The sequence below is a fragment of the Gnatocerus cornutus genome, chromosome 10, assembly GCF_029298725.1.
Source record: "Gnatocerus cornutus isolate USDA-ARS CGAHR chromosome 10, icGnaCorn1.1, whole genome shotgun sequence".
Classification (NCBI taxonomy): Eukaryota; Metazoa; Arthropoda; class Insecta; order Coleoptera; family Tenebrionidae; genus Gnatocerus; species Gnatocerus cornutus.
The window spans coordinates 3323643-3465393 of record NC_142242.1 but is presented as its reverse complement, the minus strand read 5'-3'; the positions used below and the strand labels follow the sequence as shown (position 1 = coordinate 3465393).

Here is a 141751-nt window from a genome sequence, read left to right as displayed (position 1 = left end):
AACTTATTCAGCCAATTTTGATCAATTTTTCTAAAATAAAAAAGAATTTAGACAGCTTCCTTCAATTCTCCGAAGGAAATTTCCCGTGATTATTGTTTCACATTCTCGACCATGTTATTTTGATTTTTTTATTGCTTCCAAAAGTATTTCGTCTTCCGTTTGGCCTCGATTTATTTTATATCGTCATGTGTCTCATTTAAAATATCAGACGGAAAGTAGTTAATTTCGAGAAATAATGGAAACAATAAATTTTATCAGAAAAAAAAAGTTCAGAATTCACGTGTTTCACATTCTTTGTAAACAATTATATTGTTCTATTGGATTTCAATACCCGACCTGCTGAAATGAAAACCACCAAAATTCTATGCGTTTATACACGGCGTGCGCCCATGGGCATAAGAATATGTAATCACGCATTGCAATTTGTGTATTACTGGTTGCCGATAAATGCTTTATTTTTTTTTTATTTTAATTTCAAATTAATACAACCCTTTAAACGCTTTCAGAGTGTATGAAACTGTTAAAAGCATGGATTTAAAAAATTCGAATGGAGAATACGCTAATGATGTCCAACCTGCTGCTATTGGCTACTGGCCAATGTCATGCTGACAAATAGTTCGGTGATTAAAAGAATATAAATATTTTATATTATGTATTGATTGTATAATCTGCCTACTTTCCAAAAAGTGAGAGTTCTTTAAGATTCTTACAATCATCACGATAGCATTGGATGATGAAAAATATCTACCTTGATACGGTCACGACCCATTATGAATTTATAAAATAATCTAGGATTTAGACTACCCAACACCTGATTATAGTGTACCAGCATGACTTTGTGATAAATATGACATGGTAGTACTGAATTGAGTAACAATAGGTGGGCTGGACCCATTACCAACCCTAGAAACAACCCAGATTTTGTTAAAACAATTCCTTCTGTCATGATGATTTTTTTCATCACGATTCATACTTTGTAATTTTATGATTGCACGCATGATTCGATTAGGTGCGCTTCCTGTATACTAAAATGAGTGGATTTTATCGCACTCGACAGGAAACTCGTTCAAATTAAGAATCCACTGTGACAAATCGTTTTTTAAGTCATAAAACTAACGACGCCGTTAACTTTTAAACCGTTTTTTTTTTATTCATTTCAGATGAAATATGTCGCCATCGAACGGAAATATCTCCCTCTTTCACGATATAATAAGCTTACGAGGGTCGACAAATACATGAATTGGCCACTTTTTTGATGTTGACAGATGTACGTGGTTAATATCTTGGAAAACTGCTGTCACTTTTTGTGTGAGACGGGAAACGGGATTTTTCTCGTTAAATCCGATAAAATTTCCTTGCTACATTAAACAATGAACTGACGATTTAACAAGGTCCCTCCTTAATTTGTTTAATAATTCCACCCCAATAAATCTACCTACTTCAAAGTTTTGATTTTCAATTAGCGGTTCTAAAAATGCGCCCTCTACTAAACGGTAGCAGACTTATTCATTTCAGTGGTAAGTAATTGGGTGTTTACCCGACACGGTTTCCCTAGCCCCAACAAAGTGATTCATTCTGAGATAAAGTATGTCAACGTACTCATCCGTGGAGCTACAATAGGGCTATAAAGGGTTATTATGACTCGATAGCGCAACCCGAAAATTCGAAGCTGCCACTACGGGCTAATTTATTAAAAATTCTAATCCTACCCCTAATGATGGATTCCTTCACAACTTGAGATTTTACGATATATGTAATGTAAAGTTGAGAATGTCGTTGATTTTACATGAAGCTAATACTAATTGCGGTATTGAGGCACCTAAATTGATTTTTTCTTGGGTGGTGATAAGAGTGGAAGTTTGGTGCTTAATACTGATTTCCACGTAAGTGCCTTCGATACTAGAATAGGACTGTGATTGCTCAATGTTCATCAAACAACCCTCCTTCCTGCACCCCCAAACACACTTTAGCGTTCCATCCCAGATCAGAACTCGGGTAATTAATAGAAAGACGCCAAGAACTGACAAGAATTCTAATCAAAGTAATACTGGAAACGGTATGGCCTTTTGGTTTCCTGAATGTGGGATCCGTGGACTTACATAATCATGTTGTTGCAAGAATGACACGGTTGGAATAAAGTAGAAATGTTCGGGAGTTTGTTGAGGTTTACGCCTAGATTTTAGTACATGAGGTTGAACGATCTGCTATTTTTATGGTGAGTCTGTGAAAGTTCAACGAGGAAAGGTCTAACGACTATATGGACATTCTGAGCGTAGTCATTGTGCATGTGCATAATTATCACAGAATGAAATGTGACAATTAAGTCTTAGCGTTAGCACTATGTGTTTTGTGGCATTTAGCTGCACGAAAACAAGAAAGGAATAGTAAGCTTAGTCGCTGTTACTACTTATTTGTAATACATTCCACAGTAATGTAAGAAGTGTTTCTGAGCGATTCCCATTGCATGTGGTCCGAATTGGATCTTGACATCATTAGATCTCGCGAAAGTGAACCGCCTGAGGGACTCACGCACTGGACCCAACGACATTGTCTCTTTGGCATTTTTTATTTCTCTTTTGATTGATTAACAGTGTAATTTGTGGGATTCTTGACCAGCCAGCGGTAGAGAAGAAGATAATTTATGTAGTGCACATTATTTGCATTTTGAGGTTTTATTTACAAAATGTTGATGAACTCATTTACGGGCACATAATAAATAACTTATAACTTTATCAATTACATTCATATTTCATGAGAATATAATGAGATTTTTATACCTGTGGTTATTTATGCCTGTGTGAAGATACGGATAATTGATAATGAGAAGGCCAACCGGTTGAGCGTGGATCAGCATGTGGTCTTCAGGCGCTTGGACCGTACACTGGTCTATATCCTGTATGAAGGAACGGCATTAAAAACAAACACAATTATTATAAACGCTTCGCAACTTGATCGATTATCTCATCAAATAAGCAGAATGTAGAAAGATTTGTCAATGCTCTGATTAGAACAAACGGAAGACTTACTTCTTATCCTCGGCAACGTAACACCCTAAAGATATTTTCTACGTGTTGTGTTCTTTAATATAATCTTAAAATAATTGTAGCTTAGATGTTCTTAATGTATGCGTCAAGCCATCGATGCGAGAAAATAATTGGGACACGACGTTATTTTGAAATTTATTATACCATAGGCTATGTCTTTGGTTGCTAAGTAAGGTGTGTAAACATCGCTTCATTCTCTCAGATTAACACTATTCTTCGCCTATAAATCTCTATTACAGTTCTAATTTGTGTCCAATAAATCTGGACACGACAATTTCGATTATGCCATTATTTTTCAAAAAGATCAAAGTGCAAATTTTGCACCACTATTACGGTACTTTTTGATTAATGTTCGCACTAAACGTCATGGATGAGATTTGGGACATTTTCCCATCTGTACGTCCACATCGATGTCTCAAATAAATCACCATCACTTTCATAATCTAAATACTTTAAAGGTCATCCTCTCATTATTTTTTATTTAATGTGACAACGTCAACCACGACGAAATTTGAAAACATAAAAAATTGCGTCAGTTTTTAAACGTCGAGTCAGATCTAACATTTTTTACTAAGATCAGATAAGACTTTGAAAGTGACGTTTATACTTGACACAAAATATTTAAAAGTGCGAACGCAAGACTATACTTGGGAATTTTCTTTTCCATGTCCAATTAAAGATCGACTTTTGATGTATCTTCTGTTAACAGTTCGTATCACGTGGGAACGCAAAAAATCTCGGGCGCTGCGGGCCACTGTTATCGTGCTTGTGGTATCTAAAGTCACTTTTCCAAATCGTTATTTTCACTTTTATTTTGGCGCTCTTTCCGCATCCCAACTAATTTTTTTTATACAAAATTCAAGCAATTGGGTGCCGCGTTGAAACCTGTGAACACAAAAATGTTTGACTGTGAGCATAATTAGAATTTGTTCAATGTTCAAGGAAGTGGACATTTTAATGATCGCGGTGGCGGCATTGTGAGCGTGTTAATCGTAGACTTTCCTATTTGATGAGAGCATAATATCAAATAATTTGTAGGAAAATAAAATCGCAATTAAATTATAATTATTTTATACCGCTCCCAGTTAATAAACATTATGGGCATTACGCACAATCTTGAAGCAAGTGATCATCGCCTCAAGTTATTAGCTTGTGGTATTACCGGGTTCCTGAGGCGTTCCCTTCTAAGTCACATCGTTGCAACAGTCGTGACTCACCTCTGATCGTGACATACAAGCTAAAAAATATACCGTTTAAGTAGATATTTGCTACGCGCATATGCATATTACAGAAGTTTAATGTACACCTCGGATGTCTTTCTATTCCAATACGCAGGAGCATCATGGCTGAAGCGGCAAAACTCATCATCGTCGAGCAAAATAACCGCGATCGCGAGAAATGCCTGTGATTGCTAGTACTGCGTCTTCCGACATCCTCACTTTAAAAATAGATGGAGATTTCGCGGATTAGCAAATAGAAGTTACAACTCGGATGAACTGTGAACTGTTTTAATCGTCTCGTTTCCATGAAATTTTAAAATATCACTCACTTCGATCAAATTACATCCGTGTCATCTCGAGTGAATGTGCATACTTGTCCTTAAATAATGAAAGTTACAGTTTCACGCGTTCTAACTAATTTAATTCCAACATCACGACAGAGATGTCAGCGTAAAAACCTTCAGGCCATCTCTCAAGGATCCGCTCCGGGAGCCATTCTATCGCCCCAACTATTTCGCACATTTATCACACAGCGTTTTTTCAAGGTTTACACAAATGCCACGGGCGTAGCCCTTGCGTCTTAATAGTATCTCAGTTCGCACGATACCCGAGCCTTAATAACTACGCCAGATTTGACTGCAATACATCTAAATCTGGAGAAAAAGTGTATCAAATTTCATGTCCGGAGTACTAGGGCGACAATGGGCAATGAGATAGGCCACCAACGCTACAGGCGAGCATATGTGTGACACAAAGTTGTCAATGGTCCCGGAGTTTGTAATTTACAAGTTTTTGATTAAATGTTATTATTTATCACAGTCCACAATGTGACAGCTCGAGAAACAAAGCAACAAGATAGAACAGGAATGATGGCCTGATTGTCGTTTTTTGGAGTGGCAGACTAGATTAGAGATCAATACTCAATTATCGGTGCTTGATAAGACGAAGCGCCTCTGTTGATGGCCAACTAATGCCACATGCTGGTCGTTAGCCACCCTACTGCCACTATGCCACCCGTACTTCTCTGTCGTTTCTCTTTTCAGACAAAATCGCCTTTCTTAATTAACTCGGTCTCAACCCACGATATGTGTTATATGGGGTCAGGGTGCAGTGCATTAGGCATTAACATTGAGTAGTTATTTAGTGTGTTCTAAATCAAACCGTGTACGGACACGTCTTTCGCGAAATTCGAGTTTAATTACTTTTAAAAGCGACCATCAAAAACTGCTAAGGTTTATAATATTCGGTAGAGGGCCAATGATACCGAATAGGGTAAAGTGAGCGGAGCCCTTTTGGATCAAAAAGAGCTTCAGTTTTCAATTCATTCAGCGAGAATTCGACTTTTCAATAGTTCATTGAAAGTCAAATATTTCAATTAAGCAAATGGAACTCGGATTTAACATATGATGTTCATATTAGCTGATGGTTTTACTTTTTATGCACATGCAGGAAAACGAACTTTCTATCGATTACACATTAAGAGCGACACCGAAAGAAACACTGCCTTTACGTTATTGCAAATCTTTCACTTCACGGATTTACGCGCGGTAAGATAGCTATATGCATTAATAATTATTTATTGATTCCAATAATAGAGCTTTACATTTCTAAAATGAAATATTGTGTGCAAACTCCGCAGTTAATCGGTATTTAACTTGACATTTGCTCAATTGCATCAGAAGCTTTTTTGTCACAACTTGAGAGAAAATGCGGGTTTTCTGTTCAGAAATCGAATAACGCAATCACATGAACTGTTTGTGTAGACATCGCGTTTTCCAGTCCATTAGAGCAGCATTGGCTTCTGCTTGTGGTCCTGGCCCGGGTTCCGGAGACCGGATCTGAGGTTCCGGGGCGACTGGTGCAAGTCGTGTGTGCTGGACCAATTTGATGAATAGTTTCCATCATCTATCAACGACAAATCACATACTCATCGAGGTGTGTAACTCTGTTGCTTTTAGTCTGATTTCTCGTTCCTTCGGCGACAAGCCGAAACGATTTTTAATCGTTGTAAGCAATCCAATTCTGTCAATAACGAGACTTAGTTTCGGCGGGTTTTCACACGCCGTCAGTTCGCGAATACATTAATTACTTCTCCAGGGAGCGTCCAGAGGGTTAAGGAGACAAGCGGGGATAAAGGACGGCAAAACTCGTTGAGTTGCGTGTGTTTAGCGTGTCATTAGCGCGGTGTGGTGATGGATTGTAGCGCCACTGCGAGTGTCGTGAATGTATCACGCACTAACAATCACCACCAACCCCGTTATAACGTGGATTTCGCTTGTTGAAAAACTACAACTCCCACAAATGTACTTTTTCTAGCCTCAATTTGCCCGAATCATTCCAACTCTGCTGTCATGACTCTTCATGACTCAATTACAACTGTTCGCGTCTATTCCATGCAAAAATATGCGAGGATTGTATTGAATCCGTCAGTGACTGTTGTTTTGATGATGGAGTAAATGTCTCACTAGCACTCCACAATGGTTCGCCTCTTGAGGAATTGGCTTGAATCCTCGGGGCTATTCCGTATAGCGCTGCAAAAAGCGAGTACAATGGCATTTAATTGCGATACCATTCCATTTTGAATTTTACCTCCTGGAATGCATAAATCCGTAAACATATAGTGTGAATAAAATTGAAAAATTGTATAAACAATAGAAGATGCCACGCCAATAGCCCTCGGGCAATAAAGTTGATAGATAGGAACACGGGTAGGGTCAGTGGTCTTGAACTTACCCAGGGGTACCATAACTCGACAGTCGACTATGTGTACGCCTGCTGAAGTGATATACTCCTTCCGTCAACCGCTGTAAATGTCTTCTGGTCATCAGCGCGCCTCTCTGCTCGACTGCTTGCCATGAGACCATTAAGTTCTGCTTCGCCGCCCGCTCCAACAAATACTTATTTCGAAAATAATCCTTTTGGCTCTTAACATTTACGCCCACAGAAGTGCTTTCACGACAAAGAAAGGAATCCCGCGAAAACGATTGTGTAATCACTTATCTACGCATAAACCTGTATTTCCTTGTCGATTTCGCATTTTCCTCATTTTCCTCCACACTTTAAATCAATCCGTCACGTGATATTGCTTCTGACGTAAAGAAAAACAGCCAGACTTTAATAATATTACATTAAGGCGAGGACCAGAATTAATTTTCGGAGCTGACATTTTAAATAAGTTATGTGCCCTGTCGACGTATATTTTTATAAACCCCATTTCTTCTTAACCAACACATACTCTCACCCTCCACCAAACAAGTTACTTTAAAGCTTTAAAATAATATTGAATCGCAGTGTTTGGGTTGGTTTTCCTTCCCCTGTGATAAATTGCCACTTTTCACTGTCAAAAAATTGTCTCGTTTTAAATTGTGGGGTCTATATCAATCTACCGTTGCAGATGACAACATGTTCGTTGTTTTATTAAAGTGATGAATAAATTCGCCTCTGGAGACCGCTCTACTCACATTATAATAAAATTTAATTCGTTCATGCAAATTTTACTAGAAAAGAACGACGCGGTTTATATTAATTTTCATATCATAAATCTGTCGAGTAATCGGGACTCCTGTGGGCAATCGGACGACGCCGCACAATATTTCGCAATGGGATCACCTAGACACCGTGTAAAAGCCGTAATATATTGATATCGTATTTAGATGCCAATAAAAGTACCTCAAAGTGTTTCATAATATATTTGAGCGGGTCGTGTGGCCTAGTGGATAAGGGTGAATGTGTTTCTGTAACAGGACCTAGCTCTCAATCATGGCTATTTCCCCCCAGCCGCGCGTTTGGCGGTTAAGAGATTCCATCATTTCGATCACTGTGGTACTCCAGAGGGCCGTCGCAGTCACCGGTGAGCTATATCTATGACCTTAGATGCCCTGAATAGATAAGTATCTTGTTAGATAACTAACACATTTCCGGCAATTCTCTTTCTGACGGTGGCAAACTAACAAACCGACTAATCCTGATTTTATTTCAGTATAAGCGCAAACTGTTGTTATTTACGGCCTGCTAAAAACCACAGATGCAGCCTTAAGAAGTGGGGGGATACAGCAGATTGCATGCTGTGTCGCAATTTTTTTACTGTCGCTGAACATCCTTCAGGAGATTTAGTGGGCAATAGCGTGACATTTGGCTCAGCTCATTGTCCATAGAAGGCTTAAATTGTCTCTGAGTTACCGTGCAGTTTTTTATCTACCTTGTGAAATAGACTTTTTCTTCTACTAAATATCGCTTTATTCAAAATCTTTACTTGGACTGATCGCTAATTTGAATCACGACAACGGTTCAGTCACGTAGCTTAGAACACTTAGCGGTTTTTTACTTGTGTTCGCTTAACACCCGTTGACAAGAACGATGCGTTTCAAACAATTACAAGATTTAATTAAAACTACGTTTAAACAGTGTCTAGTGGGAGTCATCTATCACCGAACGCGTCTCTCAGTCGCTACATTCTTCTGCATTCGTTTGCATACCGTCCTTGCTTTTACTTTTACCCCAGCTACAAATTAGTAACAACACCCCGAAAATGACTGCAATTGCTAAGCTAAATACAAGATATACTCGTCTACGGAGCGCATTTCTGATTAAATTTTAATTTAATTAAAAGTACCGCTAACGGTAAAATTATTGACAAAAAGACGAACTAGCTTTTTCTATCCCAGCAAGCGCGAATTCAAAGCCGGCAAAATTACACATGACTAATAGTGAATATATTTTCAACGTTGCGACTGATTGACAAAGATTTGGAAATATTGTCATTGCTGGTATTTATTGGTCGATAGGGGTTGCTAACTAACTCGGCCGCTAACGAGGACTAGAAGTTTACGAGTTCAACGTCGGTAATTTAGTGCGGTGATCGTGAGAAACAAACTATAATTTGCAGCAGGAGCCCTGACGAGTCCTGTAGGACGTCCCCGTAATGTGTTGTCATCAGGTCGCTCGTTTCTATAATTAGGTTTTTGTTTGCTTCCGCTCGCACGTCTTTGTTCTTTGGGCAATAATTAGTTTTGCCGGACATCAGAGTAAACCAAGAGAAATTGCAGCACATCAAGAATCGTCTTGTTTGTTCGTGACCTTCCAAGAAAGGTAGATCTTACGTGTGTTATGTCCATATTTTCTAATGTATGTAGTGTAAAAAGTAGATTTACGCCAGCAACAACTTTCTCCTAAATTAAAATTCAGCACCAGTAAATCAAACGCGACTATTTTATACATGCGTTCCGTCTCGGGGCGAAGTTGGAAAGAGGGAAGTCCTCTTCCATATGTGGGATTAATAAAAACATCGCCCTATTAACATTCTTTTTTCTGTTATTGATTGGAAGAGCAACTAAACGCTTAATATCCGTCAGGGTAAGATTGTTTTCGGCATCTGTGTAACCCTTTCGCGTTCGGCATGCTTCGTGCGTGTGTATCCCCTAAAAGAATGACACCTAATGAATCGGCTGTCATTCAATCAATATAATTAGATTGTTCTTGTGAAGGGTTATGTGTCTAGAATATCTTCGCCATTAGACCGTAATGAAATAAAGTACTATTTGTTTTCTCTGAAGTACACTCGACATATTATGACAAGTCATTTGACATGTGAGCGCAGTTTAGGCGACTTAAAACCAGCAAGGTGGGAGAAACACTTATCAGGCGGCAATGACATGTTGTCGAGCTTTTATCTGCAATATATCTTCAAGCTCGGGTTCCTAAGTGGCCTTTACTCAACGCCATCGTACAGCTTCAAGACTGGACAACGTAGACTTGTTCCTGCGAGCCTACGAGTTACGTGAGACTATTACTACGAGTCCTATTATCTTTCACCGGCGATAAAAGCTCCAAGACCTTGTCGTCGCGACGCTGTATTTGAATCAAATTTAATTAAATGTTGCAACCGCGTTGTTAATTTCCACCTTTCCTTTAGAGTAATTTGCCACTTCGATTATAAATGAACTTCACAGCAAGTTAGGTCGAATGCTGTTTGTTTTGCTAGTGATTGCATTCGAGCATACAATTCCATATGTGTTGTTAAGACAGTGGCGTAAATAGCGAATTTGTTACTAACAATTATAGTCTGGTTTGAATTCACATGAATCGTAACTTTACTAGACACGTAATATACCTAGGGCTAATTGCTTAAGAAGCCATTTAGTTAGTTGGTTAATTAACTTAGCTAGTTGTATGTCAGCCCAGCATCCAGTTTTGTGGTTAATTTACACACCTGTGTATACTCTTCGTCCCTTGATGCGATCTCTTCACAAACAATTCTCTTTCACCAGAAAGGCTAATGGAGCGCTGCTGCTAACTAATTACACAACTTTTTTTACTACTTATTTGGCTAGCCACCAGTAACGCGTAGTTATAAAATTCACATTGCTTCTAGTAATTAAAAATTGGACAAATGGTTGCTCTCTCGATTCGTGTGTTCGTTTAAGCCCCGAGTAAATTACGGAGGTTAAATTGGTCGCAAATACATTTCAAAGCGAAGTGAATCTCTGCCCGTGGCAGAGTTACATTTGTAAAGACGCACAAGCAGTTTAGAATGTCCTGAAGGATGATACTGGAATAAGGAGTCGATGCAGGACTGTAAGACGCCCTTTGCAGGCGAGGACATGTCGCTTTGACGGCTCGAGGGTAATTACACAAAGTGAATAATGTTCTGAATATAGCAATTACCCACCCAGCTATGTAGATACCTTAACGGCGTTCTTCGTCCCCTCAACCTACCACCGCACTTTATTTATTAAGAAAGCAAGACTACCACTAACGACAATACTCACTCTCCCAACCCATTAAAAAACACAGACTTATAAAGATGTATGTATTTACGTTGCTACATTGAAATTCTAGCGTAGCCTTCAAGGCTCGATAAATGATGAGCAATTAGTATTTGCCATCCTGAATGTCTGCTAAATAGACTTGGTAAATGAGAAAATGGAAAGCTCGAGGTAAGTGACAGCGTACAGAATGACCAATGAATTTACCAATTATCATTTGTCAAGTGGCTTGTTAATGAAAGTGACCAGAGGCTATAGGAACCAGCAACCAACTCATTTACAGTCGCCCTTTATCTTCCAAACCCTTTCAGATCTCGTTCCCTCGATACATGCCAAACTGTCACTAGCATGTATTATCTCAAGCGTAAAAAATAACCTGGCCAAATTTTAAATTAAAAGCAAACATTAACGGCCACTAGCCCACAAATCATCCAACATGTTTTATTGAATTTACTCCATCAAATAAAAATCAGTTTTATTAAGTTTTATTAAGAAATAATGTCAGTATGGCATAATTGTACAATCGCAGGGCAAAATAGGAAGTTTAGGTAGGTAAATCAATACAAAATGGTTAAAATTGATGATATAGAATTCCGTATAATAGAACCGCAAGTATTCTGGGCAGCCCTATATCGGTATGTCTATCACGTAGTAGAGAAATCAGACATTTCGATATTTATCTCTTTAGAAATCCCGAGTAATACATTGCAATCGAAATTTGGTGGAGGCGCCGGTTAAATTATCGAGGTGAAAAATTTAAAATATTTTGTGGTGAAAAAGAAGACTAGTCTTTGTAATCAGTAGAAATGAAGTCTAGCGTAAAAGCTGTTTAACGTTTGTGTAAAGGACGCAGGCATCTCGACTTCGATAGCAGAAGCTGCGACGAGGGTCCCGAGCGTCACATTAAGTGGCCAGCTCTTAGTTTGACCGTGAGCTATTCGGATCCCAGTCGGGAATCCATAGTTGTACTTTCCTTTGCCCACCTCTCAAACCAACTATCTCAGGAGGCTTTCTTGGCCGCTTCCCTTTGTCTGGTATTCTTTAGGGAACCGATTAATTATTGCAGGTTGATCCTCGGTTCACATCATAACATAAACTGACCACCATTCCCGTTACTTCACCCGTCCATCCCGCGTTCACCCTTCCCCGGTGCTCCACTTTAGCACACTTTAAACATTCATTCGTTGGACCGAAAAATTTCCCAGGAATATCGATAACAAACGGTTCGAATCCTCCCTCATCGACAATTTGATTAATACATGTAGATTGTAAAAGTGTCCGACTTCGACTGCGTCAATCAAGAAGCAATTTTCGAAGGTTGGAGGCTATGGAGATTTTTCTGGTTTATTAACGTCGGTTTGAAAGAAGGCGGTGATATGTCTGTCGGAGATTAAGTTTTTAATGTAAACACGAGGGGACGGGTAATCCCAAAAGTACGTGTTCTTTACAGTTTTTCCAGATATAAAACGCTAATTTAATCTGCTCCCTGCTTATAATATCTAGCGAATGTCAAAGCGATCTCCCGTCTCCCTAAACTTGTTGCCCGCGGTCGCCTTTGGCTTTTTCACTTCCCCAATTCTCTATAAATCCCCCGAGTTTTACAGGAAGCTTTAAAGCACGTTTACAGGATCTTCCTTTTTGTTATTGATCACTTTACGGTTTAGCAATGGTTTGACGCTTCCTCTAGTATTACTTTTTTAATAGGAAAATTACAATATTGCTACCCTAAACGTGCGTGACAAAAATAAAGATGGGATTTTAAATCCGACAAAAGAGTGGATAATGTAACCGGTAAGAAAAACAGGAATTTCGCCCTGAAGTAGAGTCGAGCAGTGTTCTGGGAGACGTAATTAGCCATATTTTATAGCCAGCGCACTTCGTTCTCTGTCTTGCCTCCCCGTAATTGTAGTAAAATGTAATTTACACTCTGACAAACTTGATAAAGAAGCAAACTCAACGACTTATTGCATCATTTACTTTGGATTTTGATATTACTTCCCTAAATTATCAACAAAAGCGTTAATCCCAAAGTTGAATTACACTTTTTATCGTATTTTTCAATTGGATATGGTCGACCGTGGGTTTAACTTTAATTGAATCCAAATCCAACGTAAGCAACTTTGATCTTACTCGCGTCAACTTTAGATTACTTCTTAATCAGACAAACACACTTGTTGATGGCACCTCAAAATCAATTAAATTGTCTCCGAAAAAAAATCCAAGAGATTTTTCATTAGAAGTTCATTCCAACACTATGACTGTTGGAGTGTGATGGAAACTACACAAGTCCAGTCTCAGCTCGTCACTTCAAGACAATATAACAACCCTTGCAGCTGTCACATGTCAACGAAGAATGCTCAGCTTTCGTGGACTTCTTAGCTGCCATCAAATTGGGCAATATCAAGACCGTGACAGGAATATTAAGGAATGCAGTTAGATTTTAATACGAAATTTAATTTAATTGCACACCTGATACGATTTAATTGAAATACCGATGTTTCAAGTGTATTTCTAAATGTATCGATTCGTGGTGGATTGAAATTTTGTTTTCGCAGGATCTGTGGACTCGCAGATCGCGCTAGCAACTGTTACTACAATTATAATATTTTATCGATTAATTTCCACAAGTCACCACAATATCGTCTGCTAACGATGGCTCGTCTATCGCTTAAATTGGTTTAGCATGACTTGTGTTTTCCAGAATCTGCTACTGTGCTTATGATGACGTCCCTCTGGTATCCTACTTAGAGAAGTTTCTTCTAATCAAATTGATTTCTCGGTTCCGGAATTAATTATTCGTGAGCGTATCGGGAAAGAATCCGCAATTTTTCGACCAGGAATCAGTGTTATAGATCACAGTTGTCACAAGTCGCTAATACGTGAGGAGAATGTTGAGGAAGAGTGGGTGGATTTCCCGCGACAGTCATCCATCTTCAGGGACACACCCGACCGCTTAGGCAAGCTTCTTATCACGCTCCTAGCATTCCTATCACGACGAACCACTGAACGCCCAGCTCTTATCGCGACCTGTGTCTTGCCACATCGCATACATACACCAGGTCTTTATATGTCCCTACATCCCCCAGGAATACATTAGACAAACGCTTAACTATTATTGCCATGCTCGTATGACTTGACGATGCGGCAAATACTCAATGTCCCCTTCTGCTCACAGTGGCGGTACGATGCCCTCTGCTCCCAGCTGCGACACTTCTTCTCACCGTCTTACCTGAACTTAAATTGCATACACTTACGTTAAAATTGACATTTTACGTTAATATACGCAGACGCTCTGTGACAGTATATAATCATTGGAAATACCGATCTAACAGTTCGGGTTCAGGCTCTAAACATCTTCGGATTCAAAACGTGGGGATGTATGCAAAATACCCGTCTGAAGGTTAATTTTGGTGTCTGGACTGGTTTTAATAGATATTTAAGCATCAGTAGCATGTTATTAGTGGAACTGAGGATATTGAGAAATTCGGAGCTCAAATGAAAATTTATGGTAGCCAACCATACTATAAAGTCAGTGGGTCGTTAAAAAAACTTAACTAGTAACGCCCCTGTTAATATAAAGAGCGCAGAGACGAGGCATTGTCATTATTACCTAATACACTACATAAAACAAAGGGGGACGCTCGCAAACTGTCGTTTCGTTCTCTATATTATAAATAGCAATATAAAACGTCTGCTAAATTGAAAGTTATGGAAGAATCTCCGTAATAATGTGCTAGAAGGCCTCGCCTTATTTTCACTCTTTTAATGTGATATTTATCCAGCCAAGTCGTGATTGAAACATTGAATTTAGCAGGGATTTAATCACCCTGTTCCGGCGACCACCAATCGAGCATATTATTGCAACTGCATTAGTATAAAATGATTCTTCCTTTTACCTTTCAAATCCTTAGCCTTCATGAAGATAGGAACCATTCCTTCCTGAGTTCTCCACCAAATTTCACTCTACACTTTTACACCTGCAAAATTAAAAAAATTCAATCTCATTTCAAAGGATTAAAATAGCATTTTGTTGAATAAATTATACATGGAATTAAAGTCCGAGGCCTATAATTTACCTTTTTAGCTAGTCTTATTAAATATAATTCACAGTTATTGATATTTCGAAATAAACACGTCACAAAACACTTGCGTCACTTTTGCAAAAACTCTTGTGACGTCAGAGCATCAGACACCGGCCTTCTTGAGATTCAAAAAATGTTTTTATTCCAATCGCAATAAATTGAAGTAACTAAACCTATTTAATTCATAATCAGTATATTAAAATAAAAATTGATTTCTCACCTAGTTGTGTGTTTAATTTATTTATTCCAAAAATCGAACACGGGACGTAATTTGATTTTTTTAGGGAATTTTCTTTTGACACTTGAGTTGGTAGTCGTGGTCAAAGGTGGCTAGTTGAAAGTATTAGTTTTGTGCACCTAGTGAAGTTTTCTTCAAATTTCCACAGCGAATTTGCATAAAAAGTGTTGAACAGTGTCCTCAGACCATCAGCAGACCTCCTAGACAGAAGGAGATAGTTTCCAGTAAGTGCTTTTCATGTTTTTTCACTATTTGTAACAAGCTTCTCTGTGGGCGATTCGATCAAAATTTACCATAATTTGTCGTCTTCTGGCAGATCTGATGAGTCCGTAGACTGAATTTTAATTAATTAATTCCAATTGGATCCAAATAAGTAGGCAGACGATCCAACCTCAACATAATGATCATGTCATGACTTAATTATTGTCACTGAAGACGGGTGAATGGCGCAAAATAACGCCAAGATACTCACCAAACGCAAAGTTTATCCATAATAAAGTTTAAATAATTTTCGCTAAATCCAGACATCGGACAATGAATGACCGGTACAGTGCTGAAAGCGACGATCTGATTGGCTAGCTTAAATACTGAGCTTTGATTGGTTTAATAAAAGCGGTACATTTGATTTTATGAATAAATTTGGCACTTGACACTACAGGAAGTTCTGGTAGCTGTTGAAGTTGAGAGTTGTCAACCTAAATACTAAGAAAATAATAAAAATAACAGTGATTTTGTCTAGTAGTTGTAAATTGTGGAAATTAAAAGTGTTCGGTGGGTTAGACAGGTTCTTATTTATTAGTCTTCCTGCATTAAAGATAAGAGTTGTTTTCCGTGAGTATTTTTATTAGGGTTGTGTTAAGATCGTCGAGTTCTTGCGGTGTCAAGCATAGGTAAGAGGTAGGATTATAATTTCCTCTGGGATGTTGGCAATAAATAACAAAGCTCGGATACAGTAGATGTCACTACCAGTAAGCGACTTAATCACATTCGCAAAATTTATTATTTATACAAACGGAATCGCACTTCTTTTTCATTTGATGGCTTTATTTATTCAGGATTTTTTTAAAAAGCTCTGCGTTTTTTTCACTCCAACATTTCAAAGTCGTTTTGTCTTGGTCTTAAATAAAGGCCGTTTCTTTTGACGTACGACGTAGATTTTCTAATCCATCTTCCTACCCTAGCCAGATGTAATTAAAGCGCTTTGCTTAACAAGGGCCGTATATATAATGGGAATTATCAATTTATACTTTCCCATCTGCGACAATTTTAATATTTTGTCATTAAAATCTCGTTTTAGAGCCATTTATTTTTCTAATTAATTCCCAAAATTAACCACAAGAGCGCCACAAACATTAATTTGGTTGTACTAAACAGTTGTGCCTTTTAAAAACTTCTTCGCCTCTCTTAATACATAAATTAAGACTTTTTACGCCCAACTCGAAACAATTTGCATTTTTTCAGAGCTCACACCCATTAAAATTACGCGCGGACTAACAAGAACTTTGTTCTGACATCTTTATCCCCATCATCCACATTTCTGTATATCTGAAGACAATCCAAGGTGTTTTCTTTACCGATGATCGTCAATTTGCACCGACAAGAATGGTTAATTGCCCGTAAATCAAATTTTCAGCTCGTTTAACCAAATTTAGGGACGTGAAGGGCTGCGCGTATTTGTCATATACAAAAGCAGGAGCAATTTAGAAATCTATTTAATATTTAATTAGGGTTTAATCCTACAAAATAAGCAAAGGGATTGGGGATAAAGGACAAGTAGTGGCAATTTTGAAGTGTCCCTACAATGTAGGGATGATATATCAGATGCCTTTACCCTTGGGTAAACGGGATCGAAAATTGATAAGATTAAAATTTTTCACTGCACATTTCAGGTCATTGATTTTTTTTCTTTGTTTCGGTATTTTCTTCCAGCAACTTGTCATCTTTATTAAGTGTCGACATTTCTGCAAGCTGCTTTCTTTCCCGAGACGTAATGAAACAATCACTCAAGTGCCACTCTTGTCCGTCATTTCATTGTCACATTTGGACTGTTCCTCAGACCCTTGCAATATGTATTCGTCCACATTTAGACCCAGAATTACGGCCAATCTATCAAAATTTCATTGTGCTTCTGGGGCGCTTTATCACAGACGTGGTAATTATATTTACGTACGAGTCATCCGAGACATCGAAACAGTGACAAACTTATTCAAATAATTCACCCCACGACAGACGACGAGGATTCGGACGAAGGGGCGAGACCGAAGGGCTCGGAGCAATCGTAATCAAAATATTGACACGATTTTTAATCGTGGCCAAACTTCACAATTGAACTTATACAAACTCTCAGGACGATTCCTTACTTTTAAAACTGATAACAAATTTGTCTTTCTTTTATAATTTAATTTGTTCTTTTTGGTGAATAAGTTTGTGTGGGTGTTTCTTTGCCGCGAATGCAATAAAGCTTTTCCTAGTGAATTCGAGGCGCCCTCGTGAGAAATTTTTGGAATTACGCATCCTCCAAATAATAAAGACATCGGATAAAGGAATAGCTCGAGATAAACGAATTTGGTTGTCTCTTTCATTTTCCATAAATGGTAGGTACAGTTTCTAAAAGCACTTTGATCTGCATGTACTCGTACTAAGTTTGTTTTAATTAAAAGTTGTGCACTTTGAACTTCAGCCAGAGGCCTGGAATTCATAATTAATTTGCCTTTGAACATATTTTTTCTACTTGGTCGCAAAGATCCGAAAGTGACAATTAAGAAAGAAAAGAAAAGAACAGTGTTTCTTGACGTAGGAATTAATCGTGACGATTGCGCAATTTGTTTCAAGCCAATTTCCAATTTATATCAGCGTTCGTACTAAAATATTGGGCATCAAAAATAAAATGCTATAGATGCTATTAAAAGGGTGATAAAAGTCCCGCGCTACGGCATTTCTTTACATTCCTTGTCAACATCGCTCAAATACCTGAATAAATCCGAGCTTATCTGGTATTTTGAGCCAAAATGAGTCAAAAAGACATATCTTTCCGTAAAATATTCCTCTGAAATGTCACTGACGTATTACGATATAAATGAACAGCAGAAAAGCTGCATACTGTGGTGGCATAGTTTTATTTCGAAATTCTTACTTTTATACCGACAAAGAATATAAGGAATGCGCACTGGGGATTAATTAAGCAACAGCTCCTTGCAATATTTCTACAACCAAAAGACGCCACATTAAGATTCCCATTAACGATCAAAGAACAATCGTGACATGACAAGATTTCAAGAACTTGAGGTTAGCGCGTTTCCAATTGGGCGCGAGCGCGCTGCGATCAGCTGATGGGACATTCGAGGTACAACAAATTTCACATTTTCATAAGAAAAACATTGGAGTGCACTTTTAAATTGTGTTTTTAAGTCAATTTTGTTTATTCAAGACCCAAATTACAATCGCTTCTAATTCAGTAAATTGTTGACGTACGTGAAACGTTCGGAGTGAAATTCTGCATTAAATGAGCAACTGTCAACTAGATCTGTAGGCGGTAGTTTACGAGAGGCGATCAAATTTTTTTTTTCATCGTTTGAATTAAAAAAAAACGTTTATTTAATGTTGGACATCTGATATCGATGGCGAAAACCGTAACTTTATTAACAAATGTTTTGGATTCTGCGTAAAATAAATAGATAAAGGGCGAGAAAAACAATGTAATGGCGCAAACCGCATCTTTATATCTGTGGTGGTTCCGGAGATATCGGGTGCGATTTTGGTTCTCCTAACGATATTTATCGGTACCGAGCATTTCGTTTGTTTACATCACATGACCATTTTATTTCTCTGTTTTACCGGTCCCGTGGACGAAATTTTGCCAAAAACGCGACACTGGTTGTCCAGTGAGTTTCTACACACAATTTTCTTCATATTCATCTTCATGTTCATCTAAATAATGAAAAACTAACCTTAGAAATAAATATAATACATTCCTGCAATTTAGCCATCGTCGCATTTCTTAATTGAATTATGTTAATAAACAACAAATAAATGAGGTATGCCCGATCAAAGTTTTGGAAAGTTGATTTTCATTTTTCCTCATTTTTCGTAATTTTTAAAGTTAAATATCTCGGAAACTATTTGAGATATTGAGATGCGGTTTGCGCCATTCGTTTTTTCGGCTCATTTTACGTTAGAAAATGTTCTCAAAAGCCCAAAATTCGATAGTCGATTTTTCGCGAAAAAAAATTCCGACTCAAACGATGAAAATTTTTCATTTTTTTTATTTTAGGCCATAGCTTGTAATCTATTTGTCCGATCGATCTCAAATTTAGCCAGTAGATAGATTTCAAGCTCTTCTTTCGACTGATGTATAATTCAAAGCTATTAAACGTCGTTTTTATTTTGAAAACATTGATTGAAAATCACCCTAAAATGACGTTTTTAAAACAGTTTTTGGCCAATACCTCGTTTATTTATTAAGCAAACTCAACAAATTTGGGTCTCATTTTACGCAGAATTTCACGCTGAATCCAAAAACATAATATTTTTTTAATTTTTGTCAACAAATAACCGAGTTATGGCCGTTTGAAATTTTGGGTTTTCGCCAGAAGGCCAATTTTTCGAAGGTTCGAAACAATACATGCTCGATATCTCAGAAACTATTTCAGATATTGAGATGCGGTTTGCGCCATCGTTTTTCTCGCAATTTTTTACATAAGAAGCTGTTCTTTGATTTTTCCACAAACGAAATTTGCAAATTTTCGCAAAAATTCATGACTGAAACTATGGCCAATCATCTGATATCGATATTTCGCTTATTTTTTAGAGTAAACTTAAGTTATTATACATCAGTGTACGCAGAATTTCACGCAGATTTCAAATCTGGGATTTAAATTCAGATCCAACAACAGATAACTGAGTTATCGTCCATCAAAGTTTCGGAAAGTTGATTTTCATTTTTCCTCATTTTTCGTAATTTTTAAAGTTAAATATCTCGGAAACTATTTGAGATATTGAGATGCGGTTTGCGCCATTCGTTTTTTCGGCTCATTTTACGTTAGAAAATGTTCTCAAAAGCCCAAAATTCGATAGTCGATTTTTCGCGAAAAAAAATTCCGACTCAAACGATGAAAATTTTTCATTTTTTTTATTTTAGGCCATAGCTTGTAATCTATTTGTCCGATCGATCTCAAATTTAGCCAGTAGATAGATTTCAAGCTCTTCTTTCGACTGATGTATAATTCAAAGCTATTAAACGTCGTTTTTATTTTGAAAACATTGATTGAAAATCACCCTAAAATGACGTTTTTAAAACAGTTTTTGGCCAATACCTCGTTTATTTATTAAGCAAACTCAACAAATTTGGGTCTCATTTTACGCAGAATTTCACGCTGAATCCAAAAACATGATATTTTTTTAATTTTTATCAACAAATAACCGAGTTATGGCCGTTTGAAATTTTGGGTTTTCGCCAGAAGGCCAATTTTTCGAAGGTTCGAAACAATACATGCTCGATATCTCAGAAACTATTTCAGATATTGAGATGCGGTTTGCGCCATCGTTTTTCTCGCAATTTTTTACATAAGAAACTGTTCTTTGATTTTTCCACAAACGAAATTTGCAAATTTTCGCAAAAATTCATGACTGAAACTATGGCCAATCATCTGATATCGATATTTCGCTTATTTTTTAGAGTAAACTTAAGTTATTATACATCAGTGTACGCAGAATTTCACGCAGATTTCAAATCTGGGATTTAAATTCAGATCCAACAACAGATAACTGAGTTATGGTCCATCAAAGTTTCGGAAAGTTGATTTTCATTTTTCCTCATTTTTCGTAATTTTTAAAGTTAAATATCTCGGAAACTATTTGAGATATTGAGATGCGGTTTGCGCCATTCGTTTTTTCGGCTCATTTTACGTTAGAAAATGTTCTCAAAAGCCCAAAATTCGATAGTCGATTTTTCGCGAAAAAAAATTCCGACTCAAACGATGAAAATTTTTCATTTTTTTTATTTTAGGCCATAGCTTGTAATCTATTTGTCCGATCGATCTCAAATTTAGCCAGTAGATAGATTTCAAGCTCTTCTTTCGACTGATGTATAATTCAAAGCTATTAAACGTCGTTTTTATTTTGAAAACATTGATTGAAAATCACCCTAAAATGACGTTTTTAAAACAGTTTTTGGCCAATACCTCGTTTATTTATTAAGCAAACTCAACAAATTTGGGTCTCATTTTACGCAGAATTTCACGCTGAATCCAAAAACATGATATTTTTTTAATTTTTATCAACAAATAACCGAGTTATGGCCGTTTGAAATTTTGGGTTTTCGCCAGAAGGCCAATTTTTCGAAGGTTCGAAACAATACATGCTCGATATCTCAGAAACTATTTCAGATATTGAGATGCGGTTTGCGCCATCGTTTTTCTCGCAATTTTTTACATAAGAAACTGTTCTTTGATTTTTCCACAAACGAAATTTGCAAATTTTCGCAAAAATTCATGACTGAAACTATGGCCAATCATCTGATATCGATATTTCGCTTATTTTTTAGAGTAAACTTAAGTTATTATACATCAGTGTACGCAGAATTTCACGCAGATTTCAAATCTGGGATTTAAATTCAGATCCGACAACAGATAACTGAGTTATGGTCCATCAAAGTTTCGGAAAGTTGATTTTCATTTTTCCTCATTTTTCGTAATTTTTAAAGTTAAATATCTCGGAAACTATTTGAGATATTGAGATGCGGTTTGCGCCATTCGTTTTTTCGGCTCATTTTACGTTAGAAAATGTTCTCAAAAGCCCAAAATTCGATAGTCGATTTTTCGCGAAAAAAAATTCCGACTCAAACGATGAAAATTTTTCATTTTTTTTATTTTAGGCCATAGCTTGTAATCTATTTGTCCGATCGATCTCAAATTTAGCCAGTAGATAGATTTCAAGCTGTTCTTTCGACTGATGTATAATTCAAAGCTATTAAACGTCGTTTTTATTTTGAAAACATTGATTGAAAATCACCCTAAAATGACGTTTTTAAAACAGTTTTTGGCCAATACCTCGTTTATTTATTAAGCAAACTCAACAAATTTGGGTCTCATTTTACGCAGAATTTCACGCTGAATCCAAAAACATGATATTTTTTTAATTTTTGTCAACAAATAACCGAGTTATGGCCGTTTGAAATTTTGGGTTTTCGCCAGAAGGCCAATTTTTCGAAGGTTCGAAACAATACATGCTCGATATCTCAGAAACTATTTCAGATATTGAGATGCGGTTTGCGCCATCGTTTTTCTCGCAATTTTTTACATAAGAAACTGTTCTTTGATTTTTCCACAAACGAAATTTGCAAATTTTCGCAAAAATTCATGACTGAAACTATGGCCAATCATCTGATATCGATATTTCGCTTATTTTTTAGAGTAAACTTAAGTTATTATACATCAGTGTACGCAGAATTTCACGCAGATTTCAAATCTGGGATTTAAATTCAGATCCGACAACAGATAACTGAGTTATGGTCCATCAAAGTTTCGGAAAGTTGATTTTCATTTTTTCTCATTTTTCCCAATTGTTAAAGTTAAATATCTCGGAAACTATTTGAGATATTGAGATGCGGTTTGCGTCATTCGTTTTTTCGGCTCATTTTACGTTAGAAAATGTTCTCAAAAGCCCAAAATTCGATAATCGATTTTTCGCGAAAAAAAATTCCGACTCAAACGATGAAAATTTTTCATTTTTTTTATTTTAGGCCATAGCTTGTAAACTATTTGTCCGATCGATCTCAAATTTAGCCAGTAGATAGATTTCAAGCTCTTCTTTCGACTGATGTATAATTCAAAGCTATTAAACGTCGTTTTTATTTTGAAAACATTGATTGAAAATCACCCTAAAATGACGTTTTTAAAACAGTTTTTGGCCAATACCTCGTTTATTTATTAAGCAAACTCAACAAATTTGGGTCTCATTTTACGCAGAATTTCACGCTGAATCCAAAAACATGATATTTTTTTAATTTTTGTCAACAAATAACCGAGTTATGGCCGTTTGAAATTTTGGGTTTTCGCCAGAAGGCCAATTTTTCGAAGGTCGAAACAATACATGCTCGATATCTCAGAAACTATTTCAGATATTGAGATGCGGTTTGCGCCATCGTTTTTCTCGCAATTTTTTACATAAGAAACAGTTCTTTGATTTTTCCACAAACGAAATTTGCAAATTTTCGCAAAAATTCATGACTGAAACTATGGCCAATCATCTGATATCGATATCTCGCTTATTTTTTAGAGTAAACTTAAGTTATTATACATCAGTGTACGCAGAATTTCACGCAGATTTCAAATCTGGGATTTAAATTCAGATCCGACAACAAATGACTGAGTTATGGCCGATGAAAGTTTTGGAAAGTTGATTTTCATTTTTTCTCATTTTTCGTAATTTTTAAAGTTAAATATCTCGGGAACTATTTGAAATATTGAGATGCGGTTTGCGCCATTCTTTTTCTCGGCTCATTTTACGTTAGAAAATGTTCTCAAAAGCCCAAAATTCGATAGTCGATTTTTCGCGAAAAAAAATTCCGACTCAAACGATGAAAATTTTTCATTTTTTTTATTTTAGGCCATAGCTTGTAATCTATTTGTCCGATCGATCTCAAATTTAGCCAGTAGATAGATTTCAAGCTCTTCTTTCGACTGATGTATAATTCAAAGTTATTAAACGTCGTTTTTATTTTGAAAACATTGATTGAAAATCACCCTAAAATGACGTTTTTAAAACAGTTTTTGGCCAATACCTCGTTTATTTATTAAGCAAACTCAACAAATTTGGGTCTCATTTTACGCAGAATTTCACGCTGAATCCAAAAACATGATATTTTTTTAATTTTTGTCAACAAATAACCGAGTTATGGCCGTTTGAAATTTTGGGTTTTCGCCAGAAGGCCAATTTTTCGAAGGTTCGAAACAATACATGCTCGATATCTCAGAAACTATTTCAGATATTGAGATGCGGTTTGCGCCATCGTTTTTCTCGCAATTTTTTACATAAGAAACAATTCTTTGATTTTTCCACAAACGAAATTTGCAAATTTTCGCAAAAATTCATGACTGAAACTATGGCCAATCATCTGATATCGATATCTCGCTTATTTTTTAGAGTAAACTTAAGTTATTATACATCAGTGTACGCAGAATTTCACGCAGATTTCAAATCTGGGATTTAAATTCAGATCCGACAACAGATAACTGAGTTATGGTCCATCAAAGTTTCGGAAAGTTGATTTTCATTTTTTCTCATTTTTCCTAATTTTTAAAGTCAAATATCTCGGAAACTATTTGAGATATTGAGATGCGGTTTGCGCCATTCGTTTTTTCGGCTCATTTTACGTTAGAAAATGTTCTCAGAAGCTCAAAATTCGATAGTCGATTTTTCGCGAAAAAAAATTCCGACTCAAACGATGAAAATTTTTCATTTTTTTTATTTTAGGCCATAGCTTGTAAACTATTTGTCCGATCGATCTCAAATTTAGCCAGTAGATAGATTTTAAGCTCTTCTTTCGACTGATGTATAATTCAAAGCTATTAAACGTCGTTTCTATTTTGAAAACATTGATTGAAAATCACCCTAAAATGACGTTTTTAAAACAGTTTTTGGCCAATACCTCGTTTATTTATTAAGCAAACTCAACAAATTTGGGTCTTATTTTACGCAGAATTTCACGCTGAATCCAAAAACATGAGAATTTTCAATTTTCGTCAACAAATAACTGAGTTATGGTCGTTTGAAATTTTGGGTTGTCGCCAGAGGGCCAAATTTTTGAAGGTTCGAAACAATTCGTGCTCGATATCTCGGAAACTATTTCAGATATTGAGATGCGGTTTGTGCCATCGTTTTTCTCGCAATTTTTTACATAAGAAATAGTGCATAGATTTTTCAAAAGTCTAAATTTGCAAATTTTTGCAAAAATTCATGACTAAAACTATGCCAAGCTTCTCATCTCGACATCTCGCTTATTTTTATAGTAACCTCAGTTGACATATACCTAGTGAACATTTTATGGCTTAAGTCAAACCACCCATAGAAATAAAACTGGGTGTTGTAAACTGCAGCCGACAAAGTTCTAGGTAGAAAGTTGACCGATGGTTGAATAGGCCCGCATTCATTTCGTGCTCATTTATGGTCTCCAATCGCAAGGATTAGTACTGCCCGGCCCTCTCATAATGTGGCCATAAAATTTACTAGGTATATGTCAACTGAGTTTACTATAGAGTAAACTTAAGTTATTATATATCAGTGTACGCAGAATTTTTCGTAGATTCCAAATATGGGATTTAAATTCAGATTCGACAACAAATAACTCAGTTATGGCCGATCAAAGTTTCGGAAAGTTGATTTTCATTTTTCCTCAAATTTGGCCAGTAGATAGATCTCGAACTTCTTTTTCGATTTAGGAATTTGACCAAAATCATTGGTGCGGGAGAAGCTGGTTGATATTATAAAATGTACATTTTTTTAATAAACAAAAAATTTTTAAAAAATGTATTTTTCTAAACTAAAAAATTGAAGCACAATTTTCAACGGGGTGCGGAGACCTATTTTCAGGTTCAAAGTTCTTTTCAACTTCAAAATGAACATTTCTAAAATTTGAGTTTTTTGATCTACATTTTTGCAGTCTAAATACTAAGCAAGAACTTGCGCGAGTTACTCTCCAGTGTATTTCTGGCATTAACAATTAAAGTGCTGGAAAAATCGTAATTTTCCATGTGTCGTAGTTGCAAAGATATGAAGAAAAAAAATTCGTAAATGAAAATTAAGTATCCAAAACTTCAATCGTTTCTAATTTTTTTTGCAATTATTTGTTAACATACTGGGAAAATTAGTAGTTTTTGATTCTGCGTAAAATTCTGCATAAAATAAGTGCCAATAACTTATGTTTGGTCTATAAAAAAGAAATTAACAGAGTTTGAGTCGGAAAACTCGCACCAATGTATTCTTTTGGAGAAAGCGAAGTTTGTTTTACCTCCAACGTCCGATCAGCTGATCGCTCGCGCCCAATGCTCCACCCATCATGGAGGACGCGTCCATTATTGATCGGACACGCGCCAAATTTGAAATAACGTCTAAATGGAAATAATTTATTGATGATACAGAAAAGCCAAAATCTTACAAAGACATTATTACTTTGTATAATATATTGACGATGTTAACGAACAACGATATCAAAGTTTTAACAGTGACAACCACTTCAGTGTATAGTTGGCAACGTGAGTATGAGTGCCACTTATATTTGATCCACAAGTTTACATAACATGAATAAAAAAAATATACCCTACCCACATATACACATATATTTTATAAAGCTACAATTTCTAGGTTCGAATCACTTTCTGCATGTAGAGTACTGATGTTGTATTTATTAAACTAATTCAGTTTCAACAGCTTTAAGTCTGACTGCGATTAAGAAATGTTACAGCATTTTTAGACCGAGTTTTTGTGTCTACTGAGTTACATATTAACAGTTCCAAACCAGTTTACGCGCGTAGATGTGCTAGAATATTTTTAGGTTTTTTTTTTATCACTGGGACATTGTCTCCTCTTAATGTCAAAAGGGTAAGCATGCAAACAATTATACTCCATAAGTCAATACTTGAATCTAGAACTATACTATGCCTATATGATATCCTATTGTTGCAAACCCATAAGAACTGAACGAAATTTTCTAAATTATCCAGTAAAATGCGCACAAAAACAAAACTAAAAAGTCACAACCATAACGTATTGACTTATAATGTCTTGCAACATATCACAGACAATTTGGTTTAAGTAGAACGTTTTGTACTCGATTCTGTGTCCTGGTAAAATGAGGCGCTACTAACTCACAACATCGGATCTGTGAATTTTCATGCATTAACATCTAGACCTAAAGAATAAGGTGACGACACTGTAACATTTTAATCGTAATTCACAGGATTCTATACTTATTAAATGCGGACTTCCTAAAATTAACTAAAATACAAAAATTCCAAGTTGGTTGTGACTCTTTAAAAACTTAACTAAAACACAAAGTATTGGCTTACATCTGGCTTTGACAGCAACATACTGATTAAATAAAATTTATCACAGTTTTCTGTTAGCAGCAAAGACAAAAGAGAGATCTACTTACTACGGATTGATCAACCTAACACTATAACACAATACGTTGTATAATAAATACATAAAATACAAGATTAGACTCTGTTTTGCGGTGGTTGGATCTCCATGGTTTTGCATACCCATCCTGCGATGTCCACATCTTCTGATTCGGCTTTCTTTATCCAATCATGGTTCTGAAACAATAACAAAAATAGTCACGTTTCATTCACGCCTTGAATTGTTCAGCATTGGACAACAATGACTAACATCTAACAAGATAATTCCAAATCATCAACTAACCATTAGCGTCTTTAAATCTGCTCTTTCATCAGGATTTTTGCGCAGACATCTATCAACAAAATCTTTGAATTCAGCTGAGAATAAGCCTCCTGGCAGTTTTGGTGGCGGTTCGTTGACTATATAATCCAGTAGTTCAAAAATTGCCATTGGCCTAGGACCTCGTGTGTGATCAGGAGAGTCGTTATCATTCCTATTTCGGCTTTCGAAGATAATTTTCAAAGTATCGGCATCAGGCGGGGGAATGGGGTACATGCCAATAGCCATTTCAACCAATGATAGACCCAGAGACCATATATCGCTCTGGACAGAGTAGTGGGTGCCCTGAAGCCGCTCCGGCTGAAAAAAATTGATTAGATGAAAATAAAGATAATGAAACAAAAGCTTAGTCACTATGACGAAATCTTCAACTTACAGACATGTAACTCCTGGTGCCCACGAATGAGTTGGCCATCGAGTCGATCAGTTGTCCCGAAACCCCAAAATCACAAATCTTGATTTCTCCGCTACTATTTATAAGAATATTACTCGGTTTAACATCTCTATGCATAATCGCATGCTTATCCCTCAAATAACTCAATCCTTTCAATACAGCTACTGTAATTTTCCCAAGAATGTTTTCAGGAATTCTTCCTGCTTTTTTCAAAATTAAGTCTAATGAACCAGCATCCATATATTCCATACAAATGCTGATCTCTCCATCACTATAAAAGGCTCCATAGAATCCTACAATATGTGCGAAATTGCACTCATGCAAAACTTTCAGTTCTCTAATAATCTGTTTTTTGATTGCGGGTTTTACTTCCAAGTGAATCAATTTACGTGCTATTATCAAACCAGAAGACTTATGCCGAACTTTAGTGACAACTCCGCCGTTGCCAGAACCCAATTCTCCGAGTTTTTCGAAATCATCTTCAACCAGATCGTTTTGGGCGATTTTCTCTTTTTGGCACAGGAAGACCTCTATGCGTTTTCTTTGGGTGGCGTCCATATCGAGTTCCTCGATTCGAGCGGTTATTGTCTCTATGCTAGAACCCCCGACGAAATTGTTAGGCCTGGAACAAAAAAATGACAAATGCCGGTATTCCAAAATACAAGTCGGTTTCAGAGGTAGTCATGGTTATTCAGAAAAAAATATTTAAGAACCACCTGTATGTAGACCGCTGATAACAATTTTTATGTAATGAATGACATCAGCAGATTAAATGGTCAATTACCCAGTTCAAATAATTTAGACAAAAATCTATTTCAATCAATAAAACTTTTCCTATTTTACTTCCCTGATAAATCAGTAATTATGAGTTGCCTTATAGGAACATTATACATAATTTACCATTTTTCTAGTGCTTTTTCTCTTAATTTGTCTCTTTGTTTTTATTACTACTTACTGACTTGTGGCCTCTGGAAACGGTGGATTTGTAGGAGTAGCAGTTGGAGTCTGATCAAGTGAACCTGGTGGTAATGTAAGATTTAACTTATTCTTGGACATTTTTTGCCTTTAAAACAGGAAATTGAAACAAAAATGAAAATAGGGAGAGTTTTTCGCGACACTTTGATCACTTTTATTTATTAAACCGGAAGAATTCTTATCAATGGGTGGAACGTTGACACCCATAAAATCAACGATTATCTTAAAAATATTTATATTATCTTTGGAAATATCTCACATAATCATCGTCTGACTGTAGACCATTTTTATATAAACTAAAAGAAAACCATTTTACTCATCGTTATTCTCAACTCGGAGTTATATTTTGATATATATAGTTCGACATTTATTATTTTTACATAAACACTAAAAACAATCTACAGAAAACATCTGACCGCAATGACATCAACAGTACCGGCAAGCGGCGACAGCAGCGCTAGTGGGCTAAATATGCTGCTGCTCTCTCTAATAATAATCTACAACGTCAACTCAGAGGAAACCACTCTTACGATAGAAATCTGTAAACTTATATTAAATTAAAGACATCTGTAGTTAAACTAGCGACATCTACATTTTGAATTTTCCATTTATTTTGTTTTGTGATCACTTCGGAGAAATCCGTTTGTTCTTGATCTTAAGTTCATTTAAATTAGAAATCTACTTATTTTTAGTTTGATTACTGAAAGACAGATATCAATGGACAATTTTTCTTATACTAGGGCTTGTAACCAAATTATCCTCACAGAAATGAAAACAACATCAATGACTAATAAATCAATCAAGCAAATAAATATTGCTAGTGGTCAAAACAATAAACTGTCTTTCTTGTTTTAAAGAGACGAGATGGCACTACATGAAAGAATGTGGATCAATATTCAATTTTATTAACCGCTCGCATGTAATATTTAAAATATAATAAATGTTATTACTTTTACAAGCGTTGTATATTTACGAATAATTACAGTAAATTATTAAAATATATTGACTTATAATATTTATAGCTTCACAAATTTAATAATGTATTAGCACGCATTGTGGAAGCTTGTGTATTAAATTTTAATTCGGGTGATTTTTACAAAAAAAATGTTTGAGTAAATTGTAGAAAAAAATGCAACAAAAACAAATTTCGTAATTATTATTTATATTACTTACCTAAATTTGTATTGACTGAAGTATATATCCATGGCGCCTCCACCATTATTTTTTTTTAAATGTTATTTTTGATATGTATGAGGTAATAAAAACAAACAACTTGAATTCCAAATACTGGTTTATTGTGTGTTAGATACAGTCTGTCATGCAGAAATCAAAAGTTTTATATCTATTTACAAAATTTTAATCTCGAGTATCGAATAATTTATTGATTCCAACAAAAAGTACAGTGTGCTAGATCTCAAAACAATTCGCCTAAATACTAGTTACAAATGTGATTAATGTCATCAACGAAACATTCTACAAGTAAATACTTTGCAGGTATAATTTTTATCGAATATTAACTTGCTCTAGAACAAGAGGAACTTACAACAGAATTGAAAACATTTAAACTGCAGACTTAAAAGCAAAGCATACTCTCATCAACACATATTTCTACTCTTAAATCTAACTTTACAAAATACTATAATACAAAAAGAAACAAGTAAATCTAACAATGTTAACTAACCAGTCTGTGACTGTCTATCTGAAAAAACAAGTCCACAAGCATAAATAAATTATACAATATTGCAATTTTGTCACCTACAATAACATTGAAAATTAAGTTATTTTATTACTGTTTTCCGGAGTCGAATAAATGGTGTTGTGATTAATACAAGTTGTACAATCCACGTTTGGTTTCATACCAATTGTGACTCCAACGGGGTTGCGAATAATGGGATTTGTGTCATCTGAAAGAGAATCGTTTGTTTTATACTGGTCTCATCGGAAATTGTGAAATTGATTGGTTTTACTGACTTCTTTTTACAAAAGCGGGTACTTAAACAGATAAATAAATCGATTGGAACGAGAGGGTTCTCAGAAGACTAAGTTGCAGATCCCAGGTAGGATATTTAACTATGAGTTGCCATGGAGGTGTACAGCAAGCAATTGATTTAAAGCTTTATTCATGCAAAATGTGTGCTTACACGATTTGATTACACTTTAGTAATTAACAGAAATCCGTTTAATGAATACGCTGTGAAGTTAAGTTACACCTCTCCATTCAACAACGCATTAAATACTGCAATATTCGGTTGAAAAGCCTTCAATTTATTCTAGTGTGTACTCCAAATTCAATGGTTGCGAACATGCACTTTTTGTTTATCGTTACCTGGCTCAATGACGAAATGCCTGTGTAAATCCTGTCGATAGAGAAAGTTTGTCCTGTCGCTCCCATCAAAGGACAATCTTGACAAATTCCAAATTCGTTGTGAAATCGCACTCATATCATCGCGTGATTGCGTTGAAACAGCGTCGGTATTTATTTCATGATTCGTAAAAGAGTCATTCGGAGCACTCTGGAAAGAAGCATTGTATAGCCCTTGATTGTCGTGATTAGGAAAAAAAGTTAAAAGAGTCCCCGAGAGAGACACTTGAAGTTTTCTATCGCTTTTAATCAATGCGTGAATCTTAAAAACTGCAAACTTCTCAACATTTAAAATGCAAACTGTTAACCCAATTAAAAGTTGAAGGTAAATAATCGGATGTGCGTCCCTCGAGACCTATGAAAGACCAATGTAAATGTGAAAGTTTAAATTTCTTAATTGTATAGATACATGGAGGTACTGTGTAAAGAATTCGCAAACATAGAAGATAAAACAGTTCTTACAAGTAAATTAAAAGCTATTATAACGAATACGATTCACAATGAGCTTCAGCGTTTGTTTAACTTAACAATAGATTAAAATTACTCTGCTTCTATAGCCACATGAATATTTAAATATTCGACTCGGATATAGACAATGCTAGTATTGAATTTACAGAATGCATACAAAGTTCAAACTGACGTTGCTGCTGGCACCAAACACAAAAATATAACGATTAACCCCTACGAACTAAATTAATACTTTAAACATTCACTTGAGAAGATCCATTCAAATGCGAACCCTCATAAATTATAACGCCGCCAAATCGAGAAGCGTTTCCGTATCTCCTGTCGGATTACTTACCACGCTATTGATTTAAAAAAAACAGATCATTACCGACAAAGACATAAAAATCACAAACTTGTACAAATGTTACCTATTATTACGATTTCCAACGATATTAACATAAAACTGTGTTATGCACGTTTTCAATTATGCATTATCGGTCACGCTAATCATATTTAACAGAATAATGAAAAAACTTTCAACAATGGGTTACTGTGTTACTCTTCGTGTATTTATTTCAATCAATAAGCATGAAGGTGATAATTTTGGTTTTTTAGGTTTTAACCCTCTTTTTGATAATTTCTAAAAACCAAAATGTTCAAAGAGGGACAGCTCGTTTGCTAATTCGCTAATGTCAGAAGCAACTCTCAATGAACCGTTTATCACTCTCTATTCGGTTTTTGAAAAAAAAATTGTAATTGTAAATTGCATTTCGGAAAAATCAAAAGCTTCCCGTCTTTGTCTTCAAGCTTCAAAATTCGAAATTTAATACGCTCCTATCATAATTGCTAACATTGCAGACAGTTCGACTCCGAACAGCATAATTACGTAATAACCCGCTCTTCTACTCTATTTCTAAGTTAAAGTATTGAAAGTGGTCTAGTTTTTTACTACGAAGGTCGTTTATTACGTGGATCACAACATAAACAAGTTTTTACCGGAAGTGGGGCAAGGTAAAACAACTGGAAGACGAATCTGCACGGGTGGTCTAGTTGTACGACGACTGTTGAGGGATAAGTGAGTCATTCTGAACAAGTTTTTACAGTACGTGCAAAGAAGATAATTTAGATTTTTAGTAGGTGCAGATTTAGAAAATAGCTATTTGTGTACCAAGGCCAAAAAGTGCTTCTTTTTTGGCCGAGTCTTTTTTTAATGGCCGAGGCCAGAAAGAAGGCGAGGGCAAAATGTCACTTTTTGGCCGTGTTACACACAAGATTTTTTAGGCGACATCATTAAATTTACAAGTTAATTAATTTTTTTTATGATTTATTGATTTAATCAATTATAACAACTGAATAATTGTAAATATTTATGAATCCTTCAGAAAAGTTCATATTTTCCTTATTTACATTTGCAGTTTCAGCACGTGTAGCTTCACAATTTGTATGAATTAGGTTTAATGTGTTTTTTAATGTTGTTGCAGGAGCACTGCTAGACATGTTCATTTTCAATAATTATTCAACACGTCTTTGTTGCACTTTACAGCAGTTTGTCGATTTAATTTTACCCAAATAATTATAAAATTGAGGGTAATATCGGTATCTTGACGTAATATGCAAAACTATGGATAGATGGCGCCACCATAGATCGGCCGAAAATGTTTGCGGCCAGAAAAGACTCACTTTTAGGCCGCTTTTAAGGCCTAAAAATTTCATTTTCAGTTTAAGTCGCCTAAAAAATAATTTTGAGTGTCAGATATTGGTGACTTTGAGGGATGAAAAAGCAATTTTTCGCGTTACTAAAACAGAAATTTTGTTTCTTAAATATTCCGGTGGTTACATAACTGGTGGAATAGTTCTAATTTTTGGCGCATCCACCATTTTTCCTCATTCGTGATAATTTGCACGTTTTCTGTTCTGACATTTCCAACAAGAAATCGTTGCTCACAGTCTGGAAATACACTAATCTAAAATGTCACTTCTACAGAAGGGAAAAAATAAACATCTAATTTGATAATGCATGATCAAACAATGTAATCCGACCTTTTGTCGAGGATCAAATCTATATTAAAACAACCACATAAGCTCAACGCTTGTAATGGATGACTAAATATAATCACTTCAATTAAAAGATTACACCTAACGTCGACATCTAATTTAATTAGTTGCAGTTAAATGAAAAGTTTGACAGATCGATGTTTATGAAAGGGGCGCGGTTTTGTGATATTTATAATTGGGTGGAAATAAATCATCAGTTGATTAACGTCCATCTAGTAAGGATTGCATTTGTAAAAAGTTTTGTACATGCAATAATAGCTTCAATTAGGGTTCGTACGCTTAGTGAACATGGTAACGCTGAGGATGCTCCCAAAGGTATTACAGTTACAGTCATCCGGGGATTACGAATATTGTATTATAGGTACTTTATAGAATACCGAATCTCTGCTGTGTGACTTTCAGTTAAACAGAGCAAATTACCCTTAACAATGTAATTAATTAGAACAAGCGCGATTCATTTTTGAAGAAATTTAACATTTTCCAACGATACGCTTCGCTGTGTTCCTGTACATCGTTTTAGTGAAGTAATTTAAAAAATGGCCCATTCTCTAGAAAATGTCACATTGAGTTACATATTCTACATAAACTTTGTTAACTTAAACTCGAGTCACCCTCATCTTTCAAAAGTTTTAATTAGGTTTTCTCTCTATGATCGCTTCAATAGAACAGAACGACTAATGGACATGACTATGTTAAGTTTCAGTTAATTTCAGGGTTGAATGACGCCTACTTTAATTTTCGCGGGGTAGCGAAAAAAGGTCAGCACTTGACATTTCACAAATGTTTCACGAAACCATTTAACTTGTTTATAGTTAAATATGGGAGGACTTAAAATACCCCTCGTGGGGAATTCCGTTGAGAAGCACCCTAATAATAAGACGTTATTACGTTTTTATTTGGCAAGCCAAACCCACATGACGGTAAATCAATACGACTTATGTTTGTACTTTTTTTTTCACATGCAAAACACAATGTACAAGTCGCTGGTAAACAAACTCTTAAGGTGGCAGTTTTGGACGACATGGAAGTCTAACTCTGACACTTAAAGAGAAAAATACCAACATTTATTTATTGATATATAACTTTGACACTTGAAGTTGGCACCAGACTTAGCACCAACAGAAAGAAATAAAATATTTTTTTAATTTATACGATGGAGTTTGGTGATGTTGAGATAATATTACAAGTTGAACTGTTAGAGACTAAACTAGGATAGACAAAATTTTGTTTAATATGCGAGAAATTGGTCCCGTTTCATTTGGTTAGTGTCTCGCAAGGGAGCGCTGCAAGTGTAACTATAAAACTGGCGTGGTGTTGGATGTTGTATTTTGATAATATGAAATCTAGTATCATTATTTTTAGGAGAAACGAGGCAAGACAAACATTTAAGTTGTTTCGAAATGAGCCTGTTATCTTGAAGTGTACGTGTCTTGCCTCTGATATAAAAAAGCAATCATGTACAAAATCAGCGTTGGTATCGACTGTTTGTATGTTTCCAGTGGGACACATTTGTTCGCTTGTTGCGAACTCCCTCAAGAACAAGAACTCATTTAACTTGGAATGTGTATTTATTTTATTAGTGTCGCAACTAATGGTGTATTACATTACTTTTTCAATTTTACAAATCTCTTCCATTTTCGAGTTAAAACTTTAAGATATTCCATAAAGTCGAGTCAGATTATCATTCTGTTTTAATTTAGTTTGAATGTAAAAACCTGACGTTAATGTTGTCTTAGCAGAGTTTTTAAAGAGAACGGCGGGGGAACAACCCTGTAGTGTTAAATACGTCCAATGAATATTAAATGAGCGCTCAAAATGTTAATTTGTTTTATTTGTTTTACTCGTAATTATGCAGTGGGTGTTTTAGACAATGCTTATTCCAGACAGAACACCCTCCGTATTTGATTACTAAATCAATTACATTGTGCATTGTCAACTGGCAACTGGCCACCGTTTAAAGCTGAATTCAATAAAAAAGAACATTGTTATGCAAAAATTTCAGCTAAGAAAATGGCGCAGCGGCGTCCATTTTGTGGTGATTCTGCAGTGGTTTCCATAATCGATGGATTTATTAATATAATTTGAAAATGCGACACTCATATTTGTTTAGAGTCTTGTGTTTGAAAACGTTCGTGATATGGGCAAATCATAACAATAAAACGCTTATGTGACTGTCATATATAATTCAGATTGATCGACCGGTGATATAATCTAAATATTTCGTTACACGCCTATCGTTCAACATACTCAATAGTCACATTCACTTTAATTATTGCTAGACATGTATTACTTCATCATAATTAGATCGTGCCCTGATAATAAATACGATCTTTACTTTAATCAAAACTAAAGTGTCGATATTTCCGGCGAAACTGGAACTGTTATTCTTCAGATTTGCTTACTACGTCCATAATCCTTTAATTGTATTTACGCTACGCAGAGTGATTATTTAAATATTAATTTAAGGGATACTTACAGATATTCAAATAAATAATTCAAATTTAATTTCAGAAAACACAGCGGCGTAAAGTGTTTACATTTAATTATTTTGAAAGGTTGCGCTGTGTGCGTTAAGCATAAACACTTTAGTATTATGTTACATTTGATTAAAAAGACCAGCACATTAATCGAGGGAAAGGGTGTACACATCAACACACCCTGTACAGTCTATTTATACTTGATCGAGACATAAAATATTTACCAAACTCCACGCTCTCTTAAACTTTCATCTACAATTATAATTGTATCGACCAACACCCACAAAATGACCCTTCAATCGGTTTTTTGTTTGACCACAAAGTCATGTCTACTCAACTCAGCAAACTACAAAATTTCGGAATTTTCAAAATCAAGGAAATTGAGTTGACATTCTAAATGTTTGTATTTTCTGTTATGTATTATTATTATTATTATTATTATTATTATTATTTTATTTTTAATTAGAATTACCTATTTATGAGGGGGGGGGGCTTTACAAGTTACAAATTTTACATTTACATTAAGTCAAAACTTTAAGTTACGTCACTGGTTTGTCAGGGCGCAGAGGAGAAAATTCTCAAAATTACGAATTTAGAAAACATTTTAATTCGCTTTTAAAATTTTGCAGCTATCTCTTTTTTCAGATATTTTTAGATAGTTTTAGAAATTTCGTCTTCTTGATTCTCTTTAGATGGAAAACAGATTTTTACAAATATGTTTTACTTTACTTTAAATTGTTTAACGAAAACTTTAGGCTTGTAAAAAACTGGTTAGAAAAACATAATTTTATTTATCGAAAATGTCCATTGAACTGTGCTTTTTTCACCAACCATTTTGTGATTTTGAAATAGGCTAGCAAAAAATTCTCAATAAACTTCTGCCTTCTTAACCAAATCTGCCGTATCTGCATTTTATAATTTTTCAGAAAAAATGGCTCTCAAATTTTTTGTACTGTATTTTAATTCATTTTTTTAGTGTTGGTACAAGACAGATAATTGTGTGTTGGTTGATTTTAGTTTATTTTTTAATTTCAGTAAAATTATATGTTTCATAACACTTTTCGATAGAACAGATTTTAATACGATACGTTAGTTGTGTTCAGAGGGCAGAGTTTACATCAAAAGGAAAAAAATTCCTAAATTTATTTCTTAAATTCAGTTTCAATTTCATGAAAATAATTATTAATTTCAATGAGGCGCCACTGAACTCTTTTCTGTATTCTTCAGAGATGTAGTTTAATGTTCCGATCTTGATTCAAAACGACCCTGTATTTTGATCAAAGAACCATCATTTGATCTAATTTTAATTTTACTACTTTTTTAAAGTTAGTTAGTTGAAAAGTAAAACAAATTTGCGAAGATTTAAAAACTGACATAGAAATGGTGGATGCGCCGGTACAAATCAAACTTTTATTCGTACCGACTTAAATTTGTTTGATGAAACAAAAGACAGATTTATGACAGATTCACCGATTTAATTGGTTTTCAAAATTAATTACAATTAATCCTAGACTTTCTTTTGATAACTTTTAATGTTCTGTAATTTAGTGTCGGATCTCTCGGGAACAGTTAACAAAATTCTTACCTTTTCCTCCTTCAGATTCCAAGTGTTGGTATCACTTTTGTCGTCGGTAGTCTCAATATCCACTTCGTCGTCACTTTCATCCTCCTTTTGCATCACCGTCCTCTCATTAACAGGCTGAACCGGCTTAAACGCCGACTGATAACTCTTATCAATGGGGAAAAAGGGATTCTCGTGAGGAAACAAAATAGAATTCCTCTTCAACCAAGGGAAAGTGGAATACGACGAAAACGCTAGTGGTTTATGATAAATAAAGTCCATCGCAACCCTTGAAATCGGCAAAGTGATATCCTGGCAATTTGGAATCCTCGGCGAAGGAACAATAGGCTGTGGTTGCGTTTCAACTTTTGCTTGTTTTGGCGCTCTCACCACATTTGATGCCAAAAGCCTTTTTCTCGTGCCTCCGTTAAACATCGCTTTAACATCCTCCCACGCGTGAATAACCTCCTCTGGAGGAGTTCCACTGAGTTTCATATGTCGTCTCCAAGAGTTAAAGTTGGCGGCATCAGGCTGCACGTATTTATCGTTGGAACTGAGACGATGAGAATGAAAGATGAATTTGTTGGGAGAGAAGAATAACCCGCACACTGAACACTTGATGCACTTGGCTCGAGAGGAGTTGTAACGCGAAGGGACGAACGAACCCCGACAACCCCAAGCACATTCGTGGTGAACGGCGAAGGCGAAATCGTCGGGAAGTCGAGGAGGTGCGTTATCTCCTAAGAAACTTTTACAAAGACGTTCGGCCTCCCGCCGGGTGATCATACCGCAACGACGGGACGAAACAGGCATTGCTCCTGCCCGACGGAGGATCTCCAGCTGGACGGGGGTGCACTGCACGCAGGTTATTCCTACAAAAGAAACACAGTTGCCAAAAGGACAAAATTAAAGAGACAATGAAGGAGTTTTTTCATTGCTTTCAAACGGAATGGAGAAGAAGATGTGGCAGCAAAAATTTTGAGTTGTTACTTGTTCGCGAAACTTAAAAGTAGGATTTTTCGGAAAATTATTTTTTTCCGAAAACTGTCAAATTTCTTAAATATTTAGTTTTAATACTCGTGCGTCAAAACTGCTGCGGTGGTGTAAGTTACGAAATGAATTTTTTTCTTAATGCCGACTGCGAATCAAAATTTAATTAAACACATGACAAATTTTAGTTTAAATTTTAATCCAGTTTGATGTATTTATCAACCTGATGATATTTAATTACTCCACAAATTATAAATATGTTAAAATTAAACCTAAATGGATACATTTAATTTTTCCAATGATTTTTTTCATTTTTCCTTGTCTAACTCAACCGGATTTTGTTTCGGATCTCAGTAGTAATTTGAATCAAGGAGCGGTAAAATTTAAAACGGGGAAATTTATTTAGTAAAAGCACCTCAAAACTTGCCTAATGCAACCCGCCGATTGTGTATCTCGTTGTAGCTGAATTGTTTCAACAAGGTGTTGGAAATTTGCGCCAAACAAAGTCTTTCTTGGTTTTCAATAACCAAAGAAACAATAGGAATTCCATACAAAACAATAGTTCCCACCTGAAACTTGTTATGTCAGATGTAACTTCATAATTACTTGAAGGATACTTGACTTACTTGATTGGGTTTGGGGTTCATGTCTTTTTTTGGTGATGATAAGCCTGGTGAAGGTGGTTGTGTTAATTTTGCTTTGATTGGATCCATACTATTCACATCACATCAACAATTTTTAGTATCGCGGTGATTTGAATTTAATGATACTTACTTAAAATTTTGTTATAAAAGTGACGGAAATCGCGTAATTACCGGAACTGGAAATCTTCTTCTGTTTCGTACGAGTTTTAGGAAGGAAATGACTAAATTTGCTACACTGTAAATCACCCTTTTCAGGCTCCGCCTTAAACAGTGGCTTTGGGGTTGCGTTTACACTTCAATCTCCACTTTTATCCAATGGTAGCCTCACGTTTAAATTGACAGCGAGAACAACCACCAACCCTTAATAATTGACCAATGACAAAGCCAACTAAAATAAATATTCTTTAAAATATAAAACATAACTAATGTTTTCATGTTAATTTTACTTTACAGCTCTTATTTTGCTATTGTCGCGGGGAGACCCAGACACAAAAGAAAAGTCAACGACTTTACAATTTTTCAATTATTTGTAAAATTATAATAAATAAACAATGTTTTACAAATTGGTGATAACATAATAGAAATAATTTCAACATTGTATTGATTATAAGTATTTCATTAAAATTTATGACATTTCTGACCCCAAAAAATTTGATCAGGGCGGGACAAACATAAATAAATAATGGACATGTATAAAATAAATAAATCAATCCACAAAAACGTTGAGGAGTTTATTACAATTTATTGACTTAATTATTCTCGTTTTTTCAGATAATATGTATCAGTAAAATATAGTCAAATAAAATTAAACAATTTCATTGATACGAAAATTATTTCATAATTATTTCTATTTTTCCCATCGCAATTAAACTAAATAATATTTTGTTCGGAATGTTACTACTGAGCTGAATTGGATTTTGAAATTGCAGGAAAACGAAACAATGTTTGTGAATAATAAGAAAAATATTAAATTCGTTTTATAAACATTTATTTTCAAATTAAAAATCTAAAGGCTGGTTTACAGAATCTACGCTAAATCTTTTATTTAGATTAATTTTATGTTAAAGTGACATGTGATCGTTTTTCCGCCAATAAAATGTCACCAAACGTTAAATTAGTTGCGAGATTTCAATTTCAATTAAAATATTGTGTAAACCGGCCCATAGACTGTTCAAAATGGAAAATTATATTTCTGAAATTATCTGTCATTGATTTGTCTATTGATTGTAGTTTTATTTAATCGTAAAATTTAAACATGGAAATGATTCTAGAATTAGGAATTATTTTTTAAACTTGCTAACGTTATTTTTTTTCCTTAAAACATTTACAACTTAAAAGTTTTTGTTAAAACTGCGTTGCAACTGTTTAACAACAGAAGTTGAATACTTTTAAAAATCTTGAAGAAAAACGAGTGGCTCTCGCAAAAAACGCGGATTGAATTTTGGTGGATGCGCCGGGTAGAAAAGCGCTAGTATCAAGAGATTTTTAATTAGATTTGCCCTAAAAACTAAAACGTACGTCTTAGTTTAAACACTTATCGCATAGAGTTAATTAAAAATATAAGATAATCAATTATGTTTTATAAATTAACGATATTAACGATATTTTGTTTTTCAACTCCACTTTTTTTTGCAGGTGTTATATTAGGGTGCAATCACCAAACTTGATATGTTTTAGGGTGTAATACTGATAGTCAAATTTACTATAAAATTCGTATAAATTGAATGGTGTAAACGAATTCCATTATGTAATTTTTTTTAAAAATGTGTATAACTTTTAAAACTATTTTTATAACCAATATAATCAGTGGGTACTTCTCATTTATTTCTAAATACGTAAAAAGTTTGTGTTAAATATTTAAAGTTGGTACTAAAAAAAAATTAAAATAAGGATGTGTGCATCATAATTTCCACATTTTTAAAACCTTTAGAGCCGGTTTACACAATAATTTAATTAGTATTGAGCTGATTTCGAAATTATTTGATGTTTGCTGATATTTGATTGACGGAAAAACCTGTCAATTTAACTTGATGTTAAGTATTTAATAGAAATTAAAGATTTAATTTAGCTTCTGTAAACCGGACCTTAACCTAATATCTTAAATCAGTTGTCCTAACTAAAAAAATCTGTATAAATTTTGTTTCTAGATATGTATTGCGGGTATTTTTTTTTATAATACAAATTTCGTACTTACAGAAGCTAAAAGTTTTTTATTTGAACGTAGAGGAAATACTTTTGGTAGATGTGCCGAAACTTGATTGAAATACCTATTATCTTGTGGTAAAAAGTCATTAATGAATTTATAATTCAAGTGTATAGTCTATTATATAGTATACGTCTATTATCCGGAAAATTTAAAGTGCTCGGAAAAAACTGAATATCTGACTTAGCAAAGTTCACTCATTCTTCTTCTTGATGATTTTGCTTGTAAACCAGTGTAATATAAATCATGTTTTATTCAGTTTTCATAAATTATTTTTTTAATTAATCTGTAGTAATTGTCATAAAGTACTCATCGTTATTTTGTCATACATTTATTTACCATCACATACCTCTAAAAAGATTTTTGGTGGATACGCCGAAAGTATATAAATCCAACCCTTTTAATTAAAATCATACATTGACTGAAATAATAAAAGAAAAGATAAAATGACGAGAAAAAATAAACGCTCGTATCCGTCTCGGAAAACGGAAATAAATCCCACGAAATGACCTATGTAATAATAACGATGACAAACGACTAAAACGTAGATATTTCTGTAATTCTTCACATCTAAACCAACTAAACAACACGCATACCAAACGTAGCACGGTTTTAACAAAATTGTGGTCATTATTTTATAATTTATTGTTAAAATGATATAATTAGAACAGCAATGTAATATAGTGGTTTGTTAAATTGTGTTTGGGAAAAATGGCTTTGCTGCTGGTATAAATGGCATTAAGTGTATTTGCGAGAAAATCGTTTCGGTGCACGGTCGATGAACATGTTTTCAATCACTGTAAATACTATTACGTAAGCCAGTGTGTATTCATGTGGGATAATACAGGAGCAGTTCAATTATTGCTATTATTGTGTTACTCGTAGTCGTGAAGAAGATTATCCTGGATTTTAACATGTAGTAGAAGAAATTCCCAAATGTATGTAACGTCTATATAGGAAAGCATTCAACCCTTTCAGTCGACACATAATCAAACCATCGAACGTCTCCCCCAGAAAAGATGATGAAAAATAAAAGTTAGAATAAAGTGAAATCCACCTTCTCGTGAGAATACCGAATACGGAAATAGCACTCAAGAGGCCCAGATAATAAGAGTTAACGCCGTCCAGATTTCATACCCTATTAAAATCGAAAAAAATTACCATTATAACTGCGATTCTTAACTAATTTAACTAGATGAAAACATTCGTTTTCTCCCCTTAACTTTTTCCGCAAGAGTGATTCAAGACGATTCAGTGGTGTATATTGCCTGACTCGGTGCAGATTTGAGATATAATTGAATGTTGAATGAATAATGCATGTGTCCTCGACGACCGCATCCACAGCATGTCCTCCTGGGACAGAGTTAGCACTCTCCTATCTCCCCTATACTGGAATTGACCATGGACCGGAATGGACCGTCAAACTCTGCACGCCCAGCTGAGCGTGTTTGTTAAATGAACACCGACAGCAAACTGTGTTTTATTTCCAATTACCACCGACTTTTTTAACAGCTTCATTGCTTCCACGACACATTCAAGAGACAAAGAGAATCTCGGATCATAACTTCCATAATACAATTTTTAGACGTGTATTATTTATTTCCCTGTGTACCGTGACGACAGAGGGCCCTAACTCCATGTTTACCCACTGTCCGATTGTTCATCTTCCCCTTCATTTTTCCGATTTTAAAACGCTTATCCCAATTATTAATCAAAGACCCACTCTTCAAAAAGAAATTAAAGTGATGCATAATTGCAGCAAAATTTTTTCTTTAGTTTTGGAAGCACATTTAAAGAAAAATAAGGGGCTATCAAATCAGTAAGTAGAAACATAAATCGAGCGTAATGCGAGCACGTGGTAGTTATACAAAGTGGTTATTATCCCTCGTGGCGCGTGGCAGCCCTTGTTATGGCATTCAATTGGGTATTGTAACCGTTTGTCCATAACACAGCTGTTCCAGCCTCTTTAGTAACCCGGCGATAACCTGCTTCGTCATCATTCAAATCCATGGTTTTGTTTTATCACCGATGACCAAATAACCATCCAATTCTCTTTTCACACGATCAAAAACGCAACTCTTAAATTTTTTTTTTAATGTGCGAAAACCAAAAAGTGTGCGTCGGCTTTTGTGTGTAAAAATGTTAGCTAGAGGGTGTGGAGGCCAAGAGGGTGAGTTGGGCTGTGCAATGGGGACGGTAGCGGGCGGTGGCGGGTGGTTTTTTCAATTATAAACTCTATTTGGCTTAGCACAGATTGTTGTGTAATCAGTTTAGCTCGTTACGGGCCGCGAGCACTCGACAGTGAACCACAGCGAGGAACAATCTAACTAAAGCAAACCTAAACCTTAACTGGAGTAGAATGATTGCATTTTGGAACCGACAACCGCTTCGCCTTATTCTTGCATCGTTATTCACAAATATTACTCATCATCCGAATCTTCTTTCACTGCATTCTCCTTCTTATTTAAAATTCCATCTTTATTTAAATTTATTTATTACTACAAATTACCGGATCGATTTTATTTGATTAAATGTACAATTGTAATAAGAACGACTCAACAGCTAATTAAATTACCACTTTTATTATGTTTCGTTATTTTCGATTTCAGTTAAAAATGTAATCTTTCGGGCACAGCTATTTATTTCCCCAGTCGCATATTTAATGCTTAATCTTTTTTAAATAGAGCTTTCATAAAAATGAATAAAGGCATTTAGAACCGAACTGCTCATTAAATTTTATAATTTTTATTTACAAGGTAAAGCTTCTCGTCAAACTGCACTTTTGTATTTGTATTCAATATTTATAAGTATCTCTCGAGAATTACTGCTGTACAGATTATTCAAAGGAAACTGGTAAAAAGTCACTTAATCTCAATACAAATACATGTTTGACTTTTATCTCAAAGCGACGAGACGACACAATATTTAATACTCAATTCCGTATTCATTTCTGCATAAAATTAGAAACACAAAAAGTATTGCCTTGCTCACGCTTACGATAGAAATATTCAATTTTTATAATAATATAAATATTGGCAGTGTCCCACACTAAAATTTTTAGGTTTTTTATTTCATGTTAAGTATTCGTGGTTTTAGAATTTGATACAATCTTAAATGAACTCAGCGAGTTTTTTGTCTCAAATGATTAAATTAAAATCACCGGCTTAATTGAATAGCACATAGCATTTCTTATCGGAAACGTTATTTTTGGTGGATGCGCCGATCACACTTCCAAACCTGTTCTAATTATAGCAAATCTAGTTACTCGCATGTTAACACCTCGTCCAAGAAATTAAGAATTAAATTGCATTTCCTATTAAATCGTTATTTAATTGGAAAAATATGTGCATTTAATATTATTAGGCTTTCAAAAAATTCTCACTTTCAAATTTTTTTTTTCTAACTTTGAACTTATTTTGTATTTTTATTAATACTCTTTTCTTCATTCCTGCGAACTTGGTCGCATGTTAACACCTCGTGCGAGATAGTAACAATGCTTCAATTTAATCTTAAACTGTTTTTGCTGTTAGGACGTTATTTATTTGGAAAGACCTCTGAAAATACGTTTTCAATATTATTAGGCTTCAAAATCATACTTTCAAATAATATTTTTTATCTCTCTTTTAGCTTGTTTTTTATTTTTTGAATAAGATTTTTTCCCTCCTGAGATCTAGGTCGCATATTATCACCTCGTGCAAGAAATTAAGAATGCCTCGATTTAGTCTTAAACTGTTTTTGCTTTTAGAACGTTATTTAATTGTAAAGACTGAAAAATATGTGCTTTCAATATTGATGGGCTTTCAAAATATTCTCACTTTCAAATAATATTTTTTTATTTAAGTTTTAATTTGTTTTTTTTATTTTTTAATACTCTTTTCTTTCCTATTGAGAACTGGGGAAAAGGAATTAAAAATAAAATTCTTTTAATGTGACACCTTTTTTTATTAATGCACAAATACGGTAACATTTAAATTGTATACATGTGTATTAACAATATTTCATTATTTGGTAACATGCTATACTTTAAAAAATATATGGCCAATAATAATTCAAGTTTTAATAATAATTTGATAACAGTGCAGTCAAGAAAATATTTAAAAATATAAGATTTATTTGTATTAATAGATGATAACATTTTTTTTTCTACTTAAAATGATTATGATCGACTTTGATAACTTTTACCTACATTACATAATGTAAATAAAAAAGAGATCAATAAAAGTGATGACTGAGAAAAACATGATAAAGGTAATTAGTAAAAAAAAGGGATGTAAATTAGAATGGTTGATCTAGTAACAATATTCTTAATTGGTTATACTTATATTAACTTTTATATCTAATGTATTGTCATGAACCAGATAAGTAAGTACTTTTTAAACCGTGAGTAATGCTCTATTATAATGATCAACATTATATGAGTATTTTTAACAGGCAGCTTTTAGTAACTCTTACACGGATTTTAAATAATAATCGTTACTACGACGATTATTGAAATAGAGCAAATCGCACAGCTGAACATCTGGTATTAATTTAAATATAAGGAATACATCTATAGCATGTCAAATGACAACGTTTAAACAATTGTAGTGATTCGGCCAAAACTTTATCAATAGGATGAAATAAAATGGTCACAGTGCATTATTTCTAAAAAGCGGCACCCAACAAACTTTATTTTAAATACTTTTGTGGTTGATAATTGTCATAATAAAGTTTCAGCAGAAATCTAGCAATCTACATCAAAATGTTCTTATTTTAAGACATTGAGTTTTAATTTCATGCAATTAACAATTTTGGCAAGTAGAGGCAATCAAAGAAATTAGACTTTGTAAACGTAAAAATCACATATATATTTTTCAAAACTTTTCAACTTGACAATAATTACATCTTTATAAAATTTAGCCTCCTTGTAACTGCGTAACATGATAAAGCGTTGATAATGTGGAACGAAAGAAAAGAACCTAGGCTAAAAGCACTAAATATGTACAACTAAATTTAAACTTGTACGCAACTCTTCTTAATTCAACTAATTACAATGACTCCTTGTACGCAACAATCACACTCTATACTAAAATATCGTCTAAATTATTAAATAAAAATTTACAGTACAATATATACAAAAAACGTAAGTTCTTTCTTAGGAAGAGTAACATAACATGACGGCCTTCAACTAAAATTCTACAAATGTACTGTATATGGCATCTCCCACGTGAATTCGTATGAAATTAATAAATATTTTAGTTTATACAAGGCAAGTAACAGAGTAAAGGACATGCATTTAATTACTAAAGAAATATACCAGGGGTTGTTGTTCAATTGAAATTTAATTTAACCCGTAACTCATGGTAATGGCACATCAACTTTCACATAGTTAACTGGGAAATAACCTGTACGACCGTGAAGAGTACCTTCGTACCAGTTGTCGTCGATTTTATTTAAAAGAGTAATCACATCGTTTTCCTGGAACAAATTGAAAATTTCATTTCCTTCGAAACGTAAAAATGTGAAGGGCAAAATCCTACGATAAACAATATAATTGGTAAACTATTACGTCGTTGGTATTTTATTTCCTTTTGTTAAAAACTTTTAATTTACTTTTCTATTGATTATGACCAATTAAAATTATAGTGTTTACTTTTTGTGATGGAATGTGGTAGTATTACCTTGAAGCCCAGTTCTCCAGGGTTTTCGGGATCGAAGTCGTACAACGCCGTACAACACGGTTGCCTAGCCATTGGCGTTCTTGCTGGTGATTTCATCGGGGACGGCAGTGGAGATGCTAAATACATTGTCATTAATAAAACATCGAAACATTATCATACAAATGATCCAATAAACATGACGAACTGACCAGTAACAACTACTACGAAAGCAATAGTAAGAAGAGTTACCATTAGCAGATTGTTGTCCTGGATGCAACTCAAGTTGATGTGGCTTGTGTTGTGGAGATGATACTTGCGAAGAGCCTAACAACACATTTTTGTCAGAACAACAGCTCAAGCAATTTAGAAACAATGGTAGACGAGCAAACACCGACATCCTTTCAACCACATCAAAAATGACGAACTTTGTATACCACAATGTTTTCGTATGGGACTTTGATATTTTAAGCATCGCCTATGCATTTGGACAAGCGCCAACTTCGTTTCATTCCATAGGTGTTTGATGTTTACTAACCTCGCATAGAAACATTTAAAAAAGTGAGAAAGTAACATCAATGCATACAAACAATGACACACAACTTGCAATTACATGATGATGATATGACCTAATCCAACAGCATTACGCTGTGGAGACATGTGTTGCTTCAAGGAGGGAGCCACAGGAAGAAAAAAAAACCTCTGAACAAAAAAAGAACGAAACAAAAGAAATTTATTTATCGTGCTATCGCACGGGCACCTGAAGGATTACATAAGATGAAAGAAATAAACACAAATTAAAAGAAAAACTAAACAAAACGGCGGCTTCAAACCCACCACAGACACGTGCGGTTTTCACACCTGCGGTGAGTTCACACGCGCACAGTTTTGATTTTGAGAGAGAAACAAAAACTTGCAAAACTGTGCGCGTGGGCCGTTAAAATAAAAATAAAAAAACAAAAAATACCTTGAGGAAAACTCCAGGGGTCAAACGGATCAGGTTGTTTTATATGTGGGGGAATGGTTCTAGGAGCGGGTCTTTTGAACTGGTGACCACTATTGGTATTGTGATTTGTGTGAATATTGTTTTGATGAATACCATTAACTCCATCTGAAACACCCTCTATATGTAAGTCTGCCAGACTTTTAGGTACAAATTCAACTTTGGGACGATTTGCTGCCTCCTCTTTCCTAAAAACAATTGGTTATTTCGTGATATAATTAAAAGGAGTTTGTACTTCTCCAATAAGATTTCGGTCAAGTGTCGTAGGATGTCCGTACATTGGATGTGATATTCCAATAATCCTTCTGCAAAAGTAGCTAATTGTGAAATTTGTTCTACCTAAAAGTCAGAGTTCGTAAAGGGGATTTTAGTACAGATATGCTTACGTCATTTTCTAATAGGTTAAACATTCCCATTTGAGCAAGATGCAGAGATTCTGCAAACTTTTCTTCCGCAGTCTTAATTTCCTCATCTGAAATATGTGAACCTGTCAATTGAATACGAATTACATGCAACATTTTTTGCCATGCGAATACTGTCAAAATAAAAAGTGGATTGTATCGGGGGCAAAACAAAAAATGGTAATGTTGCTTATCAAGTTTACCGGTAGCAAAAAAGGGATTATCTAATTGGAAGTGTGAACTAGGACAGGCTCCGCAGTGGGGTCGTAGGTACCGCGTGGATGAACGCCCCCCACTGTGAGCCAGACCTGGCCTGGTCTACGTATGGTTTTCTGCTTGTAGTCAGAACATACCGTGATAGCTCCCCTGTGTTTTAACAGGGCTGGAGTAAGGACTAAGTCCTTTAACTGCTATAATCATGCTCAACATTATTGTCATGCCCTTTGAAAAACCGCTTTAAACACAAATTACCTTTAGCTTGTCGTCTTCTTTTACAATCGAAATCCAGCCTACGCCCTTGTAATTTTTTCCTGTGGTGCTACACAGAAAAAAATTGTTAAACTTGTCATCACCATACGCCATAAGACCTACCATAACTTCCTTAAGGTCCTTGGTTTGTAAGTGATGAAGAGGTTCAAGAAAGTTTTGTTTAATATTATCATCAAGTGAGTATTTAACATCAGCCATTTGTTTCAGTGATTCCGCCATTTCGACTAGAGCTTGCCCAAACATACTATCATCTCCTAATTTACGACCATATAATAACATGCAGTCTCCTAAAACGCCCTCCGGTTGAGGGTAGGTATTTGACTTAGCTTGTCCGCTTAATTTGCTAATTCCTTTAACAGCAGCCATCTTTGCTCTTGCTGTTGGATTTGGTTGTAGAAATTCTTTAGTCTTCATTTGTAACTCCTCCACCAATTCGTACGTTACGTCCGTTTTCTGATAAAAATACTCAAAATCATGGCACCCCTGACCATCTTACTCACCCTTTCCATATCCATGAAGTCCAAATCCAGCTTGGTGCCTTCAGCGCCGCCCATTTTCTCCGTGACATACTGATTACACTTGTTTATTTGTTTCTTTAACCCCGCAAACGCCATTTTTATGTCTTCTACCTACAATAAAAAAAAACATTGTCATCAGCAGAAATTGATCCGATCGCGGAAGATAGGGAAATCCCATAGCTATCAACCCAAAAAATCACAAAAATGAATAAAAAAAAAATTCAGAGAAGATTGAAATTAGATTAATTGAGAGCGCGCTGTATTATTTCGGTAGTTGTTTGGTTTAATTTCAATAATTAGTTCCCACAGGTTTCAAATAATAACTTAATTAATTCAGTTTCCAACAAGGTTGCCAACATAAGTAGGCTTGAGATAACAATAAAAACTCAATTAGCCATAGTTGGCACGATCATGAACAGATATCAACACTACAATGTATACAGTTACTTCGAAAAACTGCAGCATGTGAGTTTTATAATTATGAACAAATATGGGAATCTAACGTTCGACTCGGAAGCAAAACTTGCTTTTTCATCCTTGATGTAAAAACTCGCAATCAGAGCCAGTTTTTATGTCGACCAGTATAAAGCGCGCTCCTTTGATCTATGGTGACAGATGTTTCAAAAAAGTATTGCCAAAGTTTTCTATAATTTCTATGCAATTACCGACGTGATTAATTTGTTGGTATATGATTTTTCAATCCAATAAATCAGTCCCGCCACTCGGAAAATTGATAGTAGAAAACAAATTGCAAGTTGGAGTTTGCATTTGACCTTCGTTATCTCATAAAACACTGTTTTAAATTTGCCATAGCAACGCAACCCCCGCCAAGGGGAATGAAATACAGAAGGAAAAAAATAATCAGAATAATTGCAATCACCGCCTACGCCATTTCTGCATCGGTTGATTGTTGGAATTAGATCACAGCAAAAAGTCAAAAAGTCAGCTAGAAATTAATGAAAAAGGGAATGTACCTGCGAAAGTAGGTCACTGAGATCCTCCAAGGATTTTCAAAGTACATTAAATTTGAGTAGAGAAGAATAAAATCTGAAAGATGCTATAAACATATAAATTGCCTCTTCTCGTCTTATACCTTTGGAATCGATAAAAAACAAACGATGATATTATTATGTTGTACCAAACCTAAATTAAACAATATAATCAATGTACAAATTTACCATGTTACATAATTTATAAAAATGGAACGAAAGGAATAATATTCGCGTGAGTGAAATTTTTCCATAACACGACAAATCAAAAATTGACAAATGAATTAAGGGCGACATTTTTGCACTCCCTTACACGTCTGACCCAATTTCGTGTACCTTGACATAGATATTGAAATAGTTCATTTCAACCCTTACGCACAATTTCAACGTTCTAAATATAAATTGATATCTTTTTTTTAATCCCATGAGTACACTTGGAGTTTGATCGAAAATTAAGAGGTGTAACCACATGTGCCTTTGCTAGGGTGTATGGTACAGGTTTATACACTATATATCTTGCTTATATGCGAAAATTTAAGTAATGTTTATTTCACTAATAAATAAAAAGCAACCCTTAATGACATTTGAGTTTATGGCCACTACATAAAATTGAGCTAGTGAATACATACCGGAAGGTGGACTAACTCCTGAGTAACTATCCGGTAAAAGACACAAGATAAGATTTCACGAATTTATTTCACTGAGATAAAATGAAATGCATTCGCTAAGCCTGGTCTAATACAAAGTATCGACTTCAAGCATTGAATAGATGGCGCGCATATATTCTGCGCACATATCGATAATACATACGGTATAAGACAACACCGACGCATTAGGGTAAAAGAAAATGAAGAAAAGCCGCGAAAAACGAATTTTCCTAATTCTTCGCTAATTCTAAGATTACAATTGAAAATTTAAAAGTGTAGGTTGAAAGAACTCCCACAAATCACCAGAGCAATGATCGACAAAACGGCAAAGGCCACCAGAACTGATATGGAAACAGTGGAAATCGCCTACGAACACCCACGCACTTTGCGATGATTGTTGAATTTTTCTCAATAAATTATTATTCTTAGCACCAAATCGATGCTCTTATTTTAATCGGATTTCGTGGGATCCTATACTAATTGGGAGATGAATTGATGAGAGTATCAGCAAAACCACATTGGAAGAAACCACAAGAGTGAAAAACCGAAATCGAAAGAGTGGAAGCCGTCATATTAAATTATGTTTACTTGGTTAAGGAAGTAATCAGTTCGGTCTATTCTTAGAGCACAATTCAAGAAAAATAAGCTGAATAAAAAGCATGTCAGCTGAGATGTTCCAAAATTTATTGACGAATTTATCCCTCTGCACAATAAATTGTTAAGATAGACCAGTGGCCGCAATTTTTCAAAAGCTCCAGTGTGAGGTTTTTAAATTTCCCGCCTGAACTTTTTTAATATCGGTCAAGTCTATCCTGAAAGTACAAACATTTTTTATTTGATTCAAATACCACCACGGAGTTCCCAACGCTAGATTAGATTAGATTTAAAAAGTTTTGCATGCTCAGCTAATTTTTAAATTTCGTTTTTCAATTTTCATTGGCGGTTTCCCCGAACCCTTTTTTTAAACTACATAACAATTACTACCTGCGAAGTGCGGTCAGTTCAGTGTTGGCCGTTTTTACAAGCGGTCGATTATGTGAATTGTTGTGATTAATTAGTGGATCAATAACGCGTGTGTGTCGGAAAATTCGTGTCTTGAATTGAGCGAGTTCGGAGGTTTGTTGTTGTTATAAAAGTTTCATTGAATTTTTCTTTTATATCTGACATTTACTAGCGAGTTAATACTGAAATCAATTTTTGATACTTTCATGTCTTATCACTTATTTTTCGTTATATTTCATTCTTTTACGTTTCTAGAATTCTTGCTTGACTTTATTTTAAAATGTTAATCTTTCTTTAGCTGCGAAATCTTAAAATTAAATGAAGTAAAATTGGTGAAAGTTTATAATTGTTAATCTAGATGTGATGTTAACACAGTTTTTGCATATTTTCCTGGTAGAAAATTCTCAACTTAAAAGGTGTTATCGAATATTTGAACATTGGTTGATGATTTTCACATACACTGTGTACATTCATGAAAACGTCCTTTGATTTGCCTCTCAAATATTGAACTTGATATCCATTAAAATGTCAGAGAATCGAGAATCGCGGTCACATGATAACCAATATCAGATTTTGTTAAATTACAAACTGTTTACATTGCGAAAAACGGCTCCTTCTAGTCGCACGTGTCTATTTAAAAAATTTTGAAGACTAAGAAATCAAAGGTTTTTAAACCGACTTCATGGAGGGAAATGAAGTTTGATAAGTAGGCGAATGCTGCGTGGACCATGCAAGATAACATTCTTGTGATAAATCAACACAAAGCAGTTATTATTAATAAATTGCAATTAGAATAAATAAAAAAACTTTCTAAATCATAACAACACTGCTTGGGTAATGTACAAAAATTACATAAGAGAAAGAATACCGATTGCCTTGATAACATTAAGTTTATATTAAACAACGTCTCCGTGATGTTTATTTATTGTAATTGCGCCAATTATCAAGGTGAAATAAATAAATCAAGAATTCTTGGGTACAACGGCCAAAACTGTCACACAACAATCAGTTTTATTCAATAATGACACACAATTTAAAAATTAATCCAATTAAGGTTTTAACCAAAAGAACGTTAAAAGTAAGTTTTTTGAGCCATGAAGAAATTAAGGAACAGCAAAAACATGATCACTAACCTGTGCCTCCTTTAATATTACGTGTTAAGCAACCGATGTAAGTAAATAAACGTTTAATTTTTTTGGCAACGACGAAAAACACCTGCAAACAGAAGAGCGATTCAGATTTTACTGAATGAATGAAAATGAAACGTCTCAGCTGTCAAATCAACGTCAAATTATTACTGGAATCTGCCAAGCTTAAAGTGAATTTTCACTAGATGACGCTGCAAAAATCAGCTCTAAATTAATTGTATCACGCTTCAAAATCTGCGTAATTATTTAATAAATCATAATTACTTTCAATATAAAAGTTTAATTGTACAACTGTTTTATTTTTTTCAATTGAAGATCCCCGGCGTTGACATACGTCAGTTTGACAGCTGACGTCTAACCAAACTTCAGACTGTCTCGATGTTAAGAAGTTGACCGGCAACATGAGTAAGTTTTAATGTATAGAAATCGTGTTTTTATATCCCGTTTTTAGCTGTAACTACTGGAATATCTTTCGTTCTGGCTTCTATTAGCTCAGTTTTGGTCTTCTCTGGAATGCAAATGTACAAACCTTGGTTGAGTTCATCTCAGTTGCATACTCTTCTCGGGGGTTATTTAGGTTCGATTTTTTTTGTATTGTCTTTAACAGCTGTAGGAAATTTGGAAACGGTCGTCTTTGGAAGGTCTTTCCAAGTTAAAGTTTTTCCAGAAGGTAAGCTGTGGTTTGTGGTATTTGTAAAAAAGTGGTTGTCTTTTAGTGCTGTTTTGTTTACTACTGGCTTTGTTCACTTCTGCGACGGTTCATAGAGTGTGTGCCACGTCATGGTAAAGTTCTAATATTCTAGGAATGTATCTAATTTCTGCTTTGTAGTTTACTTATTTCTTTGTGTGCTCTTTTTTACATGAATAAGCACTCTCAGAAAGTCCATGCTATACCAGTTCCTTCAGTACCTGTCCAAACTGGCAAAAAGAAGAAGAACGTGTCATAAAGCCCACGCTCATGTATTTGTATTTTTTTTAACATGCAATAAAACAAGTTATAAAAGAGCATTCTTTTAATTAGTGCCATAGTATAAAAGGTAAATTATAAATTATAAAAATATTGACAACAGTAATAAAATTAATAAAAACATTGTAAGTACTGTCACAATAACTGTTAAGTTAACAGGTGTAAAAAACCTATACTGATTTATAAACTGCCATCGTAGGACGTCCGTTTCACGTGGACTGCTTTCTTCAGTACTACAGATACGCAGGTGGTGGACTATCACAAATTCAACCTATAATAGAAAATTTTTATCAACTATATTTTCCTCGTTTTAACCTGTCATGAGTCAAAGAAACCAATATATCTACTAACTTAAGACTCCCAGGAACACTCGGAACTCTTTGAAGAGGATTCTCAACTTGCAAACTGTTCGCTGCAAATGATTGCGACATGGCGGGCGCTCGTGTGGTGAAAAGAAGTTCCGAAGGTAGCATGGTCCTCCTTCTAATTTTTGACTGAGTTTCACTAAGACACCTTTAAAAAAATGCGTTATTATTAATGTTGATAGCCTAGAAAGATATTAAATGCATACAATTCCGAGGGCGCCGGCGATGAAGACCTCGACGAAGCGTTCGAACTCGTATCGTTCGCATTACTTGATATGCTGGTGGTTAATTCTTTTGAAAGAACAGGGACTTCATGCTGAAGAATGTGATCCAACAGTTGGCCCTTTACTTGGTTTTCTTGTTTAAGCTGAAATGGGAAAGTTAATTTCCGCGGTTTCTTGTTGAATATTACCTCTGTAAGGGTGGCATCAATCTCGTTCAGCTTCGCGTCGCGTTGTGCAATGACATGACTTTCACTCAACGTCATATTACATAGTTTCTGAATAAGATATTTGGCTTCATTTATATCACAAATAGTATCTACAATGTTTTGCAGATGCGCGCTCTCGTTGGTGTCTTGAGTTTCCTCGATTTCCATAACATTGCGTTGTGTCTCTAGAATTGTCTCATGTACATAGTTGATATTTTCTGCGATATCTTCGATATAACTGTCCAATTGAGTGATATCGTGACCTTTTCTCACAGCCTGCCTTCGCCTTTCTTCTAGCACCTCTAATTCTTTACCTAAGGCCTCTCTCTTTTCAAGGAAATGTTCCATTCTCATTTCTTGTTCAACTAAACCTCTTCTACTTAAAGCGATATTGTTGATTGATTTTTCAAACCTAAGCCATTTTTGTTTGGCTGTGCGCTCTGAGAATGAACGTTGTATCCTCCCGGAAGCCTTTACACTAAGATAACCTTTTTGATTTTTGCGTAAAACTAGCACCTCTTCCTGTTTGCGCCTCAGAACTTGATCCTTCACTCTCCTTTCTGCTTCCATTGACTTAATCATATTCGCGTTCTTTCGAGATTCTTTCTTTAGTTGTGCTATCTCCCGCATTCTCCTCATCTCAGACTCCTTATGCTTCTGCGATTCTTCCTTCATTTTATTAATAAGCTTAACTTTAGCTCTCTTCATCTCAAGCAACTCGTTCTTGTACGATTTCAGTTGGTTTTCATGTTGGCTTTGACTCCTCAGAAGGCGGGCGTGTTCCTTCTGGGCGGTCTGCAACTTTGTTAGTTCTTTCTGCATGTCTGATAACCGTTTCGTGTATTCATCTTTTATCCGTTTGACCTTATCGGACGGTTCGGGTTTGGCACTGAACGAATGTAAGACTTTGTCTCGTTCTTCTTGCGTGTTTTTAATGCGTAGTTGTAACTGCATGAGTTTATCCTCATAGTGTTGCCGCATTGTTTGCATGCGCCTTTGGGACAACTCTAACTCATCTATAAGTTTCTGTTTCATATCGATATCGTTGGTCAAGGACATAAGTTCGTCTTTTAGTTCGAACTGATCATCTTTGTCCTCACTTTCACTGTCGAAGTCGTTTTCACTCTCGGCTTCGCTATCATCGAGTTCCGTAGAGCGCTTCTTCTCTAAAAGTTCTTTTTCCCGTTGCAGCGCTCGCTTAGCTTCCGTTAGCACAGGAAGATTCTCTTCAAGAACTGTGTTCTGGTGTTGTGAACTTTGTAATCGGTTCACTTGTTTACGTAACTGCTCGCAGGTGTTATTAGATTCCATTAGTTTTGCCGTGAGCTCTTCGATTTCTTTGAGATAAGCTTGAATCATACACGCGACGTCGTTGTCACTCCCACCATCGATCCAAGCTCCGGTTGCTTTTTCAGCTAACAAGTTAACATTTTTCTTAGTTAGAGACTCAATGGTGTCTTGCATCGCTTTAATTCGGGTTCGTAAATTGCTAACTTCACCTTGCAACATGTTGTTTTCATAAAACATGTCGTTGACCATTTCGGTACCATCTTGGCCGATGATGCGTTTTCCTTGCTTATATTCGATTAACTCGAGCTGAATTTGCGCGATTTGTTGTTTTAGTTGCAGGATAGTCTTAGAAGTCTTATCTTGATTAACAAAGACTTTATTTTTGATATTTCGGGCTCTGTTTGCGTATTTTAATGTGTTTAAGGTTTCCATGAAGTCCTTATCGCTGGGACTTACACAGGCGATCATCACAGTCTGACTGTTACCACCAAGACTATCTTGTAATAGTCTGGTTAGTTTGGAATCTCGATAAGGGACGTGTAAGGCTCTTTTTGCTTTATCGCCAAGCGCTGAGATTACGTTACCTAAAGCTAATAGACCGCAATTAATGGATATTCCTTCTTTAGCCCGTTCGCCGGTTGCACCGGTTCTTTTTAATCGTTCCGAACCGGCTAAATCGACGAAGTGAAATTTTGCTGTAAGGGTTTCAAATTCGTTTAATTCACTTGAAGGCACTAATCGTTGCTGTTTTATGTGTACAGTAAAAACTGCATGAGACCTAGAAGATTGGGTGTTCATTTTGGTGCTTGCAGTAGTCCTAGACAGAGCACCCAATCGCAAACAGTCTAATGCTTCATCTGCTGAAATTATCGTTTTATGTGTTATACCCTTCACTTGTATCCCTCCGTAGGAGTCTTCATGAATCTTATAAACTGTATCCTGTAAACACGTGCAAAATTACCACGTGCTTTTGATACAGACGTACTGACTTACTTTGCTACTGGAAGGATTGAACAGATCAATGACCTCTTCATTGTATAATTCCATAAATTGTACCGTGACCTTAAATTCGGGTGCTATACTACCACTTTCTTGAGCACGATTTATTCGGTACCGAATCCCGTCAAAGAGATGATGAATGGCTCGGGGTATAATGCCTACCTGTTCTTGTGACAACTCTACATCGAATCCAGAGCCCATTGTATATGTCTTGCCGGAACCTGTCTGGCCATAGGCTAGCACCGTTGCATTATACCTAACGACACACCGTTTTTCTTCCAAGAAGACAAAACCAATTAAACGTACCCTTCTAAGGAGGAATCAACCAGTGAAGCCACACAACTTTCATACACTTCTTGTTGACTAGAATCGGTGTCGAACACATAATTGTAAGAAAACGACTTGTCGTTTCCGAGGGTCACTTGGGGCTCGCCGGGGGTGACGTAGGTACACACATGACACATATCGATGATTTCCCTGGGAATCTGCGGTCGAATCCTGAAAAAACGAACTTTTTACTTTTCAAAATAAAAAATACATCTGTATTTACTATTACACAAGCATTTGGTTGCGTACAATTACAATAGGTGACCTCAGCTAAACAAACAAAGGTTGGTGCAACATTGTTACTTTGATTGTATCTTTTATTGCAAAACGAGCAGATGTCACCAAAAATCTTCTTAGCTTTAAATAGGTGCCAGGCTCAAATTTCAACGAATTATTAAAGATTGGGTATCGATTAAACAAGTATGATTTGTATGTAATTTAATTTTGCACTTTCTATAGAAAAGTCCAGGCTATTAACTAATTAAAACTAGTTAAAATTACTTCCAATTACTGTGCAAGCACTAAAGGTCGCTTATAGTCCATTAGATGCACCTCTACTTTAAATTCCAGTGATCAACTCTTGACCTAGTACGTATATATGGTCTATATTTCACTCAAAATTGGTGAATTTCGGGAGCGTCCTGTATCTTTGATAATTTCTAAAAATGATTTATAATAATGAGCACGGATGATGGCCAAAACGGGCGAAACCGGTCCGTGTCCTGTAGACTTAAGATAAAACCTCATCACGACATAAATAATGCTTATGTCACAGTAAATGATTAACAGTCGCTAATATTACAATGCGTAAAAAACTAAACAGAGACAATTTGCAATCAGATGTATGTAAGTGCTAATTAACCGCTGGTACAAGTGGTAATTACGATAAACATTATCGTCACAACTGTTCTGCGGTTAAATAAGCATTTTGTGCAATTCTGAGATGTGGGCTTGAAAGCCGGTGGTGTTTTCCAACGAAGCTACAGTCATTCGTATTAATTACCACACTAATAAATCTGAAGAAGTCTTGAAATACCAGTTTTATTTCCTGATCTTCGTGCTATAGAAATTTTCGCAGTATTGTTATTCTGGGGTTAATTAAATGCAAAAGCGGCTACCGCACCGTGCAAGATGTAGATTTACAATCATGAATATTTAGCAAGAGTTATTTCATCCAAGTACTAAGCCATATACGCAATTTGAAGCGAGTACGTGGTTAGTTACACCTGAAACGTGTCCTTGACGAACGTACTAACCAGTATAGTTTACATGAATGGTTTGAAATTATTGTCAACAGTTTATACGTGGGAGACAAACTAGAAAGGGAGCCCTGGGTCAAATTTTATTTGACCAACAGCGTCCTTGTTTGGTATTTTGATTTTTTCATTGCTTGAAGTTACCAATCATCTTATACAAACACTTTAAGTTAAATATTTGAGACAACATTGCGTAATAATATTGAAGGTTTCGCTCTTCGCGTTAAATATTAGCTTGTTACGGCTGCTATCTACCATAAACAATCCTTTTTATCGACAGGAAGCCACGGTTTCTTTTTGTTGTACCTGCCTAAGATTATATAAAAATCTAGTTGTATATAACCAGTTGTCAACAGTTCAACGACTCGACTTGACTAGTCCACCATTAAATAAAAATTTCATTAATTCGAGCTCAAATCCGTTTCCAAATTTAACCTGATTTGTTGTTCAAGAAGGAAGAGAAGCGTGACCGTCAGAGGGTTGCTGTGCTCCAATGCACGTTATGCACATGTGCACACGCGGTTTAATAACAAGACATGCAATCATTTTTTTCAAGTAATTGTTTCTTTCCATTTTTAACAGTGACGCGAAAATTACAAGTTTCCAATACCCACACCTTTTGCAAAATATGACAAGCAAAACGAGTTCCCTCCCACCTGAAACTTCGCGGAATTTTATAGATTTTTTTTATAGACTCAACCCTGTAATGTGTAATCAAGATAGGTAACTCTGTATCGCAATTATCTCCAAGGAGACTGCTGTTACATTAAACAAATTCAACCATATGTTAATCGTTAATACTCCAAAATGTGATAAAAGATAGTGTTAACTGCTTGACGTATTTTTCACAGGTGCTGATACGAGACGTAAAAGGATACATTCATCATTGTTTATTTAATCAAAACAAAATGCAAGCTAATTTATTGCGACGGAAGGGTGAATAAAGCGGATCCGGTTTCCGTTTAATGTTTAAGGCCATTACTACAATATAAATAAACAAATGTTTGCTAATAAATTTATGTTCACAATATTTAACCAACGTAAGCCGCCTGTTACTCTTTAATAAAGATGTTACACAACGAATAGTACACAGGACAATAACTGATATAAATTAATTTCAATTTAATGCTTCTTTTCTATAAGAAACACAAGGTCTAGATGACACTTTTTAAGAAATATTAAAACAAACACAAATCCTTCGAATTTTTTAAGTAAAGATCCCCTCGTCCAAATATTTTCGGTATAAATTATCACATTTCAAGCAGCTCTCCACTTGTTGCCAGAAACAATTTCGCACATTTTTTGTGGAGAGCAGTGTACGTATTAAGTAACTCAATGTAAATTTAGCACTCACTATATTTATACAAATTTCTGACATTTCGTAAACCGTTCCGGTGTGTTACTTTGGGCCGTTACCCTTTGGTGAGAATTTAAATAAATCATAATTATTGATCGTGTACACGGATGTTATTTTCTGAACTCAAATCTATTCAATATTCGCATTCATCACCTATTCATAGTTGTATTACACGATCAACAAAAAGTTGGTCAAGGTTAGTACTTCTTTGACACTAAAGAACCTGGTGGTTTTGTATTATAGAGATAAAATAGAGGGAAATTTTGTTAGGCGATTGTTGTAGCACTGTGAAAATTTATTATAAAATAATCCCACGTTGTGTGTTTGATCTAAGACAAATGTAAATGAGGCATTTGCTTTGCAAAGGTTGGTGTGGAAGAAAATAGTACCACCCACCAAACTTAAGAAAATGTTGATGAAGATAAATAACAGGAAATAAGGCACTAATTTTCCAGACATAAAGCTAAATTCGTGCCTCTAAAAATAGTGAACATAAAACACATGGGAGTAAAAAACTCAAAAAAACTAGATAGTAATTATCTTTACCTGACAGCCACCCGTACTGTACTATCATCTTCATCCATGCTGCACAATCACGGAATGACACCTGTTTTAACACCTTCTTCAACTTAAACTTTACACTTATTTGCACAAAGTCACAAAAAATAATTTGCACAAACACGGAGGAAATCTACTTAAAACCATAACATTTCAGTTGGGTATTTCTGTTTCTTCACAAAGCCTGATGAACACTGGTAAAAAAATTCTTAAAATCTGAAATCAGATGTAAATAGAAAGTGAAAGTAACTTCCGAACCTACCTACTGCCGTATACTACACTGGTATGGATTAGAATAGAAGAGAAGAATAATATCGTGCTTTTCGCGGTGTCCCCGCTCCATCTCCACCAAGGCAAATCTGACGCGCTCAACGCTGATTCTGTTCACCACGTCTAGAGAGTTAAAGAACAAAAGTCAGTTTTAACATTTACGCCTTAGTACCGATCTGCACCAATCATTTTTCTCTAAATAAACGTTGTTTTTACTATTGACGAAAACATTATGTAAATGTTGCAAGAGGCGGAGAAGTGGGATTACCGTAGGCGTTGAGAAAGCATAGTCGTGGCATTGCTAGGTGTTTGGTAATGAAATAAAATGAAGAAGAGATAAACAAAGTGAAAAAGTGAAAATAACACCAAACCTTCAGTCAAAACTCACCATTTAAACCATTTTCTTCTCATTTCGATCAATAGGGAGCCACAAAATGGAATTCGATACGCGCACATGACCAAAATTCCAGTTTTTCCGTGTGAGGATTCACAAACAAAACAAGATAATTCTGTATAGTATCGATTATAAGGCGATAAGATAGTACATCGCTTCCACAGGTCAAATATTTTATGTTCGATAAGGTATTGGCCAACAAAAAAAATCTGATGAATTTCGAAAAATGCCAAGAATTCGGAACAAAAACAATGACAATTCGATAAGTAACTTGTGAAAATTAAAATAAAACTTTGCTTCCTCCCCTAAAATAAATTCTTTTAGCAAAAAGTATCTCCAGACAGTCCGCCCTATCGATCCGCGTTTGCCTTAGTGGAAAGAACAGGAATCTCATTCGTCAAAGATCGCACGTTTTCGGTGACTAAAACAGGTGCTTAAAGCGGCTAATGCATAATAGCGGAAAGACAGGTAAATAATGGAACAACAATCGCAATTTTTATTGTTTATAAACTACCATAAACAATGGCGATATTAAACAAGTACGTTTCAGCAACAACAATTTCTCAGAAAATCTCGTTTATATTTACCATTATCGGTGTAAAACGTGCATTTACGCGTGTAATAAAAAAACTTATCAAGACTATTGTCTTCGTTGATTTACCTATTATCCTACTCCTTAAATGCATCGGTGTATTATTGGTTGCATACCTTCGGCTTTATCCTAAATTTTAATAAAACAGGATAATACTTAAAATTATGTTAAAGTAGTTCACGATATTTTTCGTCTGTCATTTTGTCACTTTATTTTTAATCTTTTAATATATCAGCGAGAATGTAGAATTAACACCGACAGCAGTGAGGTCATTTACACATGAATGAAAAATATCTTTAAACTGGGTTAAGGATAAATGAAAATTTTTTTTGTAAAACTCCTGATACTCACAATGATGACGAAGGTAACAGTTAAGATTTTTATTCGGGGCTGACCACCGAGCCATATATGTAATGTAAAGGAAAAATGTTTGTTTGACATTAATCCCAGATATAGAACGTTATGTAAATGCGATTTTTTGAAGAGGCGTTATTTTCAGTTGTACACAAAAAAACAATACCCATTATAATTATACATATCGTTTTAAGAAAAGTCAAATAAAAACAATTACGGGTCGGTAAACTTTTATCGTGAAAGGTGGAAAAGGTGTTGTTTTTTGACACCAATTAGAATCTTTCTCTTCTTAACAATTTAGGCAGTTATCAGACGAAAAACAGAGGTTTATCGAGATTTGTACTGCAAACAATCTCTTCATTACATTTATATTCTTGGATCGGTGTTATTACCAAGATAAGGCAAGTAGTAAGTTTAAACAAGATACAGTTTCTAAACAGGTGACTATAAGGTTTCAGCCACGTTTCATTGGCTTCAGTTTCAAATATCGTTGTAGTTTCTAATAAAATCAGTCAGTCTTTTCAATCACTAATCATACAAGTTCAGTTTTAAAATGTCGTACGTTACTGAAAGAACGAGGTTGTTATCAGAAAAAACGCAACCCCGGACTGTTTTTGATACGGATATTTTACAAGACCGTCAAAGACGAGTCAGACAATTTCAGTGTTGCTTGTGCGTTATATTTGTGTAAGTTATTTCTGTCACAATGTCTCTTTCTGATTACACTTCAACAGTTCGACTCTAATAATTGGGTTTCTGGCGGTGATAACTTATGCCATCAACAAGGGTGGAGAGAATCCAGATACGAACTCCACAGATGTTCTCTCGTTGCTACTGGCAAATACTTGGCCTTTGGACGATACAGTTATTGAAAAAAGATTCTGTTATAACGAAACGAAATGGAAAGAGGCGATGGACGAAGGAAATAAAGCGTTAGCTAGAAGAAAAAACATCGAAAAACGAGTTAAACCTGTGCCTAATAACAGTCCTAGTTACAAGCATCAGAAAGTTTTTCCTACTTCTCAAAAAGCTCAGAACTTGACCGATGCAGGTTATTTACGAGAATTTGCACGTAAAAACTTCACGGAGAAAACTCCACAGATTTGCAACAAAAATGAATTACTGAGCGATTTTTGCAACGGTAGAGTAACCTGTAATACATTTCAAAAGTACCGGAGTTACAATGGTAGTTGCAACAATTTGCTATTCAATTTTGGGGTTGCTTTCCACCCTTTTCGCAGATCTTTACCTCCGGATTATGCAGACGGTAAAATCTCGTGATATTTTTCGGTCAAGCCGATTGTGTTATTTTAGGGGTGAGCAAGCCACGGATGGCTCAAGATGGCAGTCAGTTACCCTCTGCAAGAACTGTGAGCTTAGAAGTTCACAGACCGTACAGTAAAGATGATGATAAATTCTCAGTGGTTTTAGCTGTCTGGGGGCAGTTTTTAGACCATGACATAACTGCAACAGCTTTAAATCATGGAAGCAACGGTACGACTATTTCCTGCTGTGGCGACGAAGTACATCCTGAATGTTTTCCTGTGGAGTTAGATCGATTTGATCCTTATTCTTCTTGCAATATAACTTGTATGGAATTTGTACGATCGGCGCCTGCACCGACTTGTTGTCTTGGTACGAGAGAACAAATGAACCAAGTCACATCTTTCATCGACGGTTCAGTTATCTACAGCGTGGACGAAGATATTGTTAAACGACTCCGAACTATGCAAGGCGGGGAATTAAAAATGTACCACACTGAAGATAACAGAACTTTATTACCAGTTTCTAAGAATTTGAACGATGGATGCAACCGGGAAGAAGAAAATCGAAAGGGGAAGTATTGCTTCTTCACAGGTGAATGCTTAATTTCTCTCAGGGTCAATTTTTATTGACCTTGTGGTTTGAAATTACATTACAATCGATTTAATTTAAGGCGACGCCCGCGCTAATGAAAATCTCCATTTAACTAGCATGCATTTGCTTTGGGCTCGCCAACACAATCTTATCGCGAAAAAATTAGCAGCAATAAACAATCATTGGGATGACGAACAGATTTTCCAAGAAGTTCGGAAAATAATAGGGGCGCAAATGCAACACATCACTTATAATGAGTTCTTGCCGATACTGCTAGGTGTTATTTTTTTTACGAAATTGCGATAAAGTTAGTTCATTGTGTTTTGTAGGTCCAGCCCTGATGGACAATTTCGATTTGTCCCCACAGCCTTCGGGCTACTTCATGAAATATAACGAGAGCGTTGACGCTTCTATTGCCAATAATTTCGCTTCTGCAGCATTTCGTTTCGCCCACTCTATAATTCCAGGTTTGATGAAATTTTTGGCAAAAGATACGTCAAGTCCTGAGTTTATTCAATTGCATAAGATGTTATTTGACCCGTTTAAATTGTATCAACCTGGAGAGCTGGATCGTGCTCTGAGAGGTGCAATGGACACGACAATCCAAGCAAACGATCCCTATTTTACTGACGAAGTATGCAAATCTCTGTTGTTACTATTTCCTCAAATGGTGTTTTACAGCTCAAACAACACCTTTTTGAGGACAATCATGCCAAAAAGGCCAAAGTGTGTGGATTGGATTTGGTGTCTTTAAACATACAACGAGGTCGCGACCATGGATTAGTTGGCTACAACAGCTGGCGCAAGCATTGTGGATTAAGGAGAGTCTCTACGTTTAAACAGCTTCAGGAGGACATTGACGATGATTCACTGCGAAACATTCGAAATGTTTATAGGTGAAGTTTTTTTCAATACGATTTTCAACGGTACAAAATAGCGAGGGAGTTTCGACTACGTCATTACGACGCGTTTCCGGTCGCCTGTTGGTAAACGAAGATTAATAAACAACATGAAAAATATAAACCGAGCCGCGGCAAACAACACAATTCCAACGAAGCGAAATTTAATTAAAAGGCTCAAGTTACGAATAGACAGCGGCGGTGATGTTTTCTGTTGCGTTTCTTGATTTTTTTGTCGGTCCAAGCGCGGTATTTTTGAACGCTGAGTTATGAAAATGCGTCAAAAACAATAAAATTGAAGACCTCCTTGACTGCACTTTTTAAGATCAATATAACTGACCTTAAAGTTGATACATATAACCGTACATAAAATTTTGCGACGCATCTCCGGGGGTCTATATTCGTGGATTTTGAAGAGAAATATTAGAATACGTTTTTACATTTTTTTAGGAACGTGGATGACATCGACCTGTACACCGGTGCTCTGAGCGAGAAGCCCTTAAAAGGAAGTATTTTGGGACCAACACTGACGTGTTTGATCCTCGATCAGTTTCTCAGAGTGAAATACGGTGACAGATTTTGGTACGAAAACCCTCACGTTTTTACCCTCGACCAACTGAAAGAATTACGGAAGACAAGCTTATCAAAGATAATCTGCGATAATGCCGACGATGTTGAAAATGTACAGCCTCTAGTAATGGAAAAAACCCGCGATGACAATCAACTGGTTCCATGTGAGGATCTACCGGGAATGTCTTTGGGTTTTTGGAAAGAAATCCTCCCGCGAGTGAATATTTCCGACGAAGCAATGTCTGTAAAACCGAAATTGTAGTTGCACAAGTTTGAAATAAATCCACGAAATGATTTTATGAATGAGTGTCCTTTTTGGGCGAAATAAATGCACCATATTTTGTTGGCATTTCGTTGCGTGTGAGGTCAGGGTGATGTTGTCATAAGCCTTGTTTGACGTCTATTTATGGAAGATGAATGTTGGTGTTTGGCGACGTCACGGCTCGCCATCGCACCTCAGATGTAATAAGTAACATGCACATTGGTTGAACATGGCGTAGAAGAGAAAGTAATATTTGTGGATTTGTGAAGCTGAGTGTCAACTTCGAACGTCCTCGTCTACTAGTTGTTCACCAGGCCTCGGAATCTCTCCTAAAATAGAGCGCCAAGAATGATTTCTGACGTCATACGCAGGTGTACGCCAACGCATTTTGGATATTTGGCACTGGCGAATGCCACAAAATGCAATTTCTTTCGATCAACGGGCGATAACACTTTCACCTTGCGAAAATTGAAAATTTTTGTTTCTGCGAATTTTCACATCGACTATAAACCTTGAGTTATAGTGTCTTTGACCCATTTTTAACAACGCTTCGTGTGCAATCTAAAATTATTCGATAACGCTGGAAATATATCCCGATGAATATTATTTCTATTTTTGGAAAACCTAAATTTTTATCCCTTTTTTTACAACGCTGACGTTGTACAACCTCGCATCATTTTCAACTGTTTACGTAGTCCTTGGTCAAAAAAGGAAATGGAATTTTTAAATAAATCTCTTTATTATTCTTCAAGTTACAAAATAATTAGTTCTCATTAAGATCAGCGCGTCGTTACTTAGGAACAACAATAACAAGAAATTAAAATTTAAAAAAAATAAATAATTTTGCAAGGCGATTGTTTAAAAATATACAGCAACAACTTATATACAATAATACCTCTTATGTACAATTAGATCTTGAGCTCAGCGAGTCGGACTTTGGTACATTTTTCCGACCCGCTTTTCCACACTTGTTGCGACAAGTTATAATACATTTTAATAAGCATTATTTACATTTATTACAAAAATATTCCATTCACGCTTTTGTACTAAAACGTACAATACACACGAGCTTTTTTCAAAAAATATGTTAATTAGGAAGAGTATCATATAGTATATCTTTCACCGGCTGTGAAAGCGTATCGGGGAATTTAATGTCGAAATTGACTATTAAATCACCCCGACGCGATGGTTCTTTAGGCAGTGGAAGACCATACCCTTGAATACGCCTAACAGTATTTGGTTTAATGACTTCAGATGTGTAATGAAGAGGTATTTTGGTGGAAGACATTGTAGGAACCTCGATAGTGCATCCACACAATGCCTGTAAACAATCAGAAATAGTCTAATCCAATGCAAAAGCTTGAAACTTACTTGTTTTAGTGAGATTTTCGCCGTGTATCTAACATCGCTGCCTTCACGTTTGAACAAAGGATGTGGTTTATCCCTAATTATAAAAACAATATCTGCTGGTATCTTATTTCTGCCTTGATCGCCTTCTCTCTGGAATGTAATTTTCGTTCCCGCTTTCCATCCAGGCTTTACGTTGATCGTTAAGACTTTATCCTCCTTTTTGGCAGTTCCATCAGGTTGTAACACCTTCCTGCTGATCTTCATCTTTTTAGTACATCCTTTTGTTATATCCTCCAATGAAACATAAAGATCGTGTTCAATAGGAGGATCCTGCACTTTATCCTTGCTTCTATTGGGGGTTCCATGGAAGTTGAACGAGTGACTACGGAAAGCACCTCCTGGACCGGATCGAGTAGGACCCACACCAAGGGATGCAAAAGGATCATCCACGTCCATATCGTCGTCCGGGAAACCAAACATGCTGTTGGTGCTGCTGAAGAAGGCTTGGAACGGACTTGCATTACCAAAGAATTGTGCGAAAGTTGCACGAGGGTCTCCATGGTAGGTGTAGCTAAAGCCGGAATTTCCGAAGCCAGTGCTTCCTGAAGTTCCTCCCTTTAGTCCTTCTTCTCCGTAGTTGTCATAGACGTCCCGTTTCTTTTTGTCAGAGAGGACTTCGTAGGCTTCTGCCACTTCTTTGAATTTTTCTTCGGCTCCTGCAGCCTTGTTCTTATCGGGGTGGTACTTTAGGGCGAGTTTTCTATAGGCCTTCTTGATGTCATCATCACTGGCACCCTTACTTAGTCCAAGAATTTTGTAATAATCTTTACCCATTTTGACCACTTAACAACACTAGAACGAATGACAGTCTTACGCACGACACCCGACAGCCAAATGAACTGCGAGTTGCACTTGGAGCTACTTATATTTAAAGGTTATACATTTCTAATTCGCGAATACTCTAGAATATTCCGGAAAGATTCGAGTCATGGGCGGAACGTGCGTGCGCCCAACTTGCGGCGACGGAGAACCCCTAAACGGAGCAATTTTGGCGGTGGCACGAGCCAAAGAGCCGAAGTAAATCCTCAAAGAATTCCCACAAAAACAAACGCAATAAATGCCATGGGCGTTTTTCCGTGACAAAAAATAATAACAAAACCACCAGGCCTACGCCACTGACTTCTGACACTTCGCGCGAAGATTCAAAATTCGAACCAAATTTTCGTTTTATTGTCTAAAATTGATCCAAAAACAAGCCGTTTGTTTAATCGCACAAAAATAAAAGGTTTTGTGTTGTATTATTGCGAGGATTTACCTTTTTTTGGGGTATCTTGTATAAATGCGACAACGTCTAGGGTTTTTTTTTAAAGATTGGCAACGCAAGATCAACAGCGTGTGGTGTGACATTCGATTGCATAAATATTGACAGGGAGCGGCATCGTCCCGTTTATTTATTAAAAATCTGTTTATTATTGTTACGGTCTTCGTCTGAAACTCTCTTCATTCGATTGAAAGTATAAGTGCAAAATGGATTTTAATTTGTCTGCGTTCCGGGAGCCCCGGGGGGTCATGAGAGTGCTGCATTTTGTAAGTATTTCTTATCTAAATTGTAATTTTTGATAAGTACTTGTTCTGACTTGCTTTTTCTTTGTATGAGTCAAGAAATATGTGCAATTTACAACTGTTCTAATTAGAATGTGGTACAAAAAATCAATAGGAAGGTTAATTTAGTATCCATTTTCAGATCTTTTCCATTTGTGCTTTTGCCACAATTGCGGGGTACAGCGGCTATGTGTCTATCAACTGCGGAGGAAAACAATCTGAAAAGAAAGAATTTGACTATCCATTCCAACTGTTTTATCCAGATCTGAATGTGTCAGGATGCGCAAATCCCATTTCAATTATAGGGGACTATTCTTCAGATGCCAAGTACTTTGTAGCTACAGGAGTCCTAGCAATGTTGTACTCCCTTGCAATCTCAGCCGTATATCTGAAGTTTGATGAAATGTATAAAAGCAATAACCAAATCCCTATGATTGTAAGTAATTTTTTTTTTCATCCCTGAGTTGACTGTTAATTTTAGGACTTTGTTGTAACTGTTATTTTTGGAGTCTTGTGGCTTTCAAGCAGTGCTGCTTGGGCTAATGGTCTTTCAGGTTTAAAAAGTGTGACAGAACCCTCTGTTAAAGATTGTAAATGCGTATTTACCTCAAGTAACTTCTCAACCTTAAACATATCTGTGGTAAGTTGAACAGTTTTGTTATTGAAGCACCTAATTCTCATCCTTCCAGATTTTTGGATTTTTAAATTTCTTTCTTTGGGCGGCTGATCTATGGTTTTTGTACAAAGAAACAGTTTGGTTTCAAGGAAACCAACCACAAACCACAAGTGGTGTCTAAATAGTATTGCTGGTTTATTGTTTGAACTAGTCAGTTTTTATGCACAATTGTTTAACTTGAGTTGTATTTGACAAATTGAAGGTTTAAGTAGTGTGAATTAATGGGATGTTAGTGAAATTGTGAGATACAACCTTCCTTAGTTATCCATCCATTATTTGATATTATTTACATTACTTAATACTTGGGTATAATTATTCTTATATTGATTTAATCCCAGACTGATAGAAATTAATTTTGGGCATCTCAAAAGTAGCGCGTACCTTTAGCCATGTAAAATGCAATTAGACTAACTTACCTGCAATAACCATAGATCCCTATTTAGTATACATGTTTATAAATCGCAGTAAACGCATAAATATGTTTGATGTAAAACTTGTTTTATTTTTTTGGAGACCTTCTCGCGTGCAGTTACTGTTCATATCCACTGCCATATCTGTCAATGTATTAAAAAGCATGTGTACATAATTTTATTATGTATTTTGTTTAATAAGTTCGTAAATATATTTTTTTACCTTAGGTTGGGTATTGTTATTACAGACCTACACACATTTCTGTACATTTTATTGTATCAATCGTTACAAACATGGCACATGTGTTTAATTCACAGTATACGTGAATGAATGGCAAGAAAAGATGCATGATTTTGATTTATAGAAAATTTTAGGCACTAAACGAACTTGTACAATATTATCACAGTATACTGAGCGTTATGTGGCTATTCACTATGAAACTTAAACAATGAAAACATTAACAAAAAAGTCTTAAAATAGTTTGCACTTAATAATCAATCCAACACTATAAAAATAAAAGTAATTTCATAAAATATCACATGGTAAAGTATGGAAAACGTTTTCGATACCCGTGGACAGTCGTAAAATCACTAGATCATTCCATACCACAAATAAAAACAAATACAATTGATAAAACCATCCAATAAAGTCTTTCTATAAGCTAAACACAGCTCTGGATCTTCTTGCTTGTGGGGATCTCGGTACACAGCATATAAGTCCTAAAAAAAACATTTTAACAAACACCCAAACTTCGGTAAAAACTCACCCCGCGAGCTGTGTGTAAATCGATCGAAAGGAGCATAAAAGCCCCCACGTAACGAGGATGCAGAATTACATAATGCTGTATACTGCCGTCAATAGATAAAAAAGTTCGGTTCTGTTCGCTGTATTTCACCAACAATAATTTAGCAAGTCCTTGATACCAACTCAATGGCTGATTTAAAAGAGGCCCTAAATTCGGATGGACGTCACATAAATGCTCCAATTTTGCCAACCCTTTCAGTTCGATGAATTCGTCGTAGTTTAAAGAGGTCGTGTCTTGGGGAGACACAAGCTTGTTCCATAGCAAATGGGTCCGGCAATGAATCATTCCTGCAACATACCATAATGGGGTTTTGGTCGGTGCAACTTTACCAGATTTGTATTTTTTCAGTTTCGCAGTTATTTTTTTTATTGAAATTTGCAATTTTGAAATACAGTAGAACCCACATTAACTGCAATGAGGCCAACTTGTATTTTCTTCCGGTTTGCCAACAAAATTTCCGGGAAAAGTAACACTTGCTAATTATTAAAATCTCTCTTATCCTGTTCCGAGTACTGCGTTAAACTGAGGTCGTACTATATTAATTTGGTAATTTCAAGATGGCAAAGTTGACATCTTTACAGATCCAGAATTGACATCGTACGTTTTGACATAAAATTTGTTGTGTATAAAATAATTGTTCTGTGATATAAAAGTTGTGTATTATTTAGTACGAGTTCCACATGGAGTGCAATTTTCATCAAATGCGCCGGTAAGAACCAATTTCAAACATATTTACTTTATACGATGGAAATTTTAAAATTTTGGACATGTGATCGTGTACTCACCTTTGGCAACCATTTCTTTAATATGCTTCTGCGTTGTATGCGCTTTATCCAACATCATTTGTTGCATGAGTTGCTCGTGCGAGGAGTAGTACCCTAAATAATTAACAGACTCTTGCGAAATTTCCACAGGAGCGCCTTGCGTTACGCGTTCTTCAGACTTTTCACTGCGGCTTTCAGAGCCAAACATTATATGCTCATCTGAATCAGATAAATCTTCTTCTTCATCTTCCGGTTTGGTAATACTACTCTCTAAATCGTTGTTTTTTTCCAAAGCTGATAAACTCCGAGCTGTAGACGATACGGTTCGGAATTTGCCTAATTTCGGTTCAATTTCCGATTTAGGATAGATTTCCCTGAAAATTGTTGTCAAGCAAGGCTGGGATTTTACATTATTTACCTTTTCGATGTCAAAATTAGGTAATATTTAAGATGGAGTACCTTGTCAGTGGGATCATACGGCGCACACAAGTTATAAACAATCAAAGTTATTTCAAAATCGTCAGTGTGCTCGCGGTCTTGAGAGTCTTTATAAGACACTTGCGGGTTACTGGTCACTTGTACTAAAATGTACTCTAACTGGTCATCTCCTTTGTCCATTTCCAAGATTTTGAAGTCGTACTGATCCACATTGGTCAAGAGATAGTCGTACAGTTGCTTACCTTCAGTAACCAAGTTCTTGATCGTAATTGTATCTTTAAATTAAAGAATATACTTCTTGTAATTTGAATGAAAGTTAAAACTCTACCAGCGTGGATTAAGTTGCGGGCAAAATTGGGCGCCTTGTTGTAGTACTTCATGAAATCATCGAAAAACTTAATGACGCTGTATCTATCACTGACTTTGTTCACCCCAGGACTGTTAGAAATGTAGTTGTAAATACACCGCAAATGATAGTCGTAGGTAAATGAATGCAGATGCATTAATATCTTCACTCGGTCGCACTCATCCAAAAAACACAGCGTAAACTGAAAACGCGAAGTCATTTTAATGCGTATTTTTGTTTTCTACGCCCTTGTCAAAATGTGTGCCTTGCAATAATGTGGTCAATTATTAAGGGCGTAGAAAAAATCAAGTAATAATTTCGGAAGTCAACTTTTCTTCTTAAGTTAACAAATAACAATTTTTATTACCCTATTAATGGAAGCCCTCGATGTAATCGTTTGTAATCTGTTGCATTCAATCGCGTGCAACTTTGTGGTAAAAAACGGCTCGTTAAATTCAACGGTGAAAATTAAAATACCGCCCATTATAGTTTTCTGAATATAAAAAACGAAGTTGTAAGAGGAGTTATCCCGCGCCCATATTCTAAAATCAACCTTATATAAGAGTTTGTTTCATAATACTGTAAAAACAAACCCTTGTTTCTTATCGGAATTATCAATCTGCAGTGGCATAAAACCCAACGTCTGTAAATATCGACGATATTCGCAGAAAAACCCATAGCACAACTCAGTGTGCCAGGAGTCTTTCTCCAGAGCGTTTTTCTGCGTCCTGTGCGTCGGAGAACATAACGAGTGATCTCTGGTGGCTGCTGATTTTAAGCGCCACTCGGAAAGGAATAGCAAAGGTGTGTGGCAATAATGAATAATCCGCGAGTTTTGCATCAATAAGAAAATTTGCGGGACTGTGGTTGTGCTCGTCCGTGATTGGTACATCGAGTGGAGTTTTTTCATTTCGTCTGAAATATATCATGAGTTGGGAAACGCGGCAGTTTTTCTTACCTCGTGATTTTTTCTCGCTCAATTTCATTTCCTGCATCTCTATTGAGAACACCCCAACGGGGTCATTGGTGTTGTATTTCAAAGTGTGGAATGAGTCTCTGAAAGCGTCCAAAACGCTCGGCAAGTTCGAGGAACTTGTTAAGGCTTTCCGGTTGTCGTCGCGTGGGAAATCAGTCATGGAGACTGTAGAGCCGATGACGCAAGTGTACGGATTGTTGGACGTAGACTACAAAAAACGTGACTTTTGTTAAATATTTCTACTAGGAGCGCCCCTTCAGAACGCAACACTTTTGTAAAGATTTTACCGTTTTTAAGCCACCTTTTTAAAAAAAATCCAAATTTTAAAGGATTGTTTTAAGGTAGTTTTTTAAACAGTTAAAATTTACCTTTGGCTTATGAGATGAATATAGCTGAAGCAGACTTCTGTCTGCGACAATTTTTATTATTTATCAGTATTTTTTTATCATCGGTTATTTATCATTTTTTTTCTTTGTCTCTGGGTTGTTGCATTACTGGAATGGCTTGAAATTCAGCACAGCTTCATGAGCGTCCACAAAGTGAACTGGTGCTTCCTGTGCCAAAGAAAAATTTCAACTTTTTTTAAATATACCTTAAAACAGGCCAAAACCTTTGAAAATGTTACTTTTTAAATATAACTTTGAAAACAGAGCATTTTGCTTTTTAAATATACGTTTAAAACGGTAGAATTCTTAAAATTTTAACGGTTTTTCCGAAGGTGATATTTTTAGCTGAAATCAAGTTTTATATATCCTAAAAATAGGGGCGAATCCTTAAAATTTGGTGGCTTACAACAGAGTAAAATCGTTAAAAATGTTACTTTTTTAAATACTTAAAAAAGAGTTGTGTTTTGAAGGGGCCCTGCTAGTAGTAATACTCACAAAACTCTTCTGAATTAGCGCTTGGTTATGGAACAACCCCAACTTTTGAGCCGTTACCGAGTTTAGAAAACATGACCGCATGCTCAACCACTGTCCCAGCTTTGTGCAATTAGTTATTAACTTCTCTATGTTGTCTCGCACCCAATTGTACGTATAGATGAGGATCTAAAAAAAAATGTAGTTTTTGTAACACATCCCACGCCTCTTACAGAATCACTCTGAACGAGTATCCATAAAATCTTCTGTCTGGGAATAAACTTGTTGTTAATAGTGGTCGGTACGAACTTCTGTGTATGTTTTAAGGAATGTGGACTCATAAAATCTGGATAGTCTAAGGTACCCCTAAATGCAGTGGATGCTTTCCAGTTGTCAAAATTCCGGGAAATGATCACGCATTTGTCGACAAACTTTTTTTGGGCGTGGGGTACAAAAACCTCCTCGTCGCCCCCAAACAAAGCATGCAAAGGTATCGCTCGGAACGCTTTTGGGGTGTCTTGAACTATATTTAGTAGTTCTTTGATTGTAGTCCCGGGTAAGTGACAACTTGTCAAGTTAATCTTCTGTTTTCTGACAGAGGGTGCCATAAGGGTTGATCCAAACTCCAACCACTCTGGGAGATATTGAGAGTAATTTTTACACAAAACTCCATCGTCTCCACTTTCAAAAGAATTCAACTTCGTTAAAGGCTTGGCGTTTGACATTTTCGCAAAATAAAGCTCTTTGTCGCGCTCACAGTCATCAAAAGTTATGGATCTTGTGGCTTTACCTGTCGGAGGATTCACTCGACGCACTCGTTTTCTGTGGGAAAATAAAGTTTCCAGCTTACGCCTGCTGTTGACTTTAATGTTGGTTTTATTTCCAACGTCAGGAACGCAGTTAAACTCGATTTCCTTCGTCTGGTTTAAAGTGTTAACATTGATTGGGATCAATGGAAGGTCTTTGTGTTTTGTTTCTTCACATAATGGCGCTGTTAGGATGAGGTACTCCATAACAACGTCCCACGTCGCTTGGCTTATAGCACTTCGCAGTTTCACCGATAAATTGTCGATGTTCACGCGACCTTGTTTCCACAGGCGGAACTCGAGGTAAACCGGAGGCAATTCGCCTAAAAGAAACCAAAATAGTTTGGGTTTTTTATGGTTGTTGGGCAATCTTACCATCAGTGTCAATAATTTTCGATGACACCGCGTTCTGAAAAGATTTCGTGTCAAAAAGATCGAACTGAGATGGAATATCCAAGAGTTTTTCGTCAGTTGTGTGTACAACTCCTAGCGCAATACAGGCAATGCCTCTATTGCCTGACGAAGGATTCTGACTTTGATTGTAGACAAAAATGTTGCTGTCACTATTCCTAACCACTTGCTCTGGCTCTGAGTAGTCCTAAAATTAAACAAGCAATTGGATGAGTAAACATTTTTTTCCACCTTACTTTGAAATGATAATGCGATCTGTTATTATCAGTATATTTGGGAACATTCAAAAACTGCAACAAATTCTGCTTCAAATAGTGGATGAACGAGTCCATCCACAGCAGTACGAAGTCTTGCATTGTCAACTAAAAACATTTGTTAAAATGGTTGCTTTCAACAACCAAACTTACTTTTATCACAACTTCCGGTAACCTGAATGGCTTTTGTATAAACTGGACGTCTTCCGGTGTTAGCGGACACATTGCGTTTCTGGCCAACATAATCGAAAGAAACTCAAGAACGGCGTCATCTAGTCTGTTTTGTAAAACTTGGACGAGCTCGCACTGTACATCATGGCCTGCTTCAGTGATTCCGTGAACTTTTAGGATTAAAGTGTCTTCATTAGGGCCGTCTTTACTTTCTTTTTCGCCAAAGGAACGAACTCTGGGTCTAATATCGTCCTGAAATTTCTCGTAAATAAGACTTTGAGGGATTATTATCTAGTACCGATATAACTGACGATAGACTCTGCTCGTACTGAAGATGACTTTTACTGTGTCCTAGCGGTAATGACGCTATCGAAGGGCTTCTGGAAACTATCGCGTTTTCGTATTCAAGGGGGCGCAACGCGGCGCCTTTACTCCCAGCATTTTGCACATTCTCATGTAATCTACAATGGTCCATTATTAAAACTCACAACTCTGTTATTTTTACCGTAAATAGAACACATTAGAGCAGTTATCTCTGTAAACGAACATATTATTCCGGTTCGACACCGAAAACTTCTCCAGAATGTTCTTCAGGGCTAGAATCCCTCTGGATAAACCAGATTTCCCAGGTCCCGTTTTCAGTCGCGGATGGAGAACGAAATGAGTTTGCCAAACAACGGGACACTTGAAATATCCCGGTTTGAAATTCAAAGACGCTTCTGAGAGTGTGACTGATGTTGTCATTAACTCGGTCTCATCGCTAGTTTCTGTAAAACAACGTGAGGGGGAATGTCGAGACCGCGAAAGAACTAACCATCCATGCTCTTCAATCGTAGATACGACGAGTTTCTGGATATTGAGGACGCAACGCTCCCATGCCAATCTTTACAGTCGTCGTCAGGCTCTAGAAGTGGGTCACAGGTGCGAGTTTCATATAAAGATTGGAGAAGTAGAGATTGGTTCACTCTTTTGCATAGTTCTCGAATTTCGTCGCTTAGGATTCTTTGAACTTCGAGGTAGCCGCTAACGTGACTGCTCATTAACTCTAGAAACCTAACAAAGAGTGAATGATGGACGTGTGATAGTTAACAAACCTGCAATGAAAGTAAATTGTGACCGTCTCCTGCTCGACTTTCGTGATGAGCCAAAAATTCGACAAATTCTCTCTTTTCATATTGAGAGTGTGGAGCCACTCATAGTCGTCATCGTCATTACTAACATCTTCGTCGTAACCTAACAACTCCAATTAGTTTTTGTGATTTTTACCCACCACGTTTACCTGTTCCGTCAGTGCCTAAAACACTGCCACTAATACTCGACATGTCGCTGGGTTGTGACGCAAGATCGTCACCATCTCTGGTATAAATAGTGTCAATATCCATAACGTGGTCGTGGTATTTCATGTAGTCAAACCCATCGTCTCTAATATCTGGGTCTTTGGCAAGATAGTACAACTCGTCTTCTTGTACCAACTTGTAGTTAGGGATTTTCATCTTGATGAACTCTTCTATGAACTTCCCGTGACTTTGAGTCGAGCCGAAAACAAAGTTCAAGTTGATTACATCCATGATGCAGGAAGAACGCGCTTTGCTTTCTGCAACGTGTTTCATCACGTAGTCCAATGTGTTAAAAGTCACAGCGTCGATGTCTAACAACGCTGCAGCTATCTCATCTTTCAACAACCATTTTATCTGGAAACGTCACTCAGTTTTGTTTTACCGTGAAAACGACATACCTCATCTCGCAAAAGCACGATGGCGTTTCTTTGATTTTCAGGAAGCCCCAATAGCGGTTCCGGTACTCTACATACAGTGTTACTACAATTGAAAAAAAATATAAACTACTTACTCTCCCATGGCGCTGTTTTCTGACGTGGTGCTAGCTATACTCGGCTGGAAACCATCGGAGCTAAAAGATGTTGTTCGTAGTCCTTGCGCGGAATACTCAGTTATGACGTTCTGAACTTCCGCAGGTAAAGTCAAACAGAAAATGTCCAAAGTCACTTGGATTTTCTTCTTATCGATTAACTGCGTTGTATCAATATTCTCCGTGAGTTCACCTTCAAATCTCAATCAGTTTAAGAAGTAGGAACGCGATGACTTACCGAGACACGTCGGGAGGAGTCTTAAGGGAGTATTAAAAACTTGCCCGTTGTGTCGGAGGGTACAAACTAAGTGTAAAAAGAGGGGGCAAGTGTCTCCAGTAACCGAATCGCTGACTCCACTTTCCAGGCGTTGTAAAATGTTGAACCCATCGTGGACATTAAACTCGCGTTCCGACGGTGGATTTGATATGTCTTCGTCACTGATGTTATTATTATTATGAAGTTTACTACTCTCCGTTTTATTAGCGTTGAAATAACGACAGAAGTAATACTCTGGATTGGTTGGGATGGGAATAAACGCCACGTTTACCATTTTGAAAAATTTATCTTTAATCAAGCAGTGCAAAGACTTGAGCTCGTTACATGGAGCCGCTTGACGGAGATGTTGAACCACAATATTGTCGTCTTTTAAGTGTTTGGTATGACCACAGATAGTCTGCATGAAACTCGTTATCACGCTGTCCTAACAACAAAAAAACTCACCAAAATATAATCCGTGATATCAATTTCGGTGATGCTTTCCTCGCATTGATCCACGGCAGATTGAACATCCATGCAATGGATGTAAATATCGCCGTGAAGAGCTACGAAGAGAGAAATCGTGAAACACTTGGAATGTACCAACACCAACGTCTTGCAATGGTGGCGGAGACTGCTTATGTCTTTGTCATCGGGGATGTCATAGTCCTCGTTTTTATCGGAATTGTTGCTAGAGGGCTCCTCGGCCTTCAACCTGAAGACACGGTTAGAAAAACTCGTCACTACATCAAACCCTTACTTTATATACTCGTCTTGTATGAAATCGGTGCTTTTAAATCGATGATCTTCATAGATGTCTTTCGTCATTTTTGATTCTTCGGGATTGCAAACGTAAGCGCTCACCAACAGAGCCAAAGGACAGTCATAAACATAAATGGGTAAAGTCAACGAATTCGTAACGTTTATCGGGACATCACTGTAATTACTGCCGCGAGATGACGTCCTTTCGATGCTTTCTTTACTTTCGCTCAAACTTGGAATGTTGGTCATATCACTATGAACGAGACCTTTGAGGTCACTCAAAGATGAAGGAATAAAAGTCAGAATGACATGTGTCACTGATATGCCTTTGATAAAACATCTCCACTGGGAATTCGGGAAATCGTCCAAGAGGTTGTTACCTGAAAATAACAGTGAAACTTTTGTTAAAATTTTATTTTGGGCGAACCTCGGTGTTCCGAAATGGGACAATGGAACGGATATACATTCTTGTGTCTTGCTATCACTTGTCGGGTAAACCGGTCCGACTCTTCTTTGGTGAGGGAGATCTCTTGGTCGTGGAGCAATGTTAAATACTCTTGGATATTATCCAAAAGAAGTTTGTTAGACTTGTCGGATTCGTAGCCTTTCAAACTTTTATCCTTTCGTTCGATGAACATTGAAAATAACATTTCGGTTTGGTGGCACAACGGAAGAATATTAATCGGGTTAAACTTAAATGGAATGTGTTCAATGCGAGGACTCGTGATTGGGTACCATTCAGTGCTAAAAGAAGTTAAATGAACGTGGAGTTGAGTCACATTTAAACTTACTCAGTCTCCGTAGGGAAATCGATCAAATTATTTTTACTGTTTTTCCGGATGATACTTTTAATGTTGGTAGAATTTTGCCGACTAAATGTGATGCTCGTGTCTATACTAAACGATCGGTTTCTTTCTTGGCACATTAGACTCAAGTGTTCCATGGTTAGTAAAGAGTTAATGCAGTTTAAATCAATCTGACTGATCACATCCGCGAGTTCGTAGTAATGTTTATCATTCATGTAACTTATTCTTGTGTTATTGCCGGTTTGAACAGTTCCGTGCTGCGGTTCGATCCAAACTTCAGTCACGAGTTGTAGTTCCGATTCGTACTCAGTTTCCAACTCATTATCCTCCTCGGAACCGCTGTATAGTTCTTCTCCAAACCATGCTCTATGCGGTGGGAAAAGAACATACTGCACAATACAACTCACAGATGGTTCCATGCGTAACTCCAAAACCATGGTGATGATCCCTGAGGAAGAGTGCGCAAAACTAAAACCTTCCCTCAGTCTCATTCTTGTTAAAGTCGTTAAAATCCGTGACAAGGCATTATCTAGCAGTCTCGGATTCGAATTATGAGCAGCACTCCAAATCCAGCGTTTGTGGTATAAATAGCGGGATAAAGTAGTAAACAAAGACCCAGTCAAGGGCGAAGGAACGTTCATTCTTTTCAAAGGAGGCTGAGTACCATCAGGAAATATCACTGTGTTAAAATCACTGGGCAGGCGCTCATACCTGTTATAACCAGTTAAAAAAAAATTCAAATCATCGTTATCTTACCGGATGAGGATTTTTTCCAATGGTTTTTGCAGTAACACGCAACAAACATTTTCTTTGGACTTCGCAGGACTTGGCATGTAGGATAACGCCGCCAATTCCTTCTTCAAAAATTCGCAGGTTTCGTGCCTGACGGAACCTGGCGTGTTAGTGACGAAACCGAGATTTAGAACGACACAGGGAGGTTTTGAACTTATACGGATGATACAGAACCAAGTTGGTGGTTTATTCTGCTCTTTGTGCAAGTGTTTTAAGTACGTGTGGTTGTCGATTAAAACGAAAGAAGCCCATTCCGATAACTTTCCATATAAGGCAGTGGCTGCCTGTCTGCACTGAACCATCTAAAAAAATCATGTTAACTGAAGTCGTACCGAAGTAGTACCGTACTTGATAACGTTGCGAAGAATTCGGCAAATGGAGATGTTTCGGCAACGGATTGTCATGCTTCAAAATAAGGGAAATTTTGTGGGTATGAAACCACTTCCTCCAATTACTGGCTTCCATTTTACAAATTCCCTGCCAAGCATTCACGAATTTCGGACACGTGGTGCTACTACAATTCAACTCGTACTGAAATATCATTTGGAAATTCAAACGTACCTCGGTGATAAAAGCAGGTTGTTAGTGTCGGGACACGGTGCGTTTAAATTAAACACCGGAATTCCACTGCGGACACTTTCTGGTAGTGTATACCACAAATTAGAGTTCTGAAAAGCGCTGAGTTGTTGTGCGAACGATAAATCCGCAGATGAGAGCTGCGACAAACGCATCCAAAATCGCTCGATTATAGCTTGTCGATATAGCGACTTCGAGTCTTTTTTTATCAGGCAAGTAATGTCGTGGAGAAATTCATATGGAGCCGAAATAAAAACTTCAAGATGGGTGTTATTTTTGACAACAGGCCATTGTGATGATACTTTGTATATTATGTAAATCAGAGATTTCCACTGTAAGCTCAACTGTACTTCGATAACACCGTTGATGTAGTTGATGCTCTAAAAATTTGGTGTAATTATAACAACAATGAAAACAGTTAGAATTACATCAACTGCGAAACCGTCTCTCATTCGCCGGGAGAGTAGTAACAAAATGGAAGCACTAGTATTTTCGTCAGTCTGTCGTTTTGTTAGCAAATTTGGCGTTTTATGACTATAGAAACTATCGTATCTAAAAAACAGTTTTAGGAAGTTACGACGATATAATCAAAACAAACCTCCATTTGGTGGTATCGTGAATTTTTCGATAGTCGCATCTTTCGGCGCTGTGGAAAGACCACAGTAGAAACAGTTCATGGTATATGTTCATCGGCATGGACGGTTCGTGTTTCTGGTAATAAAAATTTAGCTCTGAATATTATTATTATGGTGACTTACAATATCAGGCAGACTTTCCAAGCAGGTACCCATAGTAGAATAGGAAAGAAAATTAAGCAAATCGGTGTAGGAAACATATCCTGCACTTGAATGCGGATGAAATGAAGAACCGACTTTGATAAAACTAACAGCAATGCTGTCGTAGTGCAGCTGAAGAAGGAGAGTTTCCATTACGTTGGAATCAGGCATAGCTACAACGCCATCGGTTACGACTAGAATATCTGAAAATCACGTTTATGTATTGTTGTAGAAACGTGTTTTTTAAACGTACGACTTATGCTATTCTCTGGAAGAAGTGATATGGCCAACATGGAATATCGCAGCATGTTTACAAAGTTCGCATCAGGCGAGACCATTGGTACCTTAGAACTAAGTTTTTCGTTTTCAGGAAGATCGAATAAACTACCCACGATTGCTTCGTATTGCATCTAAAAAATTATAATTATGCTGGTTTCATTGTACCACTTTTACTATACTTTTTGACACTCGTTTTGGTCATGGACCATGGCAGTTACGTCGGACAGTTTCCGTTCAAGCAAATGGAATTGACTTTGTACAAAAGAAATTATTTCCTGTAAGTTGTTCAAAGTTATTTGGACACCTTTGACTAGAACTTGTTGCGCTGGACTCATAAAAAATGGGGTGTTTACCATCACGGTTAGATATAAGTCGGGTTGAAAAACTAAAGAATTTCCTGGGATCGTAAACTGTAACATCACCATGAGAAAAGTGGAGATTTTATAGTTATAGTAACCTGTCGGGTTAGTCCTTCCACACTCGCTTTGAAAGAGTTCATTACCTCATCGAATAAAATTTCGCCCTTTTGAATATCAATAATGGCTAATGAGGGACTCATATCTAGGCAATAAACAAATCGATAGGTGTGGGCAAGAAAGATAACCTCAGTGCGGCAGTTTATCAAAAAACGGTTGCACTTTGACATGTGTTGTTCTCTTGCTATCGCCGACACGACTTCTATAACCGTTGAAGAGACATTCTGAAAACAAGTTTGCTTGCACACTGAAAATTCTCCACGAGTCCAAGAGCCAGACAATTTGAAAACTAGGAAAACCCATAGCATCTGCAAAGTAACATGTGATCCACGTATGTCGAGTTATTGTCCGAAAACTTGTCAAATCTCGCAAATATTTAGTTTTCATGCCTCAAAACTGCTGCGATGGTTTTAGTTACGACATGCATTTTTTTAAACCAACTGGAAAATTTAGTGAATCGCACGATATTTTGATAATGATATTCGTCTGGCTCCTAGGTCACCGGTCGAGCCACGGAAACTGGGTCTTGGAATGGAGCGCGGTTTCTAATCAACTCTCTAGACCAAGTCGCCGAGGTTCGACTGTAAAAATGCGTATTTTTCCAACATTTCAATTTTCTTGTTTACCCATTTTTGAAGGACAGGAACTGTGATTATTGTATTTAAATGATCTAGCAACCATTGTAGCCTTGAAGCGCGTGAAACCGGGACATTCTTTGGTAAAAGTAAGTAAACTACTTTTGCTTCGAGAACTGTGGATTCAGTTTCTTCCGGGTAGGGAAAATCTCCGGAATAGAGTTCTTCATGTTCTGTTAAAAAATGGTGTAAATATTTATAAAGATTATTAGCAGACTGCAATTAATTGATAATTTACATAATCAGACAATAACCATTCGTTTGTGGAGTGACATAATATGGCCATGGTCATAAGAATACGCGTAGTGTATTTTTATTTTTATTGCGATTCTAATCAGCACAGTAATAAAAATACAACAGTCTGAAAATCTCATTTTTCAGCGCGGGAAATGGGTCAATACGAACATTTAATGATCATTTTATTGAAATGAAACACATGGCGACCCTGTTAAAACAAGTCAGATTACTTTTTTAATTTTACAATATACACACGTGGCTTCAAGGGTACTAAATTTTTACTCCTAAATAATAGTGGTACTCTTAACTTGATTGAGTAACAAGTGCAATAAGAAAGTTAACAACAACAATAGGGGCGCCAGGCAATGACCTGCAAAAACAACTTACCCTTTCCTGATAATTCAACTCCTTCATCGGAATCTAGGCTTTGGGAATCTAGTTCCATATTTTCTTAAAACTCACATCACTACAAGAAAGAGGTTTTAAAACGACCAATATACAAATACACGTGTTGCACACAAACCACTTAACATAAACAATAAATTATTGATATGTACAAGTAATAACCTGTCTGAACAATAAATTAAAGGCGTTATTTCCCAGACATTATATAAACTACATTTATTAACCACAACAAACACTTCGCAATTCAAATATCAATAAACAAATATTTGCATTAAGCCACTCTAGAGATTACATCATGAGAAACAGCAATCCTATTTTTTTTTATTTTTAATCAAGATGCATACAGATGACTTTTGACCACTTAGAATTTTTATTACATAAATAAATACGTGGTAAAAATAGCAAAATATACAACACTCTGTTTACAAATAAAAAATATATGCATCTATTTTAAATAACCATATTTCTAACTTTAAGAGGCACTTACTCAAATGTCACGATTTTTTAAATACAACAATTTTTAAACAATCAACATCCCAACAACAATTCTGGAACAGGGCACTACTTATAAAGACAGTAAACGAGATAAATAATAAACGAAAATGTGACAAAACTGACATTCAACTGACATTGGGATAAATCTAAATTCCCTAGAATTTATGATTAACGTGGAATATAGGCAACCAGAACTTCGTCCTAATCTTTAAAATATTACTTTACATTATAAACCGACGAATTTTCTAGGAATTTTAATAAAATATTAGAATTGCAAAAATGGTGGATGCGCCGGACTAGTTTAAAAAATTGTATTACCTGTTAAAGCCTTAATTTTTAGATTAATAATATGAAATTAAGAATCAAAACAGCTAAGGTTTAGCCAAGATAATTCCAATTCAGCGCAACAAGCACAGGCAGCGAGTTGATTGAAATTTTTATTTTAAACTTTGCACGATTTACTTTTGTAATTATTTAAGTCGAAAGTTCAACAAGTCTGTATATTAATTTTCTTAGATTAACCTTTTGTTTAAAAAAATATAATTCCAAACTTTACAAAATCCCTTTAAAGTAGACAACCCCAACAGCACCGGACCTGACTGAACCAATTAACCATCTTTAAAAGAACCTCTGAAAGGAACCAAATTATTTTCGAAACACATTCTCGTGATGCTAGATCTCTTCATATCTGTGCATTCAGTATTACCGCAGAACAAATACTCTAGACTCTCGGAATTTGATTGTTTGGAAACTAGTAACATGAGCTTGTAAAAATAATGTCGTTGTTTACGTCGGCTTTAGTTTGCTAAACACTTCTCGAAATTGTTATTATAAACTGTTGACAAACTTGTTTTTTCTCACTGTTTATACTTATCAATTGGACGCATTGAGAGTGTATTTTCCAAAAAGCCGCCATTGGGCATTTGGGCATTGGGTAAAAGTCAACACAATAAGTGTCACTAGTGGAGACAATTCGAACTTTTTTTAAATTTATTTGTAAATTAAATCATTGCGAGCCTTATAAAGTGATTTTGAGACCCTCCTAAACTTGTTTAATATTAGGTAAGTCCCTTATGCAACTTTTATAAAAAATATAGGTTATGTTGATACTTTTTGTGTTTACTGTTTTGTGGTCTTTTCGCCTTAGATATGGGTGGTTGTCGGTGTTCCTACAAAAACTGCACAAATACAACGAAAACCAGAGATAATCTCCACTTCTTCCATTATCCAGTGAAACAAAAAGACCGCTGCCGGCAATGGATAGAAAACGCGAATAAACCTCAGTTTTATGACTTAGATGAAGATCAACTACGGAATAAAGTAATATGTGAGACACATTTCGAAGATTGTTACTTCCCAAACATGCAAAAAAAGCGGCTGCTTCAGGGGGCTATACCGACTTTGGAAGGCGACTGTGAACCCAAACCGGCAGAACGGTCGTCGATTAAAATTCATGATGTTCAAGTCTTACCAGCGAATGCTGATGGGACAATTTTTGTTCTAGAAACCAACATGCAACATAACTTCCAGTCTGAGAAAGTTGAATCTTACATTTACACCAACAATGGGCTGGTTTTGCCCATTGGGAAGTGTAATGACAGTAATGATGATAGTATTCAAACGATGTTTTCCGAAGACATCGATGATATCAGTGGACCCCAAAAAGAAACTCCGGAAATATTCTCTCAATCTGCGAAAGTTGACAACGATTTTGAGTATATTGAAGAAACACCTATTTCAGTACCAGAGAAACACAGTTATGATAAAATGAAGCTAGCGCAGAAAGCTATGCAAGTACAGGAACAGAAGAGTCCCGCTGCGAAAACTTCAGAGGAGATTTTTTCAAAAAGTGTGGAAAACAAGTATGTTAAGAAAATCAAACAACACAGTAAAGACATTGCTATCTTAAAACGCATTTTGAAGTCAAAACGACCCTGTCGGAGGCCCAGTAATAACGTCATTATGAATGCCCTCAAGAAGCAACTACCCTCGAGTTTACTTAGTATAATTAGTTTAAATACGTGTGGTAGATGTGAACTTTCGTCAGAAGACAGAGAATTCTTCAGCACACTGTACTCAACATCACCTCAACTTTTTGATATTTTAACTGAGAAGTTCCAATGGAAATTACCAAGTCCGGAACTGTTCATCACGAAAAACAACGGCCATGTGTAGTGTGGAAATGTCTGTAGTTGTCTTTGTATTAGGCATGGAAGTATTGTTTCAATAACTCGATCATTTATTATTTAATTAGTCGGTAGATCTACAGGGTGATTTGAAATAGGTTCAGAATCTGAACATTTCTGGAATGAGGCGAAGCGATTTTTAGTGACTTTTATTTATTTAACGTGAGGGCAAAGATTCCAAATGCGACGCCACTGCTTGCATTAAATTATCTCAGTTGAAAAAGCGGTTTAGATCAGTGGCGGAGTTAATGAATCTCGGAACGATTATTACGTAAAATGTATTGTGTATTTAATTTTTTTCCAAACCTGTTTCAAAGTCAACCTGTATTTTATTCTTAACAAAATAAAAATGGGATCTCAAATGTATTTCTTTATTATTAACTTCTGGAAAAATCGAACATTTATTATTTAAGGCAAACAGTCTTTGGACTTATTTTATTCATAACAAAATATAAATCCCCAGTACTTCTTAATTTTTTACGGAGAACTTGTACGAGGCGTAATGGTAATAGGTCTCCCCAGGCTGGAGGACCGCGTTAGGGAAGTTCGGCTAGAAAAAAAAAATGTTTTCGGTATTCTCAGAATCTACAAAAAAAAATTACGTGGTTGATAGCGTCTGGATAGTTCTGGGTCTCCAAGCAAAGCGCCCCATGTTTGTAGTAGTTGGTCCCTTTTCCAGAGACTTTACTCAACTTGCTCTTGTCGCCCTTGTAGGTGCTGGGATCCTCCGGGAGACCGTTTCCGGTGTAAAATTGTACTCCGGGCTGGTCGCTGTAAACTTCCATGACGCGACCACTTTCCGGGTGTTGGACTCTGGAAACAAACTCGTCAAGTTCAACCACTTTTTTAACCAGTTTTTGATGCGAATCGGGGTGAATTTTTACCTTGCAACAAAAGTGATGCCTTGTTCAGGTCCTTTCGTGAGACAGTAGTTATTATCAAAACCTGGTGCTGGAGTATTAGGGACATTATTGATAACATCCCCTAGAACTTTGGGAATTCTCAAGTCAAAGTTTGTGTCAGCGACATCAATGAACTTTCCTGCAAAAACCTTTGTGTGCTAATTTTTAAAAATGTTTATTAAACCTGTTGGGATCTTGTCTGCATCTGTATCAGTGATTTGATCGGCGTTGATGCACACCAAGTGCTTATAAATTTCAACAGCGCCGGCATCGTGTCCAGCTAAATTGAAATACGAGTGATTGGTAAGATTAACAAAAGTTGGCTTGGTAGTCGTAGCTTTATACTCGATGCGGAATTCGTTGGAGTCCGTTAGTTCGAAAATGGTGTGGACGATAAGGTCCCCAGGGAAACCTTCCTCCAAATCCGCAGAGTGGTAGCTCATAATCACGCGGTTGCCATCCGTGAAGGGCTCCCAGATAACCTTTAGAAAAACGCGATAATTTCGAGTTTCTAGCGGATTATTTTAGTAAAATCTGGAAAAGTAGCAGGAAGGAGACAATCGAAATCGGCAAGTGGATCACATAGTTAAAATTCCGGTGATAACATATTCAGATTACTTAGATTTTCATGGTTTGTAAAATCTCATTAAAAAGTAATAAACAGTGAGGGTCGACCGAAAGTAACTTGTTTCAATCAAACACAAGCTATGTTTTGTTTTCGTGTTTTTCTTCTCCTAAATTACAAATACCTGCACAAAAAAAATTATTCGTTAACATTTGCGTATTATTTAGTCAGTTGTTGAGTCGCCACTGACAAAGCGACACCTTAAATTGCATTTCCATGTAAGTAATTAATTTTAAACAAACTTATTTCCAGGGTCTTTAAAAACGACTAATTTGTCATGTTTTTAACAATAAAATTTTAACCCGTTCGTTATTCTGCAATTCAATTTTTTTTAATAACCGAAATAACGACAAATTTTTTTGTCGGACAATTTGCGATCAATTACCTTTTGAAATTTCAGTGAAACTAATCAAAAATAGTTCATTCATGAAACGAATTGATTACAAAAGATAAGACCGCGCTTTGTTTGTTAGACGTCTGTCCGAGTCCTCGTATAAACAACTCGGCGGTGAAATGACCGAATTTAACAAATTTTACTACCAACATGCCATGTTTGTGTTTACCAACTTTGAATATTTTTTTATAAAAAGCGGATTATCAAGACAAGATAACCTTGGAATCCCCTTGCCGACCTCCAGAACTTTACCGCGTCCTCGCCCTTGTCAACTTCATACCTTGTCAAACCCAATGGTTCCTCCATGGAGTGTGTTGTTTCCAATATTCTTAGTAACTTGATATATTTGGTCGCCGATCTTGAATTGTCCGTTTTTGATGCGATTGGCTACTCGGCCAACAGTAGCTCCAAAATAGGGGTTGTTTGATTGTTGGTACCCTATAAGAAATCAGTTTTTTTTCATTTTTGCGGGGGTGGAATAAACCTGCGATATCGGTGAATCCAGCGACTACATCCTTGACAACTCCGTTCTTGTCTGGGACTTTAATGAATGTGACGGTAGCTCCATAGGTGATGACTTGAACCGAAACTTGATTGTTATTCGTCCAGGTGAAAGCCCGAATCGAGATGGATTTTCCAGTATTTTTGTAGGTGTAGAGGTCAAATTGGTCTTCAGTGAGGGTCACCATGTTTGATGAAGTTTTTCACTGAACGAATTGTACTGCAATGGGCTTATTTATAATAAGTAGCTGTGATGTGATAATTATTATGATAACATTATTGTAAACATAGATAGCGGTAACCACAGGTTGGATATTATTCTATAAACAACATTGTTGAGATATATTCCGATAAGAATATTAACAAAAATAAATTTTTCATTTTTCATTTTTCATATTTGCTGCCAACTTAACCAGATTTACATAACCTATCGATGATGTCTAATATTTCGTTCCATTTTTGTAAGCGGTTTTGAACAATGGTGCGATAATTACGCGATGATAAAGCTGCTCACCTTGCAAAAGCGCTTCGCAGACCAGTACTCGTTCGATTTTATTAGTGTCAAAATGATTAGCATAAATTCGTCTTCAATTAATCACTTAATAAAGTGACCAACGGAGTTTGACCACGGTTGATTTAATTACAATCGAATGCTAGATAAGGTTAGTTTTACATACAAAGATGCCATTCAAACAATTTTATTTCCAGTAATCATGTCAACCAAAAACGCGCCAAATTTGAGTCTCTACCAACGGTTCACATACACCGTCGTAAATTCAACGGAATACGTATTTTACAAGTGAGTACAACTTTTTTTGTATAAATTTAAATAAAACTTTGAATTAGTTTAGGGTACAAAGTCGGTCTCAATCCAAAAAGAACAATTCTTTTTTGTTGGATTTTCGTTATAATAAGTTCTTTGGGATTTTTGCGATTTCATCAAGAAAAAAACCCTATGAAATTATGGGTCCCGCCCAACTCGCAATTCCTGAAGGACACTGATTGGTTGATGCAGAAATTTCAAATCGGGTACCGCCCACAAGTTGTTCAAATCGTCGCGGAAGATGTCTTACAACCGGAGTTTCTAATCAAGGTAAGAAACACAATTCTTGATCTTTATTAATTTCCAACAGCTTTTAGAACTTGACCGGAAAGTCAGGGCTGCAAAAACTTCCAAGAATGTAACGTGGAGTGACGTCTGTTTTACGTAATAATTCTTCGAATTTCTGTATCAGAAAAACGAATTTTTTTTTCTAGAATACCGAAAGTGGACAAAGGGCTCGTGCATTTAATGGAAGGAACCAAAAAAAGTAATGTCCCTGAAAAGGACCCGAGCGTGACCATGAACGCGGCTCTTTATTGTAGTTTTGTGGAAGTCATGACTAATGAATGTTTTGAAAAAAATGTTTTGGAGCTGTGGGATTATGACGAGGATGTGATAAGAAACTTAACGAAACAAGATATTTTGGACACCCTCAACGGATACGATAGGAAGTGAGACCACGTTTTATCGTTTAGTAAATAATTGTGGTGACTTTGGTCAGGTCAAAAAACCTTCAAACTTTCATTGATTGTTTACTTGAATGTTTAATTTTTTTTTCAGTGCCCTTTTGGGGCGATTCAAAGACTACGATGAACTTATTGGGGGCGTGACTCGTAACGAAACCGGCTTTATAATTAGTGCAAGATCTATTCAGACTTTTTGGATGGTCAGGGTTAATTTCACAGAAGTAGATTTAGATAAAACCGGAAATTACGCAGGAACTGCTGACTGGGTAATTATGCATGCTTTTATAACAAACAATAATTAATAAGTACTTAGATGACTTAGTACTTATGAACTACATTAGAACGCAACCAATTATGCGTTACAGATGATTGTTTCAGGCGACTGTGGAAGCTCTTGAATGGGAAGGCGAGTTCTTGAAAACGGTGGAGAAATTTAAGAGTAGTAATAACATAAGCGTGTATTATACAGCTTCTAGAAGGTATATCCAATACTCGAAAAAAAAATCAAACTTGATGGGTATTTTCAGCTTTGGTGATATTACCATGGCGGCGATGTTCCAAGACATGGATATTCTCTGTATTGGTATCTTCATCGCCGGAATCTACGTACTTTTTGTGATATCTAAGTTTAATTGGTTGGAAACTAGGGTAATTTATATATACAGAGTGTCTCTAATACTTACAGTGGTATTTTTAGATAATACTAGGCGGAATCGGCTTAATGAACGTAGGAATGGCTTTCATCGTCGGCTGTGGCCTATGTTCTCTCTTTGGCGTGTCCTACGGACCCGTCCACACCTCTCTTCCGTTTTTACTACTAGGATTAGGCATTGACGACATGTTTGTGATTATGGCATGCTGGGAAGAACTTACCAAAGAACAAAAACAACTGCCAGCTCCTGAAAGAACCGGACTAATGTTAAAACATGCCGGAGTTTCAATCACCATTACTTCTTTCACTGATATACTTGCATTCATTGTTGGTTCCTCAACTGTAAGACTGTGGATTGACACCACTTGACTCTATACTCTCATTCTAGATTTTACCAAGTCTAGAATCTTACTGTATATACGCTGCTATTGCCGTACTTATGACTTTCTTCTTCGCTGTCACTTTCTTCACTGCGTGCTTTGTACTGGACCAGGAAAGAGTGGAGCAAAAGAGGAACGGGTTCTTGTTCTGTTACAAGCATGAGAATTATGTACCGAGCGAGTGTAGTCAAAAACAACTTTCCAACACAATTTTCCGATATGTTTACGACAAGATTGTTTTAACCACCCCGGGAAAAGTAGGGAGAATTTTAACTTCGTCCTGTTCTAATTTTGTGTTTCCAGATCATCGTTGTCGTCATAACTCTAGTTTGCATAGGTTTTAGTATCGAAAGTGCGAGACGATTGGAACAAAGATTCGACCCTGCATGGTTCGTTCCTGAATCTTCTTATTTAACCCATTATCTCCACGCCCGGAAAGAGTACTTCCCCACAAGTGGGTTTGAAGGGGGGATTTATATGGGCGCGATAAATTACACCCACGAGTTGAGTAATATCCGTAATATGGTAGATAATTTACTGGAGGAAGATAAAATCGCGCTGGGCGTAATCTCGTGGGTGGAACCCTTCAGAAATTTCGTAAAAATTAACTTCCAAACAGGTAAACTTAAAAGTGGTTGAACTTAAGTAAAGGGACTCTTTCAGATGTTTATTACGAGGTACTAAGTGACGAGTATTTTAGTTTGTACTTATCCATGTTTTTATTTAGTCCGAGAAATGCGGTGTATCAGGCTAACTTTCGATTTGAGGAGCCTCTAGAATGTGGAGTTTCAGCTCCGAAAATTATAGTAAGCACGCTTGAGAGAAATTTTCTTTTCTCATGAGGTTTTCTAGATGTCAAGTGTTGATTTCCACTTGCGCCAGTTTAAAGGACCTGAAGAGTACCTTCCAGCGATGCACCGACTGGAAGATATAGCTCAAAGTACAAATTTTACCACAGGCGATAAGTTCGCAACTGCATGGTCTAAAGTCTTCGCGTCGTGGATCACTGATGAGGTCTTTCTCTGGTGTTTGTTGTCATTGTAGTAATGTTACTTTACAGTTAATCGATGTGGAAGTTATGAGGAATCTCCAATTGGCTCTGCTTTGTGTGATGTCATGCACGGCGCTACTAATAGCGGACATCCAGACATGTTTTTGGATATTTATCTGTGTTTTGTTGACGATGGTCAACGTTTGTGGTTTTATGCAACGTTGGGGGTTAACAATTGATTTGGTTTCTTGCATCGGATTGGAGTTGGCTATTGGTTTATGTGTTGATTACGCAACCCATGTTGGGCATACTTTTTTGACGATACGAGAAGGTACTAAAAAGGAGAGATGTTTGAAAACTGTTAGCAGTATTGGTTCAGCTGTGGTGTACGGAGGATTCTCAACTCTGATTGGCGTTTTTATGTTAAGTCAGTCAGAGGCTTATATCTTTCAGTCTTTTTTTAAGGTATGTAACTGTTATGTAAGTGGGTGATTACTAAACTCATATTTTCAGATATTTTTATTAGTGATACTGTTTGGTTTGTTCCATGGCGTGATTTTACTTCCTGTGATTCTCAGTGTGATAGGTCCAAAACCGTATAATTTTAGTCCGAAGATACATCAAAATATAGAAATGACTTAATGTACTAATTTAAAAAGGAAGGTAATAAAGAATAAACATTGAGAGATGTTTTACTATTTAAGTATTTGAAATAACTCCATTCAGTCTTTTATAATGACATATAGTATTACATAACCATTCATATTATTGCAAATGCAATCGAGTATACACACAGTACTATGAATACATCGTGCACACACACTTAATATATACAAATTTCTCTACGCAAATTGTCCAGAAGCTTACGTTTTGGTAAAAATGCAAATATAAAACTTATGTTAAAATTTAAAAAGTTAAGATAAAAAAAAAGATATAAAATAGAGAATTGATAAAAGAAGTCGCACGGCTCGACTGGACATGATATGCGCAGTTGTCCATAATATAAGTTGAGGATTTTTTTTCCAATAATATCAAAGGACGGTTACAATTCGTATGAGATAATGAAAATGAGAATGAAAAAATGAATGAAGAACATCTCATTAGATTAATATCCCCAAACTTAATTATAGACGATGATCTAAATAATAATTTTACAGCCCGAAACATTTCCATTTGAATGTATTTTACAATAACAAATGATGTGAGAACGAAGGAACGAATCGTCACAGCAACACTGTCACTGTCCCATAGGGCGCAGCGTCATGGTACTGCTGTCTGCTATAACGTAAACGTACACAGCCTTATTACACGTACACAAATCACACTGACACAACCCGTGCACAGTATGTATAGGTTGAGACATCGATGATTGAAAAGTCGCAAATAAACACTACACCCTGCTGCTTCCTTCAATGCGGAAGACAATCATCTTGATTGCATTCAACTAAATATAAAAATATTAAACTGTACAGAGATAAGAAGGTACATTCATCATACAGTTATCAAAAAGCATTAGACTTGATATTCACGCAAATATCGATATATGGACTACGGCTGAGTTTTCAGCACAGCAAAGCATAAACAGAATAACGTTATCATTAAAATATACACTTATTTATGGAGACAGTACATCACTCAATCCTACCAGAGGCACTTGAAGTCACTGAGTGCGCACCGACCCCGACACTGAACGACTATTAACTGCATGACAGCAATCCAACAACACACAGAAAAAGTTTGATGGATATGTATAAACGGCGTGCAAATGCTTTATCAGCAGGCCAATTCCTGAGGTGCTGATGGCTGCAAGGGCTGCAGGGGGACCACGGGGACCACAGGAGAGATGGGAGGCGCCGATGGACGCATCAGATCAGGCCAGTATCACGGTTGTCCTTGCTCTGACATTATGTTATGCACCTGTTCTAACTTGTAATGTAGCCGTTGCTTCTGGGAAAACTCATCTTCTTCCAGAGTCACAGTCAATTGCTCGTTGTATTTCATTGCGTATGTATAAAGCTCGTGTAATGCACAATTCGTATTGAACTCGGTCGTATGAAGCTAAAACAGTCACAAAATCATTATCACTATCTTTTCAATCAAAAACAAGACAAAATTTCAAAAATTGTATTTACGAGCAAACAATTTCAAACGTTACCCACCACAATACACGCTCGCAATTTTCTTCGATATAAAAAAACATATTTTTTCATTATTGATTGGATTCAAGCATTATCAGGCTCATTAATACTGATGAAAATTAAATAAGCTCTTTAAAAATGATTGTTCCCGATAAAACGCTGACGGCATTATCGTGTTGACAATCCTAAACAAACGACACGAAATATAAACTAATAAACTTGTGACTAAGTAAAAAGTTGTTCTTTTTTATACAAAAACTAGAGCATTATGACATACATATAATAAAACGATTAATATAATGGATTTTTTCCATGTTATGTAGTATCCAATCTCATACTTAATCAGACAGAAGTCGTTATATGGTTTTTACATCCCTTTAAACGATTGATTTTTGCTTAGTTTAACATAAGTAAAGTAAGTAATTTATCTGGACTCACCCTAGACTCTTCTGCCAACATCGCGTTCATGTCTTGGTCAGAAATAGCAGACATCATTTTGATATCTGAGTAGTACCTTTCTACCCACTCTTTGTAACATGGAATGTCCTTAGCATAGAGCAGTTTGGAACTTGGAGAATCTTTACCTGTAGAAAGCAAATTTGAAAATTCCTTCCTCTTTACAAAACTCAAAGATACATACCTAACCTATGATCAGACGTGGAACACGAGTCCATGAACGTTTGAGCAACTACAGATAAACATGAATCCACAATATTTGACTTGTGTATATCAAAGACGAAATTAGGATTTTTAATAATATTGACCCAAAACCTGAGCGGTAAAGAATTACTCTTCCAAGTATGTACAACTTCAGGATCAGAGATGCCATGTTGTAACGCTTGATCATCGAGGAAATCAAACATGTATTTGATGGCAAGAGGTAACGCAGATCCTCGATGAGCAGTACTAAATATGGTTTCGAACAAATCGTCCACGAATTTCTGAAGAGTACCTTTCGTGGCTAAGAGTCTCGTGAGATAAATCTCTGAAACCATTTTGTTTCCTCTTTCTCCTTCTTTCTGGTTATCGTTGTCATGGTGTTTGACTAAATGCCAAAATTTCAAACCTTGATCTTGGTCGTGGTTTAGTGGACTAGTCGCACGACTTAACGGCGGACTTGCGGAACTAAATTTACTGAGATTCAAAGTTTCGTATTTATGAGATTTTTCGTTCTTCTCAGAGAAGATACTTAAATTATAAATGGAACTTTGCTTCGACACTAAATTAAGACACCCTCCATCTGGGACTCTATAATGGTTGAGGGTGTTTCTTCTCTTCCAATCGCCTTCTACTTTATTAGTACTATCTTCATCATACAAAATTAGACGACCGGACGTCCCCGTGCGCCACTCTAAAAATCACATATTACTTTTAACATACAAGACACTCCAGATGCGAAATTTACCTAAATCTAAATCATCTTTCCTAGGTCGCTGAGAGTATGGGGTCGCTCTGTAAATCGTGTCTAACGATTTCTCTTTCACTTGACTTATCGTATCACAGTCCAAAACTTTCACGGGGACATTTTCCGTATTTAGATCGAGTCCTCCGACGAAAACGGCTTGTTGGGAAATAGAAACGTACACAGTCTGCAATGACAACAAACAGAGTTAGAAGTTAGAGCAAAGTAGCAACTTACCATAGGCTTAAAATCTATTGATTGTCTAATGAGTTTCTCTTCACTAAGAGAGTACCGCGCTTCTGACGTGATGGCATCAACCGGTCCCTTGTCTACTTGCTGCTTCACAGCTCTAAACAGCATGAAAAGTGGCTCTCCTGCACATTCACGCAGAAACTTGTACAAAAGGAATGTAAACCACGCACTGAGCATTTTCTCAGCAACACTTTCTGTACGTCTCAATAGAAGTTTCGGATGGCTTTTGCCTTCCATGCACTTTTCGATAAGTTCGGCTAAGAGTGTCTTCAGAATGTCCGTGCAATACTCCATCTTGCTTTGAAGAGTTACCATGATCAACGACGCCACATTGACTTTATCTCGCATGGAAAAATATCGGTTACTTTCTAAGGTTCTAATAAACAGCAAGAGGAATGTTTTGTTCATGATGAGCTGTCCGAAGCATCTCAATCCTTTTTCTTTGCGGATGAGTTCCGGCCGTTCCCATTGTAACACTGCGTGATCATCAACATTAGGAAACAGAATCTTCATAGCGTAAGTTCGGTAATCCAAGAATGGAATACCACCAGAAGTTAGATCTCCAGTTAGATCTGTCATTTCCGTCTGCAACTCAGCGAAGGCTTCTTTACATTCAGCTGCGACTCTCAATTCTAAGATGTCCATTTGTTCTTGCATGTTCTTCAGCACGCGGTTACTCTCCGTTGACTTCCGACGATAAGCAATCAAGAATCCACTGAAGATCAAAAGAATGAGAACTATAATCGCGATGGCCGCAAACATGGTAGGTTTGGAAATCGGTCCGTTTAACCCTTGAGCCGGAGAATACGACAAATGTCCAATGTTGAATCGCAATGAACCTCCGACGATAACGGTAACTTCCGGTAAGGCTTCTCCATTACCTGGTCCTTCGTTGTTCAAAGCTGGAGGTTGCGTTTCTGGCGGTCTGCACGTCAACTGTTGTCTTGAAAGTGACGTAACATTGCAAAAACTATTTCCTATCCTCACTTCGACGTCTGATTCTTGGCAAGCACGGTCTATGTTCTGACCCTACGGACAAAAAGTTAAACCCTGTCTTAGCATGTACGTTTTCTTACGTTAATATTGAGGTACTCGGACTTGTAATACTTGACTTCTTTGTCGAATGGTATAAAAACAGGATTGGGGAAGAGTAAGAAGGGGGAGAAGTTTTTGTTGAGGGTGAGATTTTGTACTCCTGATACGTTGTCCATGCGAAAACCGTACTCTAGCTTTAAAGGATTATCCGCATCTAATTTCGATTCATCGGCTTCGATTACAGGACTGCTGCATGTCATGCTGGTGTTACTTTGCACGGTACATTCCTAGAAAACAACTATCAAAAAGGAACACACAACCACTGAATAAATAAACTTACGCTGATGAACATTTTCTCCTCGTAATAAACGTACATCTGTGGTTTCTGTATGTATGCTAAGTTCTTCCCAGTTACAGATATCCTAATACCCCCAGCTGGAATACCCTTAGGAACTTTAATTTGACTAGCTACACCAGATTCAGCCGATTCAATTATAGGATCATCCACATACTCGAACAGTTCCTTCTCAAAGAACCGATCGCCCTTATCAAATTTCATTCTTAGTTTTTTAGGGCCGGTCTTCTCAGATGCACTTGTGATGCACAACGCTTGATTTTGATCAGTTCTAAAAAAAACAACATCATACATTGTTGGTGATTATAAAATCGTAACTTACGAGAGTATTCTGCAAGGTAAACTCCCTATGAACGCTTGAATATTACTTCCAGCGTTCATATATTTTCCGGTTATTTGTAACATCGTGCCACCGGATCTAGGACCGTACTTTGGAGATATTCCGGTAATTGCCGGGTCCACGAAATTAAAGTGAGTTTTCGACTCGCCTCTGTAGTCTTCAACACGGACCATGACTGGCCCGTGACGCTCTTGATTCGTTCCAGGACCATCAACCTAATTCCAGGCATTTCAATGAATTGGACAGAAAAATTAACGCACCACTTGCTTTATTAAAGAATTTTTAATTAGGCCGAAGGATTTGACTAATTAACGCTCAATGGTAGGTCTAAATAATCGTTAGGAAAAAAAGCCACCCCGAAAAAAGTGACAAGCTTTATTCTTTATTAAACGAGTTAATAATATGAGATCAAAATCTTGGCCTAGACTTCCGAGACACGAAACAAAAGAAGGAAAAAAAAAACAATTAACACAGATCTGAAAAATCTTAATCCAAGCAAATAAATAAGAGGTAAAACGAGAAATAAAAAATGTACGCTTTCGATTGTCATCCTAATGCAGCAATCGATCGAATATGACAGTTTTTTAAAATAAAATACCAAAACGAGCGGAGTTAAGTATCGATTTGTCTACGTTTTTTATTGTGCATTACGATGACCTCTCAGGTATTGGAAAACACATTTATTGTTAAATTGAACGGTATGGTTCGATTAAAAAAGAATAATATAAGTGATGGAGTTGGTAAGTTGGGCAATTTATCTTTGTAGCGAGTGGTGGATTAATGTTTATGATATGTTTATTCCCAAATGATATAAAAAGTTGTAGTTTGGTTTACCTTGCAGACGATTTGTTTAGTTTTGATGTAGAGATGTTCGTAAGGCTGGCAGTTAATGCCAGCGATCATGACACCGGTGTAGATATCTTGGAAGGTTTTGCCCAAATTGATGCCTCGTATGGTGATGTTGGTGCCGCCTTCCCAAGGCCCCAATTCTGGACTAAAAGATGTAACCTCAGGATTGGGACACGTCTGACTCCTGTTAAGCCAAACTGCGGATCCGCGTTCACATTGATCTTTGACTTCGCACCGATCGGAACTTTGACACCAACCACAATCGTACTTTTTTGCAAGCGCCAAACATATCCCGCAATTGTCGGCCATATCGCGGCACCGATAAATAACAACTGAAATATGAGTGTATTGTGTGTTTGAAATGGTTTCGTATTTTACTCACTGTGAATATTGTCTGGGTTGTCGAGAGGTTTGGAACCTCCCCAAATGACGGCAAAAGTGGCTGTAATGTTGGGTGCTCTGGAAGTGTAGGAGAATTCCATGGAATCACAGTAGATAGTGTCGCCGAGGAGTTGTGCATTAACACTAGTGACTCTTCCTTCGATATTAAATTGGCAAACAAATCGCGTTTGTACTATAAATTGCCCTATAATGTGCACTTTGACTTTGATGGCTTTTTTAATGCCCGATGCGACTAGTATTTCCGGAGAGTTTCCTACCGTTGCATTGATAGTCGGGCAAAATGCGGGACCCGAGCGGTAACTTGGTCCGGCTCTCTGATAATAAATAAAAAAACAGAAAATCGAAGTATAAGATTTAGTTCAACAACTTACACTAACACCTGTTACCAGGATATCATTTCGGCAATTTTCAGCTGTATCGTGGGTGCATCTATGACCATCCACGCACCAATCACACGGAAACGAAGACGAGACACACTGCGTGCAAGAACTGTACGTGTTACAATCGAAAAACGTGAAATTCGTGGCGACGAAATCCGGTCCGGATGTCATCCTAACTGACAATTTCGCAGTAAAATGATCTAAAAACTCCCCAGTCATTTGTTGATCATCATTTGAGGAGGGGTTAACTTACGTTGACCTTGGGGGATGGAGGGCAACAAATCCGTTCTTGGTGTCGTGCAATTAACGCCAGATCCTTTCCTAGTAGCGTTTGTTATTAATGGTTTATCGAGAACAGTGAACGCACACAAGAAATGTCCTGTTAAACTCGGCAGATTGTCAATTATGAGATCCAACTGAAAAAAGGCAGCATTTTATATTGATGTCAAATTAAGTGTGAATGCTTTTATACCGTTCGAGCAGTCGTTCTTTGCAGTTGATTTGGAATAACCGAAGTTATTGTTGTACACCTTCCGCTTTTATAACTAATCCAATATAAAGGGTCTTTGGCAGCATCTTGACAGTCCGAGCGGAGGCTACACCTAAAGCATTTTACAAACCAATTAGCCTAACATTTATCGAAAGGTCACGAGAGTACTTGGGAAAAACTGAACATTATTGGTATCGTTGAACACAATAAATTAGCGAATTACCGCACGATTACTTACAAGTCATTTGCTATCGATTGCATTTTCGTAAGAATCATTTGGTATAATAAGAAAGGAGGTGGGTCTGCGAGGTTGAACGCAGGGGAAGTTCGTGCTTGCGCTCTTTATAGGATTCAATAAAAGTGGAGGAATTGCAGTTGAGCTGTAAAACTAATAAACCACCTAAGATATCGACTTGAAACCGAAACCGAGTTGTTTGGGAGGAGAAACAAAACCAATTATGAACTGGAGACTGCAACCTGTCTCGGGAGACCATAAAGTGAAAAAATTAAATTAAACTACTATGACCCGTGCCAACCAAAATCATTAGGTGAAAGTTTGATCGCGACAATCCCAAAAATTGTCGTCAAACGAAATTACGAAGGGACTCGATTTAATAAACTTTTATCCCTATACACTTTTCTGGCAGCTCCGTCGACAGCTTTAATTTTTCGGATATAACGCAAATGAATTTTAATGTTTGAAATGAAGTGAAGGTGAAAAGCAGATTTGAAAGCAAAGAGCAATTTATAGATTTGCATGGACCGAGGGAAAAGCTGCCAGATATTGCATGTCAGAAGGTGGTGGAATGAAGGAATCCATATAATTAACTAGGGAGAGGAGAAAGAACGTGGGTAAATTGTAAACTATCAACCTAACCAAAAGTAACACTTGAATCTCCCTAGAACGAATCTAAATTACTTTTTGAACAAATCAAACAACCTTTCATTTATATGTATCTACACAAGGTAGGGCCAATTCCGAAAGATTTGTTACACTTGCCAAAAATCTGGCAGGCTCACTTCTAATTAGTTATAGTAATGTATGAAAGGTGACGTCTGCGTGTGGGAGTAGAAGGGTTACTGTATTTATTGTTCCACCTGTTATGAATGGAACTAGCTCATTTGCGTTGAAGCGTGCCATTAGAAACGTAATTTCCGAAAATTTAAATTACTTCCGACAAAGATAGTGCATATGTACGTTCATACTTCCATATCATTTTAATATTTCGATGTCATTTTCCAAAAATATAAATCTAACCACACGCCAATAAAACTAAAAAAACAGATTTACAATTAAAATTAGTCATACTTCACGTATTAGTCACACGGTAATAATGTATGACTCGTTTGTTCATTTTATTTATTCGTTCCATCACGAGCTTTTGCAATTAAACCTCCAAAATAGAAGGCTCTTCGGCAATTATTTTAAAATAAACACATAAATCTCTCACAAGATCCTCCAATAAGCAGTTAATCGCAAATTGAATATGCTCACTTCTACGATCGTAGGGCTTAAATATACGTGGAATTAAAGTGGATTTTGTGTTTTCAATTTCCCGTGTTTAGCAGATATCATATCTTGAATATTTTCGTGTTTTATACAAAATAAACGAGATTTACTAGATGTTTTTTCAAAATATGACTGACGCCACTACGCGCTCATAAATGGAAATTGTGAATGTTATCTATTACAGGCATTTAAATAATATCATTTTTTGTATATTCTTTATTAACTAAATCGACTGGCAGATGTGAAAAAAAAATTCATTTGATTTCAATATTCATTCCAAACCGCTCCCAACTGTAAAAAACGCACAATATATATTATGAAATTGTTTTGAAATTAATTTTACTACCAAACAACACAAACATTTTAAAATTACCTCTTTTTTTCCCCCATTTATAAAAACTACACATTCAGCTAGTTTAATAATTGTTTAATGTATTGCAAAAGACATGTTGGAAATTTTGTATTTTTGACACTTTAGAAACAGAATACAGAGAGCTGTTCATATTTTATGCAATGCCCCGAATTTAATACGTCGACTGTAAACGTTGTGTAAAATGCAATATAAACATGTGACCGGGATCGCGGCTTTGGAATTCGAAATATGTTGGTAGCTCTGCCTTTTGTCTCTTTGACAGTTTGAGGTTAACATTAATGAAGTCTTTGTCAAAACCAGACAACATTTAAAATATATTAAATGAAAACTTTGTATTATTAAGTCGAGAAATTTAAAAAATGCAATATGCCCTTCAAGCTCTTTCATGGATCTAATAATCAGTTTTTTGGAGAAGAAATGTATTTTGCCATTTCGTTACTTTTGTTGGCAGTAATTAAACAAGGTCGCTTGTATCGTTGCAAACGTGGTAAGACATTTAAGGGTCACTTTGCGTTGCACGCGAGTCTACTCTCTCCACACGCTTGACACAGTTGTGGTTTAGTAAAATATTTTTTCATTTCGCTCGGCTTCATAGAAAATTTATGAGATAATGTAGATTAACAATATATTAAATATCCCAATTTGGTCGTTGTAGTCGTTAGTGTCTATTCTATTTGTGGGCGATTTTGGAACGGTTCATTGTTTCAAAATGGAACACCCACAATAGACAAATATGAGCTTCATATGTAGGCATATACACACAAACATGTAGGTATGAATTAACCAACGGCGTGGACACGACATCCGAAGGATTCGATAGATAGGTATTGTACTGGTGATAGCACTGTAATTGCAGACGAGATAGAAATCGTCGCAATAACAAGTTAATTTATCGTTGCTTTGATTACACGTTTTTCTGTAATAAGTGAATACAGACGATGTACTTTCTCTTGATTTTGTGCTAGTAAAAAGTTAAATCAAATAAATCGATGTCTGGTCTACAAAAGGTTAGTGTTTGAGTCTTGGTTTTAGTTATGAAGGGAATTTAGTACTTGTAAACCGCTCCATATGTGGCTACACTATATTTTTATGGGAAACCGGAGGATTGAAATTATAAAAGCATAAAGAACTTTAGTATTTTGTCATAAGTTGGGTCGTAGATAAGCACTGTAGATAGCTATTGGAGCTTAATGCATAATTTAATATTTATAGCAGTTGTAATGTAATGGTTGACAAATTGGGGATCGTTGACGGAATATTGATTTTGCCATTAGTGCACCTGGATACTAACGGAAGAGAAATGCCTGCTTTTGATGAACAATTAGAACAGTGATTGTCTATCTAATTGCGCGAGTAAAGCCGCCGCAACATTTATAAACTTTTGCCACACACACACACACGAAAACTGTTTAACAAATTGTCCAAAAACAGTTTAGCCGGAAACCATAAACCAAAAAGTTAGAATAAGTTCATTTCAGTGTTAATATTAAAATTTTCAATTACCCTTGGAAACTTTCCTACACGCCCTAAATTGAATCAGAGTTCGCTTCGAGATATATTAAATCTTTCTAATGCGATTTACAGCACAATTAGGAAATAATTCTGAGGAGCAAGTTTGACAAACTATATTTATTTTTTACCACGATCTCTAAATCGACAAGGCTTCATTGGTAGAGGAAGAAGAATGCCGCTAACTGTGACCTTACTATAGAATGTCAAGGTATGTGTGGGTTTGTTTCAAATAGCAGGAGAATGGATTGTATAAACCGTGGTCATAATTAAACTGATCTGATCACAAAGGATTTTCTTCTTCAAATTCAACTTACTTGTTTTCCAGCGAGCACCACCCACAATAAGGATCCTTTGCTCCGAGACATTCCAAACAACTTCTATATACGCTACATTCTTGCACTTTTACTTTTGACACCTAGAAAAACAGGATTCAAAATTAGATCGATGCATTCATAAACTCCTATAAATTGCGTGAACGTCACATCAGATGGAAATATATATGTATAAATATAAAAATAAATGACACGAAGAACCAAATCAATATCTACACAATGCACACGAAAATATAATTTATAGGCGCGGGAGCAAATAAACAAAAACTCCAAAAATTACACAAAGCTCTATAAAACGCCACAAAATCTGTGTTTACTGGTTTTAGTGTCACGGTTTTGTTCAATTACAAGTAACAAATTTTAGAGCACGTTTTAATTATTGGTGTATGTAAAAAGGTGACGACGCTAAAATATATAGCAGAATTTTACCTGCCGACTTTTTACACATCTCCGGCTACAATAAACTCATTATTTCCTACCTAAAATTACTAAATTATAACGTACAATCCGCAATTTTTTTATTCCTGGAACCGGAGTCTTCAAATTTAGCCAACACATTACTATCAAAGCAGTTGAAAGCATCCCAAACTAATCAAGTTCAGCTCAAACATTCCTAAATTACCTTTGATAGATTCAATAACGGCTGCATTTCTGTCATCTCATTTATTCGGTGCCAACGGTCAAACAACACACTCGATAAACGAAATGTTATGCTAATTAGTGCAAGAAAAAAGTATCGAGCAGCACTCAGATTTCCGGGTTAAAATCTATATTGTTATTTGGCTCGGTTATTTTGCGGGAAACGCGCCATGTTTTGATTATTTTACCGCTTCGTTTTAAGCCTCTCAAAGACATTTGTCAAGGGAATATAGAACAAACCAAGCGAATATATTGAAACTTCCCGCAACTAATAATGTTCGAAAAGCCCTAAATAATTACCAGTCAACTTAAAATCAATCAAAATCTGACATCTGAGCCGGTGGTTTACAAATTGTGGAAACTATTGAATTAGTTCGGTTCTATCCTAGCAAGTTTCTTAGTCTGGACACCAAATTATACAACAGTAATCCAAGACAGATCGCACAAGTGAACAATACAATACAGTGAGCGCTCTAATTAAAGTAAGATCATCCAAGCATTCTCCCAGCTTTAGCAACAATATACTCATGTTCATGACGTACAAACGGAATTTTGAATCTAAATGCAAAGATCTTTAATTGGATCGACATTTGACAGAAGATTTTCAGTTGTGGAACTTGAATGAAATGATATTTTGATGAAACAAACTGAGTCGAACTGCTTATTTTGATAAATGAATAGAAGAGGACCGACAATACATCCTTGAGTAATAAAGTAAATTGGAGCGACTTTTTGTTTCTCAGCTGGTATGAACGATAAAGAAAAACTTTAAACCACATCGACAAATGACTAATTGCTCTATAATTCTCTCTAGTTCTGAAGCAGGTTTAAAAATAGCAAGCAACATGTGCATGTTTCGAAATTGCGGGAAAGGCAGAAGGTGACAAGGATGTATGAAAATGACACATAATAGTTTTTATAGGTGGAGATAATTGAAGGGACGGATGAAAGCATCTTTATCTAATATTTAAACAAGTTAATAAATTAATAATCGATGCGTTGCAAATCAAGTTACTATCAAAGCCTAGCCCGTGGTAATGTAATTCGTTCATCGATTGCATTTATTTTGTCAACAGCATCGATTCGATATCAAAAGTATCTTAAAGGGAATTACTTTTGTTCGTTCTTATTACGGAAGTATTATAGGTATTAGGGAGGCGTCGAAGGACGAAAGACTTATGAAATCTTTCGAGTAAATCACAAAAATACTTAAGTCGAAGGTAGGAAATTTTGTAGGGTGGAAATGGTTTTGCAAAAATCGAAAAATGCGTCTCGTATTTCCCCAGCTGCGGCAAAATACCTATTGAACCTGTTCCATAAGTTAGAAGGGCCGAAGAACACGCACATACCCTCGTGTTCATGGCAAGTCAGAGCACGCACAAGACGGTGTATCCGGCGCCTCCGAACTTACGCATGCGTCATTTCAAAAGGGAGGAACAAACTTTTCATTGATCATATTTTCCTTTACGAATGAGTCAAGTTTATTGAGTGGTCGTAGTGCGGCGAATTCAATTCTGATTGGCACTTTTAAAAGCAGTAAAAAAATGTATTTTCGTCGTAAAGCAAATTTCAGGATTCTAATCACTTTAATTAAAGATTCAAGCAAACATTGACACAATTACCGTCGTTATTATATTATATTATTATTCAGCCGACGACGGTTTAAAAAATGTAGGCCGAGTTCGCCATGAACACTGTCAATTAAGATAAATTGATAGCTGTCGTCGAGGCGGAAATCAAATCAATATCAAAAAATCGTCCCTTTCCTGTTTTGCTACTTCGCTATTGCGATTAATCTTTGTTAATAAAAGCTGCGGAAAAACATAACGCTCTGAATTAGCAGAATCTAAATAAAATTACACTTGTTGAAGGTGAGTGCTCTTAAAGCGATGGATTTCGTTAGTAATTTACAAGTGGATTGGAACACTGGACATTTTCAAAGTAAATAATCAAAGAAACACTTTCTGTAGCAAACAATCCGAGCGAAAACGAAGGAAATAAGTGCACTAAAACACTTCACAACAAAAGATGTTCCTGTATCAAGAACATAACAGACGAAACTGTTTTTGATGTCGAAACAATGATTGAAAAACCAACTCTAACAATTACCTTTTTCTCCGTCATGACGTAGAGATGCATCAGCTGCGAATCAAAATGCAAATCTGGATTTACCGGCGAATTTTCCTCCACCGTCAAATCCCCATACTCCAAAGCCGAAGACCGTGATTCCACCACAACCTGTAACAAAAACAAAATAAGAATCTTGTCCACTCTTTCCCGAAAATTTATTTATGAAGGTCGGGATTAATAGAGTAACAAACGACACGCAATGGTCTCATCTCTTGCTCGCCAGAACTCAACATCGATTCTCCCCAGCCTACACGGTTCTGGTAATAAGATTTGCTGTGGTCCTCACCTGCACCGATCCAGGCGTATTCCCAAGACATCTATTTAAAATTCCCGTTGCTATTTTCCTCCTTGCAAGGGAAATTACCACCACAACGCAATTTATCAGGTCAACACCGCAACCAGAAATTACAGATACTAGTTCATTCAAAACAATAAGTTCGTACGTGAACATACGAAACGTGCCCACCGAACGATACGGCTAACAATGTTTGGTTAATCCCATGCTATATTGTTGCGTCGCCCTCATCCACCCACAACTGGGGTCAGGAATGTATGAATCACACGACCAGATATGCGTTTCAAATAGCTGAGGCGAATCAATCCGCACTGCAATTAAACTTATTAACAATTGCACACAATTTCATAAATTTCAGCTGTCATCCCACGATTCCACAACAAAAACATTCGACATTTTTAGTTTCTAGCCGCTGACATTACCCATAAGCTCCCAGGCTTATACAAAAAAATATTCAACTTCTCAGCTCCCCTATTAATACTTTTCATTGCTTCCAATCTTTTATTACACCTGGTGCAGACCCCAGGGCTCAACTTCAGTCCCCTATTCTATGTATTATAGTACAATGTAACGAAACTTTGAATTTGCGAGCTCCACCAAGACTCCATTTTAGTCCCTATCCTGTTGCGTGTTGGTTTTTCTGGCACATTTATCACAGCCAGGAACAACATCATCGACTCATAGATCTGATAGCATTTATCTTAAAAAGAAGTTAATTACAAAGGGGCGCATATTTGCTGTCTGCCATTCTGTAGAATGACCTTTTCCCTTGGGTGTGGTGCCTGTACAAGTGCGCTGAGTTGTAAATTAAATGTCGAAATTTCATAGAAGCCTTTGAACAATTGGGGATGATTGTCCAAGTGGATAATTTTTCTGGAAATCAGCAACAATAACCGGAATTAGCTTAGATTGTGTACAATTACCGATTTTGCTGGGATTATCCAGAATAGCGCATAAATCAAGTTCGTTGACATTAGTTTCTGATTGAGTGACGCCCAGTACAAATTACTGAGTTGTTATGAAAGCCAGTAAAGCATTTTGGGTTTGAAGAAAAAGAAGAGCAGTATGGGAATTGTGGAGCATGAGAAGAGTTAAGGATGCAAAACGGGGAAATAGGCGCAAGAGAAAGGAAAATTGTGAGGTTTCGGTGTGAGTAAGCACGGAGAAAATAACTCATTACACCTCGGTCCAGTTGGTAAACCCAACTTGATTACTAATCCGTCTGAAAATTTTGGAGGGAAAAAGTGAGTGAGTGCAACGACGCCACGGCGAAGTATAAAATTAGTTGGAAATGAAAAATTGCATAGTGGGAACTGATACAATAGATTGTGCGCCGTCAATACAATAGTTTATGAAATTGAAGTCTCGCTCCATTCAATAGAGTTGCTTTGAGACTATTATTAAAATTGTACAAAAAAACATAAATTTCGTGTTTTAATCTCATACGGGGGTGTGAGATTGAAAGTCCACCGGAAAGGGAATTATCACTCTGATAATGAGAGCTTTGTGATAAAAAGCCAAACGTTATGTAAACCAAGTGTAATTGAAATATGTAGCGTATGTATTCGAAAAGGGGGGCTATCCGTAATCGTGATGTAATCCCTGCCTGATCTTGAGAACTGTAAACAGATGTAGCCGTCCCCATTACAGCTAGCAATTATCACTGTTGGCAACCCTGGACAAGCAAGGGTAGCAACGCCCTTAACTACTTTTTTAAACTATGCGGTTCCACCAAATACAAACACCAAAAAACTTCCACTAAAATCCTGCAATTAACTCTGTTCAAAATCAATAGAACCATTGCGCATGGTCTTAAATTATGTCAAATATTTATAAAAGAAATATATCAATTGAAAACATGAAACCGGATCGATTTATTGTGAAGAAAGGTGGCACAAAAACTAACAGATAATTTGATTTGCTTCATATGTTATTTACCGCAATGTTCAATATACCGTAAAATGAGATATTCACTCTCTTTGGACATTATTATGCAATATCGAAAAAGTTTCGTGACGCTTTTAATACCCCAAACAAAAATCCCGTCATTTATACACTCATGTAAAACGGCTACATGAGTTTGCCATTTTCCGGCAAATCAAATTTTCATTAAATATGCCAATAAATTCATTTCCGATGGAACGAACGAGCGATCTCGACAGAAAACATTGAAAGCCGACCAAGAAAGAGGATGCCATTAACATGAACAATTTTTTAGCTAAACTGCCTCATTACCTACCTCGGCAAAGATGATTTCCTTTAACCGAGTAAAACCGCTTTCAAACCTACGGAATTATTTACTTTCAACAACTACGACTCGCTGTAGTCTGATACATTTTTTAAAAAGACATTTAGCACGCGGAAAGATGGATAAGGTGTAAGTATACATTACTAAGAACTCCACAACTCCGGAACAACTTTTTCCGCAGTCGTTAATATTGTGGAATTTAAAATAAAACACAATAAACAGCCAGTACATCCCCCGAAAAAACAAAATTAACGATCGCTGAATATTTTTACCGGCGAAGAAAAGATGTCTGCTGCAGTGATTATTTTGTCTCTACATTGATAATCAATACAGGATTCTGGGTAACGTTCCACTCAACGTGTGCACCCCTGCTTTTACATAATTAATATATGGACAATTCCAAGCATTATCAACCCTTTACTAGATTTTTGCGGGGGTAATTGAAATGCGCAATCTCTTAGGGCGAAAAGGGTCAGTTTTCTCTAAAAAAATGGAAACATTAAAACACAACTAACAGACGCAAGACAAAAACAGGGGTTTTTCTTTGGCGGTTTATGATGATGGTGATGGTAACCTAAATGCATATGCAACCTGATTTATTATCATTTTTTTTAAGAATGTCACCGACGGTGCGAATTCCGGACTAACGAATGTACTCTTTTGGTTAGACTGAATAAATTTGTCAGTGAATTTCTCCGGCTTCAATGAAGTAAATACCGTCCTTTCGTTAGCTACTTTCACGGCGGCAATTATCGTAATTTCAGTATCCCTAACATCACCTCAATGACGTGTTTACCGCTTAGGTTGTCTGTGATTATTTTGCGACTCTTAATTAATACTGTGACTTAAGTAATGATTGGTATTGCAACATCCACCGGACTTCTATTTATACAACAAAGTGTATGATTATATGTAAAATTTGCATTTCCAATCGCAAATTACGTGTTTTCTTATTAATACCACAGACAAGGTTCTTTTGTCCCTTCGTTTCATACCGCAATTATCAGTTTCCTACCGTACAATTGGAAACGTAGTACCATATGTGAGTTCGGTGCGAAAACGAAAAAGTGTCTAGAATTATGCATTCACTGCCAGCATTCAGCACCACCGCCTCCTGCATAAACTGCTATTTGACATCGCAAGGAGGGGTGCGAAATAATAGACAAGCACAAGTGTGGCTGATTCAATTCTTTGCCTGGTGGAGAGCGTAGGTCACATCCGCCCTCCAAACGTCTGTTTCTTCATATTTTACCAGTGAATAGCCATGGGGTGCGGAGTTTTTAAATAAGCAATTTTGTCGAAACTATTAGCACGCACCGAAGACCTCTGCGTTTTCTTGACAGGACAAAAATCAAACGGACTTATATTTTCGCCATTGGTGTGAAATTAGTCAAGACAAAGTCGCTTCATAAATTGTGACACAATCTTGTCCGCCGACTTTTACTGTTGTTTTATTTATGACGACTTGAAAATCATAAACAATCTTCTGAATAAAACCGAGAAAAAATATGACCGGTGAAAGAAACAATCTCGGAATGTATTAACGATTAAAAATATCCAATATCCTAGTCATATCGGTTGACAGTCAACATTAACATGCAGTTTCAATTTGGTTTCGTAATTATTTTACTATTGCGACATGTTTTCACATTTGCATATTCATTTATTACCAACTCGGACTTGGATTAATACAATAAGTAAACAAATGATTCATGCGTGGCCGCCAATACTCAATAAATTTGATATTGCCAATATTTCGGTAAAAACTAACATGATTTATGCGACTTTCCATAAAAAGCACACACTAATGAAGGTCGATTTTAAATTCAACAATGTGTCAATTGTTTGGTTCCCACAGCGAAATTGCACACTTCTGTAAAGCGCTCACTTTCTAATCTTGATAAAAAATACAAAAAGCGGTCTGTTTTTTAATTAAAACCATTGTTGAAAAGCTGGTAATTGCAGAAATACGATAATCAAGTTTTTGTGAAAACAGAGAATCTCAAAAGGATGAGCAAATAATCTAAATCCACGTCCTGACTTCTCCTGCGGTCCTGCAGGAATTTAATATGATTTATTCGATCTATTAAGAATTCAGGAGGTAAAATATTTAGCGTATGTAAAAAGAAAGCGAATAAAATAAATTACGCGGTTGCTGCCAACCAATGTTTCGTAAAAAAGAAATAAATTGCTTGTAATCTTATTGAAATTAAGCTGCTGTCTTTATGGACTGTTTGAAGTTCCTGTTTCATTTATAATTGGACAGCGGCTGAAAAAAACGGGAACTTAGTTTCAGCTCAAACTATTATATTATGGTTTCCAATGAAGCATGGAAAAACGCTGATTAGAGAAACTAGATAATTTAAAATAATTGCGCTTGTAAATTAGATATGGCTCTTTATTGTGTGAAATTAATAATGAACAAGCCATTTTTTTTCTAGGTTACTTAATTTTCTAAAAACCACGTGTGTGAAAATTTCGACTTCACGTAGCGACATTAAAAATAAACAATCCTACTTAATTGTGTTTCTTAACGGGTTCCTTTCAAACGTGTAAAGACTGTGCTCGAAGACGCAGAGCTATAATATCCAAGAAGTTCTAATACAATAACATTATTATGTGAAAATGACACCTTTGTCGGAATACTAAGAGCTGTAGATGCTTCCGGGTGCTGTATCCGGTAGACAATATGATAGCGGGTGGTAGCTCGTTGTCCCCTGTTGATATATGCTCCCAGGCTTTCAGATTTCACCACCAACATCGCTTCCAATCTTTATTTACAATCGGAAGTTTTTCGTAATTGCGACCTTGCGAATTACAAAACCAACGTCATGGGGCACTCTCTGGTAAATTCGTTTAGAATCCCGGAGTCCGGAACACGCACTTGCTTTCGACGAAAAAAACAGTCAATCCCAGGGAAATGTGTCGCGCAAATAAGTCAAGAAAAGTACGTTTTCTCTGTCGATGGGATAGACACAAAGCTCGCTTCGTTTTGTCTTATTCAAGATAAAAAATAAGACATTAAGACGAAGGCTGCCAGAAATGTGCAGCTCCAAGAGTGTCATTGATTTGTTGATTAGATCTTAGCACTGACGTGTATGAAAATAATGAGAAGATTCGACAATATTATCATCAAAGACATTCCCCAGATTTAATGATTTAGCAGTGTTGAGTCGTTTCAGCTCTCAAGAGCTCTGCAAATTGGAATTGTAGTGTTAATATCTTAAAAATCCACGTAGTTGTTGTGAGTGCTTTTGATACAGCACGTGTCTCAAAAATGAGTACTAACGTTAATCCGTAGAATCGCTTTTAGCGAGCTTCAGGTCTAATCATAGTTAATGCAAAAATTTGATTAAATTCACAATGAAGAGTTAATGCTAAGTGCATCTTTGCACTTTAATGATGATAAAATTGCACAGCGAAACACATCTCTGTTAAGTGGAGATCTTATCGCCGAATGAGATTAAATCGTTTGAAATTTGGGGGCAATTTAAGTTTTATATGTATTAAAAAAATGTATCGACTTGATTTTATCTAAAGGGCGCACGTGCTGTTTCCAGGATTAAAGTTTTAAAAGATGGAGGAGATTAACTAGTATAATACGTCAAGTTCTGCGTTAACAATCTCTTAGGTGTTTCCTAGGCCATCGATATTACTTTGTTTCGATTAATGTGACATTGTTAGTAGGGGACCCGTCCCTTTACTTTCAAGTTTTCCCCCGGAGTTTTATATGCCACAAAGGGATAGAGGAAGGGGCGATAAAGCTCATACCACGTAACGTAAGGATAGGGTAGTTCCAAAGCCAGTCGACCGTTTACAAAAATATATAGACTTTTTATGTTGCAGAGATTCATTGCGATTCCGTCCAGTTTTTATTTCAATTGGACTTTTTCATCGTTGTTTTATTTAATTCAGATTGTGCCTCTGAAAATAACCATTCATTTCAGAAAAACCCGGCGGACTGGAATAAATCTTTCGTTAATAACCAAAGGAAGATATTTTATAAAACATCTCAACCGAGCAGAGCAAAAGTCATCAATATTAAGTCACATAGACACGACCTATACGTTTTAGCATAACCCTCATCATTTACCATATTGAATATCTAAATCGCATTATATTAATAATTTCTGATCACGTTTCCTGAAATCCCAATAATTTACACGAAAATCAATGAAAACTCCGCCATTTCAAGACCGCTATCAAAACGTTTGCAAAATGTAACTTTGAACAAGTCTCTGAAAACTTCAGAGACGCGGGCAAGAACTCATCCATTGTCGACTCTCTTCCACACACTAAGTCATCTTGAAAACAATAAACAAAAACTCACAAAAGCCTTAAGAGATTAGAAATTCGTCTTACACGACGTTACTGATAACTGTAACACTCTTAGCAGGGCTGAAACTTTCCACTATACCACTAAAAGCAGCACATGTTTTAGTAATTAAAATTTTAGTAAGAGCTTCTGATTCATGATTCATCATACCACCACGTCGGATCAATATTTTTTGGTATTCTGTTAATTTAATAAAAATTCAAACGCCCAGAACAGATGAGAACAATACCATTCAGATGTGTATCAAAAGCTTCACAGAAAATTTTTCCGAGCGGAACTCTGGACGCTATTTTAACTCGGCCTGCTGATAATAATTATCATCTACTCTATTGAGTCTGAATAACAATATTAGTCAAACTTCCCTTGTTAGTACAATCTTGTTTACAAGGGCTGCTATTTCAATACTGAATTTCAAATTGAAAAGATAGACGAATATTCAATTCCTAGCGTCACCTACAATAGAAATAACAAAACCGGGTCAGCAATTTTCGGATATTATTTATTAATTTCCCACAAATACCAACAAACTGATTTGATTACACTTATTGATTTATATTAATGTGAGATACCGCTCTACATGGTAAATAGGTCGACGAATTCACGTGACTAGAGAGAATTAAAAAAATCTCGTTTTACGTTGACAAATTTTCATTCATCCGCGTATAGAGGTGACGGAAATTGTTACATAAGCTGTAAGTCATTTCATTCCACTCCTAACTTATTTATACTTGAATTACAATGACGTGCAAAACTTTATTACCTAACGTTTAAAATTCACCTTGAAATTAACAAATTTCTTTTCCATTGAGGTTTACATATTATCGAATAAAAAACAACCAAATCCTTTCTATAACCCAATTTTCAGAGCAAACAGTGAATCACTAAAATAATTATTTCGATGTAATAAAGCTTATGTATCACTCACTCATTGAAACGTGATAAATTCCGAGAAAATCATATCATCGGAATTCATAAATAATTACTGTTTTCGTAGATCAAACGAATTATTGTTTAGCAAAGAATTCTCAGTAAAGAAATTGCAAAACAGCGATAAGATAATTTCAATCATTATTGTTATCAGTAAAATATAGAAACTGCATTCACAAGTTTATTATTAATTTGATTAAATCACTTGTTTAGTCCCGAGCGGAGGATGTTTGACCACTTCCAGTTCAATTGTTATTAAATTGTGATATCTGAAAAAACTACGAGTCTATTTATTACTGTGTTTATTATGTTAGTGAAAAATAGCTAGCTAACCGCTCTTTGATCTTCCACTTAATCGGTCAGAAGCCCTAGATCTGTGCATGTTTCCTCTACAAGTGTCGTTTATCGCATGTACATCACATTAATATTCAAAACTATCATGAACAGTAAACATTCGATTTCGCCCTTAAAAAATGTTGTTGGCGTGTACTCCGTTTTTGCTGGTGTATTAATTTCGCGATAAATATGTACCCGAATGAAATTGGGACAGTCAGGATCGTCGTTTTTTATGATTGGGATAAAAAATCTATTAATTAAAGACGAAGCATTTAATATTCAGATTGTGTACACAGTATGTGTGCTCGTCGCAAATCAGGTTTTGGATAAATAATAGCACCCAAATTAGCATTTTAAAACGGATCCGCTTGTATCCATCAATATACCAGTAGTTTTGAACTGGAAGTACATTTATGATCACCAGATCGAGTAGAAGTTGGGTGGATAAACAGATCCGTTTTCTGCACGGATACAAACGGATCCTTAAAATGCTTAGCTCCGACACTATCTCCTTGATGGAATATAAAAACACTGCACCTTGTCGAGGGCAAGTATAAATCACCAGGCTCAAAGTTTTTTTCATTATCTCGAAATTCAGACTAAATCGAAAGAAATAGAGAATTACGAGAGAAGAACAATTTAAAACAGTGGCTTAAAAGTGCGTTCCCGGTCATCGTCCGCAGTAACATATTAACAAAATGGTAAGCGGATGGCTGAACACCTCCTCTTGTCAGATTCAGTTATAATTTCCCTAAAAAATCCAGCGTGTCGCTGTAGCACGGTGATACATCAATCTTGCAGTTAAATTCGATTCTGGAAGCTGTCAATGAACCTAAAGTAACCTAAGTAACCGCAAAATCCTCACCCAATTTGGAATAAACAGATCTGCTGTCACATCATTTAGTCCGCTAATAAATTAATGTTATTTACAAGAAATTCAAATAGAGAGTTGGGGGTATATTTGCAGTAAAGGATACACTCGGAGCGGTGGTGAATTCGAGGGTAGTTTTATATACACAGCTCTTTAATTTTTAAACAGGGCGAAGGAGGTTCCTTGAAAATTTTATAAATACGAAACAAGAAAAATTTATTAAATCATCAATACAGTCGCTCGTGGATTATTTATGGTCTATGATTTGGAAAAGTTTAATGTTAATTTGGGTCGCGACCTGAGCTTGGGAACCGCTGGCTTAGATCAATTTAATCAAGCTTATAACGGAAAAACATTTTGTGTATACGAGATTATAATTAACTTCGTAAGTTTAAATCCAATTACAATCATACATTTTGGGTTGCTGGAAGAAACACTTATACATGATTCACATACAAATCTGCTCTAAAAAGCAATTTTCTCCCGCTTGCCATACACACTGGTACAATAAAACAATGATAAACGAGTGCATGAAGGTAACCATAGCTCTACGTTAGTTTTGAATATCGAAAATCGAAATCGTCATAAACATAAATTCAGAGTAAATATTTTTCAAGTAAATATTTGCTATAATTTCGAATTCGTTTGTTTCGTATTTGACGTGGAAAATGAGTTTGACTACAATAGATTTTTCCATATTAGCTATGTTTAACGATATATACTCGGCGAAACCGCCATAGCCGTTTCATTTCAGTAAAATCAGCCATCGTGGGTACTTGTCGGTTTACGAATGGGCTTTTACTTTATTTATTGGATCACGGGAAATTCACGTTTCGTAAAGGAGGAACTGGAAGTAATTGAGAAGATATAACGTCAGTCGGCAATTTCGACTGCAGGGGAATAGCATCTGTGGTAACATCAAGATCTTTAAGGGAATAGAACATGGCAACTAACCTTTTTGAGGTGTCCCGTGGCGGTCCCTACGAAGACGACGGTGAAATCTCCGGTAGAGGTGGCGGCTACTGCCGTCAACCTGGTGGTGAAGATGAGCACGGGAACAGAAGCGATGGGTTGCTCTCCTCCCAAAGGTGTGTTCACATCCAACCCACAGAAATCTTCTCCAATGGTTTGCAATTTCTGGAAACAAACAGTACGTCAGACGGAAATACTCTAGCGAATTACGGTGACATCTAACTCACTGACGCACTTCCAACTAGCAACTTTTTAAATATTAATGGAAGTCCCAAGGTACAAAACAATTACACGTTGGGTTTAAGCGATTATTCCCAGGCGTTATTTTTATAAAAACTTCAATATTTTTAAGCAATGGGACATCTGTGGACCATAAGTCTGCGTAAACTTTTTAAGAGACACAATCTGGATCAAAATTGTTTAAAATCATGACACTTTTCGGAGTATCGGCGCCAACAGAACAAAAAAATCATTAAAAATTCAAAACCTGCCACATATTTTTTCCAAGGGTCACTTTTTGTCCAACAATTGAATGAGCGGTCGTCGCTTAATTTAGGCCTGAGAAATCGATTTCTACGGTCAGGTCCGTCGAATTTATCCTAATTTGAAAGAAATTGACCTCAAAGACCGAGAAGTTAGCCGCGTTAGAAAGACGACAGTTTGGGAAATTACGAATGAATGTTGAATGGCGCTGATAAAAATTTTAGAATGCAAAAAACAAATCAATAGTTCGTTCCAAACCAACTTCCGCCGTTTTTCTTTGTTTTTCTCAATTTGATTTCAAGTATTTAAGGTACTAGAAATACACAAATAAACAACTCCGACGCTTAAATGCCATAAACTCGTTTGTAAATAAAACGTGGAAATATTGGAGCGAATTCTGCGCTTGCATAAAACTGGTCGAAATGAGTTCGATTTCCAAATGTTTTCTAATTGATTTTTTTCGCGGAATTTCATAACATAAAGAATTCGTACGATCCATAAATTTTACTGTGATCTTGGAATTTCCAGCGTTCCAAAAAGATCTATCAAAACCCATAAAATCTCCTCAAGAGCGAGATTCGCCTATGCTCGTCCCAACCCAGTGTGAGTCAGCCTCTTTTTTTTAATAAATGACCCTGACTGGTGTAAAAAGCGCAAAATGTCGTCTTGTGAACCCGAGAAGAGCACATTTGAGCACAGCTCGTACGCACCGGATTTATAAAAATCCGGATTACGTTGTCCATCGGCCGATTAGAGTCAAGTGTGCGATACTCGCAGGAATTTTCAATCGGGACGCATGCGCAGAAATAAAGATAAACAGTTGGTACAGTAACAAAAGAAGATCCAATTGCTACTTTCTCTTTGTTTGAAGCCGCCAAATCCCACAATTAAATGCCACAGACGTGGAAATAGGTATTAAATCATTCGGCATTCAACAACCTTGCTTGCTTACACAGCGATACATTCTGACCCAGTAGAATTTTGCAGAAATCTAACTCTATTATGACGAGAGGTCATCTCAACGATGCCGTTTCCGCGACACTGTGCGCCGACCTTAATGTGGACTGTAAATAATACAGCGTGATGCGAGTTCAGGATCGTGAGAATCCATGCATTTGTATGGCCGCAAGACCTCGGACAAAAGAATCAGGCATCTAATATCACCTGTGCTAACAGCACTAAACAGATGTAGAGGAAAATGTTCACAAATGCGCTAAGAAAAACCTCTATTAGACACTAAATGAAATTAATGAATGCGTGTATTGGAAATGATGTTAAAAATAAACTAAAGCTTGCCAGTTGCAGTATTGTGGCAACGTCAGCGGCATGATTTGTAGACATATTATAACTACCCGACATGTTGTTTCTGTGATATAGCGTAATATGCTTAATGTAAAGAACCGTAACATTTAAGAGTTACATAGAGGAAGTGTCACGGATACGGTATTATTAATACAGAAGACACCAACGGAAATGGAATTGTCTCCCGGCAAGACACCGTAAATTATTCACAAAATCAAAATTTTGCAGCCTCTATTACTCACTGCTAAATCCTTCAATCTCACCTTGCGGCGTCCAATGAAATTCAAAACCAATTTTTACTCATAACTATGCTAAGTTAACTTTTAACGCACAACCCTCTTCTCCCCAGCATTATAAACCAGGAATGCTCCTTTTACGGCGTAAAAATTTTACTCCCTACAGCGCTAAAATTAACGTCAGGAGGTAAAGTGTAAAATTTTATGTTTCTCCTAGAACTCGTGTCAAATTGTCTTTTTTTGACAAGACGAATCACCATATGACCACATCTTGGTCCATGTGATGAAAATTTTGTGATATAAGATTGGGGGCCGTGTTCTTGACGCTCATTTGTCATCTCGCCACGAAAACTGCCAGCCACCGGATTGCAGTCTCCATCTTTCTCGAAAAATAAATTACATATTCTGCAACGTCGAAATTTTGATTATCGGCTAAATTTAAGGCTGTCAAAAGTTCAGACTGTTCTCGAAGCATCAAAGATTTACATGTTCGGTTCGGGGCTAATTAAATGAGCGAGGGGGTGGAAAACACTGCACACCGGCCGTATACATAAACTTAAACTTGGTATATACTAGGGACCAAAATTCATAAATCTGCGTCACAAACTAAACGGCCGCCCTAAGGCAATGATTAAATGTTTTAAAAAGACTTTTTCAAGTAACTAGTCAGAATTTCGGATACGAAGATCTTTGAGCCCTAAGTTCACACTTTCTGCACATTTCGAACTTCCACTGTTCGAAATTCCCTCTAACTCGGGTTTATTTGGTGTCAAGAGCAGTTATCTCAAGTTTCCTGCTATATTTTGCCCCCAAACTCGAATTTTCTGCGCATTAAAATTTTCTATCAATGCAAAAGTTTAACGCTGCAATTAAAATCGTTTTCTAGTGCCATCTCAACCCAAAACAGATAGAAAACGGGAAACTGGATAAGCGAAAAATTTGTTTAGAAGCATTCAGCGGTTGTACGCCGCAATTTTCAAGCAGTTAATTTTCTCTTTAGGGCGTCGATAATGACAACACAGGTCTCGGTATTTTTTACCACCAAGAGATTACTTTTTTGTAGCGATAAAGATCTTGAAAGCATTTTAATTTTTACGATTTGAAATAACATGTTGGAAAATGTTTTCAGTGATCACGAGGGAACGATATTGATTTAATTTGTTGTATGTTGTGTGGTTTGGAAAAAATCCCGTTGCACCAACAGCAAAAAACGAAATCGTTATATTTTTAACAAAGAAACCGATTCTCTATATTTTTAATGATTAGTAAGATCAAATTTTTCTTAGAAAACATATCGCAAACACGCAATAATAGAAGAAAACGTTGAGATAGCCACAAGTTTATAAGGCGGTTTTGATAAAACCTTTCCAGGATTTTCTCCACTTACTATATTTGAGAGCCTCTTAACTTAACATTTTGTAGTTTATTCTCGATAAAGTTGGAGAGGCTTTCAAAGTAACGAATTTTCAAGTATATATTTGCTACATAATCGTGTATCGTTTTATATTTTGAGTATTCTGGTAATTTTTATTATGATCAAAAGTCCGGTCTTCACTCAACCACAGAATTTTGTTAAAATTAAAAATTGTTTCCTAGCCCCTCGAAATTCCTTCCGATTTCGGTATTAGCGATGAAAAAAGCATCCTGGTGGGAAAATGCAATTAGGATATAATTTTTAAATTTAATCTACCATGATATCATCACTATTTTTCAATTACTATTATAATTGAATTATTATTAATTAATTAAACCACCAAAATTATATTTTCTCGGTTTAATTAAATTTCTTCGCACAGAACCGCGCCCATATTAAATTGAAAAATCATTAAGCCTGTTGTACACGGCTAAATTCACTTTAAAAAACAATACCACAACACATAAAGTCTCTTTAAATTATTCATAGATCATTTTACGCTAGATGTAAGGTTACACGAAAAATAAAATTTTGATGAGTCATCTCCCATAAAACATGCAAGTTTGGTTAAAACATTATTCTGAAGCATCGATCATGTGAAATAGGTTGAATTTTATCAGAGATAAACAGAAGAAAGTAAATAGAGTACAACAAAGTCGATTAGGACTGATTTTTTCATGTTGATAGATTTTGAACATTTATAATCGCTGGAGCGATGTAACATTAAATTGATGAGCAATTTACGGTAAAAGTTTATGACCATAACGTTACAGCCGCGCTTAATGGCCGCATGGAACTTATAATCAAAAATTAAAATCCTCCATCATTTGCCGGGGAAAAATTTCTCGTGACGTCATGTCACGCTTGATTCCGTTTTTAAATGTTTACGAATCACATTTCTTTGCATTAACTCTGTACTTTTTATAGGACACCATCGTATGGAATGCATGATAACACTCAAGTAAACAAATGTTTAAACACATGTTCGTTGCAAACAAAGAAGCAGTGTATGAAACAAACATAACAGACACCGCCAATTCGATTTATTGATTAAAACCTGTAGAAAACAATGTGATACTCGCAAGGTGGTTCCTTCGTACCATTCAAGATTAAAGGCGTCAGTAATTATTCACAGCCCAGTCTGTATTTTGACACACTAATAACGTCGAGGAGCTACTGTACCTCACAACGGTGGATGTCGTGCATAAAATTCCCTCGTGAGGGATCTCTCCAGACTCTAGAGCGTAAAAAACTTCTCCTTCATTCTTGCTTAAAATTGTATCATCATTTATCAAAATTCCTGAGGCATCATGCCAGCCTGCTTTTTATTTCAAGAGCGCTTATAGTTGGCTCACTTCGGAATCGCTGGACTAGCAGGAAAATTGACCGGCCAAGTCCATAAAAGGCCCACATTTTCATTTCGGGGATGAATGCTCTAATAGTAAAAATTCGAATTCCACTTGATTACTCACAACACGCCCAAATTCGATTCTTTAATTAAAAGTAATTGACGCCAATTAATTGGACCCCAACTCGACCTTAACCTGAAGTTTTGTAACAGATGTTTAAAAAACAAAGATAATCTAAACATCCGATTCTGTTTTAGACCAAAAATAAACTCGATGTTTGCTGCATGCAAATAAATGTTTCATTGTGCTGGTTATTATTGATTTACATTGTCTTTCTTCCAATTTGTAAGCGACGAATTTCGAATCAATGGCAAGAATAAAGGAAATTAAACAGATTGTATGAACTATAAAAAGAGTACAAAATCAATAAACAGAGCATGCTAAGGAAAATGTTAATATTTAACAAAAAATGATAGCTCAGACCAAATAATGATAATCAAATTCTGATTCTTTATCTATTTTCGCACGTGCGACTATGACACATAGGTGCCACTTAAATATGCGAACATTTGCGTGAACACCTGGAAACTGTAGCCACCAGATGCGGTTGTATTTCCCTTGTCCTGTTGTTTTCCCTGATAAAAAAAACTTGATAACGCTATTAAATTATGACTAGAATGGTGAACATGCAAATTGGCATTCGGCGGTGACGTGTAATGTATTTAATATTTCGGTTGGGATCCAGGTTTTTCGTTTCTGGCCAATTTTTCTTGCAAACTCAAAGATTTTCTAATTTCTACCCGTGCAACTTTGATCTTAAATGTTATTTTTAACAAACTATAGAAAGTTTGAATAAAAACCAATTACTTGAAATCGAAGCTAACAGAGGCGAAACAACTTGTCAAATATTTGAGGTTTAAAATCAATGATGTTAGAAAATAATTCCATACAATTGTTTGCTTTATTAACACAATATTTTCATGGGCTTCATTATAAAGTAATTCTTCAATATTATAATAGAGGTGGTTCTGACCATTCAAGGTTTGGAAATTCATTAAGCGTGGAAGAGAAATAAGAATTCTTCCGAGGTACTTCAAGTGTTCAATAAATCAACATTAAAAATGGAGAAGTTTCTGTAAAATACTGTAGTCGACAGTGTCTCCATGCACGCGTTATTAGACTTAATACCATCCATGATTAAATTGTTCCTTTGTTAAATCATCTCTAATTGAATGAAGTACTTGTTCGTAGTAATTTAAACCTTTTGTGTATTACTTAAAATATTTAACCAGCGGTAAAGTGGACATTCCGGACAATGTGTGTTTCAGTAAATATCGGTACAAAGACAAGGCTTTAAAAAACATGTTTTATGTTCATTGAAGTTTCGTGTTTCTGTGAGATTTGTTCAATGTTATTATTTCAATAGTTCTGTTTTTATACAAAGCGCGTGCTTTCAAAGATCGTAACAGCTCTTAAAGCTTATCTCGAATGTAGAGAAAATATTATATTATCCGTCTTTCGTAAAAAATGTAATGCTGTCCAATTTGGATAAAGCACGTTGTGCAAACAGAAATATCCAGCGTCTGATACGTTTCGAGCGTATTTTCGAAAAATTCAAGCGTTTTTTTCGTTAGCTTTCTAGGTAGGTATAGTCAGTTCCATAAAACTAGTGCGTTACGGTCGATGAACGTGACGAACTCTATATCGCCTCGTTTCCTGTTAAACGAAAGACTTATTTAGCCTACGCAATTTTTAAAAATAGACATCCTTTGCTAATTTGACACATATTAAGCAGCTGAACACTGGAATACCAATATCCGAAGAATTTTAACAGTGTTCATGTCTATCAGAGGTAACAGCTAACTGTGATCTCTTGAGAAACATGAAGCTTGATCGGTTCACGAACCCATCCCGTTCCAGCAGTGTTGCAACTTTACCATTGTCCACGAATCCGGTCAATGAAAAAATCAAATCGAAACTAAATAGTTTATTAACGGGAGCACGATAATTCTCTTTTAGTAGTGTCGGTATAATCCAAGACCATTTGGTTAATTACACCGTTCACTTGCAATCTTATTCTCAAACTTTTATTGTTTCACAAAGTTCGTTTCATTAACATGATAATTAATCTAGTCACAAGACTATTGTTATTGAAATATACATTAATCAGGCCAGGCATCTAGTTAACTTTATCTCTTTAGAAGACAACAATTATTCCCTTGTCTGCTCTAGTTTTCACTGATTCTTGAATGTGTAAACAAAACGAAGACGCCTCATTTATGTGTACCAGTTGCTTTCAAATGTAAAATTTTGCAATACTTTTACCGCAAACACGCGGATTAATTAACACGATTTTTGCTATTTGTCACTCTATAAAATCTGTTGACACGTAATGTGCAAAACAGTGGCCGTATGACTAACAGCATTGTGAAATCCTTGTCAATAAATATTTCTCTAACCCCATCAAAAACACGTAATTAGAATTGTAGATAACAAAAGTTATCTTAACGTCAAACCGATTTTAATATCTCCTTTTTTCCCTCACAGACATGCTCTTGTTGATGTTACCACAGTAAACAATAATACCAGCTCAAATTTCAAAGTAAGATTTAGATTGTTTATTTCATAAATCCACGGACTACGAGAGATTCAAACAAATTAATGTCTGCATGAAGCGATACTCCAATACAAACGATAATCCCTTTAGGTTAAAATCATGGGTAAATCTTGCAAAAGCCGGCACTATAATTTATCAAAGGAAACTTTAAAGCAATATATTTGTAGTTTTGCTAAATAAGACGAGATTAGTAGTAGACTAAATTTTCAACCAGCGCTTCGGGTCAACTATACGAACGACAGAAAATAAAAAAAAACAGACAACTACATTTCAGATAATCGCCAGCTTCATTTAATGCAATTTTAAGTGATAAGGATGTGGCGCCGTGATAATGGATATCCTTTGAGAATCTTATATCGCTTTATAGTTTGTTCGACTGAGCAAAAAATTTCTTTACGCCTTTAATTACACGAAAACGTTAAAGATACAAAATGAAAAACAGGTCATAGGTTACAGACAAAACTGACTCGCTCCGATACATTTATTTAAAAAGACGACTTTATTAAAAGAGTGAATAAATATAAATTTAGTCCTCCTCTCTAATAAAAATATGCACCGTGGATGCTCCGGGTATCGACTCGCAACTTTTCTAATTATTTGCCCGGATTCTACAGACGACGAAACGTGATAATACCACCGGTCATTGACATTTCCTACGTTTTAATTATTGAAACGCTATTTCTATTCGCCTGCATCACCATGAAAGATCACAATTTTTCGTCGATATTAAATTATAAATTATGTAAATTCCATCTCGTAATCTGATCCCAATACGTGACATCGGGTTTCATATACATTCTTGAGTTGCTATTTTTCTCTATCTGCCGTTAATTTAACATTTAAATTCGTCTTAAGGAAGACAAAGTAACTAGATCGTAGACTTTCTAAAGGTGTAACGTTTTCGCACTTCGATCTTGGCGGAAACGAAGAAACCCACGATTGTTCGTTATAAAACAATGACAAAACTAACCGAGTGTTTCATCAATTTCACTAGAATCACGGCGCCACGTGGAGTATAATTATGCAATGTTTTAGGAGACACGGAATTTTAAAGGTGGTATTTCATCATGTAACTCTTTTATTTATGAAGAGGTTAAATTACAGAAATAGAGCTGTAATCAAAAAATTCGCGATCTCTCAAAGCTGCGTCGCTAATTGAGTGTTGTACGCCCCAAAAAATGTTTGATGGGTATTACACGATTACAGCTCCACTGGAATCGATTTCTTCTGTTACGAGCGTTTCATAAACTCGTAGAATTTGACCTGCAGAAATGGGCACAATAAAAAACTCCTCCAGTGCTATACATAAACATTCAGAAATCGAGTAACGCGGATTGATTTTAGATATAACCAAATTTGTGTGAAAAGCTCAACGTTATCTCCATCAAATTGTCTCTTTTAATTTGGAAAAAATATGAATGCTTCAGCTTTGCATTATTCAGAGGCAGTAAATAATGCTTGTCTCATTGCCTCAACGCGAAAGCTATTTTCGTTCATTCCCAACAAAAAAAAATGCAAATTACCAGCTTTGCTCGCTCCAAAGAGTACATCAGATATTTAACATCAAATCATCAAATGGAGCCACATTTGTGCCGTTCTACGTGACGAGAAACTGATAAAACGTCTCGACATCTCCAAATGTGTGAAAATTATGTTCCGATCTTGAAATTGTGGTAAATGCCGGAAGAGCAAAGAATAAATCGCTGTCGAAGAGCAACAGGTACGTATTTTTGAAACACAAATATGCAAAAACTTATGTTTAGAGGGTGAAAAATGGCGTAATTGCGGCCTTGGACAAATAAGTCGATGATTGATAATAGACTTGAGATTGGAAACAAAATGATAGCCGTATACGATACAATTCTATTATTTGGCCACTGGCAGGTCCATATATCATGAAAGAACAGGCAACACTCCTTAATGACATCTACTGTGCTAGGGTCGGTCGTGTTTAAAGCTTTACTCGAATATAAAATACATTTTGCGCAAAATGTCACTAACACATTGTCTTCTTTCGAGCTAAAAACAATTTATCAGTTCCAAATGACAATTACTATTGTGTCCTCAAACAGCAAGAAATGTGCCAAAGTCCCTTTTAAACAGTGACCTAACAACACGTATGTTCGTAAATTACAATAGAACCTAGTTTAACAACGGAACTTAAAATTTACAATAAATTACATTGAGTAATTCTAATAAGACCTCTTTTATAATTTATGGGTGCTCCGCACAGACACAAGTCCTGGGCTCTTGTTATTTACTACGCTAATATTGATACAAGATGGTGTCACTTAAAAGAGGCTCGTAGTCTAAATCTAAATAGGGAATGCTAAAATATGGTTTTTCATTTTTGTTCTGCAACACCGGATGCTGATAATATTGCTCTCCACTTGATATTTGAGCTCGACGTGTTGCTAAACTTTCCAACCCCCCGTTCATGAACACATGTTCAGGCTTTGCACCGATCACAGGATTATGCCTGTGTTTACAAATAATCAAAAATATACACAACAAAAAAATGGAAATACAGACAAAAAACACGTAGGACTAAGGAGTGTCCAGGCCTTTGTTTAAAACCAATCAAATCAACAGAATGGGCTGTAGTTATTCATATTATGTCTGCTTATATAAATAATTTCACATAACCACTCTATTTTGACAGTTTATTAAAGGCTTTGCTTGCTTAGCAAACAAACTCTTGGAAAGTTTCGTCCAAATTGAGCGTTCTTTAGCCGCCAACACGTCCGATTATTCGCTGAGAAAATGTTAGTATTCTTAGGGGTTGAATGAATAAAAAAAATCACGATACACGTAATGTATCGAATCGGATTTTAAGCATCGTACAATGTTTGCTGAGGAATTTTGAATGCAAATACATGTGATTCTATTCAAAATGTGAACAACTCATCCTTGCATTATCGCACAATTCATAAAGTTTGTAGGAAACACCCTTTTGGCGGTGGGTCATTGCGGAAACAGTGAAACAATATGCGCATTTTACGATATGTGGATGTGGTTGTTTCACTTTCTTTTGGGTGTGCATGTAGTTCTTTCAGGAAAAGGTAAAAAGTGAGTTGTGAGATGGCGGCAAGGTGGTTTTGGGAATTGTCAGGGTGGAGTGTGTTGTTTGATAAACAGATGAATGATCGAAGGACGAAGGTGAAGGAATAGTAAGAATTTAGCGTTTGGAGCGAGACGTCAGTCAGGGTCTAGCATAGCGAGCGAGGTCCCGGCGACGACCGATCAATACCGGGAGCGGCAGTGCCGCTTCGCCGCCATGGGGGTGCGCAAATCGCAGATGTGTATTCGTATACGTATATAAACGTACATAGGTATATACTCACCGTGGGCACACATTGAAGGCTGGGTGAAATAAAGTCCAATCCACGTTGACCCTTGCCACTGAAACAATGCTTGATATTCTGCATGAACTTCCGCCTAATGGCTTTCAGGGGGTAAACGCACAATGCGGAGAGATTGGAAGGTTTGTTCGCGATTACGGGGTCACCTTCACTAAACACTCCGAATAGCACATCATCTTGAGCGGTGATACCCAAGTCCGCAGCTAGGTCAGATCCGGCCTTGCCCACGTAAGCCGCCTGCACTAGATTGTATTTGCGGCCTCCTTGGGCTTCGCTGATACAGTCCATCGGTATCTCCGTGTAGGAATAATAGTTTTCGTCATCGTGACAAACACGCACTAGTTTGCTTATAAACTGATTGGAACCGGTATGTCGCATCTGCGTTGTTAAAAAGTAACTAAAGCCTTCGGAAGCGAACCCGTACACGTAAGTTATTGGATAACGTTCTCTAGCTAAAGAATTGACGAACATTCTGGTTCCGGTGGTCACCGCAGTTTGAGCAATTGTGAACATTTTGTCTTTATCCAAAGAACGACTACTGACGGCAGGCACCTCGGACCGATATGGTGATCCTAATGTAAACGTTACACCCACGTACATCACTTGGGAAACTGGAGGATTCGGTGGACCTGGTGCTATGAACGCCACCGTCGAAGCCGTCGCATTGTTGGCCACAACAGCCTCTCTTATTTCTCTAACCCCTTCTGATATGTTGTCGAGATTCCTAACTGAACATATTCCTTGGAACAAGCTCCCGCAGGAGATTAATCTCGTTGTTGTGTAGTCGATCACTAAAGCCTTGTTTACATTATCGGTTAATTTTTTGCTGAACGCCGATGTACATTCCAGAACCGAACAGTCATCTGAATCCATCTCTGGTCCCGTTTGTTCAGATATAACTAAGTCAAGATCTGGTGATAATTGATATAAACGGTTCACAGCGCCGATATACACACGCCCCGTGTTTTTATCCACAACAAGATGGTTGAATGCTTGAACCTTTGCATCGGTGAAAGTCTTGACAATGTCGCTACTCGATGAGGCGGCTGCTGTCAATGCCGTGGCAGCGGCCACAGCCACGAATAATGTAAAAAGCGGCCGCTTCATAGCGGCACAAGCTCTCCAGGAACTTCAAGGCATGGGACCTGAAACACATGCACATCGAATTACTTACAACCTCATTCTTATTTTCACTAAACTATCAACCGCAACAAAAACAACGCAACTTCTATTTTAAACATTTTCAGTTCACGTTTGCTTGCTTAATAATATGTTTATGAGCCTGGAATTGTAAGTCAAAACGTCAAAAGACAACTACAAAGTAAATATTTTTCTACTTGGATACACCACTCATAATACAGCACAATAAAGTTTTTTTTATTTCACTTCATTTATTTTATTCACCTGCAAATGGAGTGCCTTTGTCTAAATTTCAAATTCGGAAATAGAAAAAACGACAGCTGCTTTCAACAAATACGCCAAACCAAAATTAGTCATCATATGATACGATTGGATGCAAGTTGCAACCTGTTATACCCGCGCTATGTAGAATTATTAATCAACGGCCACCAACAACTATATGATACTACTGAAAGCCCCCAAAAGATGTGAAGCCGTATGGCAACTGCAACATTTCAGTTTTTTCAGAGAGAAAAGACACTTTCTTTCAAATTCATTGGATTACTAGCTGTCCCCCGAAATATCGAACTGCCATTCCCCATCAAAATATTTGTCCCCTGGCAAGGTCATTTATACTGCAATTGGTTTCTCTATCCATTTTCAGTCCTTGAGAAGTCTGTTTTTACACTACTTAAGAGCATCCGACAATTCTCGCGATAAATTTAAAGGTCTCATTGTCGGCAGAAGTGAAAGTTAAACCGCTGAGACGATGATATAGTTTCGTTCCTGTGGAGTTTCAAACAAAAATGGAAACCGTGAGCTGCAATTATCCCAATTGAAACTGGACAGATAATTGGCTGTAATTGGCCACAAAAACTAACACGAAATCGATGCAAAAGCCAGTAACTATATTTTCATATACTGCGAAACGTCAAACGGTAGTGGACCATAATTCGCATGTTCATGTTTATTTTATTAATATTATGTTAGTGATAAGCTCAGTGGATAAGAAAAGATGGTAAAAACAAGTCACTTCATGGATCATTCGTGGTCAACTCATGACCATTAACAAAACCGCAAAAAGCAACAATTGCTTGATTGTACAGACATCCGTTTCGATAGTGCTTTTAATGAACACAGTCGCAAAATAGTGAAGCTTTTTGATTATAATTTCGCTAAAGATGTCTCCTATTGTGTTTACCATTTTCTTTTAGAAAAAGCGCATCGTGTGGGGTAAGCTCTCCAACAACACAATGCTATTAAGAAACATGTATTGCAACACATTATTAAATACCGCCGCTAAAAATTCATTCTTGCATACATCACTGTTTTTGCCGTAATTACAGAAGATTTTTAAGCTGCTTCAAAGTATACAGCTTTTAAAATCGAATTATGGTCGTATTTATCATTGTGATTCTACACATATCAATGTGTTCTCGTCACGCGTCAGACGATTTTATGCAAGATTTACATTTCATTCATGCCAAGATTAATATACCATCAAGCAAATGATCCAGGCGAATGTTGTAATCACAGGAAAAATATTTACACAATTGTTTCCGATGCAGTTTAAACACTGGAGGAAGAGAAATCTTCAAGTACCTTCAATGTGAATCAATGCTAATCTTGTGGTTTGACAGCTGTCAGGGATACGAACTTAATGGTGTGGGAATCAAGCACGCTCAACGCCGAAGACCACAGGAAAAATTAGATAAGATAAATTAATTATAACTTTTGCAACAATAACAATTGTATCGTACCCGTATCAACCAAGTTTTCCAAGAACATCTTCAATGACTCTTTTTTATTCACTGTCTGTCTATCAAATCAAGACATTCCGTAATTCAATGTCATAAATTATCTCATACAGAAATAAAAGTGAATGCATAGTTCGTAAATTAAATTCACTTAACAGCTCCGATGTGGGAAGCCTTTAATGGAATAAGTGCACTTTCATGAAAAATTCTATACAGTTTTCTCTGCTTGTATAGAATGAAATTATACGTCTGAAATAAAACCAAAAATCTTATTTTTAAGGTGATATAATTGACTGGTGAATAAACAAAACATTAACGCTCCGAAATTAGATCGTGGAACACCACAACAGAAGCTGCATCTGCACATTGTTTACAACAAAATAAAAATGATTGAAATAACACCAACTTTGATGTAACCGGATACATTTCCGAGAACCAACATTTTATTTCTATTGAAATAAATAAAAATTGATTTTGTCGTCGGGTTTTCAGCGGATATGGCAGCGAGGTGTCTTATTACCCAAAGAAAGCAAATTTCAACTATAGTTATTAGTTTGTTTATATACAATACATGTTTAAGTGTATTACTTCTTTTTATTTATACATTGTATGTTTATTGTTTCTATTATTACCTTATTTTGAAAAACTAGACTAAAACATTATATTACCAATAAATATTTTGGACAATTTTTCGAATTTTCTTACAGTTTGTTTAGCATGAGAGTCGGCAAGCATCGCTCCAAGCCCTTAAACTATTTATGGTGTTTTACAACAAACAAATTTATAACACAACACTAACGTTTCGACAAGATTTAGTCCACCTCGACAGCTTTGTCAAACACTAATGTGGATTGCAATGTTTGCAGAAGGAACTTGTCAACAATGATATCATTGCATCGAATTATTCTTAGCCCCAAATCGAGACAGCAGCGCAGATTAGTTTAATGTTTTATATCGTGAAATCAATTAAAAACTCATCCACAGTAGCCCTTTGAAGTTTCAAGTCATGTCTTTGATTCAAGAAACAGTTTTTTGTGAAAATATTAATATAAATTCAGAGGGTAGTCAAGTCTGAAACGTCTTCTGCAAAAGGTTCTTTTATGATGAGTGCTTTGGATCTTGTTCCATGTTAAAGGAGGTAATCCAAAAATTGATAATTGGCAAAGTGACATTTTTCAAAGTGTTTTGAGACACCAAATTTGGATTTTTTTTCTATCCATTACGCTGTTTGGATCAGTTTGAGTTGATTTATATCGATTTATTGTTATAAAAGGCACCTCAAGTAAAAAACGCGCCCCAATGCAAAAAATGCAACAACAGATATTGGAAAATGAGCCATGATAAAGTTTAGTCATGATTATGAATTAAATAGTATCCAAACCGAGGCGTTGCCAAAGTTTGCGTTCAATTTCTTTCGAAAGTCTGATCTGATAGATTTTAGAAAGTTGGAAAATGAACCATTATAAGTTTCAGTCATGATTAGGAATAAAGTGGTATACAAACCGAGGCGTAGCCGAGGTATGGTTATTTATTTCTTCATAATTTTTTTAACTTTGACTCTAAAAAATCCACGAAAAAATCGTAACTTAATTGCGAATAAAATAAAATACAAAGCGAGGCGTAGCCGAGGTTTGCGTTATAATTTTTTCGAAATTTTTGGAAATACTTTGAGAGAATTGGAAGTTTAGCCGTGAGAGTAATTTTTTAAATACAAAACCCTCTATATTATTCAATTTTCGAATTTTTCCAATTTAGATTATATTAGATTAGTAAAAATGAGAAGTTTCAAGTTTTCGGCGAAAAATGATGTATGTAATCCTTAATACCGTAATCCTTCGAATATAAAACGCACCCCAATTTTCACGATGCAAAAACTGGCGTCTTATATTTCGATTTAAAAAAAATCTCGAGAATCTCTAAAATGCCCTGCAAAGTTAATTTTGATATCCGCTTAAATTTACAATAGAAATTTTTGAAAATTTGGTAATGAGGAAAGAAAATGGAGGCAAAAAATCTCTAAAACTTCAATTGGGGTCTTGAAAATTCCTGTTACGTACAAAATTAGACGATTTGAATTTGCCTTAATCAGCTGATTAATTTCCCCAGCAGAAAATTCCTTCAACCTTACATGGTGCTCTTGAATATTTCAGTACGTTGAAGAAGACTAAATATGGTCGAAACGTTACCATTCTCATACAAACTGGCATTATTTCTAAAACCTGATTATTCGATACACATCTCGGGAATTCTATTTTGCGGAATAAATTTATAATCTTTAGACAGTGCAAATGTGTTTATAATTCGTTGTCTGGCTGTATTGGTTTTTTTCAATTCACTGTGTATATGGAGGGTGATTAAGGACATGCATATTTCGTCATTGAATGCAGGGAATGTTTGGGATATTTGTGTTTACGCGGATATTTTTATACTCTTGTGTAGCAATGATTAAATAGCGAAGGTCACTGTGCTCAAATACAATATACGTGACCAGCTTAGGGGTTTTTGTTTGATAATGTTTATAAAAAACGTCCCCTCCAATTTAGAAAAACCCAGGTATGTCATTGTTTAGTATGCATTGTGCAATTGCCCAGTTAAGAAGTTTCAACACTGAAAGTTAACAAAACATGTAAGTATGAGTTTAGCATATAAATTTGGAGAGGATTTTGTCACTTAGGTTCTTGTTTCATTTAGCCCGTCAGCCCAATAGTCTAATTTCTGCCAGCTAAATGTGAAAATGGTTTACTAGTTTTCGGTGTGGTTGTTGGGTTAATGAACATGCAGCTGTCAGAAGAATTTGCATATTTGGTGTCCATGAGTGGTCGGACTGCATGTACACTTAGATGAATGACAAAGAATGAGTAGTCACATTTGCCGGTAGTACAATGCAGAAGGAGGTGGGAGGTAAGGGGCGAGTCTGAGCTAAATGAAACATATGTTTACATTCTTGAAGAATTAAATCGTCTGAATTTGTCCGGCGAGTAATTTTGCAAACAAGTCGAATCCATCAACAGATTGAAGCCGGCCGGAGATAATTCGGTCATAAACTATAAACCCAAATGTCGAAAGTGCGTTATTGAATGAAACGCGTAAAGAATGTCGTGACCGGGAAATCGATAAACAGTCCCAAAATATTAACGGGGTTTAGCAGGAATTAGGAATTGAAGCGTCTGGACGAGTGGAAACTGTTATGGAATGCAGTTGTGGTCAGCCACACCGACATCAACGCTTGAGCATTCTACCACTTCAGAAGATGGCATATTTAAATTACAGGAGATCTTACTGAACTTACCTATTTCGTGTCCATTCCCGAAAGGAAGTGAAACTCAGAACCCACTTGCACACATCACACTTTAAGGTTAAATCCACCGTTTTTCGCTGGTTATATCGGAAAATCGACTCCACCGGTCACAACGTTGGGAAATTCTCTACGAAAGCACTGTTGTCGTCGTCCAGTTTGGTCCAGGAGCTTTTATTTTTCACAAAACAAGCTGTAGGTATACGACATACTGACAACTTCACTGCATCTGTTAGAACTATTTAGGTTAGAATCTGTTGGATTCACAATATTGCTTTATTCTTCGATGTACACATCCCGTGGCAGCTCAAATTCCAATTTCACCCGTAATTCGACTTATTGCGGCAAGAATATTTATATTATTATTGATAATTGAACACAACACCGATACCACAAACTTTAGCCAACATACAAAACACTCTCCAACACAACAACCGCGTTATAGAACTTGTTCAAAAACTGAAGCTAGCTGTCCACCCCACCCTAACTCTAATGCTACATCTGCGCATGCGCTCACCTGTTATTCATGGGCGTTTTGTGCTAAATATTCCAAAAGTTTCATTCTTTTTTCCCCACAAATTCACACTTTTTTCACAAAAAACCCTTTTGTTAATTCCATTCAATATCATAATATTTTCCTATCTTCACATTTTCATAAACAATTGTATTTTTCCATACCGCCATTTAGCGAGCTTTTCATTCGGAAAATGCTCAAACTTTGATTGTTTTTACTACTCAAAGTATGTCAAACGAAACGAAATCTTTATTGATCATAAAACCCTGTCAATTACTTTTTATTCTGGACTCCCTCAAACAATCAACTCAAACTTTAAATATCAATTGTTCACCGGCATTTTTAACTTATGCTTCAACAGTATTGTGGTTACTTATTCATATTTCTTAAAATCTTATCAGTTTATTTATAACTGTAAACAAAACTACTCAGAATGCGCAAGGCGTCGTTGTTTGCTCGCGCTTAGAGACTGTGTAGCATCTGTCGGGGACCTAGAGACAACCAGGCTCTATATCTATATAGAGATTGTCCAGAGACCGTTTTCCGGGCTAAGGAAGATGCGTTCCGGGCGAAATCCAGGACGCTAATAACAACTAATTCAAACTCAAAATTGATTATGTATGTATGGGTTTGATAGATAAAATCCCGTTCCTATAAATCCATATTAAACGCCGTAGCTATACGAACTGGGATTCAACGTCGTTTCCATCAACGATACAAACATTTTATATCGAGAATCCTCTTCACCATTTTTTCTTCTTTTTCTAAGTAATATTATTACAGACATTGCTCCAAAAGAAGAAAGTTAAAATACTAATATCTTGCCAAATAGATGGACTAAGGCCCCTTTTACAGAAAGTACCTAATTCAGGTTAAATATGTATTTAACTTCATATTAAAGTGACATGTGGCTGGTTTTCCGCGAATCAAATAACTACAATCATCAAATTAGTTGCGAGATTAACTTAATCTCAATCAAATTATTGTGTAAACTAGCCCTAAGAAATGAAATTACCAGTGGCGTAACGAATTATGCCCGATCTCGGTCTTTTTTTTGTGCAAACATTTAGAACGAAGTTTTGCTTTAATTTAGACCTGCCTAATTCAGAATTTTGTGACTTTGATTTCTGTATTTTATGCCCTAAAAGGGCACCTGTGAAACCTGCGGAACCTCTGTAAACACCCCACTGGATGTTTGACAGATAGACCTATACTTCTACTCGGCATGTGTAACAAAATCCAGTTTTTTTACAATAAAATTGTTTAAACCACATTTGGAGTATTTAATTAATTCTTCCAACTTTTTCCATTCCATCAACAAACAAATAACAAAAAGAACACAAAAATAATTTAAGCTGAATCGAATGTTTGCGTCTGAAAAATAAAACCGACCGAAAATTAAACAATTCCATTCACTATTTTTTATTCAGATTTGATTGAAAATTGATGCGATATATTTTACCCGCAAAAAATAATTTTCACGCTGACTTTTCCATAGAGTAATCTGAAAAGCTGAAAAATTTAAATGTTACCTACATTTGCCTTTTTTTTTATGATTTGGTGATGTTGGTAGCTGACAGAATAAAATTATAAATACAAAAATTCGTGAAAGATTTCGCGAGCAAGAATTTTTGAGACAGGAAATTTTAAAATTAAAACATTCCGATCTCTTTTCTGCGCTTCGCAGACATTTAGTCTGGAAGTAAGTGAATTACTAAACTGTTAATTCCTCAGCTTTGTTTTTTTTTGTCATTACTTAGAATTTCCCAACTTCAGCTGAGCTTGACGAGAAAATAAAACTTTAAATATAAAAAAACAGCGAAAGGTTTAGTAATCAATAATAAATTCCTTTGGTCATAATATATTGAAGCGCACATTCACGCTAAATTTGGAATGTTAAAAATCTTTTGTAGTCACAAAAACTGAAAAATCTATTTTCGAGTCTCCTAGAAAAACTCGCTTCATATTTGTGGAATTCTTCATTCCATGAATTAAATACATGCTCGATGATAAATATAATTTTAACTGCAATTTTGCACTGAAAATAAAAATTTCTATTCTTCAAATTGTTACAATGCACTTTTATTCAGATTTCGGATTTCATCGAAACACGTTAGCGGCCCATTTTTAATTGAAATTTTTTAATGAAACCGATCATTATTTTAAAAGCGCAAACGTGAAAATTACGAAGCTTTCAATTGTATAATTAATTAATTCGAAATGAAAATTCTATGAGGTTTTTCTGCGAAAACTGTTGATTTGAAGCTTGTATGAAAACAATCATTTCCGGACCACAATTTGGTATTTTTATGCATCTGGAAATCCACTGAATTTTTAGTAATATCCGAAGTTCCTGTCACCAAAATAAATACACCTTAAACTTGAAAACTAAAGCTCTAAAATTTTCCGCTTTTAAAATTTCCGAACTTTATCCCTGCACCGGAATAGAGCGTTGCATCGCTTAAGTAAATTAGTGCAGTTCGAGCAGAGTGGAAAACGGTGTACTCACCATAAAATTATTGCAAGAATCGAAAATTTTAGTAAAATTCAGCAATCAAATACCAGATTCCAATAAAATAATTAATGCGATTGGATGAACTAATCTCGTTTATATCGATTGAACGTCTGCCTGTGTCAATGTTTTTATTTATGCATGATTATCGCTTGTCCTCGAGCAATGCGTACGGAAGGGCGGAGGGTGATTTGAGAAAGAAGATCAACGATAGTGAGACCTCCAAGATCGGGAAATGAACCTTATTGAATATTCATGTCAACGTCTAATTCAAAACTGACCACATGTGTTCAAATAAAAAAAAAGAATCGATTTGTCGGCGCGCAAAAATTAGGTCGATATTTATAGCAATAAGTTTGTATGTATTTGCAAAACAATTACTAAATATAAATAAATCATCAAATATCACGCACAAATATTCACATTCCATAAACCAACACATTAAAATGTTTGTTTCCTTTGTTCCCAAACTTGTATCTTTGTTATTTAAATCGTAGTGATAATGGCAGCCGGACGTTCGAGTCGAGGCGCGTATGTTTTATCTTGTATTTTATTAACACACCGTTAGCTACGAATATCCAAGATTGTCATAATAAAACATCGAAACATTGTTGCAATATGTAGGATTTTATTAAAAAATGAATAAGAGATGTTAAGACGTAGTCTTCCTACGCGCTATCGATAAATACCTTCAAACGGACAATTCCAACAAGGACAATGTGTCTTTAGTGCCTGACGCCTTAGGCGACTGAATCACATGCTCTTTTGATCTTTGTTTGGCTATCCTGCGACTAAATCGGTATTATTTTAAGTAAGTAATTTAATTTTAGTGATACACACTTTAGTTACTGTCATTTATTGTTACTTTATTAAAATACATAAATATTTGGACGGCTAGATTTTTATTAAACATAAATTATAATTCTGTACTCATTTCTACTAAATCTACCGCTGCAGAACTTGCAAGTCTCTCCGTAACGCCGGTTCCTTCTGAATTTGCCTGTGGTAACATACTGGGGTCATTGGATAACCTCTCTGGACCTAAAATCTTATGACATGTCTTTTAAAAATTATTAAGCGAGTTGAAAATAACATATTGCCAACTCTGCCAGTATCAAATACTCACTGGTAAGTAATTTTCGGTGTTAAAAACCGTCCGGTTATCCTTGGGAAAATCTCGCTTTTCGTTCAACCTAGAAATAAACATTAATTTCTAACCGCAGAAACGTGAACTTTTACTTTTCAGTATTGTAGTTACAATCTTGTTCGGTTCCTAAGCCCGAATCCGTGTGTTCATGACTGATTCCTGATCCATCGCGTCTATCTCCGGGATTCTTGGAATAAAGATTAAAATTATTCGGAAACTCCGATACTCCTAAAGAATTGAACATCCTGTAAACCACGCGTGAGATAAAGTCAAAACCGCGTCAATTTCACCTTGGCAAAAGAGCTTCGGCTCTGTGGTCATTTCCGTTTCTTGGCAGCCCTGGCAAGTCGTCGTTCAAATTGTAATGAAGCCCAACATTACGCACTTTATGTGGTTCTGGAATGTGCGATGAGTACGGAGGTGGCGGAGTATTGCAGTTTTTATCGTCATGAACGCTAAAAAATCTTGTATTAAAAATAAGGTTGTCTCGTTCTAATCTTACTTTTTGCTCCATTGCGAGTGTGTGAGCTTCTTAATCTGTTTGGGTTTATTCGTTTGAACTACTGTATATGGAATTTCTTTAAGCTGCGAATCCGACATGCCAGTAGTATCGATCAAATCGAATTCTAAATGTTTTTTTAGTTCTTCAGAAAGCCAGGACTTTGGTTCAGACGGAGAACGTGATCGAGATCGGTGTTTGCGATGTTTTCGCACTTTATTGCTATAAACTACGTCAGAATCGTTTCTACCTTCATATATTTGATGAGAACGACGGCTGCTTATAACGTTAGCTTGCTGCACACTATTTGCGTTACCTTCATTATACAGTTTTCTTTGGACTTGTTGCCACTGATAATCAGAGTTGACAAGCTCATACTGATGATCCATTTGTCTAAAAAAAAACAATCAAAACTTGTCAACATGCACTGATTCCTTACCGAATCTTAGAATATTTGCTATTTTGACTTTCCGGTTCTGACTCGGAGTCTCTCCTACTTTTGGACCTACGCCGCCTGTGCTTCCGGTGGGACCTACTGGAGCTTTTAGACAGCTCACTTTCGTTGTCTGACGTGAGTTTATTTCGATGTTTTCGTCTGAAATTGTCAAACTAGAAAAAGTTTTGAGTAGAAAAACTAATTACTTTTTACAAGAACGCGAATCGTTGGAACTTTGACTATCAAGAGATGACGATCTATATCTAGGACCAGCAGAACGCACCGACCTCGGGCTAATAGGAATCGAATTGTTGTAGAGACCTTTGGAGTGTGGTTGGGACCAAGGGGCACTTTTGATGCTCCTTGGAGAATCCGCGCGTTTTGGTTCTTCATTAGAGACCATAAAAGACGGATGAGAACCTCCAAAACTGAAAAAAAATCGTACAAAGAATTGATTAAAATGTTTTGCTTACTTTTGGGCCGGCTGAGGAACGGAAATAAACTTCATTTCCTGCGGTTGCGGTTGATACTGGGCCCGTCCGTAAGTTTCCTCACTTGTCGGTTCTAACAAAATATGAATAAATAAATAAAAAATTTTCAAGTGTTATAATTACGTTCAGCCATCCCCTCAACAATTCTTCTTTGGTATCGTCGGGACGGCGTCCTAGAGAACGAAGGAGGAGTTCGCACTTTCATTTGGGCATCTCGAACTGCTTGTTTTTCAGTCCTACCACTGTAAACAAATCAGTTACATGCGATGTAAAATGATAGTGTTGGTATACCTATATCTAAACCTTGAGCCTAACGCAAAAATATCAGGTGTCGTCGGTGCTACCTGCACCAATCTAAAGAAGGCGTGATGCTCGACGCAGCATTTCCATAAATGCTTGCATCCAGATTTGGATGGAGTTTCGAATCCGTATGTGCTTTCATCGTTCTAAAAAAAATTGTAAAAATATATTATTGATTGGGGGGTGAAACTAACGTTTTTGTCGATCACTCTGAGCATAAAATATCGCCCTTTAAAATAAATTTTGGTGATTCTTGGCCAATAATAATTTCCCACTGTTGTTTTGTTCCTCAACACGATTATTCCGCTCGGTGTTAATCCCAGGAAATACTCCACGCTGTCCTCCCCCTGTTAATTTGAGCTATCAGTATGCAAAAATGTGTCCTCATTTATTTATTACCAAGACTGGATGTAGATCAACTCCATACATTTCCAGCCATTTTACTTTTTCGAGGTAGTTTAGTTCCGCTACAGATGGTAACTGACCTCTAAAAATAAAACGATATTATTATTTATTCTCTTATCTCAGTACAATCTACCCACACTAGACTTTTATGGAGTTCTGCAATTCTGTTCTCTAAGTCTATACTTTGATTAGGAAGAAATCGAAATTCGGAAACGTAACCTTTACTGTGACGTCGAGAATCATAATCCCCCAATTCCGCTGAAATTGTTGGTTCAGCATTTTTTCAAGCGAACAATATTTGTACTCACATTGGACGATGTAAGCGCCTAATTCCGCCGCTAGATCGAACGGCACCAATAGCCGTTCCTGCAGGATGTCCTGCTTGACTTGTAGAAAAAATTGATACCTACAGGAAAAATCAGTTAAGCCACATTTACGCGCGGGTGTCTCAAACATTGCGACAGCAACTTTCTCTTGTTGTCTGGCGACTGTCTAGCCCAAAGTTCTACCCAAAATTTTTACTGAGAACTGGTGCACTTAAAAGACTGTGAACTAGGCTTAACACGATAAATACCGCTTTCTTTTTACTACAATTATTTTTTTCTTTACTTGAGACAATTATCGTTATTGTGAAAATTCTAGTTTAGTAGAACACTTTGCGCTACTCACCTAGTGATTTCCTCGAGGAGTTTACAAGGATCGGCAGCGTAAAATTTCACCCCAAAATAAAAAGTGAAAGGATCGGGTCCTTTAATTTGTTTATTGAGGGCTTTGGCAGGGTCTAACCAGTGCTGGAAAATTCGGGATTATGAAGGTTTTTTTCAAATTTAAGGACTTACAGTTTGTCCGGTTTGGTCCAAGTATCGCAAACCGAAATAAGCTGTTTCAAGGAGGTTTAAATTGCGGAAAACGACATCGAGCAGCGCTTGCCCTGCGCAAGTGTCCTGGAAAAAAAAATACCGAGTGTTCGAATAAAAAATGATTGTAAAATAAAAGCAATGAATTATTCAAAAGTGTGGTGGTTATGTAAATCTTCGAAATACGGCCCATTTCCGCTCTGAAACCAAAGTTTTGATTGGTAGCATTTGAAAATCCTTGCTTCCGATTGGTTAAACAATGAGCCCAGCGTGGTGTCTTGGAGCGTCGGTCTTGGTCTTACGGTAAATTCTTTGTCCAGTCGTCATTACTGATGCATTACATTACGAAACCTTGAATTTGAGCAGAATTTTCCCCATTGGTGTATAATCAAGTAACGAAAACCGAGTATTTTTCAACCGCAAGCGGCATCGAGGGCAGCAATAATTACGTATGTCTAGACACGAAATTACTGCTTTGAGAGATTTTCTTAAATCTGTTAGGCATTAATTGTTGGGCACGCCCAAACATTTTATCACGCAATATAGTCTCATCGGCAATGAGAAAATGAAGAATTACCTTTTGTAAATTATGAACAAACCACACGGGTGTCACTGGTTAACGACTCAGACAAACGGGTGACGTAACATGAATAATCATGTAGACGAAAATGGTAT

At 36.3% G+C, this 141751-nt stretch overlaps 14 protein-coding genes across 28 annotated transcripts in view; 5 read left to right on the top strand and 9 right to left on the bottom strand.

The window, feature by feature from the left end:
• Positions 1-26454: 26454 nt before the first annotated feature.
• On the bottom strand, positions 26455-29630 carry Dsor1 (mitogen-activated protein kinase kinase 1). The gene is made up of 4 exons (XM_088047910.1): positions 29151-29630; positions 28178-28817; positions 27766-28101; positions 26455-27659 (listed from the first exon to the last, which is right to left on the bottom strand). The coding sequence occupies exons 1-4, from the start codon at positions 29249-29251 to the stop codon at positions 27561-27563; spliced, it is 1176 nt and encodes a 391-aa protein (XP_087904036.1). The 5' UTR covers positions 29252-29630; the 3' UTR covers positions 26455-27560.
• Positions 29631-31023: 1393 nt separating this feature from the next.
• On the bottom strand, positions 31024-39910 carry fuss (SKI family transcriptional corepressor fussel). Its single transcript, XM_088046892.1, has 8 exons — positions 39837-39910; positions 39689-39776; positions 39490-39637; positions 38097-38944; positions 31474-31683; positions 31379-31428; positions 31265-31325; positions 31024-31209 (listed from the first exon to the last, which is right to left on the bottom strand). Exons 2-8 carry the CDS (start codon positions 39773-39775, stop codon positions 31024-31026), a joined length of 1590 nt encoding a protein of 529 aa, XP_087903018.1. The 5' UTR covers position 39776; positions 39837-39910.
• Positions 39911-45843: 5933 nt separating this feature from the next.
• EndoA (SH3 domain containing GRB2 like, endophilin-A) lies at positions 45844-53894 on the bottom strand. 11 transcript variants are annotated; one of them, XM_088048262.1, is made up of 13 exons: positions 51575-51758; positions 51050-51099; positions 50931-51003; positions 49939-50067; positions 49541-49891; positions 49421-49487; positions 49303-49359; positions 48935-49035; positions 48784-48887; positions 48513-48736; positions 47798-47872; positions 47570-47685; positions 45844-47366 (listed from the first exon to the last, which is right to left on the bottom strand). In XM_088048262.1, the coding sequence occupies exons 4-13, from the start codon at positions 50050-50052 to the stop codon at positions 47247-47249; spliced, it is 1329 nt and encodes a 442-aa protein (XP_087904388.1). In that variant the 5' UTR covers positions 50053-50067; positions 50931-51003; positions 51050-51099; positions 51575-51758; the 3' UTR covers positions 45844-47246. The 11 variants fall into 11 exon arrangements, with proteins under 11 accessions (XP_087904388.1, XP_087904389.1, XP_087904396.1 ...); XM_088048263.1 differs by lacking the exon at positions 51050-51099; XM_088048260.1 differs by lacking the exons at positions 50931-51003; positions 51050-51099; positions 51575-51758 and adding an exon at positions 53728-53894 and having other exon boundaries at positions 45845-47366.
• Positions 52591-54747, top strand: LOC148167196 (protein KRTCAP2 homolog). The gene is made up of 5 exons (XM_088048272.1): positions 52591-52708; positions 54058-54147; positions 54194-54412; positions 54459-54525; positions 54572-54747. Exons 2-5 carry the CDS (start codon positions 54144-54146, stop codon positions 54687-54689), a joined length of 408 nt encoding a protein of 135 aa, XP_087904398.1. The 5' UTR covers positions 52591-52708; positions 54058-54143; the 3' UTR covers positions 54690-54747.
• A 21-nt stretch (positions 54748-54768) lies between these two features.
• Klp31E (kinesin-like protein 31E) lies at positions 54769-62043 on the bottom strand. Of its 2 annotated transcripts, none has more exons than XM_088048259.1 (9): positions 61950-62043; positions 61554-61684; positions 61280-61507; positions 58100-58291; positions 57788-58049; positions 55487-57733; positions 55281-55441; positions 55061-55222; positions 54769-54980 (listed from the first exon to the last, which is right to left on the bottom strand). In XM_088048259.1, exons 3-9 carry the CDS (start codon positions 61315-61317, stop codon positions 54968-54970), a joined length of 3075 nt encoding a protein of 1024 aa, XP_087904385.1. In that variant the 5' UTR covers positions 61318-61507; positions 61554-61684; positions 61950-62043; the 3' UTR covers positions 54769-54967. The 2 variants fall into 2 exon arrangements, with proteins under 2 accessions (XP_087904385.1, XP_087904384.1); XM_088048258.1 differs by having other exon boundaries at positions 61558-61684.
• A 1350-nt stretch (positions 62044-63393) lies between these two features.
• On the top strand, positions 63394-66530 carry cd (peroxidasin homolog cardinal). The gene is made up of 7 exons (XM_088047420.1): positions 63394-63588; positions 63636-64168; positions 64216-64758; positions 64838-65035; positions 65088-65392; positions 65440-65654; positions 66108-66530. Exons 1-7 carry the CDS (start codon positions 63455-63457, stop codon positions 66487-66489), a joined length of 2310 nt encoding a protein of 769 aa, XP_087903546.1. The 5' UTR covers positions 63394-63454; the 3' UTR covers positions 66490-66530.
• A 679-nt stretch (positions 66531-67209) lies between these two features.
• LOC148167193 (dnaJ protein homolog 1-like) lies at positions 67210-68847 on the bottom strand. Its single transcript, XM_088047235.1, has 2 exons — positions 67861-68847; positions 67210-67810 (listed from the first exon to the last, which is right to left on the bottom strand). Exons 1-2 carry the CDS (start codon positions 68671-68673, stop codon positions 67577-67579), a joined length of 1047 nt encoding a protein of 348 aa, XP_087903361.1. The 5' UTR covers positions 68674-68847; the 3' UTR covers positions 67210-67576.
• A 364-nt stretch (positions 68848-69211) lies between these two features.
• On the top strand, positions 69212-70754 carry LOC148167192 (synaptoporin-like). The gene is made up of 4 exons (XM_088048351.1): positions 69212-69426; positions 69584-69877; positions 69923-70081; positions 70131-70754. The coding sequence occupies exons 1-4, from the start codon at positions 69367-69369 to the stop codon at positions 70236-70238; spliced, it is 621 nt and encodes a 206-aa protein (XP_087904477.1). The 5' UTR covers positions 69212-69366; the 3' UTR covers positions 70239-70754.
• Positions 70755-70782: 28 nt separating this feature from the next.
• Positions 70783-84848, bottom strand: LOC148167191 (KICSTOR complex protein SZT2-like). Its single transcript, XM_088048352.1, has 37 exons — positions 84710-84848; positions 84205-84283; positions 83572-83753; positions 82927-83169; positions 82649-82879; positions 82444-82600; positions 82173-82393; positions 82013-82125; positions 81843-81966; positions 81400-81794; positions 81187-81352; positions 80803-81140; positions 80032-80757; positions 79668-79984; positions 79239-79620; positions 78944-79193; positions 78461-78896; positions 78205-78415; positions 78092-78158; positions 77636-78047; positions 77451-77589; positions 77171-77409; positions 76862-77123; positions 76655-76817; positions 76339-76608; positions 76168-76293; positions 75896-76118; positions 74948-75843; positions 74739-74903; positions 73840-74065; positions 73475-73796; positions 73249-73423; positions 72864-73083; positions 72516-72810; positions 72119-72471; positions 71295-71620; positions 70783-71247 (listed from the first exon to the last, which is right to left on the bottom strand). Exons 2-37 carry the CDS (start codon positions 84260-84262, stop codon positions 71119-71121), a joined length of 9558 nt encoding a protein of 3185 aa, XP_087904478.1. The 5' UTR covers positions 84263-84283; positions 84710-84848; the 3' UTR covers positions 70783-71118.
• A 607-nt stretch (positions 84849-85455) lies between these two features.
• On the top strand, positions 85456-87265 carry LOC148167190 (uncharacterized). Its single transcript, XM_088047787.1, has 2 exons — positions 85456-85779; positions 85865-87265. Exon 2 carries the CDS (start codon positions 85867-85869, stop codon positions 86890-86892), a length of 1026 nt encoding a protein of 341 aa, XP_087903913.1. The 5' UTR covers positions 85456-85779; positions 85865-85866; the 3' UTR covers positions 86893-87265.
• LOC148167189 (galactose mutarotase-like) lies at positions 87261-89930 on the bottom strand. The gene is made up of 7 exons (XM_088047786.1): positions 89840-89930; positions 89309-89545; positions 89105-89262; positions 87990-88287; positions 87788-87944; positions 87506-87716; positions 87261-87453 (listed from the first exon to the last, which is right to left on the bottom strand). Exons 2-7 carry the CDS (start codon positions 89511-89513, stop codon positions 87373-87375), a joined length of 1110 nt encoding a protein of 369 aa, XP_087903912.1. The 5' UTR covers positions 89514-89545; positions 89840-89930; the 3' UTR covers positions 87261-87372.
• LOC148167188 (patched domain-containing protein 3-like) lies at positions 89896-93541 on the top strand. 2 transcript variants are annotated; one of them, XM_088047785.1, is made up of 15 exons: positions 89896-89987; positions 90034-90124; positions 90172-90418; positions 90459-90532; positions 90583-90819; positions 90929-91100; positions 91213-91313; positions 91362-91482; positions 91532-91828; positions 91875-92123; positions 92170-92485; positions 92530-92672; positions 92719-92880; positions 92927-93322; positions 93371-93541. In XM_088047785.1, exons 2-15 carry the CDS (start codon positions 90039-90041, stop codon positions 93497-93499), a joined length of 2730 nt encoding a protein of 909 aa, XP_087903911.1. In that variant the 5' UTR covers positions 89896-89987; positions 90034-90038; the 3' UTR covers positions 93500-93541. The 2 variants fall into 2 exon arrangements, with proteins under 2 accessions (XP_087903911.1, XP_087903910.1); XM_088047784.1 differs by having other exon boundaries at positions 89976-90124.
• A 1197-nt stretch (positions 93542-94738) lies between these two features.
• PlexA (plexin A) lies at positions 94739-134175 on the bottom strand. Its single transcript, XM_088047783.1, has 18 exons — positions 133910-134175; positions 127727-128889; positions 116964-117146; positions 106976-107104; positions 104210-104310; positions 100483-100612; positions 100264-100426; positions 100002-100210; positions 99611-99944; positions 99214-99560; positions 98362-98594; positions 98025-98310; positions 97726-97971; positions 96635-97678; positions 96401-96584; positions 95636-96346; positions 95434-95579; positions 94739-94915 (listed from the first exon to the last, which is right to left on the bottom strand). Exons 2-18 carry the CDS (start codon positions 128849-128851, stop codon positions 94739-94741), a joined length of 5748 nt encoding a protein of 1915 aa, XP_087903909.1. The 5' UTR covers positions 128852-128889; positions 133910-134175.
• A 3606-nt stretch (positions 134176-137781) lies between these two features.
• The window catches only part of LOC148167186 (band 4.1-like protein 4), a 5816-nt gene continuing 1846 nt past the window's right edge, over positions 137782-141751 (bottom strand). Inside the window, exons 3-18 of one of the 3 annotated variants that reach the window (XM_088047758.1) lie at positions 141059-141163; positions 140889-141010; positions 140528-140625; positions 140357-140477; positions 140214-140301; positions 140009-140161; positions 139806-139960; positions 139638-139756; positions 139497-139587; positions 139230-139451; positions 139027-139182; positions 138591-138980; positions 138379-138543; positions 138181-138333; positions 138068-138134; positions 137782-138001 (exon numbers count right to left, since the gene is read on the bottom strand). In XM_088047758.1, coding sequence (XP_087903884.1) covers positions 137858-138001; positions 138068-138134; positions 138181-138333; positions 138379-138543; positions 138591-138980; positions 139027-139182; positions 139230-139451; positions 139497-139587; positions 139638-139756; positions 139806-139960; positions 140009-140161; positions 140214-140301; positions 140357-140477; positions 140528-140625; positions 140889-141010; positions 141059-141163 — 2349 coding nt within the window. In that variant the 3' untranslated portion in view covers positions 137782-137857. The remainder of the gene's footprint in view (positions 138002-138067; positions 138135-138180; positions 138334-138378; positions 138544-138590; positions 138981-139026; positions 139183-139229; positions 139452-139496; positions 139588-139637; positions 139757-139805; positions 139961-140008; positions 140162-140213; positions 140302-140356; positions 140478-140527; positions 140626-140888; positions 141011-141058; positions 141164-141751) is intronic. The other 2 variants (XM_088047759.1, XM_088047760.1) reach the window with 2 other exon arrangements.

Coding starts and splice junctions, on each gene's coding strand:
- Dsor1 (XM_088047910.1), bottom strand. CDS start 29,251: ATGTCCAAGAATAAGTTAAATCTTACATTACCACCAGGTTCACTTGAT. Junction 28,818..29,150: donor TTTCCAGAGGCCACAAGTCA/GTAAGTAGTAAT, acceptor TTTTTGTTCCAG/GCCTAACAATTTCGTCGGGG. Junction 27,660..27,765: donor CAGATTTAAAGACGCTAATG/GTTAGTTGATGA, acceptor TTATTGTTTCAG/AACCATGATTGGATAAAGAA.
- fuss (XM_088046892.1), bottom strand. CDS start 39,775: ATGGATCCAATCAAAGCAAAATTAACACAACCACCTTCACCAGGCTTA. Junction 39,638..39,688: donor TGAACCCCAAACCCAATCAA/GTAAGTCAAGTA, acceptor TGACATAACAAG/TTTCAGGTGGGAACTATTGT. Junction 31,210..31,264: donor CTTTAAATCAATTGCTTGCT/GTACACCTCCAT, acceptor TCTGCAACTTAG/TCTTCTGAGAACCCTCTCGT.
- EndoA (XM_088048260.1), bottom strand. CDS start 50,052: ATGGCGTTTGCGGGGTTAAAGAAACAAATAAACAAGTGTAATCAGTAT. Junction 49,488..49,540: donor AGGACCTTAAGGAAGTTATG/GTAGGTCTTATG, acceptor TTTTCTGTGTAG/CACCACAGGAAAAAATTACA. Junction 47,873..48,512: donor CCCCTGGAGTTTTCCTCAAG/GTATTTTTTGTT, acceptor ATGTGTTGTTAG/GCTCTTCGCAAGTATCATCT.
- LOC148167196 (XM_088048272.1), top strand. Junction 54,413..54,458: donor AGTTAAAGTTTTTCCAGAAG/GTAAGCTGTGGT, acceptor GTTGTCTTTTAG/TGCTGTTTTGTTTACTACTG. Junction 54,526..54,571: donor AGAGTGTGTGCCACGTCATG/GTAAAGTTCTAA, acceptor TCTGCTTTGTAG/TTTACTTATTTCTTTGTGTG.
- Klp31E (XM_088048259.1), bottom strand. CDS start 61,317: ATGGATGAAGATGATAGTACAGTACGGGTGGCTGTCAG. Junction 58,050..58,099: donor GTTGATTCCTCCTTAGAAGG/GTACGTTTAATT, acceptor GTGTGTCGTTAG/GTATAATGCAACGGTGCTAG. Junction 55,442..55,486: donor TTGATGCCACCCTTACAGAG/GTAATATTCAAC, acceptor TTCCCATTTCAG/CTTAAACAAGAAAACCAAGT.
- cd (XM_088047420.1), top strand. CDS start 63,455: ATGTCGTACGTTACTGAAAGAACGAGGTTGTTATCAGAAAAAACGCAA. Junction 65,036..65,087: donor GTTCTTGCCGATACTGCTAG/GTGTTATTTTTT, acceptor TGTGTTTTGTAG/GTCCAGCCCTGATGGACAAT. Junction 65,655..66,107: donor AACATTCGAAATGTTTATAG/GTGAAGTTTTTT, acceptor ACATTTTTTTAG/GAACGTGGATGACATCGACC.
- LOC148167193 (XM_088047235.1), bottom strand. CDS start 68,673: ATGGGTAAAGATTATTACAAAATTCTTGGACTAAGTAAGGGTGCCAGT. Junction 67,811..67,860: donor CGAAAATCTCACTAAAACAA/GTAAGTTTCAAG, acceptor GATTGTTTACAG/GCATTGTGTGGATGCACTAT.
- LOC148167192 (XM_088048351.1), top strand. CDS start 69,367: ATGGATTTTAATTTGTCTGCGTTCCGGGAGCCCCGGGGGGTCATGAGA. Junction 69,427..69,583: donor TCATGAGAGTGCTGCATTTT/GTAAGTATTTCT, acceptor ATCCATTTTCAG/ATCTTTTCCATTTGTGCTTT. Junction 70,082..70,130: donor CAACCTTAAACATATCTGTG/GTAAGTTGAACA, acceptor TCATCCTTCCAG/ATTTTTGGATTTTTAAATTT.
- LOC148167191 (XM_088048352.1), bottom strand. CDS start 84,262: ATGGAACTAGATTCCCAAAGCCTAGATTCCGATGAAGGAGTTGAATTA. Junction 81,967..82,012: donor CACGATACCACCAAATGGAG/GTTTGTTTTGAT, acceptor ACTGTTTTTTAG/ATACGATAGTTTCTATAGTC. Junction 77,590..77,635: donor TTTAGGCACTGACGGAACAG/GTAAACGTGGTG, acceptor TGGAGTTGTTAG/GTTACGACGAAGATGTTAGT.
- LOC148167190 (XM_088047787.1), top strand. CDS start 85,867: ATGGGTGGTTGTCGGTGTTCCTACAAAAACTGCACAAATACAACGAAA.
- LOC148167189 (XM_088047786.1), bottom strand. CDS start 89,513: ATGGTGACCCTCACTGAAGACCAATTTGACCTCTACACCTACAAAAAT. Junction 88,288..89,104: donor GAACCATTGGGTTTGACAAG/GTATGAAGTTGA, acceptor GTTTTTCTAAAG/GTTATCTGGGAGCCCTTCAC. Junction 87,454..87,505: donor ATCCAGACGCTATCAACCAC/GTAATTTTTTTT, acceptor TTTTTTTTCTAG/CCGAACTTCCCTAACGCGGT.
- LOC148167188 (XM_088047784.1), top strand. CDS start 89,976: ATGCTAGATAAGGTTAGTTTTACATACAAAGATGCCATTCAAACAATT. Junction 92,881..92,926: donor CGTCGTGGATCACTGATGAG/GTCTTTCTCTGG, acceptor GTTACTTTACAG/TTAATCGATGTGGAAGTTAT. Junction 93,323..93,370: donor TCTTTCAGTCTTTTTTTAAG/GTATGTAACTGT, acceptor TCATATTTTCAG/ATATTTTTATTAGTGATACT.
- PlexA (XM_088047783.1), bottom strand. CDS start 128,851: ATGAAGCGGCCGCTTTTTACATTATTCGTGGCTGTGGCCGCTGCCACG. Junction 104,311..106,975: donor ACGTCATGACGGAGAAAAAG/GTAATTGTTAGA, acceptor CTGTTTTTCTAG/GTGTCAAAAGTAAAAGTGCA. Junction 98,311..98,361: donor TTACCTTGCAGAATACTCTC/GTAAGTTACGAT, acceptor TGTTTTTTTTAG/AACTGATCAAAATCAAGCGT.